Source organism: Haemaphysalis longicornis, unplaced genomic scaffold (assembly GCF_048455015.1).
Source record: "Haemaphysalis longicornis isolate Haplotype H1 unplaced genomic scaffold, Haemaphysalis longicornis Haplotype H1 scaffold_12, whole genome shotgun sequence".
NCBI classification, from domain to species: domain Eukaryota; kingdom Metazoa; phylum Arthropoda; class Arachnida; order Ixodida; family Ixodidae; genus Haemaphysalis; species Haemaphysalis longicornis.
In genome coordinates this window covers 45,278,721-45,422,899 of record NW_027526225.1, presented here as the reverse complement: position 1 = coordinate 45,422,899, position 144,179 = coordinate 45,278,721, and the positions used below count along the sequence as shown (strand labels likewise).

The following is a 144,179-nucleotide window of genomic DNA, read 5'->3' as shown; positions in this document are numbered from 1 at the left end:
CAGTTGACTTGCGCACTCCACTCCACAGCTTATCACAGCTGCTGAATTCTGCGCCAATGTCTTCTTCAATCGATTCCGGGGCGCGAGCAGTGGACTTTGCCTTCTGCCCTCCTGGTCAAGATTTCGAGATATCCGCTGTCCCCTCCGAAAAACGTTTCGAGATAAGAGGGGGCAAATGCATAGCACCTATGGGAGGTTAATGTACGGCGAAATGAAGTTTCGACTTAACCGAGATTTCGAGAGATGGGAGTTCGAGTTAACGAGGGTTTACTGATTTTGTCAGTGTACGCCGCCGTGAAGAAAAACTCGCCGCAAAATGCCACAGCCACCAAGCCAACGAGGCAAGCAATTTTCTCAGTTGTATTTGCCATTCTTAGAGGCTGTGTAATGTAGCACCGGGTAGAGCCTTTTCAGATCGAGCAATATAATTGTTTACAGTGGTATGCAGCGGAACCGTGTACCCATTCATGAGCTCAGCGATAATATATGCCTCAGGAACTCTTCTTATTCACGTTGTATTGAGTGAAAAGGACCATCCGACAAAGTGGACTATAAAGATTTTTTCTGAGAATATTAGCTTGCTTTCTACTATGGGACCTGGAGCTAGTATAAAGCAGTCTGACCACCTTCATTGCTTTATTGGCCTGAGAAAGGTGTATTGCTGATGCTGGTAGTTGTTTCCCCCAACTGATTGTGTGTTACCTGGCCATGGACAAGCAATGGTCCTCTCGACGTATTTCCAATGGTCTCTCAACCAAGTGGGCTGGTGACAGATACGGCAAAAATTTCACCAGTCTTTCATGAATTCTCACTAGATTGAATTCCCGTTGCTGCTAAGTGACTGCAAAATCGTCGGCAACATTTCAGCTGATGAAGCTGCATGGAAAATCATGACAGTGAACGCTGTTAGCCCGCTAGAGAGTTATCCTACCCCTGCTCCTGTTCCTCTAGGCTGTAAATAATAATTTTTCCTGCGACCGACCATCTAATGTGCCATTCTATAATTAGTGGGCTAATAGGTTCCCGTAACAGCGAAAAAGCGTAACACAAACATTCTGTGTCAGTAAGTTAAGTTTACAAGTTAGGTTTGTTTGTTCCAGGCGTACATCACATTCGGTGATGAAATTGCAAGCTGAGGTTGCTACGGAGACTGATGATGAGCGCACCACTGATGCCCCACAAAAGCGAATAAAAACCTTTTATTGTTCTAAAAAACAAATGTCATACAGTTAATGCGTGTTAGTTCGAAATTGCTTAATTTGAAGGTACAGCTAATTTAAATTGATTTCCAGGTCCTGGCGGGGGAAAACTCCCGATAATGCGAGCGGGATGGTATTTACAAGATCAATTCCAACTTGCAGCCCCTGGCGTTAACCGCTCCTTGGATATATATAAACATTCGCCCATAGTGATATCGATGCATCGCAAAATCAAACCAAATTTACTAGAAACCCAACAGAATGAGTGAGAAGCATAAGCAGGTGTGCACTTAGTGCAAAGTTCACTTGACTGGCTCACCAGCGCTCTGGAGCATGCCGTAGTATGTCTCATATTTCACCATCGTTCGGCTCAAGCTGCTGCAGGTTCATGTAGTGCCTGATTGTTGGGCGTGCGATCAGCTATGGTTGCTGAATAGGCCGAAAAAACCTTAACTCTCATTCCTAGCGCACGCTTCCTAATTCGAACTACACTTAACTTGAACTAGTTTTTGGTCCCTTTCAGGTTCAAATTAACGAGCTTCTACGGTATTTTATCATCATCAACCTGGTTTTGTCCACTGCAGGATAAAGGATTTTCCCTAAGACGTCCAGCCCTGTATTTCAACTTAATTAATTGCTGTTGCAATATTGCACTGTTGCAGTTGCACTGTTGCATTATTGATTCAGCTTAAACTTTATAGCAAACATGGTCTGTAATCTTTGGTTACTACACCAAAAGGTTGCAGTCATTTTAGGTTGTTTGAACCATGGTGTCTGCCTTGTGTGTAATTTGTGTGAGCCTTAAAATTTTGAGCATGTCTTTACGTAAACTGTTTTTGGGACTGACTGATGTTTCTGTTTTCGTTGCTTTTTCAGAAGCAAAGTTCCCCCGTGCACCCCTCCCTGCCTGCAGTTGTCGACTCATGCTGTTGGCGTGGACGCATATCGCCAGCTTTGTTTCCTTGCACCCTTACTGTTTATATGGCTGTGGTGCTTTTTTGCACATTGTTTGGATATATATTGTGAAATACGCAAGAATGACCCGCAGTTTCTAGATTTTTTTAGCATGCTTTAGGACTTGCAAGTACCGAGCCTTCTGGGAAGACCGTATATATCTAACCAGTTTTTGTCACATCAGTCGGGCAGTTGCTTTTCTGGCTATCAAATGATTGTACATAATTAAAAAAATCTGGGTAATGTTGGTTACGCTTTGTTTACTTTTATTACCTTATATGCTTTTGTGTGAAACTACAATTTTTTCCAGTTTGTATTTTGTCATTACCCAAAAATAAATCTTTGTTAACAATGTCACAACCATTTTTCATTCTTTCATGATAATTTCTACCTTTTATAAGGTATGAAAGTACAAGGGTAGCAATAGAGCATGTATTTATTTTTTCTTTAAACTGCATTTATGTTGTAGGCCAATTTAAAAAACGGAAGCCAAGTACTTCATTCCAAGATTTGAGAAAGCGACCATTGTACATCAAAATGCCACCCCAAATGCCAACCTTTCAATAAAGCTCTTTATTGGTGATTAGCACACTGTTCTTTCTTTCAGTAAAGGCTACCAAACGTTTCTTGAGTGCAAAAAGAATATTTAGCACTACTTAATACTTCCTTGGGAGACAATACCTCCCTTCTGGGTTTCTGGAAGCTACCAAAGAAAGCATTAAAATACTGCCATAAGGTCCCTAAACCGCAGTAAATACTCGATTAAAAAGAATAAAATGCTGCCGGAAACCCTCCTGAAAACAACCCCCAAGTTGTATATATGCTCCGCATACGAAGAAAGAATATCCTTAACCACCTTAAAACTCCATAAGCATCACTTAAAAACGTCCCTGAGGAAGTTATGAATGCTCCATTTTAACCTCCTTAAATTCTCCCAAACATTTCTCGAAACTACTAAATACCACCATTCTATCTCCTAAAAACATCCTGTCTTGGGGGAGTAAACGAAACCTCGCAATCTTATGTTCTAAAAAAACTCCCAGGTGGAGAATCACTAGAGGACAGGCGATTTAGAACCTCTAGGGAGTATATGTTTTTAGAGTGCAATGCTCTGGCGCGTGCAATCCATTGTCTAGTGTTGATGCGCTTGACGTTGTCATGCCGACGATATATAAAATAGCGATGTTGAAGTTCATATCGATGCACAGTGAACATTCTAATGCTCCTGTGAAGGCACATATCACTATGGTGTTTTAAAGATTCCTATGAAAGTGGGATCAACCAATTTCTTTTACGAGGCGTTCCAAGACGAGAGGTTAAGCGAAAAACTTGGCATCTGGCGCTGGCATTCATCATATAAAAGCGGCCCTTCCTCGAGGCCTTCTACAGCGCGAGGGTAAACTCTGCAGTAGTTGCTAACGCGGGGTGGTCGCCCCGCCAGTGAGCAGCAGATGAAGCACAACCACTGAAATTCACCGTCGTCGTCAGCTTCCTCAGTACATGGTGGTATATATAGACGAGAAACAATCCATAAGAACGGGGATAAGAAGGACTTGAAAAATTACAGGCCGATCAGCTTACTGTCATTCGTCTAGAAGGTATTTACAAAGGTATTCACTAACAGAATTTCTGCCAAGTTAGGTTTCAGTCAATCTTAACAACAAGCACGGTTTCGTTAAGGCTATTCAACAATGAACCATATTCACACGATCAATCAGGTGATAGACAAGTGCGCTGAGTATACTGAACCCCTATAAATAGCCTTCATAGATTGTGAGAAAGCATTTGACTCGGTCGAAACCTCAGCAGTCATTCAGACATTGCGGAACCAAGGGGTAGATGAGCATTACGTAAGAATACTAGAGGATATCTACAATGGGTCCACAGCTACCATCATCCTCCATAGGGAGAGCAGTAAAATATCTATAAGGAAGGGCATCACACAAGGAGACACAATCTCTCCAATGTTATTCACAGCACGTTTACAAGAAGTATTCAGAACATTAGATTGGGAACAAGTGGGAGTAAGGGTTAATGTAGAATACCTCAGTAACCTCAGATTTTCGGATGACGTTGCCTTGCTAAGCAACTCCGGGGACGAATTGCAAAGCATGCTTTCCGCACTGGACGAACTGAGTAGAACCGTGGGCCCGAAAATTAATATGCAGAAAACTAAATTATTTATCAATAACCTCGGGACAGCACAGCGGTTTGAGATAGGTGGCGAGGCAGTGAAAGTAGTAAGCGAATATATCTACTTAGGCAAAGTTGTGACCCCGGATCCCAACCATGAGGCAGAGATAATTGGAAGGATAAGAATCGGGTGGAGTGCATACGGCAGGCATTTTCAGATAATGAATGGCAGCGTACCATTGCCCCTGAAGAAGAAAGTGTATGACAGCTGCGTCTTACCGGTACTCACCTACAGGGCAGCAACTTGGAGGCTCACTAAAAGGGTTCAACTTAAATTGACAACGACTCAGCGGGCAATGGAGCAGAAGATGATAGGTGTAACATTAAGGGACAAGAAGAGAGCGGAGTGGGTCAGGGAACAAACGCGGGGTAAGGACATAGGACATAGTAGAAATAAAGAAGAAGAAATGGACGTGGACAGGATATGTAATCCGAAGGCAAGATAATCGTTGCTCATTAAGGGCAACAGAGTGGATCCCAAGAGAAGGCAAACGTTGCGGGGGGGGGGGGGGGATGGGGCGGCAGAAAGTTAGATGGCATATGATACCAAGAAGTTTGCGGTGATAAATTGGTCGCAGCTAGAGCAGGACCGGGATAATTGCAGATTAATGGGAGAGGGCTTTGCCCTGAAGCTGGCGTACATATGCTGCTGGTGACGACGATGATGATGATGATGATAAACGAGAAGTGGTGCATTGCTTAAGAGACAGATCAAGGCCATTCGAAAAGAAAACGCTCCTCCAGAGGTAAGATGCCACATCTCTTCGACAATGCGAGGCGAAATAAGGCGACGCACGCATTCAGCTGGAATTATGTTGTCCAATTCAGAACCCACCGATGGCTTGAGGTGTACTAGGATGTTTTATTTCCGTTGCGGGCGTAAATTCCACCGCCGTGCCTGCACGGTGTTGCTGTATATTCACTTGCACAAGCCACTTCACGAGACAAAAGTCCTAGCGAACCTGAGTGAAATGTTCCAAATCAGGAGCCTAATAAAACCAGATTGTAGCACGTACATCAGCAAAATTATCGGTTGAATGCGCACAGTGGAATGGTGCAGACAATAGACCCTATGCAAAATGCGCCCCGCCATCTCACGTCGACTCCGGTAACTAGGTCCGCCATTTTGGTACGGTCGTTTGAAACCGCAACCAATTAGCAAAACATAGAAAGCGGGAATTGACCGCTTTTGGTGATGGACTACAATGCCGGAGCATTGCTTTGTGCCGCAGTGCACGCAATACGGAAATACCGGTCGAAATGGAGAAAAGGTACGTGAAGTTCCACGCTCTTGAACGAACTTTCTGACGCGAACTATGCCGGCGCGAGCAACCTTTGTGATACGCTGAGCGCGGTGCGCTGGGAGCGAATATTTGTCGTTGGTTCGCTAAGCGCAGGATTCCGTAGTCGCTGTCTGGATGAAAAACACAGCTGCTTGGAGTTCTGCGGCCCAGCCTTTGTAGTCTAAATGAAGTCTGGGCGTGCGCCACCTATTCATGAGACTCACAGCGGCGCTCGACAGGGAAAACTGTACCAAACGTTGCCAAAATTAGGCTGTTTCAGCACTCGTCCCTGTGGCTCTGCTCCCGCTTCATTTCATTGTTAAATGGTACTTCTTAGCCCCTACACGAGGCTTTATCTTACCTAGGGCTGTAAACAAACTTTTCTTGCCGCACTACGCCGTTACGGTGCGGTTGGCAATTTCCTCTGTGGCGGGCGCGCGCGTTCCGTTGCATTTAGCTGCGTGTCGTGCAGAAGTGGCGTACAATGTTTTATGATGATCTAACGGTGGAAAGTTCGAGCTTTTGCACTTGGTTCCCGATTTGCCCGGCTGAAAGGTTTGTTGTTACCTCAAGTTAACTTTTTGCCCATTGTCATTTCAGCCACGATGTATTTACTGCAGAATATTTTGCGACTAAAATACACACTCACTCCTCTAGTTTGTCACAAGCTGCATGCTGCCTCCGAAGTAATGATATTGGCCATTGATGTAGGTAGCTGAGAAAATTTTCACGTTTTATTAAAAAAAGAAAAAAATAAAACGGCCAGAGTTGCATTAAGCCGCCGCGCATCAGCTTGAGTGTTTTTTTTTTGTATCCTCAGGGAAAATCCCAGTAAATTAAACTCCTCACTGATTTGTAGCGCGTGCAGTATAGCAAACTGTGGATATAAATGGAACAAAGGGAATCATTCGCGCACCCCTGCATGCCGCGGTCTAGTAAACACGACGTTGCCCAGCCTCTGCGTGCTCGCAAGATGACCACGGCGTAATGTGGCATGAATGCTTGCTGGTAGCTCATAGGTGACCCTTCAGGTGCCATGCCAGTCCTTGTTTCTGTCACTGGGGGGGCGGGGGGATTTTATCGCGGGCTTCTCCAGTCAATGTTTTGGACACTCGCTGGCTTGATGTCCTGCTGTCTCGGACGTCCCCACTGTTGTGGCAGCTCAGTGCACGCAAGCTCCGGTGGCGCCTCTTAAAACCTTCGGCTTGCAAGAGGGCGAGTAGGTGCACAGCAGCCAGGATGTGACTTCATGCTCCACTGCAACCCGCCGGGCACTCGCACGATGCCTCCCCAATCGCCCCACTGTCCGTCTCAAAGGTGAGGCACACAACATAGGGCCGGCCACTTTTCTTCTGGGAGCGAAAGTAGATGCTGAGCACATGGATGAGGCGCAACCTGCAAGAACAGAGAGAGTAAAAGTAAATCGCACTCAGGGAAGAACAGGACTAGTCCGCTACAGTTTGTGGTAAAGGGACAGAGCATAAAGCAGTGGCCGCAAGGAACAGACTCAAAATGACCAGATTTTGTGTCTTGCTTAACATTGTTGCAAGGGCAATAATCTACACCTCAAACAGAAAATGATGTCAAAATTGTTTTTTAAGTTCGAGCGTGCAAGTATCGCTGCATGCTTTGTAATGTATTTTCAAGAGAAGGAAGTTTAACATTTATAAACCTCACCGTGAGTAATGATACCAGTACCAGCATAATCGTGTTCCTGACAACTTAAGCAAGCAATATTATGATTATCTGAAACTCACTTCCAAAACCTTTCGAGATAAACAGGTAAACATTCGGGCTATACCGATGACCCATCGAATTAAAAAAAATCTTTTAGTTCAGTGAGTTCGAGCTAACGAGGTTTTACTGTATTATCTGTTCGGGCACACCAAAAACATGCGCTTTAGAAACAAACACAGCCACCCCACCGGCAAAAAAGGAGAAGAAAGACACACAAACAGATTTTTGCGGCAGAACATGCGCAATAAATAATGATAACACACAAAAAAAGAAAAATCAAGGTGTATGTGCACTTTTGTAGTTGACTTCGCCTCAAAGCGCGATTGCTTTGCGGCAAACGCGCGGGCGGACGACGATCACGGAAAACGGCCGCCAACTTTCCGTAAGCTTATTCGCCAAAACTAATCCCGTAAATTCGATGTACAGCATTTGAAAATAACTAATACACCCACCAGCGGCACGGTCTGGCGATTGTCGCCTTCCTCTTTCAGGGTTACTGCAACAGGGTCCCCGCTACCATTTGCATGGTAAACAACGGTGAACAAAGTGCTATACAAATGCTCATACCGGGTAACTCACGTCAAGGAAAAAACAAAGAAGGATTTACTTACTGCGAGTCGCACGTGTTTGTCCGCACCGATTAAGGCGAGCAATGCGCATCGGGGCTAGGCGGCATGCCCTGCTCCGCTGCCTCTCGGGTGGGTCTTTGGCGCGGCACCCAGAGCGGTATGAGTTCTCAGACACAGTCGGCAGCGCAGACAAGTCCTTCGTCCACAATCCGCGGTCGGGAGCCGGAAAACGCCATCCAGTTTGAGCCACAACTCGTTACCGTCACCTACTCTTCCACAGTAAACAATACGAGACTTCCCGATCGACGCCTGTACCAATATGGCGGACGGTCTTGTTTGCATCAGTGTTGCTAGATCACCAAGCAATTTCGCATAAGGTCTATTTGGGTATCACAAACCATGCCGTCGATTTGACACGTAGGACGATAACTAATCCCGAGTGTTTAAATGAGCGGTTCGGTTCGCAGAATGACTACACAGCGACGCGTTCGTCGAGGAAAATTGTTGAAGAAAGACTGAAAAAATTAGCACTGGGTTCGGAAGCTAAGGTTCAGCTGGTTATTCTTAGGTTTCCTGGTTGCCCAGGATAAGCTGATGGTTATGCTTATGCTTTTAAAACGATTTCCAATCCAGTCCAATCCAGTACGGTGCAGTCCTGTCCAGTACAGTCCTGTCCGGTCTAGTGCAGTCTAGTCCAGTCCACTCCAGTCTGGTCACTGCTCCTCACGCATGCGCAGCACGGCTCTCCAGGATGCACGCGAAACGGCTATTAAGCGGCTCCGGCGCAGCATCAGACTTGGCTACTGCGCAATGGAGGTGCACACCTGGGCACGCGCCGGCGCCAGTGCGTCTGCCGCAGCCAGATGTCACTCGTCTGGAATGCTCAGACCGGCGAATGTGCAGCCCCAGCGGTCATATCTTCTTTTTTCCCTTTGCACCGTGACCCCTTAGTCGGGGGAAAGAAAACGGAGAGGAGCGTCTTTCGTAAGGTGAGAGAGCGGCACCTAGCCATCCTGAGGTGCTAGCTGGGGGCTACACCATCGTGTGACACAAGCGTAGACACTGAAGCAATTCGGTATGTGAGCTTAGTGGTTCCCGTTTATGCCGATTTAAACTAGTTATTTTAGTAACTTTGAGAATTACCAGAAATCTGAGGGAATTCTACAATCGCTACTTATCAGAACCAGTTGCTACTTTCGCCTTCTGTAATACGTCTTAAAACACAACGGATTCAAGACGTTGTGTTTTAAGACGTATTAAGACGTAATCACCAATTTAGAAAACGGAGACCTATTCGTGGAAGCATTGCGCAAAAGGTAGCATTTCTCTACCGGCCAGATGTCTGTATGTGGTTTGTACATTTTGTTTTCCCGCCCAGCAAACCAATCATTAACGTGTGTTTGCCGTACGACCACTTAATTACGTCGGGTGTGGGTTACTCTGGATGTGCTGCCGAACACGTTTATGAAGCTGTGTGAAGGCACCGCGCAGTAAACGCGAAGCTGCACCAAAACAGGCCCAAAACAACCGTCGCTAAAGAAGACGACAAAAGCGTACCGTCGGCGCGCCACAGTCGAGCAAGCACTTCCGTGCGCCGCGGGGAACGCTGGGTTAGGATGCGCGCGCCCGCCCTCGCTGCGCCATCTGTAGGGTGCTCAGTGAGTGAAAGCTTCCGCCCCCCTCCCTCTCCTTGACGCCGCCTCCCACGCATTGGAAGTTTGTTGTCCCGCATGCCACGAAATAAACGTTGGCTGGTAGAACTACAAATCTTTGCTTTAAAAAGGTTGCAAATCGACATTGTGTTCCGCTAGTTTTTTTTTGTCGCAACACAAGCTTGCGCAGCTTTTCCCATGCGCAACCAAGCCGGCAAGGAAAAACGCCGGATACTCAAAGAAGCATGGCACCCGTATGTGCGGTGCGCAAAAGTAGTAGTGTAGGACCAACGCCGCCTGTATAAACATTGCCTAACGCGTGAGCGAAAAATGGCCAAACAGCCACTCTCCTGTTGCTCTCTCCTACCCTTCCCCGCTCCGTAGCCTTCCAGCGTGCTTTCGTGTCCGCCAGCCAGCGCCGCTTCTCGGAAACTATGCAAAATAGTGGAAAGTTTGTTTAGCGTTCCCGAGGCGGCGCTCCTACGCCTTCTTGTTTTTCACCATGCCTGTCTGTCTTGGTCTGTCACTGATAAAACTTCCTTTGTCACGAAGCAAAATCCCTTGCGCTGCCGCAGGCTGATGCCGGCTTTGCGCGCTTATCTACTCGGATCACAGGCCCTGAAATTTTCTGAGTGGGGCATCCTCCATCTATCCCCTCCGCATTTAGGTATTGTTGTGACCCCCCTGTTCGCACTCCGCATCGGTACGCACTTTTAAAATTGAGGACTGTACTGTAGAAGCGCCCGGACAGCGTGTCGGGATCGCAGCTGCTTATCCTTTTGTTTTCTATAATTTTCTGAAGTTTACAAGCACGTGATATTATTGGAGAGTAATCGTAGAAGTGAGCGCCTGAACAAAAAACGTGCACGCATTTTTTTCTTTTCTAAATACTCCAGAAAGAAAAATATCAGTAAAATAATGGCTGCCCCATCCGAAAATATCGTTTTCTGTTAGCTATATGTGTACCCGACAATCAGTATGTTCTTACACTAATTCAGTCCGCCTCCGTCTTTATCTTTGGAAAAATGCAGCAAGTATGAAGCGAGCGACACGTTGAACGAGATCCCCAGTGCGCCACAGAACTAGCGCCCCGTCACGGCTAAGATGTAAGCGAAACGGCCCTTGAAGCCCAAGCTGACAGACACATGTCGTAGAAGTGGGTGCAGCGTTCGCGGCTCGCGAGCAGTGACGTAAGGCCAGATGTCCGCCGGCACGCGCCACATAGCGGATCAGTGCCTGAACTAAGCGTCCCTACCCTTCCCATTGAAAAGCGCGCGACGCGTCAGGCAATGTTAATACAGGCGGCGTTGGTAGGACATTCAATTAATATGCGGCAGGCCGTGCATAGCGCAAACCGGCCGCTGCCTCAATGACCAGCTTAGGGAGCATGCGCGAAATTTAAAGAAAGCTGATAGGGCCCTTCTTTCGTCTCACTGCAAAAAACGCATTTCGTGGGAGCCAATGTTTCGCCAGGCCAAGATTCTACGCAGAAGCAGGCACCAAACAGCCCGCGAGCTCTTGGAGGCCTACCGTATAAAGAAAAATCGAGCCAATTTTGTTGGAGATATGCCTATATCTCGTATGCCTGCGAAAAGAGTTGGCTTGACACCGCCCTCCCGTAGTCTCCTAAAGTGGTTAGTGAAATTCTGCGCACAGCTCATCTGGGCATCTTCCTTCTTTCTATTCCTGTATATATTGTTGTACGTCATGGCAATAAAAGTAGTTGTTACTTAGCCCCTGTCCTGTCCCCTTTCTTGTGTTCGCCCATTTTTAGCACTAAAACCATGCATCAAAAGTTCACACTAATGCTCACAGCCGCAGGCCCTTCTTAGGAGGAAGACGCTTGCTTCAGCAAAAAAAAAAAAACCCCTACCGACACCACCAGATTCTTTACAACACAAAAATAACAGACGAGCAATGTATTCCTCTGGTCATAGAGTTTCATACAATGATAACTTATATGAAACTCTACGCCTCTGGTGACGCAGACATTGGCGCAAGAGAACAGCAGGCAATCTCGACTGATTTACCATAAGAAATAGATGATCGCTGAGCTTTCAATCAAATGCAATCTTTCCGAAATACCACGATTAAGCAGTCTTGTGTCCCTCTGGGTTTCTTGATCATAGTGTTCTTTTGTATTTATCCCGTTAGTTTGCTGATAGCATATACAATATGGGTTTAGATCGGTTAAAGTCGGGCTCTAGATTTCACGTAGTGCTTTTTAAGCCGTCTCCCATTTTGGTATTGAACTCAGCCTCCGATGAAAGGCCTGGATCAAGGTACTCCTCGGTGCTCTTGTCTTCATTGGTCGTAGGGAGATCGGTACGAGCAAAAATAACTTCAGCCTTGTTCCACTCTTGCAACAACGTTTCGTCCAGCAGCGCGGAATCACTGCTATTCGTGTGTACCGAATCATTGCTTTGGGCGTCAGGCAATGGTGAACTTGAGGCGAGAATGTAGTCCTCGTTACCTGGCTTGGAAAATACCACTATGCCGAGGACCAGGAGAGCGGTCACGGTGACAGCAAGAATGGGGCAGCCAATGAGGATGTTCCTGCGTCGTTCTTGTGTGCGCCTTATGTTTAGTTCCTCTCGTGAGCCCGCGTAATGCAGGCACCTGGTGAATACCTTCGGGTCGAGGTAAACCCGGTTACGCTGGTGCACGTTGCTAGTCGTCTGTGCTTGAGCCAGGGCGACACCAGGGTAGCTCCCGGATGTGGTGGCGACCCTGAGCCGGTGACCGTGAACTGTACCCGGGAACAAGGAGTCTCCGCTGATGCTATGGGTTGCGAGGCGTGGTAGCATGAGGGGCCCAGGTGGTGGAGGGTTGGCGGGCCCGACGTTTTCAGGGCTGGCAGATTTCATCTTGGCAGCGGCGGCGTTCATGGCGGATGCGTGACTGCTGACTTCTTTTTCTTCAGCATGCGAATGGCATTCGTCCACGTGCAAAATAGATCTTGCGCACACAATTATGTTTAAAAAAGTGAAATATCCCCAGGCATCTGCGAACGCAAAGCCGTAGCAAAATTGAAGCGAAGCATTTTTACTGAGGTTAAAATGCCGAAACATTTGATAAATATCCGAGAACACCTAAGCACGTTTTAGGATCATTCAAACAGCCGTTTTTATCCCAGTATCGTCTAAGCTTAAAACTGATGCGACCATGTCGGAATGGTGCGTTGGGATAGACGTCGGCTTCATTACGCGAGGGACCCAGGTTCGGTTACGTCCACGGAAAGCGTTTTTTGTTAAGGCGCCTGATGTGCCTTCGACAATCGTCTACCTCTTTGAAACCTCCTTTGTAAAGTTGGCTTTCCTGCAGTGCATTGTGTAGCGACATCGAACGCCATCAATGGGTGTAGAAAGCTTTGCTTTAAAAAGACAAAGCGTTGTTATTCTCGTGACGTAGCCTGTCGTAATCCCTATAAATACTTACCATTTCTTTTGTTTTTCTTCAGGAGCTGTAAGTGGAGGCCGTTCTTCCGGCGAAAGGACATTTTTTGGACACCCTGATAAACCGCGGATGTGGTTGTAGACCACACTGCTTGGCTAGCTTCCCCATACGTGGTCCCGGAAAGAAGAGCTGAATACCGATATCTTCGCGCAGAAGCGAGCTGTGTGCATCCCTGCTACATTTCCACCGACAGGGGAACTCTGAGCATCAGTGACACCGTCGTCTTCCACTGTATGGACGTCAATCCCTCCAACGTTCCTGCTATCAGGAAACCGGGTTAGGAGCGGGTGTTCTATTCAATGGAGTCGCCCGCAACTTCACTTTTGAAGCCCCAGTTCTACACGACAGCACTTTGAATTGTTCAGTGACATACAAGTTGGATTCGGACGTCTTGGACAGGCATGTCACTGTGGCACCAAAGAAAAAACCGCGATCACACTCCTTTGACGGCCTGGGTGATATCTGGATGCGAAAAAGGGCTATGGCTGCCTGGGCAGCGCCCAAGGCATAACTCGCATACGCGAAGATTTCATTAGGCAGCGTTAATCCCGACGGCGTCTACAGAAGCTGTGGCAACTACTCATGTTCTCGTAGTAAAAAATAGCACATGAAATTTGTGAAACGGTACTTTTTTGGCATTTGAGAGCAGTATTTGTGAAGTTTACGTAACAGAAAAGTTTCAGTTTACGCTGGGTTTCGACATCATTCCGGTTCCGTTCTGTGGGGATGATTATGAAAGGCCGTCACCTGCTGGATCTTCTATTGTCCTAAGTTCAAGGGGCCAAAGGATATCCCTGACAATACGGCTGTTGTTGCAAAAACATTTGAATTATACGAAAGCTATTTTCTTCGGAGGCAAAAGTACTACGTGCACATTTTCAGTCATTACAACTTTTGTAATGTGTGCACGAAACTTTACAGTCGGCGTTTTATGGAAAAGTCTGTGTGCCCGGACATTCTCCGGTAGGCGAACGCGCTTTGCCGTTCATGAAATAGAAATACCAGCCAACTCTCTTAAGTAGCGGGTTTCTTAAGTTTCTCAAGTAACGCAACAATGACTTAATGACGAAGAAGGGGAGGCTCACGGAAAGTCGTTCAATCAGACAAAATTCACAGAGAAATATCATGGTGGGATTTTAATGGAAAGCAACAATGGAAGGTTTGGCAACCTTTCCCTAGTGGGGAGCCCCAGTTCTACGATACCAAGACTACCTGCTCATCTCGATATGTTGCGCAAGGCGCTGTATCAGCGCACACGATGGGACAAGGCCGCGTAAGAAGCAACAGACTTAACATCAGTTCAACTGGAACATAGCAGATGCAAGTAAACAAGCAAGAGAGACAGCAACCACTAAACGAAGTTGGCCACAATAAAAGCCTGGTATTAAGCAAGCATGCAGCAAAGCAGTCCAGTGGCGAGCTCCCGTACGAGAACTTGTGAGCAGACCTGAGTACTTTAGCGCAGCAAAGAAGAAGGATTCCGCTCTGAAATGTCCATCAGCAGTAGCATGTGGGAGCACATGCCTGCGCAATGCCAGTGAATCATCGACTAAAAAGGTGCTAAAGGATGGGACATGAACACAAGCTGGAGAGTGCCGGCCAACGAGCAAAAGTTCGGAATGGGAGTCAATAAATGATCTTTATACGTAATAAACTTTGAGCTGTGCTGTCTTGTTGGCCCGCGCATACGTGGTACTACGCACAATCCAAGTAGCAGAGAGTATTAGTTATATTAAAGTTGAAATTCGAAATAGTGTGTCACCTGACAACAATAATGCACCGGTTAAGAAACCACTGAATGTTTGTCAGGTTTGAAGGATCAGTTTTTTGTTCAAAGGGCAGTTTTGGATGCAGCATATCACTGTAAACATTGATTCAACTTACAGGACACTACTTAAAAATATGTTAGGACGGTTGACTGTATAACTATGTTGTTTAGGATTTAAGCAGAAAGGAAAGTATCTAGTAGATTCCTTGTTATAACGTAGCCGATATGTATTATTACAAATGTCCACATATAAAAAACGTACAGCATGCAAATATAGTTTTATTGTTGAACACATAAATACTAAGTAACGTAACACGTACAAGCATTATTACAGCCTTCAAGGTATAATCCTCCATACGCTTACTGAACTACTGCCGACAGATGCCGCGCGTGTTTGCGGTGCCGTTAAAAAAAAAATATCACAATTCCTAAGCCTACAACTAAATGAAAAGTCAATCTCAATATACTAAATTTGCACTGACTACCATATGACGCGCCTGCGCTCGAATCCATTTGCACTCGAACCCCTTCCGCATGCCAAAGCGCCGCCAGGGGCCTCTCAAGCGGGGATTTCGTTCGCTAGAACTTTCTTCTTTTGACTGTGCATTGTTCTGTAGTTGCTTCACCTCGTCGTATACACGCTCGTTTTTTTCGTGGTCTGCTTCAATACCGTTACTTATTCACTGCTCGTGCCCATAAAATGCTAATTTGCGTCCCTTCCCATGGGTGATGCTTTTAACAAAGCCACTTCCAGAGCAAGTCGGAGAGGCGTGACGAAGGTGGCAGTGCATTCTGTGTGTCCCAAATGGCCAAAAACTTACCGGGAAGTGCACACCCGTGCCCATTTGATGAAATCCATTTCCTCTCCTGCCTGCTGTGTTCAAGATTGCTCGAGTTGTATGGTGAGCCCAATGGGTTTCTCGTTTCTCTACTCGCCGTGCACGAAGCCGCTTAAGTCGGAGCATTGTACAAACTTTCGAAAGCTGAATTTATTTCTGATTCCTGGAAACAGGTTCTTTATTGACCACAACACCCCGTGTTCCCAACAACATCAACACCTGCAGTATTTCTATTACTTTGTTGTCGATGACCTGTCGCTAGTGTTATGATATTGCGGCTTTTTAATTCACGGCTGTACCTGGCATCCTAATTTTCTGGTAATTCATGTCTATGAGCTAGGCTGTACTGTTAAATGAAACTGCCAACAGTAGGATCTTTTGACCGTCAGAGGTACCTTATAAAGGATTTCCAATTCGCCATCTGCTGCTTCCAAAAATACGCTCCCGTGGGGCTAACAAAAATACGTAGGCTTTCGACATGCTCTCATGCCAAGGAACGCTCTATACCCCCGCCCCATTTTCCGGTTTTATTTGAGAAGGGAAAAGCAAACCGGCAAAAGGCTTTTTCTTTGGCATCTAAACAGGGCGTTGTCGTAAAGACGGAAATAAAAATAACGGAATAAACTTTCTAACAGGAAGAAGCGGTACAACAATCCTTGGGGTTGGTCCGAGGCCATTGCGTTTAGGAAGTGAAATTTTTCGACACAGGCCAAAACCAAAGGGGCTGAGAAGAAAAAAAATCACCAAAGTTTTTCTGCCGAAATAATAAACAAGCCTCTCGGCACAGGAGAGGCGCCCCATGATTTCAGCTGTTTGATTTTTATTTTCCACCCTTAGCACGAACTTTTGTTTAATCTTTGCCGTTTTATGGGTTACGACAAAAATTGTTGTGTTCCGTCCTAGCCGGCGAATTTATGTTCTGAAGGCTCCCATTTATTCTGAATGCGCCCCATCGTATTTTTACTTGGACCGTGTTTCGTAGTGTGGTGCAGTTGAGACAATGCACAGAAAATGAGCCTTCAATGTCGAAATTTGTGCCTAACCGCTTCATTGGCAAATAGCAGTGCTAGAGCCATTCTGGATAGAAAAAAAAAATTGAATATGTAATCTCACCCAAAATGGGATGTCGGCACGGGCTATCGATGCAGTACGGTACGCACCCGCACAATGCAGTCACTTTTAACCAGCTGTATCGCCGTACCGAGCTTTCTGATTTAGAGGAGCCTGCAAATGCGTAGTGGGTACGGCTGGGATCAAATAACGAAACCGAATTATCCTTTAATGCCACCAAATCGGCGTCGTCTTCTCGTTTATGCTCACATTTAGGACCGTAAAACGTCACCCTTAGCACCCTTAAGGAACGTAGACAGGGGCCAGAAGGGGAAAAATGTACAAAATGACGAAGAGTTCAGCGGTTAGAAACTGTAACCTGCCAACTGCGTCTTATTGCTACGGCCCAGTCAAAGCTAATGTGCTCCTCGGCCGCACGACAGTGTAGGCAGGCGGAAAACTAGCGATGCCGAGCCTGTCAGACTTCTGTGCAGCGGTGACAGCCGATTTGCACACGAAGGAGGAGGGCTCAAAGGGATCGGGTCGGTTACCCTGAACGACCCTCTGCTAAAGGTTGATGTGCAGCAGAGGGAGGATGTGGCGCAGGCGTGGGACATCGCGACGTAAATAGGCCTATCGTAAATGTGTCAGGTGAACATGGACAGCCGTTACCCACAGCTCGACGTACTATGAGAATGAATTTGTACTGCAGGCCGTGAGGCTGTTAGCCGCGGGACGTTAGGCCTAACGTCGCATTTTGAGGTTTCGAACGTTAACCCTAACGTCACAGTTTGATTTTTCAGGAGGTCATTAATACAAACTACATGTTCGCTTTATTGGAAAGAGTCAGTGTTTTATAGTGCTCCTTGGGCTTGTCCGGCAGCATACAATGCTTTATTCATTGAAAAATAAAACATTTCAAGTTTAAATTTAATACCCCGCTAGATCGTGTATTTTTTGATGCCTGCGATGACGTATTGAGGGAAGGTGTTGAAACAGAACTTTGTAAGTATGTCGGTGGGTACCGCGAACGCGAAATGACTTTTGTTGCCTCGTTGTCTTCATAGATGGCAGGACGATACCCCTCAAAAACCGCTGTCCGCAATCCCCTATTTCTTACCGAGTTTACAGCAGGATTATCTTTGTTGCGGTTTATGGTAATCGTTCGTGAGAGATTGCGTATTTTTGACAAATTGGGTCACGTAAGTGGCGATGTGGTTTATGCCAGTAGGTCACTTTCGTCTCAGACCACCCCGACGTACTCAACGGCTGCGCAGCTTCGGCTTTCATAGTGCGCCGTACGCACTGGTGGGTCAATGTTTACGTGGTTGTTTGTAACTTTCGTTCTTTACCCAACCAATAATACTGGTATGAACAGAATGTCTGCTAAATTTAACCGAAAACAGCTCGCTGTACGTGCTTATAATCCCTGGTATTCGCATCGGATTTGGCCTGCCTCAGCCAAATCAACAAAAAAAGCTGCTTATATAACGTCATAGGCTCCGTGCGGAAAAGTATAGAATGTTTTAGTGAAGTTTTTAATAAATATTGTGTCAGTGTTATTGTAACGAGGCAATTGTTTGAATGAAACGAAACTTTCATTTTGTCTTCGTGGCCCTTTACAACCTCGAACCGGCACGCACTCAAAAAAAAAGTTCAGGGAAGATTGCACTAACGCGCAATACTTGAATGACGCAGTTCTTGTAGGTGAGCGTTGCCGGACACGTAGTTAAGTTACAGTATCATTGCTTATTGGCATAGTTGCGGTGCTAGTAGTAATAGTAGTTGTTGTTTCTGATCTCATGACGCATACCCACGCGTGTGATTGGCCAGGAACAGTAATCGTCGTCATATGCATCGAAGAGGTCGTCTTCGAAGTGAGTGAAGGATGCAAAGTCATCCTCAGCATTGTAGACTTCGACCTGCTCTTGGTCATCGACTCGAGGCAGTGGCAGGATCTGCAAGTCTCCTCGGGAAGGAGTGGCACACTGGTAGCCATGTCTTCAATTACCCATAATCGCTTCCTGGGAATGCGGCACACGGAGAGTCTCCTGTTTTCTAATCACGTCAAAAGGCAAGCAACGTGCCTCCGCAAGGGTTCCGACGCTCGAAGATCCCTTCGGAAGCCCAAGACAGATGCGTAAATTGTTGTTCCTTGCTGCCTCAAGACTCTTCTTGCTTGTGTCTGATATACGTTGTAGGACTGGGAGGCTGTACCTCAGCGCACCATCCCCATAACCGTTGTGCAGCATGACCATGGAATGACAATCGCTGCCCCAGCGCAAACCCGCAAGACATTTCAAAACCTGAGTGGCCGAAGAAATGCGGGCCCGTAACCGTTTAACCTCGGGTGACCAGGTCAAGTTGCGATCTATTAGAATCGGCTTCACTCAAGCAATCACTTTTTAAGTCGCGTATCCTCAAGCTGCTCGAGCTCTGGATTCGCCCAAGCAATTGGTAGAATACCCCTGTTAATTCCAAACCAGCCGAAACAAATAATGCCTCGAAATTTCCCTCCTTGGAACGTTACTCCTTTACAGATTCAATGTCGCATCCCTGGAATTGGCCCCAAGAAGACAATGTCCCATACTGAAATACTACATATTGTGCTAGAATACATGTATAAAATGCATTCGGCTAGAACACACATATTTACGGATGGATCGTCATCCCCGCAAAGCTCTTCATCTGGAATGTACGTGCCACTTACGGGTGAAATGTTCTCATTTCGTCTGGAGCGACCAACATCATCTACAGCGGCTGAGCTATATGCCCTTAAAGAAGCGATTGTTTACGTCTTACGCCACCAGCCGCGTCAGTGGAGTATATTTACAGACTCCAAGGCAGCTCTGCAAATTCTGTCAAGGAGGAGCAGGTCTTCCCCTCACCATACCGCAGCCGCCGATATCTCCTACCTTCACCACCTCGCTTGCATTGCTGGACACACTATAAAATGGCAATGGATACCTGGCCACAGTGGTATTATTGGAAACCAAAAAGCCGATGAAGCGGCCCGTATGGGCCTTAACCACCGCAAATACCGCAAAGTGTACTTTACAAAAACAGACGCTTCCACCATGGCCCATCGCTTTGCAGTAAGTGAAAGAAACCGGCTATGGCGCAGCAACGAACCCAATAATGAAGTATTTTTGCACGCGATTGACCCTGATTTGACATCGAAACTTCCTAGAGAGCTCCCTCGTAGGCTGGAGACATTATATCATCGCCTACGACTGAACTCGGCCTACACCAACAGTTACCTCTTTCGCCTCGGACTGACGACCAACCCTTACTGTGATAACTGTTCTTCCATAGAAACCGTCGAACATATCTTATTAGAATGTGTGGCCTACTTGGCACCAAGATCCCGTTTTTTGGAAGATATTGAACGCCTAGATCAAGGGCCGGTAACTTTGAAGACCATCTTATTACCATGGACTAGCCCATCGAAGCAGCGTCAGGCCCTAAAAAGTTTGTTTTCATATTTGGAGGACATTGGCCACATTTCAAAATTGTAAATTCTGTAACACAATCTAAAAAATAGTCCGCCAAGCCCGCCAAACCACGCCAGTGTTTTTTTTTTTTTTGCTTCTTGTTTTTTCTTTCGCTCTCTCTTTTTTTTTTTCTTTTCTGCCCACCTCTCTCTAGGGCCTGTTCTCCCTACATCCCCGACCCCTAGCAGAGAAGCATGTAGGTGATCACAAACGCCGGCAAAACTCTCTGCTTTTTCAATAAAGAGCCTTCTCTCTCTCTCTTCTGGGAATGCGGCGGCCGTGGTGTCCTCTTCCTGGCAGGTTGTCTCGTAGAGGCGGCCGCGCAAGGGCTCTTCCACGGTATGGAGCGAACTCGTACGACGACACCAGGACGAACGAATGAGGGGCATACAGTATGAGGTGTCCTAGTTCCAAGCAAGTGTTGCGGCGATTACGGCGAATGCTGGACCTTTTTACTGGCCAATCTTGGCCAAACTCCCTGAGTGGTCATGCGCTCAGGAAGTTCTTGGCTCCGCGGGAATTGCGGCCAGTAACAATAGTTTCGCTGTTTTGAGAGAGAGAGAGAGAGAGAGAGAGAGAGAGAGAGAGAGAGAGAGAGAGAGAGAGAGAGAGAGAGAGAGAGACAAGGCTCTTTATTGGTAAAGCAGAGAGGTTTGCCGGCGTTTACAGTCGCCTACATGCTTCTCTGCCGTGGGTTGGGGATGTGAGAAGAAAAAGCCCGAGAAAGAGCTGGACAGGAAAGAAAAAGAAAACAACTGTCGTGGACTTGGCGCGGTAACGGACTTCCATGCATATTTTTAGAAAAGTGCTCACTTCACGCTAAGCAGCATGTACTAATTCGCACCGTAGAGTCCACCCCAGCGTTAGGCTTACGGAATGCATACCCGAGAGTTCCTGCGGTTATTCTAGGAAAGTGGTGCATATCTGCACAGTAGCACGCACTCATAATGTCGGATTGGCCAACTTACACGCGCTGACGCATGCACAGCCTGCACCACGAAATCAATCACTCTGTCGAAAATCACGCACCCGGAATCCAACGATGCTGGTGGTTAAGCGCTAACTTTTTTTCGTGCCAAATGAAATGGTGAGCGGCCATAGCAGGAGCCACTGCAAATAATAGTCCAAACTGCGTGCGATTCAAAGTCAGAGCTCAACGAGTCAATGTCCGAACTGTTAATGACTCAAAGTTCAAACTCGGACCGCAGCCAAGGAATCCCTCGCGAGAAAGCTTCAACTATTGTGCTATTTAGGCGCAGGATGCGTGATTTTTAAAGCGCAGTTTTCTATGTATTACTGATGGCGTCTCTAGTCCACCTCAAAACCCGCTGCAAGAAAGCCAACTTCCACCTGTGAAGCGAACTCTGTCTCAAACACAGTATTTCACAGGTGAAGCTTGGTTTAGGTTTTGGTATGGACAGGAGAATCCCTCGTGAGAAAGCTTCGCGTTAAGCCATCGCCGTCGTTAGACACAGGAGTGCGTCATTTCGGGATGTTCTCATCATTTGTACCCTCCTGCCAAAACCCCCAAGATGAAACTGCAGTATCAGATAATATTTCTCACAAGATTTGCGTGACCTCTTTCGTGCCGTGGTGCTTACACTTTGTACTCTCCGAATCAGGATCTGTCCTGAAAAAAGTGTCTTCTGTAGGTTCCGCCCACCGGAAGGTAAACGATATTGCTTCAAAAAGTACCAACGACGCTCAGTCTGCTGATTTAGTCACTTTTTATTCATCGCGCGATTTTTACACCACGGCATTTGGTGTTGCTTCAGACGGTCTAAGCTGTGGTTCTAACTCTCCTGTCTTGCTTCCGAGGACGTGTTTTTGTTGTTGAGCTGTAGCCGTAGCTAGTCCCTGGGCAAAGTACCCATCGGTGTTGTTTTCTTCGCTTGTAGTAGGAAGCACGGTATCATCGGGGGCGAAAATAGTCTCACCCTTTCTTTCTTTCGGAGACTCCTCGCCGAGCAACGTTGCATTTATGCTCACCGTGTCGTTGTTTTGGTCGTTAGGCGATGTCGAAGGAAATGGGAGAAAGTAGCCTTCACCTGTTTTCAAAAATATCGCAATTCCGAGGAACAGGAGAAGGGCCATAGACAACACGAAAATGATGCCGCCTATGAGGAGGTTCATGCGTCGCTGTTGTGTGCGTTTGGCGTGGAGTTCCTCTCGTAAGAAGGCATCGTACAGCTGCTTGGTGAAGACCTTCGAGTTGACATGAACACGGCTCGGCTGGCGCACGTTGCTGCTCGTAGGGAGTTGAGCCATGGCGACGCCATGTGAGCTACCGGAGGTGGTGAACCTGAGTGGGCGACCATGGACTGCACCCGGGAACAACGTGTCTGTGGTGATACCCTGGGTGACAATGTGTGGGTGCAGTTGGGGCAGAGGCATTGGCGGGATGACGGCCTGGATGCTTGGAAGGTTCGTGGGTTTCTTCATTGTTGTTGCTGTTGTTCCTGAGGTCATGGCACATGCCCAATCAGGGGATCGGCCAAACAACAGAGCTGGAGAAGAAAAAGTCTCTTATCTTATTACGGAGCACTGTAGAGCATCGACATCGTTCGTGGTGGATCATTGCCTGAAGACTACTTCAACCTTTCGGCGATTCCCGCAGAAGTGCATTCAATAAAGCATACACGCAGAGTCCCAGGATTAAATCTATAACGTTTGTTTAATACGAAAGTGTTTATTCCCGGATACATAAAGATTTGACTGACGTCATAATCGTCCCGGAAATGACGCCAGTACAACGGAGCAAGCGGCATGTAAAGGGTGCATCCCTGTCAACAGGGTCTTCTCGCGGAGAAGCAAGCTTTAGAACTAAATAGTATTTACACTTAGGGTTGCTAGTTTTCGGGTTTTAAATTTTAACACGAAAATGTTTTATTTGCGGATACCCAAAGATTTAAATGGCGTCATATCCGCCACGAAAATGACGCCAGTACACCTTTGCAGAAGCGACCCGTCGGCAGGACGTTACTCGCGAAGAACACCCACAAGACAGCCAGCAACCCGCAAACCATGCTCAGCTGCAGATTTCGCTGCGCATTTCACTTTTGTGTTTTACCGATTCCTACGACAGAGAAATCAACCAGTTTTTCTCCCCTTGCCCACTCACCCTCCTTTCTTAGCTCCTTAACCAGCGTTTGTTCCTGTACATACATCTTTCCCAACCCATCACCAGCGCCTTAAAAGACTGCATCGATTCTCGCAGTCGGGCGGGGTAAGGTGTCGCTGCCTGCCAGTAGAGAGGCCGAGATAATTCTTGCTGATGGTGTGAATGACGCGTGCGTTGGGCAAGTCAAGTGTGGAAAAGTGGACATCGACTTGGTCGTTTTTGTCATCGGCCCGTCAGCAAGGCAAGCCACACTGAAAACCGTTAGCCTAAACCTTTGTTGGTACGCACTAGGGCTCTGATAACTGGTTAAGACAAAATGATGCGGTTGGTTTTCACTTGTGCTTCAACGCATTTGTTCGCAAGCCGGCAACATAGTAAGCAAAGGAGCAGCAATGCTAGCGTGTGGACGTAACCAGAAGAGTATCAGCGACACCAATGGGAAGCTGATTGTAGGGTTTTAACGCACCGACGCAACGCAGGCGATGAGGCGCGCCGTAGTGGAATGCACCAGATTAAGTTTGACCACCTAAGCATCCCTAACGTGCGCCGAAATCTCGAACAGACGGGCGTTTTTGCGTTTCGCCTTCATCAGAAAAGCGGCCGCCGCGGCCAGGAATCGGACCCGCGACATCGTGTTCAGCAGCACAAGCGAATGGGAAGCATGCAGTACTATACCATATACACTGCAGAGTCAGTAAAGCAACAAAAAAATGTAGTACGGTGAGCATCACTGAAAAAAAAAACACTCCTAGCAGGTTTTTGGGGTTACGTTTTCTACGTAGCACGCTATTTTTGATCAGGGTTAAGTAATCTTGGTATCAATAGACTTAACATCTTAGTCTCGTAGTTAGCCTCCTGGTGGGTACGATGATTCTCATACTGTACATACAATTATTTCGAGTGAATTTGGCCAAGTTAACTATTGCATTATGGAGGTTTTATGGTTTTATGGAGGCTATCGTTTATTATTGGTTTACAGAGGCGATTGTCGAACGGTTCTTGTACTTCAAACAAGGAAACTTTTTTCAGTAAATGCCCAACCTGGGGGGTATTGGTTATTACTTTGACGACCTTATTTCTGTAGTCGCGAACGTTTAGATATGTCTCACACTGTAGTTTCACCCTATACTAAAAAAATGGCTAGTACATGATATAACTAAGGAATAATATGTATGATCATGCGGCTTTCCATCCGACGACGACGATGGTTTAACCCGAAGCATTCTCGTGATGGATTGTTGGGGTGGCCAGTCCCACACTGTATGTGTTTCTCCGGAGGTATGCACCACTTTTCTAGAATACGCACTGCAACTCTCCGGTGTGCACTCCGTACGCCTTGCTTTTGGGTTTGGGGTGTATGGTGCGAATCTGTACCTGCTGCTTGGCGTTCGCTTCCACCATGTCGAAATGGCTCAATCCGGTAGACGCCCTCTCCTCTCCGTTTTCTTTCTGCCGACGCTGTGCATTCGGGACGCTACCCTGGCGAACCCAGGTAACAGCTGGCAGACTCCTGGTTTCACTCTGCAGAGCCACGCGTGTGAATGCAATTAAGCCGCATGGGTAATCGTTGTGGGTGTCGTCTACAGCTTCGCAGTCGAACCACCTTCAAGGTGTGGATTGGAGCCAGTTCTTTTTCTTTCACTTAACCCATGACGATTCATCATCCCCGGCAGAAAAAGTTGGCTTTCCTGCAGGGCGTATTGGTGTACAACGGAATCAATGAGGACACTAAGGCTTCACTTATTGAATGTAGTTTTATTTGAAGTAACTCGTGATTTCGATAAAGGAGTCGTTTTACTCAAATAACCTTCATTGCTAACCGGTATGCTGGCAAATCCCACAGCATATGCGCTGTAAACATCACGCTGAGAGAGAGCGAATAAGCATTTATTAGAGCTGGGGCGGTATTATCCTGTTTTGTGTTTTGTTTTCGTTTCAAAAGTGCCCGTTTTGAGCAAGCCGTGACTAGCTAAAAGCGAACACCCGGATGTGACGCCATTGAAGCACCGCGGAGCTATGAGCGGCGGCTCCTCGGAGCAGACGATTAGGAGCAGACGATTTTTCGTCGCCTTGTTGTTGGTTCGCTGGCGGAACAATAAACACATAAAGGATATTTCGAAATAGGTTTAGTCGTTTAAAATGTGTTTACAAGAACAGTTGCGCGAATGTCAATCGAAAGCCCACGTACAACTGGACGTACGTCACAATAAAACGGACGGAAAATGGACGTTTTCAGAACGGACAAACGCGAGAATACCGCCCCTGGACGAAGCCTCCGTGAAAGGCGGCGGTGACGAAGGGAAGGTAGGTGGCGTCTCTCGCGGCGACGCCAAGAGTTTTAAACTTTTTACTTTTTTTATGGGATGGCAATCGAGGTGGAAGTGATTTTTAGATGCGACCGCATCTCATTCACCCGCCTTGTCTCTGCATCCGGCGTCGTCGGCGTCCGCCCCTCCCCCCTTCTCCTCGCCGCGCCAGCTGCGCTCTCCGCCGCTCACCCCCTCTCCTCTCCGATAGCGAACACTCTCTCGCGAGGGGCATTGGATTGGATTCGATTGCATTGGCTTGGCTTGGCTTGGCTTGGATTTGGATTGGATTGGATTAAAGTGGATTGTGTTGTATTGTGTTGCGTCATGGCCGCGGCAGACGCACTGGCGCCGGCGCGTCCCCTCACCGTTATGCGCGCTATAAAACGCGGTGCCTGCGCCGCTCCGCTTCATCGTTCCAGCGCCGTTCCTCCGCTGTCCAACGCTGCAACGTGAATCCCCTATGCGTCGCTTCTACACAGGGGTTCCCGCGAGGGGAGGTGGGAGTTTTTTTTGGGTTTGTTTCTTTCAGCACGGAAAATACCAGCGTTAGTTTTTTTTTTCAAGGCGTGTTATAACGCCATTTCCCGAGGCCCGTCCGCAAAATTTAACTTGAACTTCATTGCCTCTGCTTATACGGTCTGTCCCCCTGTTGTGCCTTGTGCGCGTGACGTGTCCCGCCAAAGCATGGAATTGTTCTCATTTGCTTGTTGCGGGTAAGCATCCGGCGAGTCCTCACACCCGTAATCTCTACCCAGGGGGCAGCGCGGAATCTTCTTTACACAGTCCAACCCTGAAGTAAGGTAGCGGGCCGAGGCCTGATATTAGTAGCGGCCTCCTGTTTGATCGAAAGGGCTGCCGACGCGGCCCGAGCGCAAGGCATCCGGGAATGAGGACGCCTCTCTGAAGCATCTCCTGGATTTAATTAAAGTTTATTCCCCCCCCCCTCTCTCTCTCTCTGCAACAACTTAAGTTCTGTCACCGTGCAGCGCAATAACTGGGGCGATGCGTCCGCCTGTACTAGCATACTGCCAGTGGTACCATTGCCTCGGTAGGAGGCGAGTATAGCGTAAACAGACACGCCCTTGTCACGTCATTGGTAAGATCACCACGTGATCACATTTCCACCAAACAACCGTTAAATAAAATTACGTGAGCTTATGGCCGTGTCCAGAAATTTTGCTCATTGCAACTACCATAACATCAACAAATGTTTCGGCCTATTGTGTCTGGTAAACATACTGCCACCTTTTTATTATTAAATCGAGGTGAAAGTTGTCAAACATAGCGTTATCAACTGAGAAGGGGTGGGTGCTACTCCAGAAAAAACTGTGATCAACGCAAAACAGGACATTACCTATGAGAATAAAAAAATCGGCGAGTTTTAACATTTGTAAGCCCGTTTATCTCGTAAAAAGGTTTAGGCTTGGTTTCGCAAAGTCGAACTCTGTTTCATAAAAGTTTGGCTACTGTATGGTAGGATTAAGCCTGTTGCTTGCGCTGAATCAAACGCCCAGACAACCCAGCCGCAGCGCCGTCCATGGCGAGACTGAAGGGTAAGCGTATACGGAGAGCGAGAGAATAACTTTATTTCTGACGAGGCTCAGTCCTAGCGAGTGTCCCTCAGGTGAGGGAGGCGCGCCAGGTAATCCTGAGCCCTAGTGGCGGTCAGGAGCTGTAGCTCGGGCGAGGAGCTCCCGGTCACCTCCAGCCAATTCTTCCAATTCTTTTTCCATGTTCCCCCCCTCCCAAAAATAAAAAGAATAACCTGGGGAACAACACCCGCTCCAGCAACGCTATGGCAGGTTTGCAGCCAATCAAAAATAAATGAACAGGGGTTATAACCCAAACATACTTTTTGTAGTAAAAGCCAATTTGTAGAATGCAAAATTAAATACACCCCCATATTGGTACACTTTCGGCCAGTTCATAGCAGTTCGGCCAGTTCGTACCCGCACGGCCACGCATGTCCACTGGCCTGTCCACACGCGTGCAAAACGTGAGCGTACACCACCCTAAAATCGTAAGACATCTTAAGACATTGCACTAGGACACGAGTGGGTCACCAATCCTGCCGTGCCCATCCGAATGCACGGGAACACCACTGTCTAATCGCGAACGGCACGCACTGTTTGAACACACGGCAGCAGGAGCACAGCACAAAGGAGCAGCGTCCGGAAGAATTACGCAGCGGATGACTGTACAGACACAGTTGACTCCAAGAAAGTCCCAAAGCTGTAGAACTTGAGTTCCGTCTTCTTCACATGTCTTTACCTTCAGGCGTCGCCCAAAAGGTCGTAGGGGAAGGCAGATGTCATGTGCAGAGCCAACAGGTATCGGCTACTAGATGCCAAATTCACTGTCGCGAAATGTCCGGCATGCTGTTACCGACAAACTCCACCAGTCCTATTAAAAGTTTCACCGCTTCAGCGTTATCCAGTGCCTGACGCAAATAAGGAGGTTCCAGTGGGAGGCGAACGAGGCGACTTAATCTGGACACAAAGGGAACTGTTTTTGCACAATCCAGGAGATAGTGGCTGATGGAAGGAGCACTGAGTCCGCAGAAGCACGTATTGTTACGCAGCAGATCCACCCGGTGGAAATAATGGGGAAACCGTCCATGTCCGGTTAAAAGTTGGGCGAGTCTTCGGGGCGGAGGAAAGAATGGCGGTATGGCCAGAACACTTGGTACCCATCGAAACAACTCAGTGTCTGTGTTGTCGGAGCTCCACCTACGTTGCCACTCCAGCCGACCTACCTTCAAGAGCCGTGCTCTTACAATTCGCTTCGAAGTACGCCCCTCCACTTCAGCACCCCTAGTTGCCGCACTTGTAGCGACGAGATCGGCGAGCTCGTTGCCCCACACACCGGAGTGGCTGGGAACGTGGAAGAGGGAGACTGGAACGGAAGGAGCCAGTGATTGATAGTTTACTTGAATTTCATGAACAGTTTCCGAGGGGTTGAAAGGATCTCCTAAAGCCAAAAGCAAAGACAGACAGTCAGAATAAATGAAAACGGGACAGGAGGGCTTGTTGTTGTTGAGGTAGGGGAACAAACGGTGTAAGGCAATAGCTTCTGCGCCATAAGAGCTGGTCGGTGGCAAAATTCGAAACCTTTGCGTCACCAAAACCTCATCACACGAGCTGAGCACAACGAACGCTGCACCGGCAGATGTCGTGGTAAAAGAGCCGTCTGTGTACGCATGTAAACCAGGGCTCAACTTTATCTTCTCAGCTGTACGGCAGTCTATCCTGCGGTGTGGAATCGCCAAGCGTAGAGCGGGATGACAGCAGGTCCAGAGAAGAGGATGTTCCACCTCGCCCGGGAAAATGCGTGTTCCATGCAGCTCAGTGGACTGCCGCCGGTGAAACAAGTCGAAAAGACCTGTCTCGATGTCCAAGACGATCGACAGCGGAAGGGAGTTTGCCAATACTTCCAGCGCCGCGGTTCTAGTTGTGGTGTAAGCTCCGGTGACCACAAACAGTGACGAACGCATCAAGGAGTGAATTTTAGCTTTTAACAAATGGTGCTGATGATCGCCCCACCATGCCGCTGCAGCATAAGTTACAGTCGGCAGAATTGCTCTGTGGTAAAGAAGGCGAAGGTGACTGCGGTCCAGAAAGGAATGAAGACGCGCAAAACCGATGAGGGCGGCGGACATCTTCTCAATGCGGTTCCGCAAATGATTCGTGTGGGCAACAAAGGTCAAGTGGCTATCGAACACCACACCCAAGAGCTTCATCTCAGTGACTTGCCGCAAAGTCGTGCCGCACAGCTTAATGGTCGGCTTCCGCTGTGCACCTCTCTGTCCTCTCGATACCAACAGACATGTACACTTGGTGGGGTTCAATTTTAACTTCGCAGCACCCGTCCATTTTAACATTTTCTCTAGAGTCTCGTTGGCGAGATTCTCAAGCGCCCGCCGTGTACCTCCCTTTATTACGACTACTGTATCGTCAGCGTAGGCCTGAATATGCACATTAGGTGGTACAGGAAGGCACAGTAGGTCATGAATCGCGATGTTCCACAATAGCGGGCTCAAAGGTGAGCCCTGGGGGCTGCCCATCGTTGTCTGGACACGCACACTCCCCGCATGACTTCTGTAGTGCACCGACCTTCCATGTAAGAAGGATTCAAGCAAGCGGTAAATGTTAAAAGGGCAGCGGTGGGCTCGCAGGAAGTAAAGCAAGAAAGGGTGCCAAATTGAGTCAAACGCTCCTTTAAAGTCCAATGAAATGAGCAGAGCCAACGATCCCTCTTCACGGCAAGCCTGGAGATGCAAGCGCAGGTTGTGCAGCGCCGATGTTGCACTCTGTCCCTGAGTGAATCCATACTGATGTTCGTGAAGTAGGCTGGACGTGTGCAGGAAGAAGTAAAGTCGACCGTTCAGCATGCGTTCCAGTAACTTACCGAGTAGAGATGAAATGCAAATGGTGCGGTATGAAGAGGGGTCATGCGGCGGGCGGTTCGGTTTCAGAACCGCCCGGTCACCTCCAGCCAGGTAGTGGGAGGGTTGGGTAAACGGAGCGGGGGTAAAGAGGGGCATTCCCAAATGGCGTGTGGCGTGGTATCTCGAGCGCCACATGCCGGGCAATTCGGGCGGGGATATAATGTGGGATAGGTGTGGTGGAGGACGTGTCTGGTGGGGAGGGAATGGGTCTGTAATTGTCGCCATAATCTGTCCAAGGGTGAAGGAAGAGACGTGTGAGGGGGCGGTAGTTCTAGCCGCTCTAGGCGGTACTGTGTGGTAATGTCGCTAAAAGTAAGCAGGGGTTCGCGAGCGTTTCGTGCGCCGTGCTGTGAGACGTCCACGTCTGGTGCTCGGTAAATGAGTCCTCGAGCGGCCAGGTGGGCCGTTTCCGCACCGCCAAAGCCCACGTGGCCGGGGGTCCAGTGCAGGATTATGATTTTGTTGGGAGGAGGGCGGGATAGCATAATTTGGCGAGCAGGGAAGGAGATGTGTCCCCGCGCGAAATTTCGTACGGCCGTCTTAGAATCGGAGAATATGTGAGATGGGGGTGGTTGGTGTGTTATGGCCAGAGCTATTGCCGCTTCCTCGGCCTCGTGGGGGTGGGCTGTGCGGATGGTGGCTGCCGCTGCTGGGATCGGTCTGTCTTCTGTGATAATAGCAGCCGCAAAAGCAGGTCGGTGTCTATATTCCGCGGCGTCTACGTAAATGGAGTCCGGAGATGGGGGGAATAGGCGTAAGTGTGCCAAGGCGCGGGCCCTTCGTCGGGCTGCGTGGTGGTTAGGATGCATGTGACGGGGAAGGGGGAGGATTTCGAGGTTTTCGCGGTGAGATAGGGGTAGGAGGTGAAGGTGGGGGGGGGGCCTGGAACAGTGAGGTTGAGTTGTTGCAGGACGATCGAACCTGTGGGAGTTGTGGATAGACGAGCAAGTTGGCTAAGGCGGTGGGCTTCGAGGAGCTCGGGGATTGTGTTAAATGTCCCAGTTGAAAGGAGGCGGATGGTAGACGTGTTGGGTGGAAGGAGAAGTGCTGCTCTGTATACCCTGCGCTGCAAGGCTTCCAATTTGTCGAGTTCCGCTTTTGTAAGCGATAAGTAAGGAATGGAGTATGTGAGTCGTGAGGTGAAGAGAGCTGTAACGAGTTGTAATCTCTCTTTTTCGGAAGGACCATGGCCGCGGGCGGTGATTCGACGGATAAGTCCTACTATTTGTGTCGCGTGTCGGCTGAGTGTTTGTATTGTGGAAGAGTTGCCTCGATTTTGCTATAGGGTCAGTCCAAGTATGGTGAGGGATGGCGTAGGTGTTATTGGTTGGCCATTTATGTGGATTTGTATGGGGGGAGGCCAAGGGGTGGGCCGGCGGCGCGGAGTTTGCGGAGAGTGACGCGTTTCCCAGCGCGTTTTGTCCCTCTCCAAAACATACCCTGTAGCTTTCCTGCATGTTAGTAACCGCAGCCGGACGCTCTCCAGAGAGCGGAAATGCGTGCGAAAAGTGTTCTTCTCAGCACATGCGTTTGGTCCGTGAGTGACCAAGCGCCAGCGAAGCAGCCGTTGAACACTCGTTTAGTCACATGGTACAGCAGCCGTCAGTCCCAAAGCCAGTGCAGCGGAAGACGTGGCGTGATGTCGCATCTGCCACATTGTGCTCCGGGGAATCAAGGTTACTGAGTCGCGATGACTGACCTTGAAAGGCGTCGCAGTAGAGCTTTCGCTTTAAAAGGGCCTGGCGGCATACAAGGGCTGAGCTTGCTGCAGTTTGGGACCATAGTGTCGGAAAACAAAAGCACGAGGAAGGTTAATGGAGGAAATAAATTCGCCTTGTCTATAGTGACGTCTGACGGCAAGCAATTTTTTCAAAGCCTGGACTGACAGAGGCCAAAGAGTCTGCCGTTGTGGTACGGAGGTTCTGTCTTAGCTTCTTGTTACGAAAGGCGGTGGTTGAAGTCCTGCTCTTGCCAGCACATTTCTAACAGATTCATTTTTAATTATACTTTTCACGACTTAGTTTTGGGTGCTTTGAATGATTGTTTTGTTAGATAATGTTCGGTTAGTTAGTTTACGTTACGTTAGGTTAATGGAGGAAGAATTAGTGCAAAACGCGGTAATTTTCCATCGAAACGCCGGTGGATGTCGCTTTCGTGGGGTGCTCATAGTACCGTCGGGTGGCCATTTAGACAAATTCGCTTCGACTGGCTATGCACCATGGTAGAATTAATACTGTTTTCTGCGTCATACAACGCCGAGAGAGCGTACCGGTGAAAACGCATCGTCGGCTGTCGCTGCAATAAGAACTGAGCGAAAAAATGGGCTCTGCCGCCAAGGTAATGAGCAGTCCCAGTGACTTACTGCGGCACTACTTGGACGGGCTCGGAAGAAAGAGTTTTATTGAGCAGAATAGTCATCTAGCAACAGGCGTGATAACGCTATTAGAGTGAAGCTTATTAGGGAGGAACTAAAGTGTCGCCGCGCACGCAATAAAATCTGTTCAACATCTACTGAAAAATGCCTATGGCTCAATATACGATCCCAGGCTCTTGGACAGCAGCGAGATGTGATATACAATTTGAATGAAGAATAATAGTGGCGCATGGGATCCTCCACCTTGCCCTGATGCAAAAAAGCTTCCGCAACAAGGGCTGAAAAAGAGGAGCAAACGATTACGCCGTCATTGACAAAGGCCCAGGAGGACGACAAGAACTACAGAAATAGGCGAGCAGCTTGCGTGATAGAATACGCGAAAACGAAACGCTATTTCATTTATTGCAGCTACAAAATATTACACAAGATGTTGTGCACGCCATTCATCTGCATTTATACACAAAATACGAGAGCCAGAGTCATGGCTTTGCAACAGGAACAGTTTGCACCCACATCGGTATTAATTATAAACTAGTTTATTTTCACCATATGAGCAGAAAAAAAATTGACTTCAATAGTGGTGTGGTTCATGTTACACCGCCACTGTTTCGTACACTGCGCTCGGAGCTTTTTAGCGCACAACTACAATACAAAATAAATGACATAGTTGTAAAATTACGAACAGTTTTCCACAACTGCGCTTGTCTGAAGGTTGCGGGCGCAAATTCGGGTGCAAGAAGCGGTGCCACAAATCTCGCACTTTTGTCACCGCTGGTGAGTATAGAATCGCGGGCAATAACACATAAACGCGTATTACAGAAAAGCGACAGTGTCTGAGTGGTTCCGGTCCTCGAGACGTTAGCAGGCGGTAGGTGGTCACGGTAGCAGCGCTAATACAAGAGCGAGCACTGCGGTCTGCTTGCCGGATTCATTGGACTACCGCTGGGGCATCCGAACACGTATCCGAAGTGCGTGCTCTCCCGTGCGACCGTGTTGCAGGTCTCCTCAGCTTCAGGGATTTCCCGGGCATCGCCTGTGCACACGAGGTAGCACATCACCTGGGCAGAGGAGCGTCCCTTGTGATAACCGAATGATCGACGCTTGCATATACAGTCGACTCTCGATAATTTATATTTCGCGGGGCAATGTTGCGTGCCATCCAGTGAATAAAATTGCTCGATAATTCGTAGCGAAAACACATAACATCGCCAATGGGAAGGTATTTCTACTAAGAAAAAAAACAGAAGTAACCGTCGTTTCTGGGATAAAACACAAAACTTTGAAGTGCGAAAACAGGCCCTGTGTTTTGTACTCATGTCGCCGCCGTTGCACCCGAAGGGAGGCCAGGCGCGGTATTCTCGTGATTTGTCCGCTTTGTGTCCGCTTCAGAAGTTTTAAAAAGCCCTGATTGGCTAAAAGCGAAAACCCGGATATGACGCCATGCAAGCACGGTGGAGCTGCTATGAGCCACGGCTTCTCTACGCAGACGATTTTTCGTCGCATTCTTGTTGGCTCGCTGGCGGAACAATAAACACATAAAAGGCTGTTTAAAATACGTTTACTCGTTTAAAATGTGTTTAGAAGAACAGTTGCGCAAGAGTCAACCCGAAGCCCGCCTAGAATTGAAGTACGTCACAGTAAAACGGACACAAAACGGACGCTTTCAAAACGGACAACAACAATAACACCGCTCCAGTTGAGACTGGCGCTAGCGCCTGCATCTATCTATTTTGTCGTCCTCAACCTTGTTTGTAGCGCGCAGCGCCGTGTGTAGTAGTTTGTGTGAGGGCAGTTTCAGGCTTTGATTTGAGTGATAGGTCTCAACTAACGTGGCAACCCGTGCGGTACGCTCGACTTGGTGAGAGAAGTCGTCATTCTGAACGATATTAATAAGGGAGGCGTGTTGCGAATGGACATATAAGTTGTGATGAAATTTCGAGGGGTATGAAAAGAAAGTTTTTCTATCGTTCAGAAACGTATGAGAGCAAAAAGACGATTCCACCAAGGTCTATAAAAAATTCGACATAGTTCCTATGGCGAAATAGATGTCTCAGCAAACGCCAAAAGTGGCCGCATACAGTTGCTCGTGTCTACACGAATGAAACCAAATTGCGGCCGCTGTAAAAAAAAAGGAAAATAACATATACATATAAAATTATTTCAATTCGACTGGGATATTTGAACCGTGGTCGCCAGGAGCAGCAGTCAAGTTTGGTGTCTACAGCACTAACCCTGTACCATTCCGAGATGGAACAGTGATTATCCGCATGCGTGCCGCATGACAGGTGAACGTGCCAGAACCGCAAACACGGTGCAGCAGGGACGAAGTCTTCGATAATCGCTGGCTTTCCCCTTCAAAACAAAGACTTAGCACCCGGTGAAAGTCTCCGTTTAAACTGAAAAGAATATGATTGTTCCATGCTGGATCACAAAAGTCCCAGCAGAGCTTCCCCTTTCAAAATCTTCGCACAATTTCACTTCAAATCATTGATCTCAAAAAGGGTTTCCCTCACTGCAGATTGGTTTCATCACAATGAATTCCCCCGGAGAAGCTCTGGTTTTTTTTTAACGTTACCATGTTTAAATAAAAAAGAAAAAAGCCGTTTTTTTTCTTATGCGTTTTCGTTTTTTTTACTGGTTCACATAACTAGTTGCGGACTTGTAACAATGCTGTATTTGTGCTTCTTGTTTAATAGGAAGTTTGATTAATTCGAGGCGTTTTGCAGTCTCCGTACACTTCGTACTAAAGCCGACTGTGTAAACCAAAATGCAACGGTTCTGGGTTGTCGCTCTTTCTCCGTGGTAATTACGGTGTTCTTTTGCTTGAAAGTGACCTAAAGCCGTGGACAAACGAAACGCTATCACGAAATAATTAACTAGAACACACACAGAGCAGGGTTTCTTTGCATGCAAGTCAAATTTACGAGCGGTCTAATTACATTAACAAAATTTGGAAATGGTGCTTTCCGGATATACCGATTAGAGCACTGCGCGGGCCCGGGCTGGCCGGAAAGCCCGGGCTTGACCCGGCCCGCGGGCCGGGCCGGGCCGCCCGAAGTCGATTATAGGTGGGCCCGGGCCGGACTCGAGCTCAACGCCGTGGGCCCGGGCCGGGCTCGGGCTTGAATTCATAGGCACAGACGTTAATAGGTCCGACGTGAAGTGTAGACAAGAGCATTAAAATGAATATTCTTGGTTTATTTCAGCGCGCTTCTTGCTGTTATTTGTGCGCATTGTTTTAGAAACGTGCTTTGCTAGGTCTGATGGTCACTATACTGCAATTTTAATGACATTTCTTGTACTGCATCAACATTTTATATTTTGGGGTATAACATATCAAAGATACAATTACAAGGAATGCCCAAGAGAGGAATAAATTAATTCGGATATCCTGGAGCTTCGCACATATGTCTATGTATGTACACGTGTGTTTTAGATGTCGCACCAATCAAAATGCGGCTGCCGTGGTCCGTAATCAAACTCGCGTACCACAGAAACACCACCGCTTAACAATCACTGGAGGATTGTAACGCGCGTACATACTCGTTGATTCAAATGCGGATCAAAAAATTTAAGCAATACCAACTTATGGCCGAGACAACCACGTGAAGTTGCCAAGAGTCTGGTCTTCAAAGGTTATGGTGTCTCTCATGTTAGAATACCAGCTATTATTAAGCCAATGTGGCGTGAACTGCAGACGGTGAAAGCTAAACTACGTGCACTTTTAAACCCTTATTTTTTGCGTTCAGTTCATGACGTGCTTGTACAGACTAGATGCTCCGTCTGATCGCACGGAATATAGAAACAAACTTCTTTCAGCGTCAAAGACCGGGCGTGGTCACACACGCGCGGGCCCTCCCTGGACCAGAAAAAAATAAATTACCGGGCCGGGCCGGGCCGGGCCTGGGCTTAACATTGCGGGCCCGGGCCGGGCTCAGGCCAGGCTCACTTATGATTGCCCGGGCCCGGACCGGGCTCGGGCTTCGCGAAGCGGGCTCGGGCCGGGCTCGGGCCTTAAAATCTGGCCCGTGCAGTGCTCTATTACCGATAGCGCGCCATTATTGAACCTCAACGTATAGTATTTTTCAAATTTGACTGTTCTGGTTGGTATTTTTGTGTTCACATTTCATTTGAAGATGACTGTACATAATATTCGCAGTGTACTCACTATAAATTTAAACACTGCTTTGCACGCAATGTATACTTTCACGTAATAGATGGGACAACCTAGCAGAGAACAATTTCCACATGCAACCTGGCATTCTTAGAGATTTCATTGTAAAACGTTTCTATCCAAATTTAATCACACTAAACTCCCATTATGACGAAGTTGGTAAGACGAATTCTTACTTATGCGGAAAAACGAAGGAATATTATGGTTTGTTTTCTATAGACCCAATTCAAAGAAAAACGGCTTAAGACGAGGAGCGTTGCACGTACTCTTCAGTTAAGACAAACAACATTCGAAATGACTACCGCTACTGCACTCTAAGAAAAAAAAGTAGAAAAAGGGAGGAAATCGAGGCTTTTCTCCCCCGGACCAGCGAGATTCTCCCTTTAGCTAATTACAGGTAGCGCCCTCTGTACGGCCTCTACGAAACACCGAAAAGGGGGAGGAAATATTCTTCCCTGTCGTCTGCAATCTGCTGTCGGCGCCGACGCCGAAAACGAAACCGTTCATCGTTGCACTGTGGTTTTCGCCGATCGGGTGAATATGACGACTATGAGCAACACCTCCCCTGCGGTGTGCTGCTTGCTTGTTTTCTCGCTGTCTTTTTTTATTATTACCATGTGCCCGCCACGCTTACGCACGGCTCGCCAGCCGTGTGTTTGAAGCACATTCTGTGGGCACCGCTGCATGCTTGCTGTGGGCGACTCGCCTGAGCCCTGTTCAACGTTACCATTGCATTTGTGGACGTTTTATACTGACGCCCAAGGGTAAAAGAGGTCAGCGATGATAGCAAACTGCCCCTTCTTTCGCCTACGAGCACGGCCCTCAGCATATTGAGGCATCAGTTACTAACAACAAAAGGCCCCCATTCGGTAACATCTCTGCTGAATGGTTGCCAGACGAGTGGTGCGCGTTACGCTAAAAGAGCGAAGGCGAGGCAATGAGTGTCATTACACAAACATACCTGCCGTACTGTTTCGTGAAACGTTTTTTTCTTCTTTGAGATATTTTACTGCTTCTTACAAAACCTCAAATTAATGAAAGTTTGCAATTGCACGGGTTACATTTGATGAAATAACAAAACTAGCTACCTAAGGCTTACGCACTGCCGTGGGTTATCGAAACAAGCAACGATATCACTGTTCCTACCTGCATTCTCGGCGATCAGGGTTATAAATACTTTGTCGCCGTTTCAATGTTTAGTTGTGGCTTGTGATCATGCGGACATGTGAAAAGTATACTATATGTTGTGGTGTATACGTGTATCATGCTTGCGATGTTGTGTGTTGCGTGTATTGTGCGTTGGCAGAGTCTTTAATGAAGTGTATGTCGATGTGTTGTGCTATGTCTCTGCCCAATATGTGCCCGTCCACGTGCGGCCTCCATGATGTTGGCTATACTAATACGTTATCCATAAAAGAAACCAAGGAAACGCCTTGATGTAAGTGCCCACTGATGGTGATGCTTAGTAGCTGCCTCTACCAACCCCTACTTTTTTTGCGTCATCTATCGGTCATTTTAAAACGTTTACGGTTCCTTTACTTCGAGCACGCTAGAGGGCGAGCATTGTCGAGGATGCGACAGCGACGGATACGTTTTTCGTGTTGCCTGCATTGCCTTTGCGCTGAGATTTACGATTGCAGACGATCCGCGTTTTGATGCATCGGTTGTAGCAAGGTAAGACGACTAACAAACACTGGTTGTTCTTAAACGGCCGCATTGGATGCTTGTGATCTCGTGTGCGGTGAACGGCGGGGTTACGAGCCTTTCGGAAATAAAGACGGCATTTTGAAAGCAATCGGTATGACTTCTACTGTGTTTACGGAGGTGCGTTCGCTCTGAACGCGTAGGCGGGGCGCGCAGCGAGACGAATGCAAGATGTCGCGCATATACGATTGGCGACATAGCTTGCTAACCGTAGTTCTGGTGCTCGGTAGGTAATTTCTTGGTTATTTTAGCGCATTTTAAGCGCACACAACCACAGTAACCTACGTATTTGTACTTCTTCGATCCTCAAACCGATCAGCTCGCTAGGCCTTTCTCGCATGACAAGCCTTGCTTGGGTGACGCTGCCAGGGGAGCAACGCTCATCCATTAGCTCACGAAAGGGGGAAATCTTCCTCCACTCCTAGGGGTAGAAATGCGCTCCTCCCTCTTAAAGGGAGAATCTTTCTACCTCTTAGGGAGCAATATATGATACATTCCTGTTTCACCCTTCAGGGAGAAACTACCACACCCTTTTTTCTTAGAGTGTGTCGATTCTGCGTAGCGAACATGGCAGTCTTGGTTTCGTGGGGCGGGGCATTCACGCGACCATAGGGAAAGAAAAGTAAAAGGAAACCACAATGAGAAGCGAATTGGCACCACGGAGGAAAAGTGGAAGTGAGAAAAAAAAGACGCGCATAAAGCTACTGCTTCTCCCACCATTCAACCCGCGGAGCCTGCGCCAGAGCGAGGAAAAAATGCGAGCGAGGGCGAGTTTTGTGGCCGCTCTGCTCTGGAGGAGAGAGGCGCAAAACAGGACGTTCAAAAAAGTAAAAGAAAGTGACGACGGAGCATTCCTGTTCGCGAACGTATCAGCTCTCCTGACCAATGCCGTTTCTCAGCGGGAGCATGTTCGTTCGCGTCGGTTTGCGTCGCGAGTCCCACCGCGCCACCCGCTAGAAAGCGAGGAGTTCCCTTTGTCTCTGCTTCGTTGTTGCTTGAGATAGCCGGTGTACTCCGTCGCCGCTTGGACTGGGTAAAACCATACAAGAGCACCTGAAGGCAGTGCTCTACAGGTTTCGCACTCAAATGATTTTTTTTTGTTGTTCCTCCATTGTAAGTCTACTTCAGTCACCCTCTCGAAGCAGGGTGTTTGCACGCACCTGGGTGTGCTGCCGATTTTTTGGGGGAGGGCTTCTGATGAGACAAACTTCTGATAAGATGAACAAACCCACAAGGTCCCTTCGAGTTGGCCTTAACGGGAGTTTTACCGTAGTTCGAATCAACACTCAAGAGCCATCAAATCGACGCAACATTTGTGCATTATTGCAACGCTTTTGGTAAAGTATGAAAAAAGTACCATAGTTGGAACAGTCTAAATGTTGAGTTCTCGATATACAGTGGAACCTCGATAATACGTCTCCCGGCTTTACGACGACAAGCTTCTTATGACGGATCACCGCGGCCCCGGCAAACTCCCCATTGAAACAACGCGTTACAACCCCCCATGATACGACGCTCGGGTGCACGCGGTCTGCTTCGTATGACGGACGCTGGCTGGTATAAAACGACATTTTCTCCACCTTTTACCATGGCGGTGGACCGCTTGGTAAAAAAACTCAATCAAGCGTGTGGATACTGGCTGGGGGGAGCTTAATTCAACCTTCGACTGCCCGACGCGGCAGCAGCGCACTAACGCGCCAACCGGGAGAAGTCCAGGCGGCCCGAGATTCTGCCAGCCGTTAACTGGAATTCGCGGGGGCGGCGTCTCGAAGCAGCACCAGCGTCGGCCACGGCCGGGCTAGAGCGGCGGACGCCGCCGCTGTACCCCGGCCGTGAGTCGTGAGAAATTAAACGGATAGCAGCGTCTTTCGAAGGGTAAGACAGCGGAACCTAGCCATCCTGATGTGCTAGCTCGGGGTACACCACAGCACGACACAAGCGCGGACACCGAAACAATTCGGCATGTAAGATTAGCGATTTCCATTTATACCGATTTAAACTAACTACTTTAGTAAGTTTGAGAACTGCGAGAAAGCTGAGGGAACACCTATAATCGCAACTTATCAGATCCAGTTCTCCTTTCGCCTTTTGTAATACTTGTTAAAAGACAAACGACTTTGTATTCACTAATTTAGAAAACGAAGTCCCATTCGTGGCAAGCAGTCCGCAAAAGGTACCGTTTCTCTAGCGGCCAGATATCTTTATGTGGTCTCTACATTTTGTTTTCCGGCACTGCAAACCAATTCTTAACGTATCCTTGCCGTACGACCGCTTAATTCTGTCGGCTCGGGGTTAAATAGGAAGGAGGTGCTGTCGAACAAGTTAATCAAGCTGCTCGCAGGAACCGCGCAATGAACGCGAAGCACGCCAGACAGCCGCCGCTAAAGCACACATAAAAGCCGTCCCTCCAATGCGCCCGCCGGTGCGAGGAGGGAGCCGGGAGCCGTTGCGAGCAGGGAGCTGCACGCGGGGAGCGCTTGGTAATAGCGCTAGGGAGCCTCGATGCAGCGCGCTGCATCGAGGCTCCCTAAATAGCGCCCTATCGGCGCGCCATCTACACTATACTCCGGGAGTGAAAACCGCCCTCTCCATCCGAGTTCTGAGTTTCATGTCCCGCACGCCAGGAAAGAATCGTTGGCTGGTTGAGGTAGAAAGCTTCGCTTTAAAAAACACCGTAATGCTATGGGGCAGTTTTAGTGTTCCCAATTTAGAACTAAGTAGCCGGTAAATCGTATGAACCGGGAACGTAACAACGGTGTTCTACTGTATTGTGAAAAATTAAAAGGCATTAACGATGCTTTAGCTTAACGATAATTAAGTTTTTCAACAAAACTAATCTCTAAGGAGAACGCCGTGAAAAGACGCTGAAGGTTCATATTTAAACCTCGTTTGCAAGTCTATCCGTCCCACGACCAACTACAGATATGCATCGCACATACTGAAGCGAGCCGTGACTGCCAACGAGGCGGCGCAAAACTCGACGAATGTTTCCGCCAGCAAGGAAGACGCAACCTCTGCTTTCTTGCTGCTTATACAGTACAGGGCTAAGCAGGTGAGCCGCTCTGCACAATCCCAACGTGCCCCGGTGCGGCCTGGGAACGGGCACGCCTTCTACTGTTTCTTGCTGGCGAGGCATTATTTTTCTTATTATCCGAGCTGCTCTACGCAAGGCCAACGCGCCTGGATGTTGCTTAGAAACTGAGAGACCCTCTTTTCTTTCCTGCTGGCATGGCATTCTTTCCTGAGTAGGCGAGCTGCACGACGCGAAGGCAGCTCTCCTGGGTGTTCCCTAACAACGCATACGCGTCGTCTTTCGTGCTGGATTGGTATTCTTTACTGAGAAGGCGAGCAACAACGCACACCGAAAACACCCGCGGTCACTGAGAGTATACAACATCAGCTGCACTAATTCCTAAGAACTCCACAACTCTATACTCGGGTACCAGTTAAGAATGGTAACGGTAGTTACCGCTGTACCTCATCACCGCAGCCGGATGTTACTCCACGCCACGCAGGTAGTGCAGTACTGGGAATATTTTGGACATGGCACGAGCCGTTTCCGTGATTTTTCGGGCTTAAATGCTGATAAACTACTTTAGGGACTTTAGACGAACTGCGTGAGAAAACGCAGACGATATCACACATTCATAGCAGCGTCCTTTCAAATCCCGCGCGCCCGTTGACATCCGGGACCGTCGCTTAGGCACAGTGACGCCGTGCATAAGCTATTGCCGTTCGTAACTTGTTCCCGAGCATATGCGCTGCACGCATGAAAGGTCATATGTGGAAGGAAACGCGCCTGTCTCAAAAAATGTCACTCTGGAGAAGGATGAGCAGCGAAGCCGTGGTGCATAACCTTAGTCGTCTTCGTGGCTAATCGTTGCATAATTTGTTTCCGGACAGTTCCGGTAAAACAGTTACCGCCGTTTTTTAAACCACACTCTCTGCATAGATGGCTATGTATTGTTAGCAGACCGTAATTCTGTAACAAAGTTCAAAAGTGTCGCGAACTGGGCCAGTTGGTACTGGTTAATCTGTGGACTTGTGAGATATGTCAAGATTGCTATGGTCACACACGTTCTTATATATTTCCCTAGTGTAATAAACACTTCAGTTCTCAGTCAGCGCTCGTGTTGTTCTCCTCTTATTTCTGTCCTGGTTTTTTGCGCGCTGTTCCACCACTATGAATCTCTAACGTTTACAACTGCACTGTCATCTAGGTAATTAAAAAGTAAACTAATCTAGGTGTAACAAAAAGTCGTCTTACCGGATAATTGCCACACATTCTGTTTCCGGATACTTCCGACAACACAAAAGTTGGAGCTGCCTTCTGTAATTATAATGCCTCCTTAGGCTGTCATGCTTCTTTATGCAACAGGCAATGTGGGAAAGCGTGCTTACAAAGAGGAAGCTTACGGAAATACCCGGAAGCTTGTCTGCCCCTCTATATACAAACGTATAGCTGGGAAGACAGTTTCCCGAGATCAATTCGAGCCGCCTTCTATCAAAATATGAAAGCGGTAGGACTTTCTTTTTTATTTTAAATTACTTTTTTCCCTATACGCTGTAGGTGTGTCACACAGTTTTACTACAGCCGTGGTTTTACGATTCAACGGAATTGAGTGGACACCGCAAGGAGCCGCTACGCTCGCGTGCGATTCTTGCCTATATCGCACTCTAGTCGGAAATGATCTGCTGGATCCTAGCCTTAGACAGCTTCACTACAATACAACAGGCCCCAGCTGAAAAGGCATACTCCGGGAAAATTGTCCCCGCGTATTAACGCGCAGAGCATCCCTTCGTCACTGCTATTCTATGAAGTTGCTCCTGTGACAGCGTGGACATCTTTGCAAATTGAGTACCCAACCCACGCCGGAAACAACGTTCTCTCAAAGCGTGGGCTTTAGGCGCGAGCACACACGCAAGCACTTCCGAATTGAGGAGTTTTTTTGGTTTTACCGTGTTGACGTCTCTACGTTCTGGACAATTCTTGTTAAACAATCATTAAAGGCGCATCCAGAGAACATACAAGTTTGGTGAATTCAAGAGAGTGATTAGCGCCGATAACAGTGATTCCACTTTTTATTCCTCTGCGTCACGGCGTGTACAATTGTGCACGCGACTTTAAAGGGCATGTTTGTGAGTTACAATCGTCGTCACCCTAATTGAACAGCGCAGACATCGAATTTCCCACCCTACGGCTGGAAATGCGAATGCTGGCTGAACCCGTCGCGATGGCTCAGTGGCTAAGGCGTTGTGCTGCTGAGCACGAGGTCGCGGGTTCGATTCCCGACGACGGTGGCCGCTTTTCTGGCGATGGCGAAGAGCAAAAACACCCGTATGTACGAGATTTCGGCGCACGTAAAGATCCTCAGGTGGTCAAAATTAATCCGGAGCCCTCCTCTACGGTGCGCCTCATCACCTGCGTTCTGTAGGCGCATTAAACCCTACAAACCATCCATGAATAAATGCTGTCTGAGCGGTTCAAGTGGGGTTCAAGAACAGCTACTGGGCGGTTCTAACACCTACTTGACACGCCAAACCCTCGGAGCATCAAGTAGGTATTCTTGGATTTACGTTTTCTATCTAGTTAAAACGTGTATTAAATCAAAACGGAGCTGTTACCTTGATATATAAGGGCTACAGATTAAAATAATGTGTATACATTTTATATTGTACCAATGGTTAAGAAACGGCGGTCACGTTTGCGATGGCGTGTTTACAATTTCGACACGACCTAAGTAATTATACTGCTTATTAGATCGAGTTGTTTATGGTCTTTAAGTGCAATTTGGGTTATCAAAAACATACACTCAGTTTCAAATTTTTCTGACGGCTACACCCTAACGCGTATCGCAAAGGGTTATCGTAAACTTAAAACCAACAATGGAGATATTAAAGAAAAGATACTAAGAAGTGGCCGCTCTGAGGCCACTGTGACGTCTCTGTGACGTCACAGAATTGTGTTTACCCGATTGGCGGCTGCCCAACAAAGCCACCACCAAAAAACGCGACTTACCGATTGCAGTGGGGCTCCAAGTTCTGTTTGATAGTGGTGCTTAAACTCTACCGAGCAGTTAACACATTGATAACTTTGTGTTTCGTGCTGGCTCTTATTACGTCACTTCTTCGCACAATACGTCACTGAAGTACGAAATCTTTAAAGTGGTTTCCGGGCAGAAAAAGATCTTTCGTCGGTGTAATGCAACTGAGCGAGTTACAAAAGCGTAGCTCTTTCAAACTAGGCGTATTTTTTCTTAATAGCCCCTTAAACCGGCAGTTTTCTCAGGTGAATCTACACACGGCTTGCCGTCTACCTGAAAGAATGTTAAGTCGGCACTGAAGTGTTGCAGGCCCTGGCTTTCCACGCCGACCTCAAGAATCTCCTTTTGGTACAACTTTGCGACGAAGTCGATGGATGCTGCCTTGAAAAAGGGCTCGTTCGTGGTCAAGTTGCGTGCGGCTGACGATTCTAGGAAGCAGACCCGGCGATCCTCCCAGAATTTGGACGCCTCTGGGTTCTTCTTGGCCTGCAGTTTACGTTTATAAAGCGGTGGACGAAAATATTAATTGAAAAAGAAAGCATTCTGGCTGGCCTTAAAAAATTCGCTCTTATGAAATGAAGCCTTGTTTAAATGGCATACATATACGTCCGCACAGTCTTTGTCAAACTTGTATGGGCCATGCCACACAAAATTCAAAACAAAAGCCACACAAAATTCAAAACACAAGATCAACGTTAAAGTGTGACGAGGTTATTTATTCACAGTAAGAACGAAAAGTGTGCTCTCCAGAGTGCTGACGTCAAACGTTCCAGCCTCGCTCGAGAGGAAAGCTTGTACTTCGACATTTTTGTGGCGTATTCACTTTTGGAATAGTCTAGAAAATGCTGACAAGGGCTGTACATACATACACGAATATATACACGCATACAAGCATGCATGCATGCGGACAGTTAAGGTAATGGGTTTTAAACCAGGGCTATGAGGCGCAGCCTACTGGCGGGCTCCCGATTACTTTCCACAACTCGGGGATCTTTGCGTGCGCCGAAATCTCGACACACGCGCTTTCACTCTTCGCCTCCACCTGAAAAGCAGCAACAGCCGCCGGGATCACAGCCGCATCCTCCAGCTCAGCAGCACACCATCATATCCACTGAGCAACCGCGGCGGAGGCATAGATACAAACACGAATAGATCCACGCATACATGCGTCATCATCATCATCATCACCAGCCTATCTACGCCCACTGCAGGGCAAAGGCCTCTCCCATTATTCTCCAATTGCCTCGGTCCTGTGCCAACTGTGACCAATTTATCCCCGCAAACTTCTTTATCTCATCTGCCCATCTAACTTTCTGCCGCCCCCTGCAACGCTTGCCTTCTCTAGGGATCCACTCTGTTACCCTTAATGACCAGCGGTTATCTTGCCTTCGCATTACATGTCCTGCCCACGTCCATTTCTTCTTTTTAATTTCTACTAATATGTCTTTAACACCAGTTTGCTCCCTGACCCACTCCGCTCTCTTCCTGTCCCTTCCTGTCCCTTAATACATGCGTAAATACATACATACATATACATAAATACATACATACGTGCCTACATGTCGACACGCATGCATGCATACATACATACGTACATACATGTCGACATACATGCTTACATACATACATGCATATATGAGTACATGCAAAACATACATACATACCTACATGCACACATGTACATGCATAAATACATGCATGCATGCATACATACATTAGTGCATACATGCAAACACGCATACCTGCATACATACGTTCACACATACATACACGCATAGACACGCACACACATACATGAATGCATACATACCTACATACATACACACATACATACATGTAGACATACATACATACATACATACATGCATGCATGCATGCATGCATACACACATACCCACGAACGTACGCACATATATACATGCATGCGTACGTACATATCTACCTACATACATACATACATATACGAACACATACAAACATGCGTACATGCATAACATACATACCTACATACACACACGAATACATCATTCATACATACATTCATACAAAAACCATTCATACATATGTACATACATATATACATACATCAATACATGCATGCATACATACGCACATGCACACATACATACATGTATACATACATACATGCATACATGCATGTATGTACTGAAATGGGGTTTATTGGTAAAGGTTGCTGTGCTGGCGAGAGGTAAGGAGCACGCAGTCCGAGCACAGTCCGCGCACAGTCGACGCTTGGAGAAGAAAGCAGTGCGAGGGAACCCCGCCGCTCTAGGCGATGGCAGTGCGGCTTCCACATTCGGCTTCTGCTACCCACGATGACAAGATGGCGCATATCCCCCGCAGGAGATTGGCGATGGTGCAGATTCTTCCGGTGAATGTTGCCAATCTTCTGCATTACAATCATCCCCTGGCGAAAAGGGTAGCCATCCTGGCGACTCAAGGCGCTTAAGAAACAAGTGGATCTTAATAGAGCTTGAGGCGTGCAACATGCACTGTTTCGCGACCACGGCGTCGGAGATCCTGGGAAGGTGTTAAGGGCTCGACAACGTAATTGACTGGGGAAGTCTGTTCAGTAAGGGCCATGATAGTTTGAGAGGAATTTCGAGGAGAGACCAGGAGTCCGAGTGGGTACCCAGAGCCATACACGGGAATCAGGAACGAAGCTCGGCACGGGCTTGCCATCAATGTGAAATTTTTGGCGGTACTGCTCTTCAGTGGTAAAAGAACGAGCAAGTTGCCGGCAGACTTCTGCGTGTTTGGCGGCCTCAGAGACTGGAACGAACTCTGATAGATCGGGACAATACGGGAAAATGGTGTCCAACATACGCGATGGCTCATGCCCGTATAAAAGGAAAAATGGGGAGAACTAATTCGTGGTTTGAAGGGCGGTGTTACAGGCGTATGTCAGGTAGGGAAGTACCAGGGCCCAATTTCTATGATCGGACGCCACGTACATAGACAACATATCTCCACGGGTGCGGTTAAAGCGCACTGTTAGACCGTTGGTCTGCCGTGGTAAGCAGTGGTCATGCGGTGGATGACACGGCATTCTTTAAGAAGCGCCGAAATGATGTCGGACAGGAAGACGCGGCCCCGGTCACTGAGCAGTTCTTTAGGTGCACCGTGACGAAGTATAAATCGATGCATGAGAAACGAGGCAACGTCACGTGCCGTGGCAGCTGGCAGAGCAGCGGTCGGTGCATACCGCAAGAAGTGGTCAATGGCCACTATAGCCCAGCGGTTCCCTGCGGCCGTGCAAGGTAATGGGCCGTACAAGTCAATGCCAACACGGTCAAATGGCTTGGCCGGGCAAGGCAGCGGTTGCAAAGGACCGCTCAGACGAGGCACAGGCGGCTTTCTTCGCAGTCTTGGCAGGACCGGACGCGCACACATCGGATCGCAAATATTGAGGGATAACAAGTACCCATTTGCGGCCGTCTGAGTAGTAGTTGCGGCGATAAAGCAGCCCATCACGTACCGCAAAGTGTGATGCTTGCCTACGCAGAGCCCGAGTCGTAGTGGCCCTGGAAGGATTAGATAGGCAGCTAATAATGGAAGCGATCCAGGGATCTTTGCGTTGCTCGGCTTTCATATCGGTCACCGAAAGGGACAGCAGGTCTCCCGACTGCTTCTAAAGGTCAGAAGTAACTGGCGAACAGGATAGAGCGTCGGCTGCAGAATATTTCTGACCGGATCTGTATATGACGCGTATGTCGTATTCTTGTAGGCGAAGCGCCCATCGCCCAAGACGACTTGCCGGATCTTTTAACGATGCTAACCAGCAAAGGGTGCGGTGGTCAGTGACCACATCAAATGGGCAGCTGTACAGATGTGGGCGAAACTTAGCAAGCGCCCAGATGATGGCCAAACACTACTTTTCGGTTACTGAATAATTCGCTTCAGCTTTTGTCGATGTGCGGCTCGCATAGGCGACGACATATTCGTCAACACTAGGTCTTCGTTGGCAAAGCACAGCCCCCAGGCCAACTCCACTGGCATCAGTGTGAACTTCAGTAGGTGCCGTAGGATCGAAGTGGCGAAGTACGAGAGGCGAGGTCAGTAGACGGCGCAGAGTCGCACACGCGTGGTCGCAAGCTGGGGACCAGTCAGGTAAGTCGCTGGCAGCACCAAGGAGTTTCGTCAATGGCGCAATGAAAGAGGCACAATAGTGGATGAAACGTCGGATGTATGAGCGAAGCCCTATGAAGCTCCGAAGAGATTTTACAGTAGTAGGCTTCGGGAACTCAGCCACTGCAAGGAGCTTCGCTGGGTCAGGTAGAACGCCGTCCTTGGTGACGACGTGGCCTAAGATGGTTAGCTTCCTTGGGGCGAAGTGGCACTTCTTTAGGTTCAGTTGGACTCCAGCTCGAGAAATACAGGTTAAAACCTGTTCCAGGCGCTAAAGGTGCGTCGGAAAATCGGCAGAAAAAATGACAATGTCGTCTAAGTAACACAAGCAAATTTTCCACTTGAGTCCTCTCAGAATATTGTCCATCATGGGTCCAAATGATGCCGGGGCGCTACAGAGCCCGAATGGCATAACATTATATTCGTATAGTCCATCAGGGGTTACAAATGCCGTTTTCGAGCGCTCAGCGTCCGCCATAGGTACCTGCCAATATCCGTATCGCAAGTCAAGAGACGAGAAAAACTCTGCCCAGTGCAAGCTGTCCAGAGCATCATCGGTGCGTGGGAGTGGATAGACGTCTTTGCGCGTGACATTGTTGGGGTGACGATAGTCCACGCCGAAGCGAAGGGATCCATCCTTGTTCGTGACGAGAACAACAGGAGATGCCCACGGGGCACCGCCCCGTGGGTTGGGTTCTTACCCGGCGAGCATTTTTTCATCACTTTCTTTCTAACTCAAAAAATTCATCTGTTTCTATGACCTACCGCATTTCTCTCTTTGCTTTCCGAGGTTTTCTTGACTGCGAACCCTTACTCTGTCTTAATTCACCGAGACCCTCATTTCGCATTTCTAATTTACTATATATATAACGTACGTACGTACATACATAATTAAGGTGGGTATCAGTGAAGAAGTGCTGATAGGAAAGCCGCAAGTCTACAAAAACGAAGAAAACATACGAGAGTAGTTCGACTTTTATCGCAACGAGGTTAACCACATTTAAATGTTATGAAATTAATTAGATAAAAACTGGCCACGTACCTGCTCACTTATGCTGCGAATTTTGTCGAAAGATAATATTCTTTGCCCACCCTAACCACGTGGGTGTCTCGCTTCCCTTTCCCGTCCAGCTCTCATGCACTTCCTCTGACGTCTCCCTCATCGGGCTGTATGAAGTCAATTCAATTTTACCGTGTTCCACTGCCCACGCGTCCTCTGATAGAACATTTCATTACTCTGGGATTTCTTGGATATGCTCCGCGAGGTCTATGGTCGGGAGCGAGAGCTTCTTGGATTTTCGGGTGAACAGATCGTTTGAGGGGTATTTTTGTTGCTATCCCAAAAATCAAGCAAAAAGGTATGTTTAAATGAACACTAAAAATACCACTTCCTTACAGATTATTTGACTCAAATGCCCTAATATTTTTCTTTTGCTGATCCATGATAAGCATGAAGCTTGTTTCATAATTTATTTTGGTAGAAATGGTTTTGCCTATATAAACTTGTTAAATAATTTGCTTTAAGTTGGTGCCTGCGTTGAGGGACCGGCAGGCAGGCAGGCTAAAATTGTTGAGTTTGAATGGCCCTAGAAAGATCGTTGTCTGAAAAATGCGAGACAACTAAGCGCACCTGATTATTTAGTAAACAGGAAAGCGAAACTGCGAATACAAAAATTCGAATTGTAGAACGGAAATTCAGTGGGTTGTACGCTGCGACCCTTTACAGCTGCTGTAGATAGAGACGGTTCATCTCTCACCTCCTTAAACACCGTACCTATAAACGTCGCCGTAATCGCATTCATTCTACGCACGGTGAAGAAGTGATGCGTGCACCGGCACGTGACCAGTGCTAGGCATGCGTTCTTTCGTAATCTTCATCATCATTTTCTGTTTACGATGTCCTCTCCCTCCTTCCATTACTATGACTGAAACGTTCCGCTGACTCCCTTTGTTTTCCCTACATATACACTATTAGTTGGAACGTGCCTTGATACTCACGTAGTTGCTACAATTGTCTATATTCTATGATAAAATGTCTCGTGCAGTACTGAGTAGCCGTCTCTAACACAAGTTAATTAGTCGAAGATCACAACCCGAGATATAAATCAAAGGGCGTCAGAGGTGGAAGGACATACCCAGGGTTATTCTAAGTGATACGCTTCCATCATATTATCCCATGAACCTCTTAACCATGCAGTCCCACTCACCTACTGCCGCAAAGCATACCATGGCGTAGGCGTGCTATAATGAGAGGTAAGGCGGAGGTAGGCTGCACACAAGTTACCACACAAGCGGCACACAAGTTTGCACACACACACTGCACACAAGTTGGACACAAGCTGCACGGAAGTCTGGAAACATGTTCCCCAAACACTTCCTTCCGGCTCAATACCCTAGCAACTGTTCTAGAAATAGTCCCACTCCCCCATGTTCAACCCTTCTGTGTAGATGTGGCCCCGACCAGAAGACGGGCTCAACTTCTCTTGAGAGGCTGCTCTGGCCAGCACTGCACCGCAACACTTTCAAAATACCTAATTCGGCGAGGATGCTCTTTCGCGATACGATGAGTGCAATAGATATTTTCGCCACGAACACCGCAATAACCATTTCTCCAGGTTCGCCTTTCTAAAGCAATGGGGCTGTGGTAGTGCAGTGAATGCGTTCTTGTCTCGCTTTGCTGGTTCGAATCGCAGCCGGCGTAAAATTTCCCTTTCCTGTTCGTCGAAAGATAATTTGTTCGTAACAGCGTCCCCGAGAAGTATAACGCCGTTTCGAGCATGCGGTCACCTTTGATATTCTTGTTGAGCAGTGGGATATTTTTTTGTACCATTGATACTAGGTGTGTGACCAGAATAGTTAACACATGCTTCCATATCGACTAAACTCGCCTAGAATGGGCAGTGAACCCAAGACCTCAAAGTATGCCCCGTATCATCAACCAATTTATAGCAGTTGCACCTTTTTGTGCGAACGGGGCACGAGAGCCTTTAGTGTACTGGGTGGGAGAGGAGAAGGTAGATAACTTCAGAAGTTCACAAGGACACGTAAAGGGTCACTGGTCCCATTAAAGTTCTCAATGATAGGTTCTCGTGGCTTCATGCAAAGGAGGAGCTGGACTCTTAGTACCAATACGCTCACGTGTCGTTTTGCAGAGGAGCTGGAGTAATCATGAGGGGAGTCTATCGCGGCAGTTGCACCAGTTTATAGACCGTTGGGTACGACATCTTCGACGCTCTGTTCAAGAAGTGAGGGACCTCTGCAGGTGTTCTGGTTTCGTAGTCGAGTTCGACCAGCGGCAACATTGGCAGGTTTTGACAGTAAACGAAACAAGTTTGGCGGCACGAAAAGGTGTTGCAGTAGGGGCAACGCTACGGAAAGGATCAGGCGGGGGTAGCCAATTTAAGCTCGTTCGAGTTCGCAATCATTTTCTTAAATCAAATACTTTCGTCCAGTGGTTTCGCGAAGAATGCGCAAGTTAACCTTTCGACCAGAGAAGCACCCCCGACGACACACCTCTCGCAGTGCATCGCGTGATTCACCAGGCCCGCTTTGGGCGCTAAGATAAGGCCCCGTTTTAAGTCGCTTTGCGACTTAGCAGCGCAGCCACTCGGCCGCTCAGCTGATCTGCAGCGGCCCAAAACCGCTGTCTTCCACGCATGCGCCGCTGAGTCTTCTCGGGATATGTGACTCATCTTGCGCCGCGTTCGCCGTGAAACAGGAACGCTGCGTTCGCCGAGAATGAAAGCGATGTCGGGAATCGTCCTTTGAGCGTTACACAGGACCGAACAACCTTCAGCCGTGGTCGGCAATACAGCCACATCAAAGGTTAATCAAGCGAAACCACGACTCAACCAGACTAAGCCAAGCTTTTGCTTTGCATATCCAAGGTTAGCTGAGCTAACCCGCAGCCATTTTTAGCTGTCATTTTTAAAGGCACGTAATGAGTAATACAGGGCTCCCTGGTCGTTTACAGCATTCCTGAAATGAGTGGTATTAAATTGTCCCAGTTTAAGGGGGACTCGCCTTATCACATTCCTACGGGGCTTACTAATTCATGATGCACTGGCATAAAAAGCATCGTGTACCGATACGAAACGGTTTAAACATTCACAGAAATCTTCTTAACTGCCTAGGTTGCTGTTAATGGAAATATATCACTTCACCACTGAGATGAGAAATAAACAAGAAACGCATTTTCGTTCATCCACAACTACATGGTGCCAGCTGTTGGGGAAGCAAGATTTTAATTTTTTTCATATGAGTACAGAAGTGACATATCCTTAAAATAAGGAAACTAGGCCGTTCTGAACATTGATATGTACTTGTAAAGCTTTTCGAAATGGTGCACGATGTTTTTGAAGTCCGCAGGTCATGAAGTAGTAACTCCCATGCGAATATTAGCCTGCGAGTTCCCCTTAAGCTGGCATCCTGGTTAGGTGCGAAAAGCGGTAGTGGGGCCTGATTACTCGTTAAACGTTTGCGGAGCCTCTTACTCGCAGCATTGTGTTATAAACAGTTACCTTGTTTTTAAAATGTATGGCCAGGTGTCTTTACAACGCTCTTGACGAAGCTTTTCATTGCAAAATATCGGATGACACTGAGGATGTTCACAGATGTCTGATTTCGCGAGGACGCACAATTCGTTCCAGGAAAGGCAACATGAGAATCCTTATGACGTGTAAACTTCTTGTCGTAATGGTGTCAGAATTATCCCTGATAATCTGGACACTAAGTAGCATGGCAAACAGCTCTACCCTTCCATCCGTTCCACAGGGGCTAAACATCTGTCGCAATTCATTCAAGAACGACAGGTGCCGCAAGGTCTATGCTATGCTAGTTTGGATGGCCTTGAGAGTCGCCGCCACCGTGTGCCGGAGACCGTTCGCATTAGGAATGTGCTACCGCTAAGTTGTTTGCTTTTCTTCGTTTCGCTTCTTGACCAGCTTCATTTGCGTTGTCTTGTTCAGAAGTATGTGCGACTTGAAAACAACCAGAATGTCCCCATCAAGGCTCGAATCCGTCCGAATCTGTGCCGACATCCTGATACTGCGTAGCCATCTTCTTAGCCATAAGTCTCTGCCTGCTACGATTCTCGGTTACACCACCGGCAGCGGCTGTCATTCTCGTGGGGGCCGGTGCGGCGCCAAGCAATATGTGCCTTCATCCAAAGAAGATGTACCAGGTATGCAGCCTAGGAAAGGAATTCACAAGGCCCTTTACAGCAGTCCCTTCTTGTGATCTGTGGCACCGAAGATGCAGCGCCGATCCAACAGACGCCCTATACCCCAGTGTCCGTCAGAGCCTTACGGAAATGAACGAGAACGCTGCAGACACTGCGGCCTAGTACACGAATCGAGCGCTTCTAAAATCGACAAGATTATCCAGCCCGTACATTCCCAATATATGTCGTCTTAGAGTCTTATGCAGGTCTTTCTTATTCTTTGGTATCTTAACCCTTTCAACGTTGCGGCGACGTTAATTCAATCAAACGCTGTTTCATAGTCTACAAATGTCATGTAACGGGGTTTAGTATATTTTGCGGATAATAATATTACTTGACTGACCGCATGAATGGGATCGTTTGTAGTGCATTTTTTCCAAAACCCGTTATCCAGCTGTATTTTCTAGAATTTATTTCCACCAACATCGGTTCTTGGCAGACTAGCAAACTTCTTTGTTCTCGTAACTATGAAGAGCAACATTCAGTCACATTCATCTGAAGGTCCCACGAACACTTGTATTGACCCGCCGCGGTGGCTCAGTGGCTAAGGTGTTGTGCTGCTTAGCCCAAGGACGCCGGTTCGATTCTCGGACGCGGCGGCCGCTCTCGTGATGGAGGCGAAACACGAAAGAGCCCGTGTGTCGATATTTCGGCGCACGTTAAAGATCTCTAATTGGGGGACATTAATCCGGAGTAGCTTCGGCGCATTAAATCCCACGATCGAGCATCAATCAATCAATCAATCAATCAATCAATCAATCAATCAATCAATCAATCAATCAATCAATCAATCAATCAATCAATCAATCAATCAATCAATCAATCAATCAATCAATCAATCAATCAATCAATCAATCAATCACTGATTCAATAAATAAATAAATAACTACAAAGATCAATAAATCAGTCAATCAATCAATCAGTCAATCAACCAATGAATGAATGAATGAATGAATGAATGAATGAATCAATCAATCAACCTGTGTTGCTGTCGAAACAGCTGCTCACCTCGACGTAGAGTAGGTTGACTGCCCCTGCGGCGATCAGCGATCCCACTGACCCGTGAAAAGCGGCTACCGTCAAGTTTATGCCGGTCAGCGGCAGGTCGACGAAGAGCGGAGGCATGCGTACGTAGCGCTTGAGCGGCGCGTACACGGTGTACTTATTGTGCAGCCGCAGGCCCAAAACGTAGCCGGATGCCAGATTCTTCATTATCGAGCCCTTCAGCTTCCCCACAACGTTCGCCGCAGCGACCCAGTTGTCCGCGAGAGAGTCCTTCATCGCCGGCAGGGATCGCAGCTCGTTGAACAATATGCTCTCGGAATAGCGCTTGTAATGGTACAGAACATCCTGCGGGTCCAGACAAAGGCGAGAAAATGTGGAGCTTAGTGGTCAGCGTGGCTGCTCTGCGGATACAAGACCGGCAAAGCTGTTTCCGCGCAGCATATATTAAAGGGGCCTTAAAGTCGAAACACAAGTTGGGTTTATTAATCTATCCACTGTGCGTCCATATCGATCCCAATTTTACCGCAAACTTCGAAAAAAAAAAAAAAACAACTGACGTATGAAAGACGACATGTGAAGATGTGGCGACTCCGTCCACCGGCGACTACTCATCTCTGACGTCATGAAATCTTGCTTGAGCGATTGGAGCCCGTCGAACAAAGCCACCACCAAGAATCGTGAGTGGGCGATTGAAGTCGGGCCTCTAGTTCCTCTAGAACGTATCTCTTGAATGCTGACGAGCAGTTGACATAGCTGATTTTAGTGCAAGTTCATACAGTTAAACCTCGATGTAATGAACCTCCATTTAAAGAACTCCTGAATTTAACGAAGATTTTCAATTCGCCATCTCTACTCTCATTGAAGCCCACGTGTTTGCGACATCTATGTTAAACCTTGATGTAACAAACTCGCTAAGCTGATGAGTCATTGTTTTTTGAAATTTCATTAAAAAATAGGGTGCGAAACCCAGTGACTTAGCGAATACTAGCACTATTTCAATGAGCCAGCAGCTAGAAAAACATATAAAATCCCTAAAGCCAAAATGTGTTACGATGATGATGATGAATGGAGGAGCTAGCGCCATATGACAGCTAACGTAGCCCACTTGAGGTTTCTCTTGTGTAGCGTGACAGCAGGTACCAAGAGCAAGTACACCACTATTTTTTGCCAGCAGTGCGAACTACACTGCGTTGCCACGTCTCAGTGCGCTGTCGGTTCAACCCTTCAGTTTTGTGGTGCTAGGCCTGCCTGTCGGCGTATTGTCGCGCGCCTCTACTCCTACCTGCGGTGTTGGTTCGTCCGTGATGTCTTCTGCTGCTAGAAAATGATACCTTTTCACTTTTGAAGACAGGCAAATAAGTGCCATCACCGCCGCGTGCAAATCCCTGCTATCACCCTCTCAACGATTTTGACTGAGAAAGTGAGCTTCAAGTTCGCGGAAGGCATAATTCAGCCTAATTTTGGTTCTTGAAGCGTGTTTTGAACCAAAAATTCTCCAAAGGCAAACGTAATACAGTTAAACCTGGATGTAACGAAGTTGATAAAAATTCGCAATTTTTCGCTACATGCAGGTTTTCCTTTCATGCAGGTTTCCAGTAAAGACTCCCTTAAATGATGCAGAAACTGAATGGCAATGCTACACATTATGGGCAGTGAACTCTTCCTTGAAGAATGTATTTCACAGTGAAAAAATGCGTGCTTTAGGGCTCCGGCTTTCCCACAAAATTATAGAGAACACGGCACTCCAAAAAATTAAGGTCACTTACCCCGGTATTCGCTATTTTAAGTATCAATTTTGCCTCTTGACACTCTTCGGCGCCTTAACAAGTTTCAAGAACCAAACATATTCTGAAAGGGCGCCTTTTCTCGAACTTGATGCTCTTTGTAGCACTCAGTCTTTTTGAGAATGTCCTAGCTGGGATACTGTATAGGACGACAACAATGATCTTTCTTGCCCGCGGAGACGGCAGCTGAATTTGCGAGCGTGTGTTTAAAAGACAAAACTTCTTGTTTTCTGGCAGCAGAACGTAGTATCGACGAACGTACGCGTCAGAAATCAGCAGAGACGCGCGACTACACACTGATAGGCGAGCCTAGCACCTACCGAACACCGCACTCACACTGGCATCACACGGTAGTCTGCGGTGCAGGCAAAGCTCGCTAAATGAGTGCATATCTCCATCCGACTACTAATGCAGAAAACTTGGCATCTGAAAAATACGTCTGCGAAGGGAACTTTTAATTTAGGCGTTTCGGAATCGAAGCAGCGCCGCTATCTTGACACGCGGGTTCGGTGTTAAGCAACTTGTTTAGAAAAGCAGAGCGCAGCCGCCAGAAATGACACCTACACCTCATGGGCAACGCAACCTCCGCCATTGAGCCTCCATGACGCATCGGTGCAAGTAAATTGGCATGCGGCAGAACGCTAAATTGGGCTAGTTGGTAGCTGTTCATCTTGGAGTGCTAAGGGTTCACAACAACAGGGAATGCGAAAGATCGGAAACATACAAGGCACTCCCTAGTAACTATTGGTTTAATGAAAAGGTATACGAATATGTCCTGACTGCACCTTACGTGATGTGTTTATCGGGCTCAAAGTAGAAACCTTGAAAAAAGTATTCAAACGCAAAATACACGATCTATCAGCGTAAGCAGTATTCAAGGCTTCTTGTTTAGAGTAAAGTCGACCAAGTTGACAAGCGACCGAATTCGCTTGCATTGAGTTTGAAACCCGGATACGTAATAGGGAAACTAAGCAAAAAGCCTAGGCAGTCACAAGAAGTGGTGTTTCAATGAGCTTCGCACGCCATGAAATAAACAAAGAGTACAAACTAAAAACCAAAAATTGTGTGAACAGATTGAAAACAAACACTATATGAAAAAACAATTGTTAACCGAAGCAGTGAAGTTCCGAAAAGCTCTAAAAGGATAACGTGGTTTGAAAGAAAAAACTCGAAAGCGCGTCATCCCTATTTCATATTTTCCGCGCTTTCGAGGCGCTTTTTCAAAGAAAGTGCAACGAGTTGTACCGCGCCTCCGCCAGATGGCGCCACGGGTCCCGTGACCGAGAGAAGACGCAGTGAAACATCCCTCTCGCGAGGGGCACGATCAAATGCAGAGCATTTCCGGGGGCGGTCGACGTTAAGTAGTTTGCGTTACGTTAATGTTGTTGCACTTGTGGCAACTGCTGACGAGAGAGCGCTCGTCAGCAGCAGTTTGAATGAGTCAACGATATAAGGCGCGTTGGTAGCGTCCCATTCTGTGTCGGCTTTGTGGCGCAGTGGGTAGAGCATCATGTACATTGCGTTCCGCCCGCAGGGTCGAGGGTTCGAAATCGGGCGCCGGATAGTATTTTTTCTTATATAGTAGGGAGGGGTGCGGTGCGGACTACCGAGGTCAACGCGGGTGACATCGTGAGTTACTGAAATGCTCTGCATTTAAAATACAGTGCCGTTTCACTCGGTAAAAAAGGATGACCTGCGAAGTTACGGTGGGTAATGCTAAAGCTGTCTTAGCGGCTAATTTACATAATTGTTTTTGCATTATTCCAATTACACGGCAGTTACAGCCTTTTTCGGTCATCCTCTCTTTCAGTAGACGGGCACGCTTCATGGTGCCACACGACACCAATCTTCTAAAAGCGGCTACACCGCTAAATATGGCTGTCGGGTTTAAAGGCGCCCAACCTAGTCTATGAGGCCGCCGTAGTGGAGGGCTCCGGATTTACTTCGATCAGTCCGGTATCTTTAACGTGCGCCGAAATATCGACACACGGGTGCTTTCGCTTTTTGCCTTCATCTGAAGAGCGGCCGCCGCGGCGAAGAATCGAGCCTGCGTCCTTGGGCTCCGCAGCACAACGCCAGAGCCACGCAACCACCGCGGCGGGTTCACCTCTAAACAGAAATGCATTGCTGGAAAGACATTTTCTGGGGAAATATAAGTCGCCTGACATCAAGATACGTCGTCCTCCCTCGGTGGTGTTTTATTTTTGTGTATTTTATACTGCGAGACAGCGTTCGTGCGTCAGAGACACTTCCTCTAGCGTGAGCGTGACAAGATTCCAGTAGAGACTCTAGTCAAGACCGGCCTTACAACAGCTCCGCTATTAATACAACACGTTTTTCAATACAGGTGTACTCTTGCGAATATCTGTAAAACGATATCTGGCTGTATTGTCACCGAATCCCAAATTTAGCCGTAATGTTATGCTATTTGAGATTGTGTGCTCAGCGGACACATGCTTCATCAGCCTATTTTATTTGATAACAGTAGTTCGGCAACATCAGCACAGCCTTCACGTGAAGCTCTGTTAACCATTCTTGAAAATATTAGCAGTAGAAAACGACGAAACACGAGATGGGAATGAACGGGCTCCCTTTCGAGAGCGCCCCTATTGGCATTGGAGACTGCTGCCTTCCTGGATTTCTTCGATGGGCCCCAATTCTGACCGCAATAATGTGTACGTATGTATGTATGTATGTATGTACGTATGTATGTATGTATGTATGTATGTATGTATGTATGTATGTATGTATGTATGTATGTATGTATGTATGTATGTATGTATGTATGTACGTATGTACGTATGTATGTATGTATGTATGTATGTATGTATGTATGTATGTATATGTATGTATGTATGTATGTAGACAGAATTAAGGGTTGGCCATGAAGAGTGCCCCGGAAAGCAACGGGGAGAGTGCTGTATGTCATTGAAACAGATGAAGAATTCTGAAAGCAGAAAGGAAGTGGAGAAAAAATGTCCGCCCGGTGGGATCCGAGCCCACGACCTCCAGAATACGTGTGTGGTGCGATGACCACTACGCTACCGGCGGGGCGATTTTCCCCTCCACTTTCTGGGGTATTTATGTTAAGGTATTTTTATTTCCTGTGCTTGGGGGTGGTAGCCAGCGCCACTCGGACTACTCGGAGTGAAGGGGGCCTTCTTTTTAACCCCCGAGGCCGTGCCTCGAGTGTCTACGACATGTTGAGAGTGGTCGACCAGAGTTGAACCCTCTTTAGCTACCAATAGCACGAATACTGCCAGAACAGAGGCCCTCGCTATGCATGTTGTGAATCAGAATTTGAAATCAGCGGCTCGTTGATTTAAGACAGAAATTGGGGTTGGCAGTGAAGAATGCCACGGAAAGCAAAGACTAGTATTCCGTAGGTGATTCAAACAGATTAAGAATTGTGTGTGTATGTATGTATGTATGTATGTATGTATGTATGTATGTATGTATGTATGTATGTATGTATGTATGTATGTATGTATGTATGTATGTATGTAGGTAGGTAGGTATTTATGTAGGTATTTGTGTATGTATGAGTGATAGTCTGCATGTGTGTGTGTATGTATGCACGTGTGTATGTATGTGTGTATGCATGTATGCATTCATGGACGTATGCATGCAGGTTGCATGTAGGTATGCATATATCTATGTACGCAATGTAAACGAATATAAAATTAAATAAATGCGGAAACTAACGACCGACGAAACAACAACAGCGAGGATGCCTGAGGCAGTCCTAAAGGTTGTGAGTGTAGTACCACTGATGTTTAATTGAACTATGTTGAGTTCTATCTGGAGATTGGCCCTGCGAGTAGAGTGGCTGTTGTGCAGCTGAGCGAATCAGTGGGCGCGTGGTCATTCGACATGCTACTTCCGAACACTGCGGAGCAGCGCAATCACAGCCCAGGGAACTCTCCGCTTTGCACGTGGCTATAAACAAAGTTGCCCAGTAGGCCAGTCCTGCACATTGTTTTTATTAATGCGATCGGAGCTTTTGCTATTACACACTTGTAGTCGCGTTTCACCCGTTTGTTAACTTCTGACGGCGCGCTCGCACCGATTTTCTTCTCAATGGGCCAGTTAATGGCTTTGGCTTTTAAAATATATAATTAGCTTTTCCGCTATGCGAATCTGGATAACAAACAATGCTTCAGTAACAGATATATGAAACAAGGTACGAATTGTCGACGGAAATCATGCGGCTGCTATGCGTTCCTCTACGCTATTCAACACATTTCTGTATCAGAATACCCTAAAGGCCCGGTCGCAGGACGGTATTCCATATGACAGCGAGTAACATATACAATATCAGAAATTCATAACTACTTGCACAAACGAAGAAACTGGAAAAACGATTCCCAGACCCGCCAGTGGCCTCCTAGAGACGAATTCCCAGAGCCACCGCTAGAGGACGCAGCAGTCTCGTGGGGGCGGGTTCCTCTCCCTTCCGCTGGGGGAGGCAGCCTCCCACCGCTCACGTTCAGCTGCCGATTCCTTTTTCGCGCACCGTAGAATTTGCGCGGCAAGGTCGGTGCCCTTCTTGGGCGACGGCCATTCACGTAGCAGCCGATACAACCGAACCAGAACTCCACTGTTCCAGCAGATTTCACACAGGGTGGAACTGGATTTTTTTTCCTATAGCTGGCTATGTCCTGAATGCTGGACTGGTCAAACTACCTTCTTTAGGAATGTTAACTGTTTTGTACTCAGCGAAAGCGGCGTCAGGAGCAAGGTCGGGGCCGGGAAACCAGGAATGTTTATGAGCTCGGTGTCTCTCACCATTAGCAATTGCAGAGTGTACGTCGCATTGTAGCCCCTCGTCATCAATTCAGGGCAGGGTATGTCACAATTTGCAGGCAATCCTGCCTCCTCTCCCCTTGTTTTTGTGTTGCATGAAGCATTTCATTCACAAGATCCCCATTGCAGGTAGAATTCGGAGCCTTCCCGTCCCGGGCTTTGGATCAGTGATCGCCTCTGCAAATACAGATGACGTGTCGATATTTATGAGGATGCAGAAAGCGTAAATATTACCTCAAAATACCTCGAAGCCTATGCCAAACTCCTCTGAGAAGAGATCGGCCTAAACAAGACCACTGTGCCGCCAAATTTATTTGGGTATGTATTAAGGCGTGTATGGTTGCTTCTTTTGCTGTCACTTGGGCTGTCTGGTGCTAGGGGCCTAGACAACCAAATGCAACAGTGGCATTTCGCCCGAGCAACTTCGGAATTTTTTATTGTGAAAAGCTCAATAAAAATAAAGAGCAAACACGTGTATTTTACCGAACATTCAAACAGATCCTAAAATTTGTGCTATATTGACTTTTTAACATTGGAGGTATAGTATAACCCCAACTTCCTTCTCGGCCTAGTAAATAAGATGGAAAAATTACGCGAGCTTTTCTGTTCTCGCCTAATAAAAACATACTTTATCGAGGGCAAATTTTGGCCAAGTTTTTTTTTCGCGTGCTCTCGAGTGATGCACCCACACAATGAGGTCACGCAGAGACAAACCCCGGCACATTCAGATTTTTTTCGAGGGGGGAGAGGGGGCAAAAGCGTCTAGCCTGAAACGCGTTGCGCCTAGCAAGGCGCCTTGGTGGTTTCAATGCCATTTGTCTCGAAACGACCGGCTGGCTGTTGGCACTCATTTAACACAATCGAAGACGCCGAGCTCCCTGCGCTAGTTTTTGTGCTCTACATTTCTGCACTGTCGAGTCAAATCCTGGCCTTTATCCTCACAGGCAAGCTCTTCCTTAGTGCCGCAGGGACACCGCTGTTTCACAAGGCCCTCGTTGGATTTTACAAGGACGCACTGGCTTTTGGCCCTGCAGTTTCGGTTCGTGAAACGGAGCCCACGAAGTGGCGCAAGCAGCTTATGGTCAGAAAAGCTGCACATAGGGTCGAGCCACAAGACTTTCTGTTGCGGGCGCTTACGGGGGGTCACCTTCCACACAGAGCGAAGAAAACCCAGTGGACTCTGACCTGTCTCATTTATCCTCCCCACGAAGGGCCGCCCTTAGCGGTGGGGTGTTAAACCTAACTGCAGCCCCAACGAAACCACTGAGTGCGAGATATCGAGGGGCGTGGTGGTTAAACGTTTTGTGCATAGTACCCCGGGCGGCTCCGAGAATCCGACTAGCCCACTACTACACCAGGGCAGCTGCCTCGAGAAGCCATGGTGACGATATGCCTCGTTGTTGTGGAATTAGCTCTTTGAAAGAAATGCTGATAGGCGGAGGTACAACAAAGTTCGTACGACCACACCGGCATCTCTTGGTCTCTTAAGGAAGAGCGTGTTTTTTTGGGCCAACTGCTTCGGGTAAAGAATAAACAGAGGTCATCTGTTATCCACTTATCCGACGCACGTGTGTGATATACAGGTGTCGTGACAGTGCGACGTCAAGGGAAAACATCGTTAAGGAGTACGATAGTGTCACCTAGTTTTTTTCCGTAGTCCTAAGGGAATGGGTGAGCCACATCCCCTCCCCACATTTCTTCACTGAACTAATGATTTGTGGTGGGATTAATTGAATTCATTCCCTGTAGTAGTCGCTGCTCCTCGTTGTCGGTAACGCTGACAGCGTTTCGTTTTCTGCGTGTACACGCGTGAACCTTTTGTAGTGTTCGGAGTGAAGCTTAAGGGTGTGTTTCCTTGTTGTGTACACAAGCTGTTAAAGGTTCCTCTACGGTTACACGCCTTTTCTATGCGTGCCAAAAATACTGAAGGTGCGCGTTGTTCGTTCTCTGAGTGCATTGGGAAAAATAAATCTACGTGTCCGGTGATTTGCCTCTTAAATTAAATTTGCCTCTTCAGACAGACAGGCAGCCATACAGGCCAAAACGTCTCTATTGATGTAGCTGAAAAAATCTTTCGTCTCTAATAAATGCACAAAAAACAAAAACAAATGAATTAAGGCCATCACGTACCGTGAAGTTCCGGTCTTCCACGTTGAGCTTGCCGAACCAAGGGTACCTCTTCAGAGTGTCGATGAACTGCGGCGACAACTTCTCGGTAATTCCTTGGATATGAGCTGCGACTGCTTGCCTCGTACTCTTGCGGATAAAGCGCTCAAAAAGGCTCCATCCCAGCAGTATTTCGGTCAAGTGCGCGCAGTCCTCGACGGCTCTGTTCACCGTGGTGGGAAACACTTTGCGGCCAAGTTCCTCGTACCAGATGTCGTTGAACTTAGCGCTGAGCATGCGCAGAACGGTCTGCAATCGGTGAAGCATATCACAACTAACGGTTAATCGAATAGATGGGAGAATTTTGAAAAGACGAGTGGGTGTTTTTGTGCCCTGTTAGCTGGCAGGTACCGGCTTTGTCCCATTTAGTAAAATGGAATACTTCCGGTATGCGTGCCTTGGCACTTGACACTCGTCACTGCAGTCTTTCTCTTTTTCTTTCGCCCCTTAATCCTCCTTCTCTTTCCCTACTATATATATATATATATATATACACAAAGATAGGTCGGAAGTCTACAACGCCAAAGGAGACATAGGGGTGTGGTTAGGCTCTTTTTTTACTACTGTTATTGAAGTTAACATTTTTAAAATATACGGAAGAAAGAAAGAAAGAAAAACACGCGCCCAGAGTGGGGACCGAACCCACGCCTTTCAAAGGGCGTGGGGTCGGTCCCCACTCTGGGCGCGTCACCATCACCGATGCTCAGCAAGCATGCCGATGGTATCACGCTGGCCTCGCACCCCCTAAAGGTCTTCCCACTCTTCCCCAACTTCCAGATGAAACTGGAGTAATAATACTTTAGACCCCTGGCCACTCTGCTGTTGCTCGGAATTAAGCAGCCAACGCCACAGCCGGCGAACTCCTCAACCGGCCACTTCCCTCTGCAGGGCTCGACACTACAGGACGTCTGGACCTCGCTAGCACCGCTTTGGCTCCGCTCGGCTCATACTTTCCACTGCACAAACAATAACAGATACCCATCGTCCCACCAATTTATTACCCCGCATTAGGCCTGCCCGCGGGCTGTTAGAAGGACTATTGACACTACGCTGAAGCATTTCATCAACGTGCCTTTCGATCACAAACGCTCTTTGGCGGAAACGCGGTATGGTCGCTGCCTCAAAGGTGGATGAGAGCCACTGTCAATGCGATGTATGACGGTCTGCGTGCGGCCCAAGGAAGTGTGCTGGCAGTCGAAGGTGGATCGGAAACGGTGAAGAAGGGTGGGCAGCTAGTTGCGCTGGACAGGGTCGAGGTTGCTGTCTACGGAGGGAGGGAACGAAAGCGGCCGAATCAGATGCACGGGGAAGAGGCGGGCTTAGCGAGCTGAGTGACAGAACGTGGGATGCATCCGGGAAGTCGTTTATCAGGCGAGTGTCAATAGCTTCGACGTGTCCAAGGGATTCAACACGATACACGGTAAGGGTGAAGACGAGGTACTGCAGGTGGAAATCGTGTTAGCAGATGTAAATCGTGTGTTAGATGGAAATCGTGTCACTTTCGATAGCCAGAATGGCGTAGAGAAGAGACGCGCTGTCGGCGCATAAACAAATTAGAAAGAATGGCGATGACCCCGCGCCAGCGCCGGTGCCCGCGGAGGCCGCAGACGCGGCCGCGGAGACGCCAGCGCCATCTCTCGCCCCCGCCGCGGATTCTCCCGCGGCGAAGTGCGAGGAGGTGGAGCCTCTCGTCGGCATCCCAGCAAAGAAAGAACTGAAACTAAAGCGTGGCAAACTGTTCGCATGGCGACGCAGTGAAACATCCCCCCTCGCGAGGGGCACGATCAAATGCAGAGCATTTCCGGGGGCACACGACGTTAAGTAGTTTGCGTTACGTTAATGTTGTTGCACTTGTGGCAACTGCTGACGAGAGAGCGCTCGTCAGCAGTAATTTGAATGAGTCAACGATATAAGGCGCGTTCGTAGCGTCCCATTCTGTGTCGGCTTTGTGGCGCAGTGGGTAGAGCACCATGTACATTGCGTTCCGCCCGCAGGGTCGAGGGATCGAAACCTGGCGCCGGATAGTATTTTCTTTTATATAGTGTAGGGGAGGGGTGCAGACAACGACGGTGCGGACTACGACGGGACAACGCGGGTAACATCGTGAGTTACTGAAATTCTCTGCATTTAAAAGGGGTAACCACAACAACTGCGGCAGGCAACATATCACAGATTACTGGTACGATAACAGCAGAGGCCGGAGGGATTGTGGACTCTTCGGTGGCGCACAGCTTAAACGTATTGGTTACTTTGTGCATTGCAGTGTCACACAGAGGAAATAAGGCCATCTCGGCGCGGGCATAGTCAATAATAGCGTGGTGACGCGCCAGGAAGTCCCACCCCAAGATGATGTCATAGGAACATGAGGAAAGAACGACGAACTCGATTACATACATCGCGTATTTTACAAAGACACGGCTTGCGCAAACGGCTGAAGGCTCGAAGTTATGTACCGTAGCTATGCGGAGACGGATACCGGATATTGGGGTCGTCACTTTTTGTAATTTGCGGCAAAGTTTGTCGGCTAAACAGAGATGGCTGCTCCCGTGTCTACAACGGCGTATGGGGTGAGTCCATCAATAAATACTTCGATCGCGTTCGTACCAAACAGGCCAAGGCTTTGGTATTTCGACGGCGCTGCAGTTCTTGCCTCCGGAACTGCGGCAGTCAGTATTCCTACTGGGCATTCGGACGACGGCGCAGCGGCGAAATGGAACGGTGGCGTGGGGAGGACGATCGGCGGGTATCGGGTGCTTCGCGAGGAGGCGAGAGATATGGAGGCTCAGCAGGAGCATTGTTGGACGAACGCGGAGAAGTATACACGTTAGCAGCAAAGACTGGCCTTCGGTAAGCGTCTCCGGACGGCGTAACTCGACGGCGGCAATAGCGCGCTACGTGACCAGGAACTCCGCAGAAATAGCATATCGGCCGGTTGTCGGGTGTGCGCCATGGGTTGCTGTGGAGCGGTGCCGAGGAAGCCGGAGGAAGATAAGGCGATGGTTACGGGCGGCGTAAAGGCACATAAGCACTAGGCGGAGCCTGCCGTGCCGCCACTTCAGCGTATAATGGCGCCGCTACAGGCAACGGCTGGGGAGTAGCTGGTGTGGCCGGTAAGACTTCAGCGACTACTTCCCTAATGATTCGACGGAGCGGCGATGACAAGTAAGGATCTGGTACCGGCGACGATGGCAGGGATGTGCAAGGCAGGGGAGAGATCTGCCGCGCCACCTCTTCACGAACATGCTCCTTGATGCGGTTCAGTAGCGACGGATTTTCGTCGACTTCCAGCTCACAGAGCGTCTCCTCACGCTCAAAAGGGCGGCGACGATTGAGGCGACGCTGCGTGCGCAACTCATCGTAACTTTGCAACAAGCTGATGACGTCTCTGACGCTCTTAGAGTTTTTCGCAAGCAGCATTTTGAACACGTCCTATTCTATTCCCCTGAGTATATGTTTGATGGTGTCTTGCTCAGGCATGGAAGGATCCACGCGCCTGCAAAGGTTGACCACATCCTCGAAGTAGCTGGTAAACTTCTCACCGGCTTGTTGAGCTCGCTCTCTCAAACGCTGCTCTGCGCGAAGCTTGCGAACCGCTGGCCGGTCAAATACCACCGAAAAGTTCGTTTTGAATGCGGTCCAGGTTGCGCGATCAGCTGGGTGGTCATGATACCATTTTTCTGCAAGTCCCCTCAAGGGGAAACTCACGTCTTCATGGCGTCGTCCCACTTCTTGTGCGCGCTTACCGTCTCATAAGACGAAAGCCAATCTTCGGCGTCCTGGTCGTCTGCGCCAGTGAATTTCGCCGGGTCACGCTCAAGAATCACCCCGGAGCAGATGACAGCCGATGGCGAAGGCAATGTCGTGTTTCGGGCGTCAGTAGTCATGCCTGACTCAGCGGTAGAAGGCAGGGTGCGACTCCGGAGCTCCAGGCTTGCGGGTACGCCGAAGGTGGAAGGTGAAAGTGAGTGAAGCTGAGGAGCCGGACGAGGATAGAATCCGCACACTCCACTGAAATGTAATGCGGGTTTATTGCCTTGACAGCGGAAAGCAGGAGGGGCACTCAGAAGTGGCAAACGGATCGGTGATCCAGCCGGCAGAATGTCTCGCGCACTCCACGAGCTTCACGCCGATGACGATGCCGCTGCGGTGGCTCACCCTGCTGCCTCGTCGTCATCTGCACAATCCGAGTGGTCAATCCCCTTGAGCGGGCGTACGCCAATCGCAAGGACAATGCTGACTGTTGTTGTGGACGCGTAGCTTATCCGTTGTTCGTTAGTGCTTGCATGGTGGCTGCGCGCCACTTGCTCGTCTTTAGTACCACAATATATATAAATCTAGAGAAAGATAAAACTCACAAAGAGCGCAGAAATAGTACAAGAGTCGGATGCACAGCAAGAACAACAACAAACACTCGGAACACATTTCTTATATAGATTTCCAGAAAACTGTGAGAAAGAGTGGAAGACATTTCGGAAATGGAGAGTATGCAAGCAGCTGGGCTGTGTCTATGTTACAACAACAAAGAGAGAGAGAGAGAGAGAGAGAGAAAGGAGATAGGGAAAGAGAGAATAGGTCGCATTAACAAGGCAGCTGTTAAGGTTGCACCACGACGGGGCAACGTACGTGGCATGGGCTGCAAGTTCAGACAATGCGGAAGACTACACAATCGCGGTTTCGAAAGGAAGGGAAAACTATACCATAAGGTATTCAGTGGGCGGGGAGAGTGGTTCGAACGGATCCATGCAGGCATGAACGAGGATTGTGTTTTGGGTGTGCCCACCGCGGATGGGCAGAATAGATACAGTACACAAAAGAGCATTGCACAAGAGCTAGCAACTCAACAGGAAATAACTCAACAGGAAATAGGTAGGGTCCATAGATCACAAAAGGTTAAACGTTTTAGATGCGACTGAATCTCATTCACTCGCCTTGTCCCTCCATACGGCGTTGTTGTCCGGCCACACCTCTCCCCCTACACTATAAAAAAATAATAGTTAGCGGCGCCCGGTTTCGATCCTACGACCCTGTGGGCGGAACGCGAGGTACATGGTGCTCTTCCCACTGCGCCACAAAACCGAGACAGAATCACATGGTATGAACGCGCCTATATCCTTGACACATTCAAACTACGTCAAGATGCTACTGATACAACGCATGATGGGGCAATGATTAACACTTGCAATAAAATAAAAGAAGCTCCCACTTGCAGCAACAATGATGGAGTAAAGGTCGTTGTGACAGCGAAGCTCCAAGCATACCACTTAGAGAGATTGACCAAAATTGGCCAATAAAACATAATAATAATCATAAAGCATAATAATCATACGCGTTCCAGACACGTTTCCCGCGATTTCAGAATCAATCCAACAGAAACACCAAGTGAACCGGTTCCCCTCGCGGGGAGGTGGGCGCAATTTTTTAAGTGGTGGGGGGAACGCGACCTCTTTCTCAAGGGCAAATTGTATTGTTGAGTCCCATTAGGCTAATAAAGCTGCTGTGTTTGGGGAGTTTCTGGGAATTATGATGGGAAACTCAAGGGTAGGATTAATGAAGAATGTTATAAAAATTATGAAGTCGCCAATTTTATTCGAGGGATAAGCACGTTATTTTGCAGTAAATTTCATTAATACCAAACGTCGCTGACCCAAACTCATAAATGAGATAAGATTCCCGAACCTCGCGGTCGTGGCGGGTTTTGAAAGCGGATTCTGAAATTGTTGCTTTAAGGTGTTCAAATGCATGACAGAGACCGTTTCACATGTCTTGACAGGGGCAAATGAGGGAACTTTTTGCATTAGAGCGGTAATTATTGTACCGTATTCGGAAGGGCGTTTCAGTTTAGCCGATATATTGCCGCCTACAAACACTGCACTCTAAAAGATATACATTAGCGGAGTCATAGTGAAAGTTACCCTTTATATTTAAGTAGTAGTCTGTAGCCGTGCTGCCGGCACGCTGTGTAGTGGTCATGTGTGGGCATAATTTACATCCAGGTTTATTGCAGGGCATGTAACCAGTAGTTCCCGGTCGGTTGATACGAGAGTTAGTAAGAAAGTGGCCTAAATTCTTATTACGCCAGTTGCAAACGCGTGATGGTTCGGGGAATATAATTTTTAAGCCTTCACTTTGAATTAGGATATTGTTATGTTTTCTTAGTACGGTTGACTCTTGGAGTGGAGGCTGAGTGGATTAAAACTAATTTCGTTTGCGGGTTAACGTTCGGGGCTTTTTTCTTAGATTTCGTTAAGGTCCAATTGGTTTGCTCGCACAATAGCGTCGTAGATAACTTTTTCTGGGTATTTTTTTTTCCGGACGACTGTTTTAAGTTTTCGACAGTTTGAGTCAAAGTCGGCTTGGTTTGTGCAAATACTCCTAAAACAGTGGGTTTGACAGTACGGTATTGCTGTCTTGCAGTGTCTGACATGGCTACTTTGAAAGTCGATTACTTCCGCGTGTCTATCGGTTTTCTATACAGTTTAGTTTGAAGCCCACCTTGCGAAGTAGTAAAGGTGACGTCCAGAAAGTTTACACTGTGTTCTGAATAGAAATGAGCAAGGGAAATACTAGGATGGGCTAGGTTAAATGCCTGAATGAAGGTGAGGAGCTCCGCGTCGCCGTGCTGCCGGATCATGAATATGTCGTCAATATACCTTTTATAGTACAGTGGTGTCGGACGCTTCGACGCACCAACTGGCGCGGGCCCTGGGACGAGCAGCGCAGAAATGAAGCGCACGTGTCGCGCGGCGCCTTGAAACGCCGCGCATTCCGAGGAAGGCCACGCCTGGTCGCACCGGATGTCTTAACCGCCACCACATGGACGAAGAGAACTGGCTTTTCCTGCTTCCTCGGACCTCAGCGGCAAGAGGAATGGAAAATGAAGACAGAGAGACGAGGTATGGGTGCCGCAGCTCGCGGGCCGTCGTGTGCGGGCTCCACTCGAGCACTGTTTCTGAGCCGCCCGCCGGGCTGTATATAAATGTACAGTTTTTGCATTGGAAGCTCAGTTTGCCGGTTGAGAAAACCCGGGGTCAGGTCATCAGCGCTGCTGTGGCTTTGAGGAGAAGCCCCGGGGAAAAGAACATCACGAAGATCACTACTGGCTTGAAATGTTGAGTGTTAAGAAAGTTTCCTCGTTTTCCTCCTTTCTCTATCTCTCCTTTTTGTTTTTCTTGTAACGTAGGCATAGCCCGGCTGCATGCATAGTCTCCATTTCCGAAATGTCTTCGCTCCTTCTCACAGTTTTCTGCAAATCTATATAAGAGATGTGTTCCGAATGTTTGTGACAGCAAAATCATCTAACTGTACTCTGATGAAGGGAAGTCCCGTTGCTGCTACGTAAGTAAACCTTCTTTGTTATAGCGCTTGCTCTGTATCCGACTCTACTTATACACACACACACACATATATATATATGGCGCTTTTCAGCAGAACACCAAATCAAACGCAAAGTAAAGTGCTTTATTTGTGTGGTCACCTTAGTCGTCGTATACTTCATCACGCGCCGCCGCAAAGATTTTGTCGAGCGCTTCCTCAACATTGAGGACCTGCACTACTTTTTCTGTTCAAGGCGACTGCATTCTCGCTTGGGAGCGTGGTGATTTTCCTGATAAGCCGCCTCATCTTAGGGCGTCCCAATCTTCGTTGGTCACCCCATACACCATACGCGTGGCACAGAGTTGTAGAGAGTTTCGCCGCCACAGCCATGGCGACTCCATGCTTTATGAGAACAACTGGTTGCCCCTAAAACGCGGAGCGAGTGACGTCAGGAACAGACGACAGTCGTTTTGCCGGTGATTCTGTTTGTACAAACGCTGACTGGCACGTGAGGTTGGTAGTCTTTTTCTACCGAGCCCCTTGTTTAATACGACTTCGACTGGTGTACACAGAGGCGAACAGACGGGTGACTCCAGCTACAGCGAACACGGTTTATTACCACTGAGCGTTTTCTTCTTCTTCCTTCTCCAGCCGCGCGGTAGCAGCGCCGCGGCGGCCGGCCGTACATCTCCTTTCGAAAGAACAGAGGCTATGTATTTTTTCGGCGGGATGGTGCAGCGACCGCTTCGGGTGTGGCCATGCGATGTGTCTTGGCAATGCGTCCTTGCACCGGCTTCTTGTGCTTGCTCCGCAGGTGGCGTAAACTCTTGCATTCGTGGCAAGGGTACCAAGTGAGTGCTGTTGCGACGCACAACGCTATCCCCAGTGTCCACGATGTAAGACCTTGGTTCAGAGGCGGTGTCCACTACCTTGCCTTTCTTCTGCATGTCGCTCACCCAAACTTCTTCGTCGTTCAGAAGATCAACTTGATCCCGGACACCGTGACGACTGTTGTAATATTCGCGTTGGTTCTCCCGGCTTTCTGTTTCGAACTTCCGGACTGCGAGGGTATCGGGCGTTGCAGGAAGTAATGCTCTGGTTGCCTCAGATAACTTGGTGCGCAAGCGGCGACCCATGAGGAGTTGGGAAGGGCTGTATCCGTTCTTTAATGATGTAGTCCTGTAGGCCAGCAAGGTAATATACGGGTCCTGCGTCTTGGACATAGATGTCTTGATGATCTTGACGGCAGCTTCCGCCAATCCATTGCTCTGTGGGTAGTGGGGACTGGAGGTTATGTGTTGAAGACCATATTCTCGCGCAAAGTCTGCGAACTCGGATCCTCTTACGCGGGAAAACTGCGGGCCGTTGTCTGAGACAACTACCTCAGGAATCCCATGGCGTGCAAAGACTGACTTGCAATGGTTGATCACCTCAGCTGCAGTAAGCTTGTTCAGCAGCGCGATTTCAGGGTACCTGGAGTAGTAGTCGACGATTATCAACCACCACTTCTTGCTTTGGTAGAACAGGTCCATAGCCACCCGTTGCCAGGGCCTTTCCAGGAAAGGTGTAGGTTGAAGCGGCATTTTCCGGTTTGTTGTTGTCTCCACGCATTTCCGACAAGTACGGACAGTTTGCTCGATCTCCCTTGATATGCCCGGCCACAAAACCGTATCGTTGGCCTTTGCAAGGGTTTTTGATATTCCGAAGTGTCCTTCGTGTAGCAGGCGCAAAATGTGAGCCTGGCAGGCGACTGGGACTACTACTGTTGTTCCGCACAAGAGGAGGTCATTTTCAACATTTAGTTGATGGCGAAAATGATAGAAAAGCTTCACCTCTTGGTGTAGATCTCGCTGGGGAGGCCACCCCTTGCTGCAGAATTTCTGCAGTTGACAGCACAATTGGTCAGCTTTCTGACTATTCCGAAGCAGCTCGAGACAGGCTGGCTTGATTGGAACGTTTGCCGTGAGCTGCCCGACAAAGGCATCTATTTCCTCAACCAGCTCACCGGATTCTGCGGATGGGACGGTGGATTGGAGCGGTGAGCGAGAGCATCGGCAGCCAAAAGCTCCTTGCCAGGTACGTAGGTCACGATGTAACTGTATCGCATCATGCGCATGCGAAGTCTCTGTAGCCTTGGTGTGAAGTCATCAAGATTCTTCGAGTTGAAAATAGGCACGAGAGGCTTGTGGTCAGTTTCTAGGAGAAATTGCTTTCCAACGTGGTAGTCAGAGAATTTCTCGCATCCCCACACCAATGCAAGTGCCTCTTTCTTGATCTGTGCGTAGCGATTTTCAGTGTCTGTCAAAAGTCGAATTGCTTAAGCGATTACTGCATAGTTCCCTGTTGTCTGCCGCTGGCGAAGAACGGCGCCGAGTGCGAAAGAGGAAGCATCTGCCGTGACTACTGTCTCTTTTGCGGGGTAATAGATGGCAAGAACTGGTCTACTAGACAGAAGCTTCTTCCAGTTGTCGAGCGCTACTTGTTGCGGCGCACCCCACAAAAACTCCTGTTTTTTCGACAGCAGCAGCGTGAGGGGCTGCAAGATGTCTGCGAGATTCGGAAGGAACCGAGCAAGATATGTGGCCATACCAAGTATCCTCTGTAGCTCTGTTCTGTTTGTGGGTGGTGTCATTTGCGTAAATGCTGTGATTTTGGACTCATCAGGCCTGATACCTTGCTGTCGAATCTTGTGTCCAAGGTATGTCAATTCTGTAGCGCAGCACGTGCATTTGCTCTCGTTGAGTGTGACGCCAGCTTCAGCGAGCCTCCGCAGTACTTGACGAAGAGACTCGTTGTGCTCCTCTTGTGTGGCTCCCCACACAAGGATGTCGTCCATGTGACATATGACACGACTCATACCTTGCAGGATGGTAGCCATCTGCCTCTGGAACAGTTGTGGTGCCGAGGCGATACCAAATGGGAGCCGGTTAAACTTGAACCTTCCAAATGGCGTTATGAACGTCGTAAACTCCTTGCTCTCCAGTCGAAGAGCCAACCAAATGGTGCGCGCCAATGGTGGTCGTGCCCAAGCACTCAGGAGACGTGCGAATTTGCGTTGACTTCACAGAGCTCAACCGCTTTGTTCTCCGAAAATGGCATCCGAGTCCATCTGTTGAACACACACTTGGACTTCTCCTGGTGGGCAAAGCCTACCTTGTTGACGCTTGGTTGGGCATGATTCAGCTCTACCTGTTGCTGTCGCACCGTTTCGACTTGCCGCGTTGCGTCTAGGGCTTTCTGTAACGTCAGATCTGGGTCAAGTTGCAACTTCGCAGACAGCTGTCTGTCTCTGATGCCGACGACTAACCGATCACGGATAAACTCTTCTTGCAGGCTGCCGTACTCGCAGTGTTTGGAAAGAGCGTGAAGGGCTGTGGCGAATTCTTCTACAGACTCTGTCTCCTGTTGTATCCGAGTGTTGAAGCGCGCCCTTTCAAAGATGACGTTGCGACGCGGAATGAAGTATTTGTCAAATCGTTCCATCACAACGCTGAACGTCTTCGAGTCCTCACCTGTGAGGTTGAAGGTACCAAAAATGTCCTCAGCCTGGTCACCCATGATGTACAGCAGGGCGTCGACTTGGTGTTCTTCAGGCTGGGCACTGAGGCCAGAAGAGGTGCGAAAACGTTCGAAGCGCTTCTTCCATTTCGGCCACTCGTTGGGCGACGAGAAGCAGAAGGCTTCCGGAGGTTGTATCGCGAAAGAAGCCATTGACGCTGGTGCTGAGGTGGGTGCCGTGGCAGTCGGAGTGCCGGCCGTTCTGTTTGCGGCGTTGTCCAGGTTTGATGCCGTTCCAGGCGGATTCCTCCAAGCAACTTGGCTTACGGATGATCGCGCACAACTTCTGACACCATGTTTAATACGACTTCGACTGGAGTACACAGAGGCGAACAGACGGGTGACTCCAGCTACAGCGAACACGGTTTATTACCACTCAGCGTTTTCTTCTTCTTCCTTCTCCAGCGGCGCGGTAGCAGCGCTGCGGCGGCCGGCCGTACAACACCCCTAACGTGGAGGAAGCCCACGCGCAGGCCTGGGCGACGCTGGGACCTCATGAGATGCAGGCTCGCGTGCACTCAATATGTTCTTGATATTTTTTGCTGTTTATCAATGGCGCAACCAAAAGCTTCAACAGGCCCTCCATTAAAATGTTTTACCACCACCATTGGCGCTAGGCTGCCGGCATGGCCTTCGCGAAGCTGCATGGGTGGAGTCAAGGCTCTACGTCGTCACCCTGCCGTCGCGGTGACATGAACACGACGCTGCTCGCGGCAGTCACCGGTCTATGCTCAGCTACTCCTTGCATCTCATTTGAATTGCAAGCGCAGTTACTATTACTCCGCTTGAAAAGAACCAGCGATCAGACCCACAGCGCCTCATGGCTCCGCACGGTGTGCATATCGTTTGGATGCTCGTAAAACATGGGTCAGCTGAAGAAGTATGCAACTCTTGAGGACGTTTGTCTACACGAGAACATAACTTCGGAGTGTGAAACTGGGGGTTTATGAGCCAAATTAAAATATATGAACGAACTAACGTAAATCAATCTAAATAGTCTTGAGGCCATAAGGAATAACGTTCTTACATTCACACACATAAGGAGTCTTAACATTTTACTTCTCTTCTGTTAATGTTATAATCGTTGACCTCCAATGAAAAACATTTTGCAGTGAATTGCCAGTTAGACTTTGAAACACGTACGATAAACGCTTTCACCCTTTCTTTCGCGCCTGGAAGCATTACGAAAGCTATCGCTATCACCAGCATGGAGCGGCACTGCGTGATTCGCTCGTTGCAGCAGAGAGAGAGAGAGAGAGAGAGAATTGATTTATTGAGGTAAGGGGGCCAGATGCCCTGGGGGGAGTAAGGTAAAAAGGTAGTGGAAAGAGCAGTTTAGCCGATGCTCCCTGTTCACACAGTTTTCTGCATAATAATGCAAATGTTCGCTGTTCATATGCGGTTCACAGTTCACTAGCTTTTTTATTCTCACTTTTGTCCCATAAACCGGGCAGATGGAGCGTGTTTGGTGCACTCTAGGGGAGTCGAACAAGCCACTACACGAGTTTAAAGAGAACATTCTCAAGAGCGCATTGAGTAATCATTTCAAAGGTTGGTGAATCTTCCCGCACCCGGCGTATGTGTTCATATTCGGATTTAGGTACAGCGCCAATGGCGAAAAGCTGCGCACGGCTTCTGGCGAAGTAGGCACAGAGCCAGATTAAATGAAATAAATTTGGCGTGCCATCACAACCACAGTGTGGGCAGTGGTGGAGCTCGGACCCTGCAGGGGCTGTCCATTTGTAAAGGGCGCGAGGTGTGTATGCCGCATTGCCGTAGACTTTGTTCGCGAATATTTCCCCCGAGCGTGAAAGAGGCTTGAGAAGGTTGAGGACTCTATCCGGCGTCGCACGTTGCAAGCGTTGTCATCTGAGTTTCTTTAGATGCCGAAGCCGAAGTTGCCAATCCGACTGGAGCGAGGTAGTTGAAGTTGGGAACCGCGGGAGGTGCTTGAAGTCGCTCCCTGCTAGCAGGATGTGCCAAAATCTTGCCATGTGAACTCATGGTGTGCCACGGTGTCCAGGCGATGCGAATCGTGAAGCATTCTTCTTGTAGTCTGCGTACCGAAGTCAGATTGCGGGTCGTCGTGCTATCAGGCGAGGACACACGGTTTAGCTCCGGAAGTGCGACGTGGGAGTCCGTGATTATTCTGAAATTTCTAATGGAGAGGGTGGAGGAATGTTCGCCAATGTGCTGGATTGGTCCCAAAATTCCCAGGAGTTCCACTTCTTCCACAAGCCCGTATGTATTGGAGACGTGACGGTATCCATTTATTTGGGGGATATCTGTAGAAATCCGCCTCCCGTTTCTGCTTTCTTTTTAAAGTGGCTATCGAATACACTGATTCTTCAAGATAGCCGCTGCACTGCTGTAATGAGATGATTCCAGCGGTCTATGAACCCCAAGGCCGGGAAACAGGCAACTACTTTTTGAGGAAGTTTCTAACATCTGGTGGGCACAGACATTACTTTTTTAGCTAAAGCACTTTACGACCCCCGAATCTAACTACTGGATGTGTTGTTTGACAACGTTCTCTATGCATTTAAGATTTCGAAAAAAAAGTGTTGCACGGTCTCTTTAAGTTGGCCATATCCAAACGCTTGCACAAAGAAACTTACATTATGCATGTTGTTATACCGATGTGATAGACAAACGAAAACGCGGAACTAAAAAAATAAACAAAACACTCTGCTTTTTTCTCCGAACCCGTTTGAACCCGTTCGAAACGGTTCGAACCGGATCGAACCTCGACGGAATGATGCTCCAGAACCGAACCCGAAAGGCTTCAACCCTAATACGAACCGAACCTGCAAAAATACCGGTTCGACGCCCTTGGTACAGCAAATGAGCAAACCGGCTGGTTTGCAGCAGAGGGGTATAAAAGCCTGTGTCTGGGCCGCATGCCACTGAGCATTGAACCTGGCAATGCTTAATTATACGAGTTGGCCGGGGCTCTCAGTACTACCAAAAGCAGGGAGCAGAAGTACCCAAACACCGATATCTCGGGAAATAGATAGGAAAACATTTGAGCAAAAAATGCATTCGGAGAGGGAGTACAGGTGCCCTTGCACAGCATAAGCTGGTTAGTATTTGTATCGCCGTAGATAGGTTCAGGTACTTTCATGATCTCATTCATGCTGTTTTTACTCTACGCGTTTAGTCTCAAGTGCACGCGTCTTGTCTGGTCCCATGGCCTGTTTTTTGTTTATCTTAATCTGGCGGCTTTAGGTTATGTGGCTTTAATTTTTGTCTCGTTATAGGAAGAAAGGGCCGCTGTTTTGCTTGTTTATTCAATTCTTTCAAGTCTTACCGTTGAATTGGTTTCTTAGTTTCTGACTAATTCATTTATCTTCGTCTCGCAATCAGCTCCTTCGTTTTCTGAGGTCGTTTCCACGTCCTTGCCCTCATACGGCTACGCTGAATCTCTTTTTCAATGTCTACACTATCGTGCTCCTATTATATATGTGATCCATGTCAGCAATGACAATCAACACACTAACACTAGCTTGATTACCCCCCCCCCCCCCACCCCCCCACTGAAAAAATATCACGTCATTTGCCCTATTCCGGCATTATCAACATCTGGATATTTCCCAACGCACTCAAACCTTACCTGAATGAGTACATGACCAAGATAGAAGATGACTTTGTCGTCACCAACTTTGTCCAGAATGTCCGTGAAGTTTCCCAGGTATTCTATCCCGCTTATAATGGCTCCCGCTCGTCCGCTGGGAGTGTACGTGTCGGTGTAGTACTTGACAAGTTTCTGCACGCGGGATTCATTCAGGTATTCGTTCAGGGCTTGTGGCGATTGTAGTGTCAGGTCCTTGACCGTTTTTCTCGCTGGCAGAAGCCTTGTAATCATCATGTGCTCGATCTTCAGGAGCTCGGTGAAGTTGACCGTATCCTCTGACGACTCCGGACGCCCGGCGAACTGGTTGACACATTTGTCGTAGTAGTTGCGGTACTGGGCGGTTCCTTTGCCGAAAACCCGAAGCGCGCTGTTCCAAAGCGGGAGGCTGACGTCAGGCTCCAGGTGAAGAAACGCACCCTTCGTGAAAGTATATAGGGTGCCGTTAAGAGCGGGAGCACACTGAAAACTCTCTTCAGAGCATGTCTTAAAATAAAGCCGTTCACTGTGCCGCACGAGCTTTTTTAGTACATCAAGTTCAAGATCGTCGTTGCTATGCTACATGCTGACCTGTACAGGCTGCCTTTGTCCACCTTTTCATATCTTTTTATATCTATCTTTACCTATATATTTATCTATCTTTATCTATATCGGTATAAATATGCATCCGTGAAAATGACCCGTGTCTGTTCCTCGATTCAATTCATATATAAATGCGAATAGAATGGTGTTCGATTAAGTTCAACCGCGAGAAGAGTGACGATATTGTTATATACAACTGAAGTTCTGCAAAAGCGTTTCATAGGTACAAGTAGGACTCTTGGAATATAAAATTATGCGCTGTCCTTGTCGCATGTAGCGCATTTTAATGGCGTTACAAATACACAGGCACATTACATGACAACTGTTGTAATCTAATGAAGACAGGACCTCACCAATTACCACCATAGGCTTCCAACTAGCAGCGAACTCCAAGCAGGCGTGACGACTTTGGCACGTCATCACCCGAGAGGGAGAACAGCGGGCGGCGTAAACAATAACCTATTGTCCAGCTTCGCAGGATATGACACTACATTGGATAACAGTCGGTAATTATAACTTTCGCGCCCTGCAATTTATACCCCTGTCACACGGCAGATCTAATGACATTTACAGCAAATGTCATTCGCTCTAAACGTCATTAGTTCGCCGCTACACGAGGTTACCGAATGATATTTGAGGCGAATGACATTTAGCGGCTAACTGAGGTCCCGGACCTCAGTTAGTGGCCAAATGAGAAGCCTCGGAGCAGTAGCGCATCCCTGGACAGGAAAATTCAGTAATAAACCAAAGAATACTGTTGCTAAAAACTTTCAGTAAACTTATATTTTCTTCTTTGTGTTGTTGTTCAAATGAAGAAAGAAACAATACTAATAAAAAATAAAATCTCGTCCCCAGTGCGCGCGCTACACTAATCCGGATTTTTTGCAGACTTGTCTCAGCTTGTGATGTCTACTGATGTCACCTAAATCGGTGGTTTTCTTGTTTTTATTTTTTTTAAATATTCCTTTGTTACGTTTTAAAAAAACTATTACGTGTGATGTAATTTTGCAGTTTTGCGAGCTTCGTAATCATCACCGCTATCGCAATCAAATGACATTTGTTCCGCCGTGTAGACCCGCACGGCCGAGCCGAATGTCATTAACAGCTAATGTCATTCAGTTTGAATGACATTAGATTTGCCGTGTGACAGGGGTATTAAATTGTGGAGTTACTACATATAAAAACAAGTCAGCTTAATCTGTGCTGTCATTTTCATAAGGTTGCAGGAGGTGTTAGTCTTGAAGGGTTTCTCTGTGGGCAGCAAGTTTTTCAGAAAAATATTGACCGGCATCACAGGAGTACTGACACGCACTTTCAACGCTTATGGATTAATGGATTGCAGGGCTTAATGCGCCGACGCGACGCAGGCGATGAGGCACGCCGCAGTGGAGGGCTCCGGATTAATTTTGACCACGTGGGCTACCTATAACGTGAGCAGAAATCTCCAACACACGGGCGTTCTCGCTTTTCGCCTCCATCAGAGAAGCGGCCGCCGCGGCCGGGAATCGAACCCGCGACCTCGCGCTCAGAAGCACAACGCCTAAGCCACTGAGCCACCGCGGCAGGTACTTTCAACGCTGAGCTAACTACTTAAAAAGCATTCTTGATCTGTAGTGATATTCGCTACGAAGTTTCAACCATAACCTTTCGGTAACGGAAATTTCAAATCAGTTTCATTCTTAGCATGCCCGAAAAAGTTTTGCAAAACTTCAGAGAATTATCGACTAATGTGTACTATTCTTATGCCGCTTCTCGTGAGTGTAAGTTTTTTACAGCCAAATTTTGTTTGGTTTTTCTAAATCCTGTCCTGCCAATTATCTCCATTTACTTCATTATAATGCTTAGAAGTGGAACTTTCGCGAAACTGGATTATTGCGGAAATTCAGGGCGTCACATGTTTCTACAGTTTCTGTAATTTTTTTAAGTTTTTCTGGTTTTTTTTGGTTTTTCAAAATTTATTTCTATCAATTATCTTATTTACGCTAATACTACGACAATTAAGGTGGAACTCCCGCAAAATCTGCATTATTGCGGAAATGCCCGCCGTTAAACGACTTGCCATTTTCAGTACTTTTTCAAATTTTTCTTATTCTTTTTAAATATTTCGTTCAACCCATTACATTCATTTATGCTATTATAAGGATTTCATTTGAAACTTTTGCGAAAGCTGCATTATTGTGTAAATGCAGGGCGTTACAAGGTTCACCATTTATCGTAATATTTTATATTTTTCTATTTTTCTTCTTTTTAGTTTTTAAAATTTCGTTCGACCGACTATCTACATTTACCCTATTATAGCGATTACAGGTGAAACTTTCGCTAAATCTGCATCATGGTAGAAATGCCATGCGTTATACGTTTTGCCATTTTCCATAATTTTTAATATTCTTCTTATTTTTCAGTTTTTGAAAATTTTGTCCGATCAATTCTCCATTTGCGCTATTTCAACGATTACATTTGGAACTTTCCCGAAATCCGCATTATTGTGGAAATGCAGGGCATTATGAAGTTTCTTATTTTCTGCAATTATTTTGTATCTCTCATTTTTTAGATTTTATAAATCCTGTCCGACCACTTATGTCCAATTACGCTATTATAACGATTACAGCTGAAGCTTTCGCAAAATCTGTATTATTTACCAGATTTTTTAGGGGAAATACGCAAGGTGGAGTAAGTTTTCTGCAAAGTAAAAGATTGACATCCACCTAAACGCAGCCATACGGCTACAAAGGAAAGCTGTATAGCTTTCCTTTGTAGCTGTATGGCTGCATTTAGGTGGTTGTCAAACTTTCCTTTGCAGAAAACTGTATTATTGTGGAAATGCCATGCATTATACGTTTTGCGAATTCGAGCAATTTTTAAATACTTGACTTTTAATTTTTCAAAAGTTCGTCCGACCATATATATCTATTTACGTTATTATAACGGTTACATTTGGAACTTTCCCGAAATTTGAATTTTTGCGGAAACGCAGGGCGACACACGGTTCGCCAGTTTTCGTAATTATTCTGTTTCAGCACGAAAGTGTCTTATGTCGGGGTACACACAAACATCACCGACGTCATATCCGTCATGGAAATAACGTCCCCAGTAAAAGCTCCATAGGCGCGGCGGCGCTAGGTTTCGATCCCACGATCACTCGGCCGCGGCGGGAAGTGTGAAATGCTCTACTGACTGGGCCATGAAGTCATTCCCAGGTAGTTGGACGAACGCGCCTCAGGTCATTTCCTCTAACTTCTCCATTCAGATGCTGCTGCCGTCTAGGAGAGGTGAAGCGAAGTAGTGCGTCATGTCGCTATCAGCGCCGATAGATGACGCCTGGATAGGGCAGCGTGTAGCAGCGGAAGCTGCTGTGTTTAACCGTCCGCCGCCTATGTGGAACGCCGCTCAGCTTGTGGAACGCGCCGCCGCGTTCCACAAGATGAGCTCGTCGCAACGCAAGCGTCTGGCGTACCATAGGGTGCGTTCCAATTTACCGTTTAGACAGCTTCGTTGCCGTCTTCGCGGACAGTACGCCATGTTAAGCCCCGTTCCAATTCGAACGAAGCAGTCAACGAAGACTGCTTCGAGGAGACAGCATCGAAGTCATCAACGATGCAGGCTACCTTCCTGTCTAAACTGAAAAGCGACGCCAGCGCCAGCTTTTTGCGTTTTTATGTTGAACCAAAAGCACTTGTTCCTTTATTTAAATATTTAGTAAAATTTACTAGTTATGAAGGCGACTTTGCCTAGTTTTTAAATTACGTAACGTTTGTAATAACAACGGTAATATTAGTTACGAAACTTGCGGCTTGCTCAGCTCAACATGTCTGCAACGACGCTGTCGTCTGCTGGTCGTCTGCGCTGGGGCCCTAGGGCCCTATTCTCGACTGCACAAATTGCCGGCAATTCAGGCAATTTTCCGGAAGTCTTTTCTGATTGGCTTTCAATTTTGGTCACGTGCTTCCGGTTGACAAAGCGATTGTGTGTGCTGTCGTCATTTTGACGTTTCATGTCGTCTACGGACACCAGTTCTAAAGTTTGCCTTATTTCTCGTTACTAAAGGCGCATAATTCTTGGCCGGCAATGAAAAACCAGACTAAATGCAGCGGACATGACAACGTAAGCCTGTCTTTGCTATTCAACAACAATACTGCCTGTAATACACACACCCTCTGTGATTGGCTGAGAAGGCGTGACGTAATTTAAACAGTTGGCGGGAACGATTACGTCATGCATTGGCAACTTCAGCCTGCGTAAAAGTGACGTAATGCTACGTAACAGCATAAAAATGGCGGTTGTTTTTGTCGAAAAATACAAGCAAAATAGGGCACAATATTGCCCCGGCTTACGGCGCCGCGAAATGTGCGGCAATTTGCAGCAGGCGCAGTTTCGCATGCGCGCTGTTTAAAGCATGTTTCCTACCGAAACAAATTATAGTTTCAACTGCTTCCAAGTCAGCGATCATGGAACATACAAATAACATGCAGTATTTTGCTTTTATGTTTGGCATTAAAATGAAAATTATTTGTTTGGCGTAACCGCAACATAAGAGGGCAGTACAAGCCTCTCCATGACAAAGAGAATCCAATGCATGGCATTTGTCCATACTTGTCCTAGTAAGCTGTTGGGTCACATGATCGAACTCAAGAGAAAAATAACAATTAAAAGTGACTATTTAGTTCATTACAGCGCTGATTGCAGTCGAGCTTGACGAATGAGTGAATCGGCGACATCGGTGCGCTCCGCGGTTATCAGGCGTAGCGCTTCGCTGCGCTTATGTGTCATAGAAGCGATGGTCGCGGCCGTCTTTTTCTGTGATCACGCCATAAACTTGTAACATAGCAGCAGACGATAGCGTGGCGACGGTGGCGGCAGGGAAGGTGATAACGCAACAAAGCTTGCATTGAAGCAGAGAGCCCAGCTATGTTAATAAAACCGATTGAAAGAAATAAATAGATACGGTAAAAAAAATTGTGTGATGTTCTTCAGCTCGACATCCGCCTTTCGCTCGCTTTTGGATCAACGTTACTCGATCGCCTTGTGGTGTTGGCGCCAAATTTGACCTCCAGAAATGTGTTTTTCTTGCCAGCCCCAGCTACCGTCTTAATTTTTATAGTACATGCCAAGTGTTTTTATATCTTTCTTGCACAATATTTGATACCTTGGTAGCGATCTTTATGAGTGACTCGTCAAATTACACTGCATGTCGTCATAGCTATAGGTGCAGCACGTCACTGATTGCTTACGTCGTGCTTACGCAAAAAAAACATGGGCGAAATGCCGGCAATTTGTGCAGTCGAGAATAGGGCCCCTATTCTCGACTGCACAAATTGCCGGCATTTCGCCCATGTTTTTTTGCGTAAGCACGACGTAAGCAATTAGTGACGTGCTACACCTATAGCTATGACGACATGCAGTGTAATTTGACGAGTCACTCATAAAGATCGCTACCAAGGTATCAAATATTGTGCAAGAAAGATATAAAAACACTTGGCATGTACTATAAAATTAAGACTGTAGCTGAGGCTGACAAGAAAAACACATTTCTGGAGGTCAGAATTGGCGTCAACACCACAAGGCGATCGAGTAACGTTGATCCAAAATCGAGCGAAAGGCGGATGTCGAGCTAAAGAACATCACACAATTTTTTTACCGTATCTATTTATTTATATCAATCGCTTTTAGTAACATAGCTGGGCTCTCTGCTTCAATGCAAGCCTTGTTGCGTTATCACCTTCCCTGCCGCCACCGCCGCCACGCCATCGTCTGCTGCTATGTTACAAGTTCATGGCGTGATCACAGAAAAAGACAGCCGCGACCATCGCTTAAGAGCAGCGAAGCGCTACGCCTGATAACCGCGGAGCGCACCGATGTCGCCGATTCACTCATTCGTCAAGCTCGACTGCAATGAGCGCTGTAATGAACCAAATCGTCACTTTTCGTTGTTATTTTTCTCTTGAGTTCGATCATGTGACCCAACAACTTACTAGGACAAGTATGGACAAATGCCAAGCATTGGGTTCTCTTTGTCATGGAGAGGCTTGTACTGCCCTCTTATGTTGCGGTTACGCCAAACAAATAATTTTTATTTTATTGCCAAACATAAAAGCAAAATACTGCATGCTATTTGTATGTTCCATGATCGCTGACTTGGAAGCGGTTGAAACTATAATTTGTTTCGGTAGGAAACATGCTTTAAACAGCGCGCCTGCGACACTGCGCCTGCTGCAAATTGCCGCATATTTCGCGGCGCCGTACGCCGGGGCAATATTGTGCCCTATTTTGCTTGTATTTTGCGACAAAAACAACCGCCCTTTTCAAGCTGTTACGTAGCATTACGTCACTTTTACGCAGGCTGAAGTTGCCAATGCATGACGTAATCATTCCCGCCAACTGTTTAAATTACGTCACGTATTCTCAGCCAATCACAGAGGGGGTGTGTATTACAAGCAGTATTGTTGTTGAATAGCAAAGACAGGCTTACGTTGTCATGTCCGCTGCATTTAGTCTGGTTTTTCATTGCCGGCCAAGAATTATGCGCCTTTAGTAACGAGAAATAAGGCAAACTTTAGAACTGGTGTCCGTAGACGACATGAAACGTCAAAATGACGACAGCACACACAATCGCTTTGTCAACCGGAAGCACGTGACCAAAATTTAAAGCCAATCAGAAAAGACTTCCGGAAAATTGCCTGAATTGCCGGCAATTTGTGCAGTCGAGAATAGGGCCCCTGGTGTTGCGTTTGCGACCGAAGCGCCGTTCCAATTTCATTCCTTTAGACGTCTAGTTAGACTGCTTCGTAGACTGTCTACCAAGCTGTCTGCGAATTGGAACGCAGCAATAGAGTTTCTTAGTAAGTATACTAGAGAGGAAACTGCGCCTCGTAATCCATGTCGTCGTGGGGGTTCAAGGGGAGACATCCTTTTTGGCTTGGGCTTGGCATGACAACTGGATTCTTAAGCGGTTTTGGGGATTTTCTTTCTTCACTATGCATTCACACCTTTACGAGCTACAAGGAAGCCGAAATCCTCCCGTTTCTGTGATAGCCTTGTTCAGTGAAACAGCAGGCAATGCGTGATCGCACCTGATGTTGCTCATGCCGCAGTCGAAGATCATATGACTGAGCGGGTAATATGTCGCCGCGAAATTTCTAGCCGACGAAAAGAAGAAACAAAACGTACTTCGACGAAGACAAGATACGGCAGATACGGGCGGTTGTATGCGTCCTATCTTGTCATCGTCCACGACTGTTTAACGCCACGTTTACATTTTTCCTGTTAAACTAGCTGGCGGTCGCGGTGCACTGGTTCACCACGAAGGCAACGTTTTCATAGGCACGCTCAAAAAACTTTCGAAACTCTTCAAACAACTTCTTTTTTGAAATAATGGTAAAATTAATAAAATCACAGTCTCTAATGAGTTACCCCCCAAATAATAACATTGTTCGTAACTACAACCTTGGCCTGCGGAATAGCGGGCACAACCGTTCCGGCAAAAATACGCTTTACTTCTTTTTTTCTTAGTTTTAAAACAGCCTGTTTTTATTTTCCACTTCCATAATTGAACGCTATTCTTCGCGTTTTGTGGCACTTTGTTTAAATTTGCGGCCACTAAAACGTTTCAATCCAAGTCAATGATGAAACTAAGGCGAGCGCGATGTATAATGGCGGTCCATGACGACACAGACGACCTTGATGTGAGCCGCATAGACGCTAGCGCCAGATTCCTCTCTAGTGTATACTGTAAGAAACTCTATGTGGCGTACACGCCAAGGAGCAGGAGCAATGTAGACGCACTTTTTAGATGCAGAGCATCTGATTCACTCGCCTTGTCCCTCCGGCGTCGTCGTCGTCGTCGGCGGCGTTGTCCGCCCCTCCCCCATTCTCCTTGCCGCGCCAGCTGCGCTCTCCGCCGCTCACCCCCTCTCCTCTCCGATAGCGAACACTCTCTCGCGAGGGGCACTGGATTGGATTGGCTTGGATTGGCTTGGCTTGGATTAGATTGGATTTGGATTGGATTGGATTAAAGTGGATTGTGTTGGATTGTGTTGCGTCATAGCCGCGGCACGTTTCGTCATAGCCGCGGCAGACGCGCTGGGGCCGGCGCATGTGCAGTACTCTCTCTTCCGCGGTTTCCTCTCCTTCGGGCATGCTGCGCATATAACCGGTGTGCCGTTCTCGGGCGGAGCAACATCCACGCTTGGCTCAAACACCTAGAGTCCACGCCGCTTTACAAGTACGCCAACGTCGTCATCGACTGGGACCGGCTTACGCAGTCCCCTCAACGTTATGCGCGCTATAAAACGCGGTCCCTTCGCCGCTCCGCCTATGCGTCGCGTCTACAGAGGGGTTCCCGCGAGGGGAGGTGGGAGTTTTTGCTTAAGCTACCTGCCAGCAGGACGTCGTTCGCCAAGCACCCCCACGAGACTCCTTCCGACCAGCAAATCATGCTCGTTTCGCTGTAGCGTAGTCTGACTTCACATAACGATTCGCTGATAACCCGTTCGGTTTCTTTCACACGGTTTGCGAGGGCCTGTGTTTTCAACCGGATTTGCGCAATGCTTCGGCGCGTGTAATCCAGTGTCTAATGTTGATGCGTATAAAGGCGGCATACCGACGAAATATAAATAGCGGTGTGCAAGTTCATATCGATGCACACTAAACTTCAAATGCTCATGTGAAGGTACATTTCACTTTCGTGTTTCACCGATTCCTATGAAAGAAGGTTCAACCACACTTTTTTCTTTCTTTTCTTCGTTTTTCGAAATACCGTTCGGCCAATTCTCTCCATTTACGCCATTATAACGATTAGAGGTGGAACTTTCGCGAGATCTGCAATATTGTGCAGAGTGCCATGCGTTATACGTCCGTCCATTTTCCGTTAATTATTAAATAATTTTTTATTTTTTTTTAATTTTGTGTGACCAATTATCTCAATTTACGTTATTACAACGATTACATCTTAACCCTCGTGAAATCTGGATTGATGTGGGAATGCAGGACGTTACAGGGTTCGCCATTTTCCCTAACTATTTTATATTTTTATTATTTTTTTAATTTTTAAAATTTTGTTAGACCAATTGTCCCCATTTACGCTATTACAACGATTACAGGTGGAACTTTGGCGGAATCTGCATTGTTATGACAATGCCATGAGTTTTACGTTTTGACGTTTTCCGTTATTTTTTAATATTTTTCATATATTTTAGTTTTTCGAAATTTCGCCCGTGGAATTATCTCTGTTTACGTTATTATAACCATTAAATTTGGAACTTTCGAGAAACTTGCAATATTGTGGAAATGCCGGGCGTTACACGGTCCACCATTTTCAGTAATTATTTTATATTTTTCTTTTTTTTTCGAAATATCATTCTTCCATTTATCGCCATTTACGCTAATATAACGATTACAGTTGTAACATTCACAAAATCTGCATTATTGTGGAAATTCGTGGGGTTACACATTTCGCCATTTTCCGTAATTTTTGTATTCTTAATTTCTTACTTTTTCAAAATTTTGTGCGACCGGTCATCTCGAGTTACGCCACTATAGCAATTACACGTGGAACTTCCGTGATACCTGCATTTTTGTGGAAATGCAGGACCCTACGCGGTGCTGGCTGTGGTGTAGTACTCCTAAAAGAATGCTACGCTTTAAAACTTTACGAATCTCCTTTCCACAGTTCCATCAACCTGATGCTGTCAGGGTTACCCGGGCGTAGCCAAGGCCCTGGCTGCTGTTGATGCGCGTTCCGCTCCCTTGTGAATCACGACCCAATTATTGGGACTATAGTCATGCTGGCCGGGTGCGTAGAGCAAGAAAAGTGATGTAATTAGAGAGTTATAGCGGAGCGCAAAACCAGTGCCAATACGGCGGCCGGTAGACGGCCGGCGCTACTGGGCATGCGCAGTGTCTAAAGAAGTGGTTTTGCGCATGCGCACATGTTCCGGGTAGAGTACCGGGACCGGTTCTCCGGTCTGCTATAGCTCTTTATTAGCACTCTCCTGTCATGGCGGCCGTCTCGGTGTTTGGTCTAAACCGAAACTGACATGAATAAACGAGGCTGTAAGTGAGATTTACACTGCGATCGGTCACATAATGTGCCATTCAATGATTGCTGGGTTGGTAGGTCCCTGTAGCCGCGAAAAAGAAAAGGGAACGCAAAAATTGTGTCAGTACTCCTAGGAGATGCCATGAAAACAAAACACAACTTTGCCTAATTGAAAATTACTAGGTTCTGGATCTCACTCCGTTCCATTGTATTTACGAAATAGAATTTTCACCGACAAAGCGCAAGAAGTATTGAAAATCTTTCATATTTTCACTACAGTGACGTGTTATGGTAGGAGTGTCGTCCCATGGTCTAGCCCTGGAAACATTTTCAGTGTGTTAACTACTGTTTAGCTTTCAAGGGGTCCGATCAAACAAAACTAGAACAAGTGTCCAGTTATTTGTCTCAGCAATGGGTTAGTTCGCCGGCCGCCAATAGCACAAACACTAATCGGTGACGACACAGAAAAGTTGGTCGAATGTGGCAAGCGTGTCACAACTGCTTCACGTGTTTCCTTCAATATTACCTTTCGAAGTTTGCCGTAAAATTGTTGCCATTGTTATCGGAGTAAAGCAGTCTCGCCATGTGAACCAAACGAGTACTGTGCTTGTCCTTTCAACAGTTCTCCTTTACAGATCTTCGCGCCATCATTTGGCTAACGTGTTGCCTTAAGTAGAAGTTGGCTCCAGGCACAATTTTGACCTTTTAAAAGCACCTTGGTAGTTTCAGAAGAGCAGCACCGAAAAGACGGTAAACTCGTAGTCTGGCCGTCAACCGTCTTAGATGCAGCGACACTTTAAAGCATTTACCGCCTTCTTCTTTCAGAGCGTAAGGTTAATAAGTCCCAACTTTTTCACTTTGCACTGCTCTGAAGTTAAAGTCGCACTGGTTCGAACCGTTCGAACATGATGCTCCAGCTAAGCCTGCGGACGACAGCTCGACGCATGCGCGCCTGCGTGCCCCACATATCGTTGAGCTTCCGGTAGGGGTCCTTACCATGTCGGTCAGATGCCCGCGGATGGTGAGCAGGGAGCCAACATAGAAGGTTGTGAAAACCCGAGCAGCCACCAACAATGCATCGTTGGGCGAGGAGTTACTGCTGCGACCGAGATAAGGCCAGAGGATTCCCGCGTTCCGGAATGCTTTCTTGAAATCGTCCAGGTTGTCCCGCTTGCCGTTGACGACGTCGGTGCAGACCTGGTAGAAGTGGGCAGCCTTCTCCGTGGCTCCGTGCTGGGTAGCCACTTTGATCTGCCCCGCGAAGAAAGTTTTAAATTAGATTTAAAACGTCCAGTTAAGTTTAAATTGTAACTGTAGAACTTGAGTTTTAAGTAGGCAATAAATGATATCAAGATCTGGGGCGCTATTCCAGAAGGCCCGAGCTTCGCCTACTCCCGAGTTTCCAGTTTCCAGAGGCTTGGGTTATGAAAGCAGAGATAGTGGAGCATTCGATACACCTTGAGCAAAACCACCGGAATCGCGCGCAGCACTCCTTGCATATTCAGCGCGCTGTGTTGGGGCCGCTTACGCTGATGAACTACGGCGTGTGCTATCTTCCTCATGCAGTACCCTCTGAAATCGCTCTCCAATACTCATTCCAGAGCATAAGCTAGATAACCCCACTACTACTTTGAAATCCCCAGCGTGGCTGTTGGCCACGCCCGGTAAGAGGCGGTCCGTTTTTCTCGGTGTTCTGTTCTTCCACTAAATTATATTTGCAACGTGGCCTAAGGGCAGTCCCAGTGCAGCTCCGCGCAAACGCAAACCAAGTAATCAAACGGGTCCACTGTAGCGAATGGAACGCGCCGTGCTCCCGACCATCAAATATGGCTTTTGCTTACGGCTTCCTTGAGTGTGCACGGCGGGCGCTTATCAGAAATCGTCGCGTGTCATTTGAAGAGTGCGTTGGAGAATTGGCGAGTGCGTTTCAGGTGTTAAAGGGCCCCTGAGATGGGGGTTTTTGGGGGGTCGATGGTATCGGAGCGCAACGGCTATTTCTTGAACTAATCGTGACGTGTTTGTGCGCTCTTGATTTAATCAATTTTTTACGAGCGTAAAAACATCGAAAAGCTACAAAAAACATCTTTTGTGTGTGGGTGCTTTTACACAGTCACACATATTTGTTTTATACCGGAGTGTAAGCACTTACACACCGGGCCAAACCGGGCGGAAGGATACAGTGAGCGCAGGAGCAGCGACGCTTGAGCCAGCGTGATCGCTCAGCGCTCCGTATCTGGTGTTAGAGTATCATCAGTTTTCTTTGCATTTGCTTTCTTGGACGCTGTACCCGAAAGGATTCTTTGAACCATCTGTGTTTCGAGCGTAGCCTCGACGTTGTTTCAGAGGTGGTAACGAACGGCGCGCCAAGGGAGCGCCGCGCCGACGACGAAGGAGCAGCTCCGCACGCAGCGCTTGGACGACGCCGGGCACTGCTTGTGATCACGAGGCGCACGCTCAAGTGCGCTCACGCGGGCTGAATAAATCAGTTCAAGCCCAAACGCTGTCGCAGCTGATTCTCTGCGGTGGTCGCGACAAGGGCAAGAGCATGCTTATCCCGTAACGACAACTGCCAAAGGAAGCAATGAAATTACATTGCTTCCCATCAAGTCATGATCGCAGAAAATGTGGTTTGCTGCACCGGCCTTATGAATGAACCTGTTGCCTAGTGTCCTTAGTGCGCTTTACCGTTTACCGTGTTAAATGAAGCAAGAGTAGCCGTTTGCCGCTGAAAACGAAAGGATTGAACTCTGCGGTTTCTGCATTCCGGCTTACCGGCTCTGCCGAGTAGCGACATCTGGCGAATTTGTCGCAAAGCAAATGACACAAACGTTTGTTGCCCAGAACTGTTCGCTTACGCTTGAAATGGCTTGAATCTTAGACGTCTTAGATTGAACTCTCACAATACAATAATTTTTTTTTAAAGAGCCGTATACTTCTACTGTAGAGCTTAAAAAATCGTAAACATGACGTTGACGCCGCCATCTAGTGGGAATAATTAGGACCAAGTATTGCATTAACCAGAATTCACGCCACCGTTAAATATTTCGATATAAAATGAGTAAGATATATTGTAATGATTCCGCAGTTACCTATATTACCTTGCCCAAGACGATTTTGAAAGCATAAAAGAGCTATGCTAGTTCATAAAGGCATCTGAACCATTGGAAGCGTGGGAAGCTGGAGTAGGGGCGGAAATTTTGCTCGCTCATTCTAAAAAAAATGTCATTTATCGTGCTCCTGATCATCATTTAGCAAGAATGTAGTAAACAACATCAACTAAGATTGCTTGCATGAAGCGCAGAGCACAGCGCATTTGCTGTGCCGTAAAGTTCCGGAAGAACGCCCACCCAAATTTAAGTACAGTGATATCAAGTGAAAAATACGAGATGGGCGAAATTTCGGGTCAAGCGCGGAAAGGACGAATAAGTGACCGCATCTACACATGAAGAGATGATTCGGGTTTGTTTTGTTCACTCATCGGCGCTAAAGCCATGGATTTTACGGGGTGGGCGCGCGTCTTTCAGTAAATTGAATATTTCACCCGTAAAAGGGGGTGGGCGATGTTTCGGGGGAGGGAGTTCACTCGGAACTTTCCGGTAATCTAATCAAAACGCGAGCGTACATTTCGCCGGCGCAGGGGGCTCGCTACTACAGTCGGTAGAAATTCTAGCCTCTGTATCGCTATGTAGCGACGGTAAAAATAAGTTACCGTTAACGGAAACTTTCGCGCATGCAAGGTCGACTTCCGCAATCACCAGTATCTCCTGCTCAAAGTTCGTAAAGGCTGAAAACGTAGCTTAAAAAAAAAAAAGGACGTCGTCGTCTCATGTGCGACCCACTCGCTGAAGTAACCATGGTAACGACGACGCTCTAAACCAAACCGCCGCCGTCAAAAATCGCGGACATTCCGGTGGCCAACCATGAAATGAGTGCTTCGCCTCGGACGAGGTCGGACTATGTCGTCATCGCAAGCCGCCGAGCCAAGAAATAGTTCTGTCTCGTCGGGGTAATAACTTTTGTTAGCGTGAGCGAATATGCTTACTATTTTGGGACTTGTTTCTACAAGAACTATAGTGTAGATTTCTGACACAAACAAAAACACTTTGAAATCCATCTCAGGCCCCCTTTAAAGTTGTGTCATTAGTCATCGACTATGCTTTCACGCTGTATGAAGAAGGCTCCCATGGGAAAATCATGTCGTTTTTGCCTCTATTGTGGGCTTTTATAATAGTAGCTTCCAAACTGACCGTACACCCACGCGACTGTGGCACCGTTGGCTGATGGTGGCCTGGAGACTTCATTTTTGTTTTGTGTAAAGATCTTGTCACAGCTAGCGGGAATCAAATGATGACTTCGTGGCTACGACGCTACACCCACAAAAAGTGGGCGGCATGGGTGGGTGTGGCTTCGGTTACGCCGCGCCTCGGAAAGGGTTGGATGTGTTTGACTGACGTTAAAACTCGGAGGAAACTCGGGACGCCCGTGGTGACCGCTGCTGCGGCGTGGTTTATATTTATGGTCTCCGTAGCACACATATTTCTGCCCCGGCAGGTCTCTTAAACGAAATAGGAATTTCGAGCCCGTTTCTTTCTTCTGAAAAGTGCTTTGCATTGGTTGTGGAGTCGTTTGGCGACAGACCCCGTTTCCGATGACTTAGAAATGGCTTTAGCTCTATGACCGTCGAGGAGCAAGTGTAGTGTGCGCTGCGGTTTTACGCGGCGGGCAGCTTTTACAGAAACGTTGGTGGCGACCGCAGCATCGACAGTCACCACGCGACTCTCAGCGGATGTGAGCGCAATATAATCAGTGGAGACATGTTTTGCAGACCTCGCCTTTCTTTTAGGTGGTTTGGCGGACATAGCTTCCGCAGGTTCCTGCCACACGTCTATCCGTCTGCAGCCGGAGCGTGCGCTTCAGTCATCGTCTGCTCGCAAAGCAGTTTCGAACGAAGCGTTGCATGACCGTGCGTTTTGTTTATCATAAGCGCGGCAGACAGTCGCCCTCGAGGGGTTGCGTAGCGCGCATTCCTTGCGAAAACGTTACTGACAGGATAGATTATACGTATTACACATGCTGTCAAGGAGACAATCGACGCACAGATAGTCGGTTGAGGTGGCGTATTCGCAGGGGTGAAGCCGATAGGAACGCCGATCCGAGCGTTGAGATAACCTATCTCGTTCCTTGCGCATGCACATCATGGGGTTCATCTTCTTCCCCTGGCACGTCTTTGGCGCATATCCCCGTGTCTGGACTGGACATAATCCTGCCCTCCTCTTCCACATGGTCGATGCTGGTACGGCAATACCCCGATAGCTTGATGGCCTGTTGCATCTTTTAATTATCCTCTCTACAATACAATCAACGACGCGTGCCTATTGTGAGAGGTGATCTTAACACCTTTCAACGGGTTTTGTTAGGCGTCACCGTCGTGTGGTAGGAAACAGAACATGGAAAGCGAGTAAAAGGGAGAGCTAACAATTAAAGCAACCGAGTGACGCCAGAGGGAGGGTAAGCGTGAGTGGGAGAAGCGCGAAGGAAGAGAGGGTTTTGAGGGGATTGAACTCTACGAAAAACAAACCGCTTGTGGAGAGCTTCTTCGAACAAGAGCGGTGGAGAGCAAACTGAAATAAAGTAAAAAAACCTGAAAAGTCGTTTTTCTTGTCTCTGTTCCTTTCTTCGTAACACATGGCTACTTGGGGGATGGACCCGGAATTTGGATCTTTGAGGAACTAACGTGCCCGTTTCCCAAAATTCGTAACACTGTGGATTCGATCAGTAACAGCTGTATAATAGTGCGTGCAGCGTGAAGCCTGAACGTGATGTCACGGGAGTAGGACAGATGCACACCACCCTCGCAGAACCCCGTTTCTGGGGAGGTTGTGGCGTGTTCCAGTCTGCTTGCACACTAAGACGAACAAATGAAAGAGAAGAAACTGACGCAAACACGCAACACCAGAACAAAAAGCCGTTTAAATTAATCCGTGCCAAAAGAAAAAGAAACGAAAGCGATGAAAAGGCGCAAGTACAATAAATTAAAAAGAAATTGCTAATACGTCTCACCAGTGTTTCGCCTTGAAAGCACGTAAGCAGACTGGACCGCGCCGAGGAAAGTTTGTCCCGAAAATCGGAGAGTTTTCGATAACGTAACACGAGCAGCAACTGTTTTCAATGGGGCGCGCTTTCCTCACCCGCTTTTTTTTGCCAGTCGGCCATAGTCACATCATTGCACTGTGTGCCACCAACGGCAGAAACTGCTTTTTAGGACGAAAAATTCCAAAAAAAAAGGATCAAATCAACGCATGAAAGAAAAAAAAGGCTTTGTAGAATAAAGTAAAAGTTTAATAAAATGAAGTAATTGGATTGGCGTGCCCCCCGGTAGCCACCAGTGCATGAGTGGAGCGAGAGAAAGCACTGAAAGATGCGCCACGCCCTTGTGGCGCATACTTGGTGCGCGCTACCCTGGACCGATCGCGTCACCTCAATAATCAGCAAACAGCATGAATCACATTTTTAATGCGTTTTAACCCTGGCCCGAAATACTATCATGAGCGTATTATTATCACCACAGCTCCGCCTTGTCCGAGTTTTGCTCAAACTCGGGCCTTCTGGATTATACTCGGTGACAACTTAAGAACGGCACCGGAAGTTGCCGCTGTGCCTTGTTACCGTAGCCGGATGTTTCTCCGCGTGGCGCAAGTGGGGCGTTATACTGGAAATATTTTGAACATGGCGTGAGCCGTTCCCGTGATTTTTTGGACTTAATATGCTTATAAACGACTCCAGTGACGACAAACAAACTGCGTGAGACAAGGCAGACGATATCACGCATTCATAGCAAACCCCTTTCAAAACGCGCGCGCACTGCCGTCACGGGTCCGGCGCTTTGGCGGAGTGATACACAACATGAGGTGGTGCCGTTCTTGAGTTGTAACCGAGTGTAGCACCACTGTTTACTGAATAACGCGGGAAGTAGGTTTGAAAAAATATTGCTAAATGTGCAACACAAACTCAATAAAACATGGCAAAGCCAATCTCCTTTACCAATCCAATACATTCAGCCTGCTGATATAAAATTAAACTCGAGGTTCTAGCGCTGAAAAAAAAAATCGGCAGACATTTGAACAATTGCTTTCTAATGTGTACCATTCTAACGCTGGTTGTAAATATGTCAGTACTTCAAAGCCATTTCTTTGGTTTTTCTAAATTTTTTCCGACCAATTATCTCCATTTACGCCATTATAACGATTACAGGTGTCACTTCCGCCAAATGGGCATTTCTGGGGGAATTACGGGCGCTGCACGGCTCGCCATTGTCGCTATTTTTTTCTATTTTTCTTATTTTTCTGTTTCTTCGGAAATGTGTCCCACAAACTATCTCCATTTACGCTATTATAACGATTACAGGTGCAACTTCCGTGAGGTCGGCATTTTTGTGGAAATGCAGGGCGTTACACGGTTCGCCATTTCCAATTTTTTTTTTCTTTTTTCCTACTTTTCTGGTTTTTCGAAAATATAGCCGACCATTTGTCTCCTTTTGCACTATTATAACGATTAAAGGTGGACTTTCCGTGAGAATCGTAATTTTTTGTGGAAATACAGGTTTTGTGATAAAATTATTCACCATTTTTCACTTTTTTTGGTATTTTTCTTATTTTATGTTTTTCGAAATTCTGTCCGGCCGATTATCGGCATTTACGCTAATTATTAAAAGTCGAGTATCTTGGTTTTCGCCGTGCATGCTACGTAAATCTATTAAAATCACCTCTCTGGTATGGCTTATTTTCAGAAAAAAAAATAAAATAATTTTCCCGCAGCAAAAGGCTTCTCCGCCGTTTTTTTGTGGAAGACAGAAATTTGTCGTAATTTACACCGCTGAAGTAAATACAAATGGAGCTTACATGTGCGTAACCGGCAGTATTTAGTGCCTACGTTAGCCTAAATAGCCCTTTCAGGGCCTGTTATATGAGCCTAAATCCTTGATTTTTCTTGCCTTAACTTCCAGGTGACCACCGGGGCTGTCATTGTGGTTTACGGGCGCAGCAATGCAATGGAAATAAGGGCCAGCGGCCACAGTGAGGCATTCCGCTGCAATATTCTCGTTGATAAAAATACTTTAACGACAAGAGGAAAGCAAGATGACAAACACGTGTGCTGGACAAGCTCCCAATTCATGGATTTGCCATTGGCGGCTTTGGTACCAACTACTCAACATCATCCTATCTGAACATCTATTTGGGCGCATTGTTGAAGCTTTCCCGCAGAAGAAGAGAGTGTCACACGAGGAGAAAGGTGGCGCTGGTTACCTTTTTGTTAATACAGACGGGTATGCATGATGCAAAAAGGCACTTCATCGCTCTTAGAATTAGCCCTATCCGCTCGCTATGAAGTGTGGTATGGGGGAGGACAGCCAATTTTAAATGGGTCAAACCAGTCGCTCAAAGTGCTTATTCAACACAAGCAAGATCAAGTGTTTGCTTGGGACACGCGCATTTGGAGACAAGCGTCTGTCTGCTGAGAAAACACGAAGGGCACTTCCCTCATTTCGATACTAGGGTACAGGTATAGAACGGCAATAGCTCGTGCAGTTTATCACTACACCGAAGCGACTGATCAGGACGTTAGCACGCGCGTCCGTTATGATCCATGATTGGGCTGAACGCGTCACTTCGTCTGATTTTTCCCACCCAAACTGTTTATCGTCGCTGCAAGGTTTATAAGCAGACTAAATCCGAAAATTCACGAAAACGACTCTTGTACCGTTCAACTCGCCGTAACGCACCCTTTTCACAACGCGTAGGGACAGCCGGCCGCGGTGATGAGGGGCAGGGGAAACCTTGCCAAACAGGCAGCCATGGAAACAAAAAAGCAAGGCCAAAGAAATCGAAGCAGCAGAGTGGGCCCGCTCCGGTAAAGGGGAAGGAGGAGGAGGAGGGGTAGATATTACAGCTGGGCTAGGGCTGGGCGTCTTCTCAAGTTTGAGAAGCTACGAGTAAAATATGTTTACAGGGAAGGTTGAGAACAATGGATCAACGCAGGTGGACAGGTAAAGACTTAACGACGGAAAGTTGGGCTAGTTGGTTAGTCGGTAAAGGGTACATTTCACTAGCGCAAAAGACGGACCACACGAGTAAGAAAGCGTTCGTCCTGTGTTTTTCTTACTCGTGTGGTCCGTCTTTTGCGCTAGTGAAATGTACCCATTACGGACAGGTAAAGTTTTTAGGTACCTTTACGTCAAAAGCGTGGACACGCCGTGCCCAAGGAAGACTAAAAGGCTAACGATGAAATACGAAAGAACAGTGGATAATCCAAAATAGCCAATGTAACCAAAGAAGAAGCGAGGCCGATGGAAACGAATAAATGGAGAGAAGAAATGGAAGCTAAAACGTCATTAGAGATGTTCAGGGATGAGAAATTAAACATCAGAAAGGAAACTTTCAGTGATAATTTCAAGGGCGCGTGCTTTACTTTTTGGAGCTAGAGCAGGTTGCTTGAGAACTAAGAACTTTGTTGGGAGGTATGCATAAAATGATGGGGTATGCGGGCTCTGCGGAAAAGAAACTGAAGCTATGCAACATATTGTGTTGGAAAGTGAGTATATCCATCCAAATCTACATGAGGGAAATATTCGGCTTCCAAGCCTTAGAATTTAAGGGTAGCACAGAAGGAATTGACTTCAAGGCTGTCAAGGCGAGAAAACGATTGGAATGCTGGTGGACGAAAGCAGAGAGGGGAATATGGCCTTGAACCCTTGAGGCCAAAAAAGGTATTTTGAGCCTACACTAATAGCAGCGCTATAATTAAACGTGGAATATAAAACACAGATATATTAGCTTTAGTAAAATGATACGTCATTACCTCGCTACAAAAGGGACACCATTAGCAATCACCAGCATCATCCGGTTGTCGTCCTTACGTTGTACCCGAGTATAGAGAGTCACGGACGGAGCAAAGTTACTCAATATGCATCAGTTGCAAAACACTCCATGCGAAACATACATCAAAAGCCGGTCCGTGTTTCGCCCCCATGCGCTCGGCGGAACAGGGGCAACGGTGGTGCTATACTCGGGGACAAGTTCAGAACGGCAACAGCTCGAGTACGGTATCACTCCGCCCTAGCGATGGACCCGGGTGTAATCGGGCACGCGCGTTTTGAAAGGAGGTTGCTTACGAATGTGGGATACCGTCTACCTTTTCTCGGGTAGTTTGTTTGTCGTCGCTGCAGTGGTTTATAAGCCTATTAGTGCGAAAAATTGCGAAAACTACTCACGCCATGTTCAAAATACTCGCAGTAACGCACTACTTGCGCCGCGCGGAGCAGCATCCGGGTGCAGCGATGAGGCACAGCAGCAAACTCCATTGCTCTCCTTAAGTTGTACCCGAATATAGCGGTAGTGTAGCAGTAACAATGGTATTCCAATGCATGCGGTGGTGGTGGTGAGTTATTAGCAAAACATAATTAAACATTACTTAGTTTCATGTTTCGTAGTTTTGGAACCGAGCTCTATTTTATGAGGTTTTCGTAATAAAAGGAAATCTTTAGCTAAGTTCACTAAAAAACTGCCCGCTCAGCTTGAAAACAAATCAAGGGCGGAATTTTCAATGTTTTCTCGTGTCATGTCAGTTTTGGGCGAGCCCTGATTGACTAAAAAAGAATATACGGATGTGACGGAACGCAAGCACAGCGGAGCTACAGCATTTAGCGGCAGTTTCGGGGAGCAGACAATTTTAAGCCGGCAACGCCTTTTTGTTGGCTCGCAGGTGTAACAGGATGGCAATACGTATACATGTGACCCCGTTCAAAATGCCTGCAGAAGCAATCCTCCAGCCTTTCGAAGAGGACTGTACGGCGGCTGTGCGACGAGATGCGAGACGAACTTCGCAGCCGGTAGCGAGGGCCCAGTGTCGAGGACTAAGTGACATGCGCCCTTTGTTTCTTCGCTACCAGTGGTTTTCGTTCAGCGGTCGGTAACAAAGAAACAATATCGCTGTCGTAGCCCTCCGTGAGCCGGTGCATCTACGCCGTGGCCATCACACAGTGAAATAAAGGAACGTCCGCGAGCTTGATAGGCTGTCCAGCAGACGACCGAAATTTCGCAAGAATTGGGCATGAAATTTCTAAACTTCCATTGGTACCTTACGAATACGTACACCAGCCCAAAGTTAGTACGTTTACGCGAAGCAGACACGTAGTTAAGAAACGAAAAGCTCGACAACTCGCGCAATTTTTCACTAGGAGAGTTCTGCAGAAATGCCAACGCCATCGCGAATCGTTCAAGGCTATTTGAAAAGCTCGCTTCAGCATTCCTCAAGTGCATCGGTGCCAAAATACGTAACAGAGGTTTATTATGTTGAAACACGGTGGCTCAGTGTGACGGACCTAAAAATCGTGATTCAAGTGCGAGGACACGGAGCAGCCGCAGCGTTGTTTACGTTTTAATGCCTCGCAAAACCGCTGGCTGCACCTGCCATGTTTAGACATTCGTCCCCTTGTGGCGAAAACTTTCAACTGTCCCATAGAAAATACTTATGTGCGGGTTTTCAAAATACGTTTACAGAAACACACGGGAGATAGAACACGTTTAGGTGTTTAAAATGTGTTGAAAATAGAGTTGCACAAAAGTCAACCCAAAGCCCACCAACAACGGAAGTACGTCACAACGAAACGGAAGCGAAACTGGCGTTTTCAAAACGGGGCAAACCGAGAATACGACCTCAGGGGTACTCGTGCCCCCCGATTTCCGAAGCAGAGCTCCCCAACAGGCCCATATTAAAGCGAAGCTTCCTACGCCTTACTGATGGTGACCATCCCGGTACCAAACCTGGCTGCAGGAAAGCTAACTTTACACTATGAGCTTCAGAAAACGATCATGGCGATGATAAACGACGGCATATCAAGCGCCTCCAGAAAAAAAGCGCTTTCCGTGGTCGGTAGCGAACCTGTGGCCCTCACAGATAGAGCCGAGGTCTCTCCTATCGCGCCAATCCGACATGATCCAAGAAGTTTGAATTTTTGACTTTGACTTTGACTTAGGTTGCCTGGCAGAAAGCTTCGTGTTTTAACGATCCTTCTCTTAAGAAAGGGGTTTTTATTTAGAAGAACTCGGGAAACGGAGCACTCTGCGACACTGTGTTGAGGCGCCTGGCGGCTTACGCCTCCCGGAGCATCATCAGCCGGGTTGCCAGGTGCTAAAAGCAGCCTAAAGTCGCCAACATAGCCAAAGTAGCCCGAAAAGTCGCCATCTTAATGTGAATATTTGAAAAGAAGCCAGAAGAGTAGCTATTTCCAGCAAAGCGATGCCATTAATTACTTTTGTTTCCTTCGCGGAAAAACTGCACATATTCCGAAAAGTAAAAATGGTATCACAAATCTTAATAGGTTGCGGTGGTGCGGGATTGTGACAGCAGGTGACTACAATGTACAACAAGCTAAAATATGCATATATAGATACATCATTAAAATAATATCAATAACCTAAATGGGGCGTTTGCTGAGCACAATGTTTTACCACTTTCGCTGTCGTTTTACATTCATGTGCCTATTATATGTCGTCATACACACTTTCCATCACTCTGCATAAAATGTAAAGGTCCGGCAAACTTTAAAGCAATACACTTTAGACTACGGCGTAGCTTAAAGGTTTTTACGCTGTTCGTACGACATCAGATGTTAGATGGCAAAAGGACCAAGGGAAATTACCACTCGTGCCAATAACTAGCGCTGTACGCTGGTGTACGCTGTACGCTGTAGCGCTGTACAGAGCTGTAGGCTGTACGCTGGACACTGTACGCTGTACAGCGCTGTACTAGCGCGGCACGCTAGAGTGACTGATTAGTTGGGACCTATTCTAGACTTAGCCATGTCAGCGTCATTTGCCTAAAAGTTTGTTCTGCTCGGTTTGTTGAGCTTGTCTCGATGGCTCAAATGCACTGGAAAGGTCATAACGAGGCCATTTTTGTGGAATGCCGCGCGTCGGAACGGCCGGGAAGTACCTGAAATCACCAATCCACAAAGGTACCAGAAAGTAGCCAAGTCACCACGAGTCTCGAGTGCTGGCCAATTTGGCGAGAAATGGCACACGTGGCAACCCTTGATCATCGACAACTGAAGAACAGTGCGCCACCGTACCTTTGAAAGGTAGTCGTCAAGGCGTTGGAAGAAGGCGGCGCGCCGGACGCGGTACACCGAGGTGTTGTGCTTGCGCATCCAGCCACCGCACGTGTGCTGGTAGAAGTTGTCGCAGGGACTCACACTCTTGTCTTGCGCCTCCACCAGCATGGCGTCCAGCTGGACGCAGGCGGGCGCTACGCAGGGTGTGTCCGCGCGCCTTCGCAGACGGATGTACACCACCAGCGCAGCTAAGCCTACCACCAGGGCGAGCATGGCCAACACGACCGGTATCCCGATGGCCACCTGTTTGCTGCGTTGCTTTCTCGGTTGGCGTTTCGCTGGCCGGGATACTGCAGTGCCTGTGGGGGAAATGACTCCACAGTGTGTGCGGCGGAAACTTCAGGAAATCCCAGGAGAGTCAAGACACAAAACTGACCCAAGTTATGTGGTTTTACAGAATTACGGCTGAGTATCCCTGGGAGCTATTGAAAAGACAAGCTTTTTTGCTATTTCGAGCGAACGGTTCAATATGGAGCAATCGGGTACTAATTTTAATCTCTGTGTTCTACATAATTAGCTCCACGGTTTAAACTTTACGGTCACGTACCCCACTACAAAGCTAGTATTATCTTCAAGTAGAAAATAGCAACTTTTTTTCTCAACACAACCAACCGGGGAAATTTGTAGGACTAGTGGTGTAACGACTTCAGTTGCTTGCATTAACATTTTCTTTCCAAAGAATAATTGCATCAGACGGTTTAAAGTTTGCACGAGCATGCCATATTCCGTGCGCATTGGAAGTGTCAGCCGCAGTTAAAAACTGCAGGCAGTAAAGTGATAATGCATATGCCTCCTTTTTTCTTAATATCCTCAAATTCAGACCAGAACACAGAGTTAAAAATGTTTCCCGAAAGCGCCTCATTTGTTAAGAAGAGAACTTTGCTAGCACATCATTTCTAACATTTCTCCAACGATTACCTTTAAACTAAGTGCAGCATTTTTGCGCAGTAACAGCTAAAACGAGCCTATAACTATTATATAAGCTCTCTGAGGCTTTAAATTGCGAATTTGACTGAAATCCTGTAACAACATAATTGTGGCAAGTTGGGGAATGGTTAGTGACAAATAGCAGTTCCACAAAGTGAGTCTTTTTTGTGTAAATTACAGTCGAATGAATACATTGTAACGACTACGCTAAGCAAATCTAAGCACCCAAAGAACAGATACGTCCCGACAAATACCTTAAGGACTTGAAGCAAATAAAATATACTACATAAACTAAACGTGGTTTCAGCATAGAGGGAAGCACTAAATAAAAAGCTACATTACGCATCCTAAAGCTAGATCTTCCAATCGGTTATTTGAGCCTGTACATGCTGCCTATTCCATACAATTTAAATTTCGTCGTGGTCTCTCTATTTTCCGAGCGCTGTGAATAACACGAGTACAAGATTTGGAGCGCTTATAGTGTCCCCTAGGTCCTGACGGTATCGGAAGCGAGAAAGAAATTAGGGCATGTTCAAACATAAACCAGTGGTGTTCATTTTATATTGCAGGTACCTTCCCACACAAACGCCTCGTTTGTGGCTCGTTGAAGTTCCTGGGTCGACGTTCTCTAAGTCTCTCCTTCCCGAACCCAAAGCCCACACTAGCGGCCCGGCCGTACGTGCACTGTCCGTTAGCCATTTCCCTATAGGTTTTCGCCCTGCACATGCCTTCCATGCCTTCGCATTCCTTCCCTCCCTCCTTACTTCCCTGAATAGACTTTTGCGACTACCTCGCCGTTATTCTACACATACAGAACCGCTCCACCTACACGTGTCTTGTTCTGCACTTGTACGGGAGGTCGAACGACTGGCCTCCGCTCTACAAGCATCCACCGTTTTCCTGCGTCGCGTCCCTGCACATTCCGGGATTTGCGGGAAAGATTCGTCCATCAATTTGCCTACAGTGCTCTTTACAGGGCACCATTTATTCCTTGGCCCGGGCCCTCGGAGGATCGTGGGCGGCTCTTTCAAGCTCAGTGTGCACAAACCCCTTAACTACCTATAGTTACAGAGGATGCCGCTAGCATCTCGTGCTTAACATGGAAACATAACGAGATCGTAGGCAGCGGCCCCACACATGTATATACTTCGCTTTCCAAAAGAATATTTTCGAAAAGGCATGCGAGAGAGGAATAGCACGGAGGACGACAAAGGGATCGGCACGTAATATACGGGAAAATTAAGGTGAGTACGCCGTCCAGTAGAGCTTCAGAAAAATGACACACTGGTCTCCCGCGTTGGACGCAGTCACCATGGTATACAGGCATTAGAACGGACCGAAGAAAAAAAAGCGGGAGTAAGAAATGGTGATGACACTTTTACCTCCGCATCGAAAGCCATACGAGAGTGGAAGTACTCTGTAACTCGTCTCAAGTCCGACCGACAGCAGTGTAGGTGTACACCTACAGAGCTGTACTGGACAAAGCGTTGTAAAATGACTAACCAGCAAAATTATTTATTAGAGTCTAGCGATTCAATCAATCGATAAATCAATAAATCAATCAAATGCCGAGACCGCAAGCACTTAGAGTGTCAACCTAAATAAATCTATGGGCGCGCTCTTAATTCTGTGAGCATACTACGAGTCCTCGCAAACTTTTAGACGCATAGAGCATTACATTCTAGTGGCAGTGTATTGAACAACGCTGCATAGGAGCGAAAGGAGTGCATTGCTTTGGCATGACGTTCCCTGGCTGGCGCCTACGAACCATCTGTCGTTTTTTCACGCGTTGGGGCTTATGTGCAGTCTATTCTTTCCGCATAATAGTCGCTGAGTCTGGGCCTAAACTTTACTTACCGGGTGACACAAGACGCAGGTTTTGCTTTGCGGCTGCCGAAGTATGGGGGGATGCGGTGGGCAAAGGTGACCTGCAAGGTGCAAAATCAACAAGACAACGAGTACGCCAGGGGCTCGTCATGGCGCTTTGGCTACCATGGTAACCAAAGCGTGCGGAAATAGGGTGCACCCAATTTCCGTCCAACACAAAGACTCATTTCGGTCTATATCACCAAAAAACGTTATTTTCTTTCCGTTATGAGCGTTTATAGAGACATTAATATAATATTTTGTAGTCATGAAGAAGAGTCATGAAATGTTATGCCATACTTACCAATGCTTCTTACTGGTGAGATCACATACTGCTAGTTAAGTGTGCAACGCGCCATCTGAATTCCCACATGCAATGGGCATGATATTCTCGCAGCGATACCCAATCCTTCTAGAACGTCAAGGCGGAATCTTTACATCTTTATGTTGTATACAACGCGCCATTGCAATGCGAGCGGAAAGGACCCAGAGGGAAAGGGAAACAGCAGAACCAGGGGGGGGGGAGGGGGGGTATGTAGTTGTAACACCTTTTTTCGCAAAGGGGGAGGCTTGTGGGCAGAGGGCTCTGCCTTGTGGGCAGAGGGGGATGTATTATTGGGAACTGAGTTAACGGCATCGAGGAAGGTTCATTGTAGACTTTGGGGATCCACATGGGAAGCGTATGACCCGAAGTACTTGGTAGGCAGTAGTGAGGTACGTCGAACGCCTGAATACCACTGTTTAATGCAAAATCGGGGGTAAAATGCTGCCATCCGTGCAATACCTGCAGCCTTAAAAGATGCAGGTGACGACTGGCAAGCAAGCGGAGCGCCGTTTGAGGGTGCTTTACTTGTGGCTCGTCAAGTTGCGAATGTTTGCGGCCGCTACGTTCACGAGAAAGTATAACAGCAGGTCAACAGATCCTCCAATTAGGCTTTTGACCTGACATTCTTATAACGCCCTACGCATTCTATTGTAACTCTATTCATTGTGCTTGGACGTTGCGTGTGTGTTTGTGTGTGGGTGCGTGTGCGGACCCCTTTACCAGCAGTACCGCTTCGTACGGGGCGGCCCAGGGAATGTGAAAAACATCACGGGGCTTTTACAAGCCGGCGCAACTTTTGTTCGTATTTCTGTTAGAAGTTGAAAGTATAAACAAGCCGGTTGTGGCGCAATATGCAAAGAAAAATGAGGACCTTTGCACTCTGTGAACGTGGATGGCCAGCGAAGCTATACAGCCAGAACACGTGATGGTGTTGAGAGAGAAATGAGGTCAAAAGGCACGAGCACGAGCTTTGATGGCTCTGATCCCTAAGAAAAAGTTTTGCGTGTTGGGCACAATAACCAGAGCACAATTTTTGCCCTGGTTGAACGCGGGTATGCCAAATACATTTAGAGCTCGGTGCTGGTGAAGCAGCTGCGAGAAAGCTTATTTTGTAGCTGCAAAAAGTGTATCAACATGTGCATTACAGGAAACACACGAACGTTGCTCTGCGCCCCCCCCCTCCCGGAGCGAATGCGCAGTGAACGCGCAGACATCGGAATGAAATCCATGTTTTCCGCGCGATAGCTCCCTTTTAGCACTTAAGGACAGGGTAAAAGCACCGATTTTAAGGGCAAATCACTTTAAGACCAGCAATGTTCGTGCCGTTGTCTGGAGTTGTCCGTGCGCACATCATTGTAAGCCACCAATCGAGAGCGGCGCACACTGTCGTACCATCCGCGCGCCATCTGGGGAGAGCTCCGCAAACTGCAGTCGCAGAGAGCGCGAATTTCAAAGGGTACAAAACCCAAAAACAACGCAAAAACCACAAACTGCCAACGATAATTCCCGGAAAAAGAGCAGTTGCAATGACAGTTGAAGCTACAGTGACTACAGCGAGCTGCACGAGAGGCCGCTGCGGTGCAATGCGTATATAAGCGCGTTCCGAAATCTACGGGCGATAATCAGGGGAACATGCATAGACATTCTCTTTGCCAAGTGCAATCTAGCCCTGCTTGAAGAACCACTGTGTCAGCACTTCACCGATCACAAAGCAGTGATCCTGAATGGGAAACGCCACCCGGAACTCGTCACAACGTACCACCAATACCGTCAATAAAACACTGTAAATATACACTGCACACACGTTTGTCCGTGCAATATTGCATTTAATGCGCGATAATTCGTGTCAATTCAGCCCAATTCAGGACAATAAAATCACACATCTCGACGCCGTCAAACATGCTGAGGGTGAGAAGTATTGTAGCGAGAATTATCTTTCGTGTGGCGCTTGTCTTACAGTGCATTTACGGTACCTCAACATCATTTAAAAGTCAGTAAATCAGCACGCACGGACGATGACGCTTATCACACAGGCAATACACAACTTGCGTCCAAGTGCTTCGCACCCACGGCATAGCCTATGGCGTGGAGATGTGTGATTGTTTTGTGATTAGGTGTGGCCATAGTCTATACGCCAGACCCCTTCTCCTTACCCCACCCCACTTTGGAACGAACGAGCGGTTAGAGGCCTTCAGTTTTTAAAAGGGCCATGCCGTCAAAACACAAGTTTGGTTCATTCGAAGCATTGCCTTTTTATGATCATACTGATTGTTGCGTGCGGCCACGGGATAGAACCGCACACTTCTCAAATATAGGTTTACAGCCGCATCTTAAACAATGTGCAGCTAAGAACGCACCAGGGCTAGATTGAATGTTATTGCAGAGCTCATGTAACCGGTAATTTAGGCAACATCCGGTCAGCCCGACGTAGCGCCTCTTGGAACTGAGTGGGAGGCTGTACACTACCCGGCTCGCACAGGCAAGAAACCTCTTCCGGTGCCCCTTGTTGCACTTCTCAGGGGTGGGGAAATTGGGGTTCGTGAGTTTGCTCAGCTTCCCAAGTTTGTGGGGCGCCAAAAAAAAAAAAAAAAACCACCCCAATGTTCGCTGTCTTCCCAATCTTCTTGAGGTTGTGGGTTATCTCGTGCATGTAGGGCACTACACCAACTTTTGGGCGAATGCCGGATGCAACATCTACAGCTGTTTGTTGAGCGCTGGGTCTCGCCTCTCTCAAAATTCTTTCCGCTACCGACACCAGCACTAGCTTAGAATACCATGCCGAACAAGCTAGGGCGCCCAACAAGCTTGGGGAGCTGAACAGACACACGAACCCTGATCGCCCACCCCTGAGAAGGGTAACAAGAGGCACCGGAAGAGGTTTGTTGCCTGTGAGAGCCGGGTAGTGTACAGCCTCCCGCTCAACTGTAAGAGGTAGTACATTGGGCAGACCGGGCGTTGCCTGAATGACGGGTTACTCGAGCACTGCAATAACATTAAATCTGGCACTGGTGGGTTCTTGGCTGCGCACTGTTTAAAGGCGCCATGAAGAGAAAATACAACTTCGTTTAATTTGAAAGAAGTAGGATTCAGTATCTAACTCAGCTCCATTATAGCCACAAAAGAGGTTTTTTAACGAAAAAAAAACAAGAAGTATTTAAAAACTTTCAAATTTTGCGCCACAGTGACGTGTTATGAGCAAGAATGACGTCATACGGGCCAACCATAAAACATAATTTTCAGTGCGTTAACTGCACGTTAGCATTCAAGTGATGCGGTATGGAACTAGAGGCCCCATTACAGACGTCCAATCATGTGTCGTTGGGACAGGTCAGTTAGGCGGCCGCCAATCGCACAAACAAGGTTCCGTGACGTCATAGAAAAGTTGCGGGAAATTGGTAGGGGGTCGCGACTGCTTCATACGTTTTCTTTAATATCTCCGTTATTTGTTCGAAGATTGCGATGATATTGGTATCATTGTTATCGGGACTAAGCACTCTTTCTAATAAACCCAACTTGTATTTTGTCTTCATGGCTCCTTTAAGATGCGGCTGTAAACCTATATTTGAGAAGTGTGCGATTTTATCCCGTGGCCGGACGCAACTTTTGCGAGAAATCACGGAAGCTGACGCAATATCAGGAATTGGAGAGACATGGGTCAGTACGCCCTCGCTTGCTCTCACCGAAAAGGAATTTGGTTTCCTTGGCCGCCGCATCGCCGGGCGTTAGATCCCTCTTTTTTTCTTACGCATGCGCGATCATCCTTTGTGAAGTTTATAAGGTTGACACAGCGGCGCAATAAAATGTTGTTGGAAGTTTGTGCCATGTGTGTCTGACCTCACTCCGTCCTTGTCTCCCCCTTTTTTGCGCAATTAATAAATGCAGAGCATTTCTTTAACTCACGATGTCACCCGTTCTTGGCGTCCGTAGTTGTCCGCATCGCTCGCCTCGACATGCCCGGCTCAGACGTTTCGCTATCGGCGCGATCAACATTCGATAGCGCGCCCAGGCACGTTTCAAGGACACTCTCTCCCCTCTCTCGGACTCAACGTGTGCCGAGGCTGCCAATTTTACTGCTGACGAGCGCTCTCTCGTCAGCAGTTGCAACAAGTGCAACAACACTAACGTAACGAAAACTACTTAACGTGGTGCGCCCCCGGAAATGCTGTGCATTTGATCGTGCCCCTCGCGAGGGGGATGTTTCACTGCGTCGCCATGCGAACAGTTTGCCACGCTTTAGTTTCAGTTCCGTATCTCCCCGCCGCGGCCGTGGAGAGAAGGCGGTCGGCCGCGACTCTCGCCACCTCGGCGCTGCGGTTGCGAGTTGCGCTAGGAAAGCGAGCGTCGTCTGCTAGCGGGGAGCGGAACGCGTTCCACTCGGCATCTCCGGTCTTCGCCATTTAAAACTTTTCATAGTTTTTAAATGCATAGCATTTTAGTAACTCACAATGTCACGCGGCGTTGGCGTGCCCTGTCGTAGTCCGCATGCGCGCCTTGTCGTAGTCCGCATGCGCGCCTTGTCGTAGTCCGCAGCCAGGCCACTACACAGTTAACAGTTTCCGGCGCCCGGTTTCGAACCCATGACGCCGCGGGCGGAACGCAAGGTGCCCGGCGCACTACCGACCGAGCCACAAAACCGACACAGATTTCGATGCACCGAACGCGCCTTATATCCTTCACTCATTTCTCGTTTGTTTCGAAAGCGCCACAAGTTGTCCCGCGCCTCCAAAAGATGGCGACACGGGTCCCGCGATCGAGAGATACGACATGCCGGCGCACCCCCTCGGAAATGCTGGGCATTTGATCGTGCCCCTCGCGAGGGGGATGTCTTTTGTAGAGCCACGTGCGTGAATTCAATTGACGCCGCATAGGCAATTGTTGTGGGTGTCGTTTAAAGCTTTGCTTTCCAACCACCGTCACAGCGTGGATTGGAGCTAATTTGGAGCCGACACCTTCTTGTTGTGTACAATTTAGAATTCGCGACGCAGGAGTGGCGGGCCTCAGGGACTGCCCGGGCCAGCTCGGGCCAGCACGGCCCGAAAAAAGTTTGGTTCGAGCCCGAGCTCGGCCCGCGCCCGAGAGGAAGAGGAACAACTTTATTCAGCGTTTAATAGTAGCGCTTAAAGGAGCCATGAAGTGAAAATAAAACTTCGTTTAATCTGAAAGAACTAGGATTCAGTATCTCACTCAGGACCATTACAGCCCCAAAAGATGTTTTTTAACGAAAAAAAGCAAGAAGTATTTTCTGTGGGACTTTGTGTATACTGTGGAAGAGAACTTTTATTTGGTTGCCTGAGACACTGCTTCATGCGAATCGTTTGTGAACGACCATCATTCAGGACACCTGACCGTGTACCACATGATGGACTACAGGATGGTTGACTACAGCACCGGGTCAATTGGATTTTCAAAGTCAGAAAGGTAGGTTGCTACTACCTGGCTTCCGATGCCCCCGAAGCCGCCGGGGACCTCGCTCCGGGATCACTCAGCAGCGGGGGACGCGGCGATGCGGAAGCAGTGGAATTCAATGGTGGCTGGGCCCCGTCCACGGATTTAGGCAGTAGTGCACCATGGGTGGTGCGCGGTGGGCGCTTTGTTTGCTGCAGGTGAAACGTATAAAATTCAGATGGTTTTCAAAGAAAACATTGCAGTCATTACATACCTCGTAACATAAAACCCTTGTTTTGGGTTTAACAGTTTCTGTTCTGGAGTCTTTGGGCCAATCCAAAACACTGTTTTCGAGAACGCATCTCGAACAGTCGACAGATTATATGACAATATCCCGAAAATCATGCTCCCGCTCAAAGCTTGGTTCTGTGAGACAAAAAATAACTGATCATGCCACCATAAATAACAAAAAAAAACGAAGTAGAGATTGGTGAAATTAAGCTACAAAATGATGTGAAACTTGATGTCGGGCTGGTTTGTGGAAGATTGTTGAAGCGTTTACGCTTGGTACCTTCCCACAAACGGACTGAAAAAAAAACGTACTCTTTGTTGTGACCTTCTCTGCACCCCCCACCACTCCTCCTCCCCCGATTCTCCTGTCCTTCCTCACACCACATCCAGACTTGCCTTCCTCTCCCACTCCTATCTCTCTTTCCTCCCATTTTCTTCTATGGCCTCTCCCTCACTGTTAACACCCTCGCCCTCCCCTACCATCCTCTTATTCCCCTTTCTCCCTGACACCTGTCCCCTTTTCTATTTATCCTCATGTTCTACTCCTCACCGCTTTCCCCCCGCTTCCTGTTACTTCTTTCTATGGTCTTTCTCCCTTCGTTCCCTGCCCTATCGCACTTTTGTACCCTTTCGGCTCACCTCTCCCTCTTTCCTCTATAATCTCTTTTCCAGTTGCCTTCACCACCACGCATTCTCCTTGCTCACTCTCCCCTCTCTCTCTATCCCTCTCGTCTACTTAAGATCCTACGTCCTAAGAAAATTTTGGCCACTTTTTTACATTAATAAACCAACACCCTTGTTATTTTCCTATTTTATTATAGTAATATCGATTCGAGCTGTACACAGCATAGGCGAAAGGAACGGGGAGCGAAGATTGCGGCTCTCAGAAAATTTTTGAGGGTATTGTGACACCAAAACACCTCCTTCGGCTACGCCCTGTCTCGCCCGTGTCTTCGTGCGTTGTTTACGGCGAACCGAACCAACTATCCCACTTGACTGCCCGTCCGCTTGCGCTGAACTTCATTCGCACGTTACATGAGAGGAGTGCATATAGACGCAATGCTGCAGCAGTGAACATTGAGGAAATACAACCAGCACTAGCTCTGCAGGCTCCCAAACTGCATGCACAGGCTCTTAGCTTCGTCGCTGCCGATATCTCCTTAGCCCTGTTACATCTACAACGCCATTGTCAATCACGACATACCATGCGCTTTTTAACACGTCTTCGCCCCAATGGACTACGGGCTCAACCGCACCCAGATTTGGTTCATTGTTGCCAGCAGTGTATTAAACATCAGAGTGGGCCTGCGTTTCAGATTCGTTCACAAAGGAACGCAAGAATTATTCCTCCTGCAACCAGAGCCCTTTCTGGCCTTTCTGGCATCGCTCTCCCTTTTCTCTGAGCTTCCTCATCCCTCGTCCTCTAACCGATACATCCTCCTCCCCTCTTCTTCATTTATTCTCTTTGCCCTCTCCCCAATCCTCATGTCATCTAATTTTGATGGCTCTCCCGTACTCTCCCCGCTACACTGTTCTCCCTTCGCCGTCTCCCTCCGCGACTCCACCCTCTTGAACTAAGTTTTTTTTTTGCATCTCTTGCTACTTTGTCCTTCCGTCTACCCCTCCCTCTCCCTCTCGTCTCCTTTCTGCACTTCTCTTGTTTCCTATTTCTCACATTTTGCTACCTCTGTCGCAATAGCTAAATCACCTCCCCGTGCTTTCCACTTACCTCCTTACCTTTTCCCCAATCTGCACTGGATCACACCTTCCTCCTCCTCAGAATTCTCTCCTCAGTAATTCCTCACCGTCCCTTTTCAGCTGCACTTTTACGTCATGGTTGGTTGGAAACAGCGCGTTAAACAGGACCACGAAGAAGAGAACCGGACAGGACGAGCTTTGATGTCCGGCTCTTTTCTTCGTGGTCCTGCTTTAATGCGCCGTTATCTACCAACCATGTCGCTTTACCAACTCACCGAACTCTCCATCCTGCTGCAGCACGTTTGCGTATTTATTTAAACATACTGTTAACCCTCATTGCACGGTCATTACAGGAAGGGTATACACCAAGCATGACAGCTGACATCGAGAAACGTTCAAGAAAAAAAAAATGAAGGAAGTTCACATAACGTGCAACACTTGAAGGTAGCGAAGCTGTACGCGAACAGTCACGACCCACACGAAGGTGTAAGACCACGATTGCAGCCGATTTCCTTCTTTTTCGCTGCCACAACGTCCTTTCCTCCACCCTTGTTGCTTGAAGTGCGAGCTTTCTTCATTTATTGAAAGTGATAATCATTGGACGTAACCTTGGAGGGGCGTACGCTAGAACGTGTCTTTCTCGTTCTGAGCAAATGTTTTCACGATTACGGTAAACGCTGGAGTTTCTTTGGCCAATCTTGCCCAATCTTCCTAAGTGGGTATGCTTAGCTCGATAAGCGTGCGGGGGGGACGCATGGCAGTCACCTCGATGCACGCACACATGAGCCCGCGGCATTTTCTCGTTTTTTAGATGCGACGCTGAGAGGAGCATCTCTTGCCGGCGGCCCTGTCCTGCGTCCGTCGTCGTTGTCGTCCGCGTCCGCACAGCTGCGTCTCTCCTCCGCTCACCCCTTCTCCTCTCTCCGATAGCGAACACTCTAGCCCAACATCTGCGGGCGCGTGGCGCAGCGCACTCTCACTCCGCCAGTGGGCGGCGCTGCGCGCTGTGCGCATGTGCAGTACTCTCTCTCTCCGCGGTTTCCTCTCTTTCGGGTGCGCTGGAGTGCCGCGCTCCGGCCGGTCTCTCAGTCGACGGTCGCCCGCGCTTGCGCTTGCGCTTGCTCTCTCGCAGTACCGACGATTGCTTGATGCGACGGTTCCTTTAATAAAGCCTCCGTCTAAACGACAACAACAACAACGTCTCTCATTATGCTCAAAATTACGCCCGCATCCCCTCGCGTGGAACCCAACGATGTGATTGAAACGCAATTCACGTTCACTACGCGTTTCACGCAATTCGACTAATCGACCCAACGGAAACACCCAACGGAACCCCCTTCAGCGCCGCATCACACCAGGGTTCCCGCGAGGGGAGGTGGGCGTAATTTTTTTAACTGCCGGTCTCTCGCCGCAACGCTGGCCAATCTCTCGAAGTGGGTATGCTTGGTTTGACAAACCTGCGCAGGGGGTGCCGCGCGGTCGTCGCAAGGCATAGGTAAAACAGGGGTGTATTGGTTTCTTTTTTTTGTGAGATGACGTGTCATCACACCACTACAAAGGGGACACCACTACCAATCATCATTATCATAATCACTATCAGGCACGCATACACAAGCGCAAGGCATTTTCTTGGTTTTGGTAACTACCTGGAGCTCACCGCGAGGCCCGCGCTGACGTGCTTGCGCTTGACAATTTCTTGGTATTTTTAACTTCGGACGCAAAAAATAACGATTTGCTAAACTGCCTCGTTGTTGAAGCACACACACAAAAAAAACTCACGCGAATCATCAAATCCTATCAAAATTGCCAAGGAAGAAGTGGCATGTAATTACTGTAATGAAACAGAACATCGAATGTATTTCAAGGAACGTAGGTGACAAGAAAAGTTTCAAACGCTTAATCGTCAGCGCATCAAGCAATATGCCCACTTTTTCCTTCTAAAGCTATTCTTTATTTTCTCCGTCCTCTTCCCATCACAAGCCAGTCACAGTTAGTCAGTAGCCCGCTATTCAGGCTCAGTAGTTCAAATTCTAGCTGGTTCAAGTGACAGACAGATACTACAACAAAAAATTTCGCGCTTAGGCAGCCGAAGAAGGGCTTTCGTCTTTAGGAATGATATTTGTATAGGAATATTATGTAGGAATATCTATCTTTAATAACATTACCTCTTTACAATGTAATGGTAAAAATACGGAATACAGCCATGGCCTAAATATGCGCACAGAAAACACGCGCGAGTCCTCAGTTCCCCCTCTCTCCCGGGAAGGATGTGTCACGTGATTCGCCCCACCCCTTTCTACAGGGTTACAGGGTTCCCGAGAGGAGAAGCATTTGATTGCGCCCTTCATTAGAGACAAAGGTGAGCCGTTTTAGCCCGCTGATCACTTACGTATCACTTCATCTAGGGAGGTGCGGGATAGTGCTACCACTCATTTGATCCGCTTGACTAATCCTCCGTTCTTCGTTAACGAACGCTGAATGCCGACTTTCCTTAGCATCCCACCCTTCGGACTATCGAGCGGCAGGTTGTCTCATGGATATTTAGGCACGTGTAATGTTTACGATCCTGACCATATTCCGAGAAGTACGTGCGGGAAAATATTTTGGTTGTAGCTCGGCGTTCGGGATATTTGACGGTATTGAGATCGTCGTACCTGTTCCAGGCCTCTCTCGAATTTTGTTTGTTATGTGATTACTTAAAATAGCACTGGCTCCTGCAGTTCGACTATTTGGAATACAGCGGCCGCTATCTGATGACACAGCGCGGCTAGGAATATTGTCTCCGCAGCGATGACCACAAAAAAAGGAAAAACGAAAAAAAAAAACGGCCGCTTAAATCCTTGCTTTACCAGAAATGTCGCGGCAAAACGACAGAGTATTCCTGCCCGCGCCTCCTAACCGCCTCTTTAATTGCCTTGCTCTTGTCCCCTCTGCCCTAGATACGCTCATCATCATCATCATTATTATCATCATCATCTACGCATAAGGGCCCCTGACAGGGCATTACATAAGGGAGAGCGTCGAACAAGCATACACAATGGCAACTGAAGACAAAGAACATCAGCAGGACACAATTAAAAAATTGGGATTACAGCGTAATAATACCATTAATAGCACAATTTAAAAGGACATGAAAGTGCAAAATATAAAAAAAGCAACTGGTTACAAAACCAATACACATACATTACGACGGTAGGGTTGTCAGGTGTGCTTCGAGTAATGTATTAATCTTTAGAGGATTACGTTCACCTGCTATAGCATTTGGAAGCCAATTCCAAGCCTGTATCATAACGGAAGAAAAGACTTGTTGAAAGCGCTAGTCGAATCCCTTTAAATTTTGAACACTCAGGGAATTTATGACGGCATGAAGTTCGATTTGGTGGAAGAAACAGGGTGCCACATAAGCAAGCGTAATTGAAATACAGTTTGTGAAACAAGCACAGGCGGGCTATTTTTCGTGTAAGATCGAGGGAGTTTAGGGACAGTGATAATTTATAGTAGAAACACTTCAGCGGAAATAGTCCTGGGAAGTTATGAAACAAGCCTGGCGATTCTCAATGGCTTCAAGGGCAACGATTAAGTAAGGTTGGTGTGGATTACAAATTGTCTGGGGTGGATTGCTCTCGTGATTATTACTATATAAGTTATCTGTTTTCTAAAATCAATCCGAATATTCCGCGTCGGCACCGCTCGCGCGCCATGAGTTGTGATCTTTTGTTTCTGTTGTCTCTGAAACAGCTCGTGCCGACATTTACTTTTTTATAGTTTGCTCTTATCTTGCATTTTTTCTGTGCCGTTTTTATTGCATTGATTTTGTTTGGTGGAACAGAAGCCGAGCCCACATGTATTTTTACTTGCAAGAGCGCTGTTACTCCCTGTTACGTCCATGAGTTTTCTTTTTCAAAAATGCCTAAGGTGTTTCGCGCGCTGAGAAAAGCGGCAGGCATGATCAGACAAACAGTTTTTCCTACGTAGTTAGTTTTTTCCTCTATATATTTTGCTTTCAAGCACTCTTTTATGGTTTCCTGGTCGGACTGTTGACTCAAGTGAGAGACAACACGCACAACGTTTTCGAGATTAGTCAGCCCGAGCGAACATCGTCTCTACATTCCCTTTCGGCAGCAGAGACAAGCCTTAGATCCCAACTGTCAATTGATGACTCAAGTCCACATTCGGTCAACGTCATGATCAAGCCCTAAGGGCTTACCATAACTTCATTTGCCAAAACCTGTCACTCAAAATACTTGGCTTATTTAGACTCACAAGTGTGTGTGAGTTGTGAGTTGAACTATGCTTAGACAGTCCATTATACTTACGGGTGACACGTTGCGGCGTTTCTAAAAAAAACAACAACATAGAAGCAATGTAAACAATGTAACATTACAATTCAATCACAGCGAGAGTTGTTTATGTAAAAAAGAGCATTTTGTTCCCCTCAATTCTCAAATATTCTATTACTATTCAGGAATACACTAATCGCAAGCCACGTCACAGGCGAAAATATTTTCGCCATTGAAAAAATATGAACAAATCCCGTGCCATCTCCAGTAACGTGAAACCTGGGGAGGGGCGAATCATGCAGTATATCAGTGTATTCAAAGATTGCAAGTTTCTCTCTCGCCACATGGCGCGCGCTGATTGGACGCCGTATAAGCGTCAATGACAGGAGGAATTTCCTATAGATGAAGTTACTATAGCTGAAACGCCGGGGATGATTACTTTGCCAACGGCATCTCAACAGCCCATATCTACGAGGCTTGGTAAGGGCACGAATTCTTGCTCCGTGGGTCAGGGTAATCGCGACAACTGCAACCATCACGCCTGTGACAAGAGGGAGAAAAGCATCTGTCTCGCCATTTCTCAGTTGTTGTCCATGGTGCTGTATTAATACGGGCAAATTCGCTAACATGCATCGCGTGTAAATTACTAGAACACATTATATATTCCCAAATTGCGCGTCCCCTCGACAGCAACAAATTCTTCTTTCCCATACAACACGGATTCTGGCCCGGGCGTTCATTTGAAACCCAACTTTTTGAGTTCACTACTGACCTTCACCTTAACCTCGACTCTTCAGTTCAAACTGACGTCGTTTATCTGGACTTTTCTAAAGCTTTCGATCGCGTTCCCTATCAGCGCCTAATAGCAAAACGTTCTAGCCTTAACCTTGACTCCTTAGTACTATCATGGATTCGTTCTTTTATTACTAACCACTCCAAGTTCACTGTAATCAGATCCCACTACTCAGCCTCGCGGATTCGTCCTCGTGCATTCTTTGTCCTTCGTCTTTTTTGCGCTATACATCTGTTAATAATGATCGACCAACTAGCCCAACAACGTACTTTACTCAACCAAAGTTATCTCCGGAGTTCCTCAAGGCTCAGTACTAGCACCCCTACTCTTCCTAATTTTCATAAACGACCTGCCTAACAAAATTTCATCGTCCATTCGCCCCTTCATGGACGACTGCGTTTTGTACCGCCGGATAGAATGCAACACCGATGCAAAACTACTTCAACACGACCTTAATGAAATAAAAAGGTGGTGCTCAAAAAATTTAATGAAGCGAAACAATGATAAGTGCAAACTCATGCAAATAACACGAAAATGTTCCAGTATATCAATGCATATACGTTAAGCTCTGTCACCCTCTCTTCAACAGAATCATACGGTCATCTGGGAGTTCTCATCCCAAAAAAACTTATCATGGTCCGAACACATAAAAAATCCCCGCATTTCTCCGAAGTGAAGAATGTGAAAGTGCGAATGCGCGAGTTGAATTTGCGCGGTTCGTTAATGTTCGCGAAAAAGAGATCACACACACACACACACAACTACAAAGAAAGAAAGATGCATTTATTCACAGACACCTATTTGTGTTGTCGTTGTACTTGATTGCGGATCTCAGCTTTGAAATTTCGTGTCAGTACTCCTTTAAGCGGGTGCATTAGCCCTTCTCACACCCGATTCTTGGCCAATCCCCAACGTGGGTATGTGCCATGTCAGCGGCCAGGCAGCGCAGGCCCATCTCCCCCCGTTGCCAAGGAAGACGAGGAGATTCCTGGCCAATCCCCCACGTGGGTATGTGCCATGTCAGCGGCCAGGCAGCGCGCGCCCATCTCCCCCCGTTGCCAAGGAAGACGAGGAGCGCACGCACCCGCAGCTGTTGCTATGCGGACGGCGGCGGACGCTTCAGGCTCGCTTAAGAAGTGCATTCGCACTTAAAAAACTTGCTGCTGATGCATCCAAATCCCTCGGTTTCATCAGAAGATCTCTTGCCTCATGTCCTTCATCTACCAGGCAACTCGCCTATGAAACGTTCGTCAGGAGCAAACTAGAATACGCGTCATCCATCTGGAACCCTCAGCAAGCGTACTTAATCAACTCCCTCGAAACTGTGCAGAACCGCGCCGCTGGCTTTATCGCTTCCAAATATAGCCCTCACCACAGCATCAGCAACATCAAAGCATCCCTTGGAATCCCCGCACTGATACTCCACCGCAAGATAGCTCGACTTTGTCTCTTCCATTCGCTTTTCTTTAATTCCCCAGACCTCCACACCACACTCCTGATACCCTCAACGCGTTCATCGCGGCGCCTTTTTATCACCCACAGCCTTCAGCGCTTACATGGCACCACTAATTCCTTTAAGAAATCATTCTTACCAGCTGCAATTGAGGCTCTTATTCTCTTTCCTTCGTTGTGCTATCGCTTATAGAAGCAACACTATGTACCTAATTCACTGCAATGCTTATCTTCAACCTTTGTTTGTATCTTCATCATCGTCATCACCAGCCTATCTACGCCCACTGCAGGACAAAGGCATCTCCCATTATTCTCCAATTACCTCGGTCCTGTGCCAACTGTGACCAATTTATCCCCGCAAACTTCTTGATCTCATCTGCCCATCTAACTTTCTGCCGCCCTCTACAACGCTTGCCTTCTCTAGGGATCCACTCTGTTACACTTAATGGCCAGCGGCTATCTTGCCTTCGCATTACATGCCCTGCCCACGTCCATTTCTTCTTTTTAATTTCTACTAATATGTCTTTAACACCAGTTTGCTCCCTGACCCACTCCGCTCTCTTCTTGTCCCTTAATGTTACACCTATCATTTTCCGCTCCATTGCCCGCTGAGTCGTTCTCAATTTAAGTTGAACCCTCTTAGTGAGCCTCCAGGTTTCTGCCCCGTATGTGAGTACCGGTAAGATGCAGCTGTCATACACTTTCTTCTTCAGCGACAATGGTAGTCTGCTATTCATTATCTGAGAATGTCTGCCATATGCACCCCACCCCATTCTGATCCTTCTAATTATCTCTGCCTCATGGTTGGGATCTGGGGTCACAACTTGGCCAAAGTAGATATATTCGCTTACCACTTCCACTGCCTCGCCACCTATCTCAAACTGCTGCGCTGTCCCGATGTTATTGATCATTACTTTAGTTTTCTGCATATTAATTTTCAGGCCAACGGTTATACTCTGTTCGCTTTTTCTTCTTTGTTTGTATAGCAGTTACCATATAACAAGTGGAAATATGCCATTTGTATGTTTATGTGTCAATACCGCCTAAAATGTAAAAAAAAATGTCCCTTTTGTGCTTCTGTGTGTCAATCATCTGTGTTTTATGTCCAATACCGCCTAAAATGTAAAAAATGTGCCTCTTGTGCTTCTATGTGTCAATCGTGTGTTTTATAACCACGTTTTATGAACTTCCTTACTGATATTGCCCCCCCCCCAATTTACTTAATACCCCGAAAGAGGCCTTTAAGGAAAAAATAAATGACGATGATGAGATGACAGTAATTATGTGAATGTTTTCGCTGTCGCCCAGACATTCCCTATGAGAAATATCCCAACGAAAATCCGTTTCCACAGCGGCTGCTGTGGCGCCGTAATATAGCAACTGCGTTTAATCGAGAAGGCTCAGGTTCGATCCCCGCAAAGGAGAGGAGTTTATTTTAGCTTTCGGAATTTTTGAACTTCTCGTCATTGTGATTTTGTTGATGCATTTTTTTTCCTTTCTCGTTTTCACAATATCAAGTGATCGACGCACGGGGCTTCTAGAATGGGTTGGATTAGGCTTAATATAGGTTTTGTTCTGTGTAAGGGCACGGGTTACGTGCCCTTACGTGCACGTAAGGGCACGTAAGGGTTGGGTTACGTGCGTTGTAGTTGAGTTGAATTTTGGTAGGTTATGACACGTTCAGTGGGGTCGCACCCTTTGGGTAGAATAGGTTGGGCTACATTCGGTTAGGTTCGGGGAGGTAAGGTTAAGTTACGTTGGGAGGTAATATTATTCAGTTAATTTAGGCCAGCCAGTTTTTATGGAAGGCTGCGTCTAATCTGACGGCGGCCGTGAGAATTACCTCCGGGAACTTCTCACGGCAGTTGCCATAACAACTGGCTGGCCTAAAGTTTGCAGAATAATATTACGTCCCAATGTAACCTAACATGACATAACCGCACCGAACCTAGCGTAACCTAACCGAACGCGCCATAACCTACCCAAATCCAGCCCAACTGCAACAAACCTAATCTAACCCAGCCCAAACACACGGAACACAACCTATAATAAACGTAATTCAACCCACTCTAGACGTCCTGTGCGCCGCTCTCTTTATGTAGTCGAAACCACGGTAAAAGAGTGTTAACAAAATCACGATGACCGAAAAATTCTCAAAGCAAAAAAAAAAAAAAAAAACATCGCATGGTCGGATAGGAACCGGAGCCTTATCGTTTAAAACGAAGTACTATATATACCACAGCATTACAAGGGCGGCTGCTAACGCGGCTTTCTATGGAATATTTATCCCATAAAATCCCGCGTAGCGTGCTTAGCCAATGAGAGGCGAATGCCGTGATAAATTTCTCACGGTAATTCTCACGTTTGCCGGGATAACAGACACTACTTTTTCGGAAACTTCCATGAGAATTTCCCCGATGTAATTCTCAAGGTTTCCGTGAGATTACACGCAGCCAATTTTCAAACGGTTGATCGTTGCGAGGTTCATTGGTAAAAATGTTGTATTTGTGTTCGCCATTCCCCTTGCTCAGTTTAATTCCAATTGTTTGATGTAGGCCAGTGCAGGCTACCGCAGAATGTAGGTATAGCGGGTCCATCAGGGTACTTCGAGGCCTACTGAGAAGCCTGCGTCGTTGTGCAAGGAAAAGCGTTGATGCCGGCTGCTCACCTTGCGGGGAGGCCTAATATGAGGAGGCATGACGAACCAGACGTGCGAGGCGCGTCCTCGAATTCTCAGAAAGCTGAAGCTTGGAGCGGGCGACCGCAAGTACTGGGGCAGGTAGTGCTTCTTCTGCGATTATGGCGATGATGATTGTGGTAGAGGCAGCAATGATGGTAGTGATGATCATTGTCTGGTACTGTGGGTGTGCGGGCTTCAGTGATGAACCCAACAAGCCAAAAAAGGTTCCACTGCGCGGCGCAAGCAATGCTTGGAATAAATTCCCGCAGCATGTATTGTCAGAAAAATAATAAATATTTCGTGGTTAATTCCTGTTTGAAAGGAATACGTAAGAACATTTGTGACGACGAAGGGCGATTATTTCGTTCGGGCACACGCTGTCAATCGCGCCTCTTCTTAAAGCGAAGCTTTTAATGCCTCACTAATGGCGTTCGATGGCCTTACAAAGTATTCCCTGCACAGCTCCCCCGCGTGACATGTGTTGAAACTTCTGACGCTATTCTGTTGAGCACTGCTCAAATGGGCTCGCCATTCGGCCTCTGAGGCGGCGACGTAGCGTTCTCGCTGCTGGCGCTGAAGACCTGGGTTCGAGCCCCAAGAGGTGGTGTTGTTTTTGTTTTTATGGCAAACGCGTTTGCTACGAATAAATCTACGCGTTGTTTTCCTAATAATGGCGATATGGCATCCTTTAGCTCGCTTTAGGTCAGAGGCACAAACTATTACAACGGTTAATTAACGTTAGGCATCGCGTGAACGGACATCGCAGTAGCGCTGTGCGGCGGAGCGTTCGGAAACACACTACCGGGAATAATCGCTGACCGATGTCCATTGTTAGGCTCAAAGGTAGGTGGCCGTAACGTTGAGCCCTAAGACGCGCGAGGCAACGTCGAAGTGGTCCTACGTCGCGCGGCGCTGACCTGTTGACCTCGTTGGACCTCGATGTGCCACACCAGGCTTAAGTCCGAGAAAACCCCGGTGAATGAGGTGCTGTAACTCTCGCCCGGGAAGTTTCGCCGCTAAATGCGATGTTGACAAAAATCAACGTGCGACTGTTGCCAGACTAGATTTGACTTACAAGCAACTGTAGTAACCGACGGGTACAACTTGTTTCAAGAACTGCGCAATAAGCAAACATTAAATATATATGCCCGTATAAATGTAAAACACGACAAATTACATGCCTATCACGGCTAATGAAGGCACATTTTAAGAACAAATTGCGCTTACCCTCGCACCCATGTGCACGAATGTCTTCCTTGACGGGAGTAAGGGCGCCCTTTGGTAAGGAAGGTTGAGGGAGGCTTTAAAAATGAGAATCGGAGCTGCAAGGTCGCCTCACTGTAAGGGAGCATGAAGGGCTCCTTCAGTAAGGTGAGGAAATGGGGTAAGGTAAGGAAGGTTTTAAAATTTGGGCCGTAGAGTGGAGGTCCGCAGAAGGCCGCGTTCTCCGCTGCCTCCGCCGCTGCTGGCTTGGCGCATGCGCTCTCCGCACCTGGCTCGAACATCACGCCGTGATTCGCCGCGTGCATGCGGTCATTAATGGGAGTGAGGCATTTTAGGGAGCAGCCATGGAGGAAAGAAAAGGTTAGGAGAGTCCCTGACGTCACGTTTGTGAAGCCTCACCCGCCATGTCGACGGCCTTACTGAGCCCAGCACGCTTTCCCATTCTCCTCTGCTATTTCCGGTTAGATAACAGCTTCGCGGTACGCCCGGTTCGCGAAAGCGAAAGCAGACGATGGGAGAAGTGTTTGGGTCAGTACAGCATGGCGTACTTTGTGCGCTACGTACCAGCTGCAATGAATCTAGCTTCACGGGGATAAGTGGCAGCAGTGGTTTGCACGATGCCTCACTGTTGCGTGCCGGTTGCCCGTCGCCCCCGGCAAAACTTGCCGAAGCTGCGGACGCGCTCCTTCGCACCCGCAGACCGATAAGGAAGAAAAACCCCTGTGCGGAATTGACGAGATATCGCCGCGAGAGAACGGGAACCATGCTCACCGACGACAGCAATTATTTTAACCATGTAATTTTGATTTCGAAGGAACATCAGACCACATGGAAATGGCAGTACAAGAAACGCTGCGAAATCAGCTTTAGTGCAAACGACGATGACGCCGTAGCGACTGCGCTGTGTTACCAGCCTACCAAGGCAGCCACAGTCAAAGCGCCGTAAAAAAATTGTACGTGTCACTTACCCATATTTAGGCACCGCTGCCGTAAAAGACTAGGGAACACTGTCTATGGGCTCAGCAAAAATGACGTCATTTCTTCCACACTCTTTGCAATACATAGGGATGCTAGGGACCTAGCCTGAATATTTTTTCCTAGATGGGCGCATCCATTTTGCGCCCGTTCCTGGGCTGAGCGGCGGCGCCGTCGGTGTAACCGAGAGAGCGATGGCAAGGCCGAAGAGCGAAAGAAAACAGAGGAGGATATGTCGCGAAATTGGGAGGGAAGGGCAGTTCGCCGTGGCGGGGCAAGACGTTTCTCCCGAAGTGCGCGGGGGGGAGGGGAGAGGGGCAGTATGCTGTGCCTGCATAATGCGCTCGGCTGTGCGATGCTTGGCGAAAACGTGAGGCGGGCGGGCACGTGAAGATAATGTGCGTTTGCTTTGTAAGACGCGGGTCGCGGGAGACGCCCTTCGCGCCGCCGACGCAGTGGCTCATCATAGCTGCCGTCGAGAGAACCCACCTGTGAGTGCTGCCCCAGCGCACTGCAGCCATCAGGAGTGAGTGCTGAACTGCGAGTGAGGCAACCGGTCGTGCGCCTCGTCAGCCGCTGCAGCTAAAAGAGCTTCCAGATCGGAGGCTCGCCAACGCCGACGCCGAAACCCCGAGTGAGCGCTGAACAATGAGCGAGGCAACCGGTGCCTGTGCTTCGTCAGCCACTGCAAACCAAGTTTTCTGTGACCATATATGTGCTTCTGATATTCTTTAGCTCAACAAATTTTGCACAGACAAAGCAGCTACACCCAAATATCGCATTTGGGAGTATCGTCATCGCCAGCCATTTTTTTTTTGCCTCCGTGTTTTTTCCACGTGCCACATGAGAGGAAGTACAAAAATGAGATGACGGAAGGATAAAATTGAGACAAGAACCCATGGGAGAAGAGCTGAGGAAACAAGTTTTTTGGACAATGCTCGCCAAAAAAAAATCCAGCGTTCGTCAAGCCAAGCATCGGCCAAACTCAGGGAGATTAGCCAACATTGGCCACACACACACACACAAAAAAAAACAACTCCAGAATTCGCCGTATTGTGGCAACACTTTCTCGGAACCACAAAGACAAGTCATAGCGTACGTTCCTCGTTCGTTCATCCTCGTGTCGTCGTGCGCATGCGCTGTGTACGGTACAAGAGCCGCGATTTGAATATCCAAACTGCTGTAGGTGATCATTGATTCCACATGGTGCGGCCGCGGATAGTTCGTACTTCCGAGGAAGAGGCCGCGCTTCGAGAGGCTCGGCGGCCAAAGCATCCGCCAGAGACGACAAGTCGCGCTTGCAGAGAGGCTTTCGAAAACGTCCACCAAAACGACGAGCTCGCTTTGGCCTTGCTCAACATAAAGTCATTGAAATTCCATGTGGCCGACTTCAACCACGGCTCCACAACAACACTAAAACCCAAATCTGTGCCCTGATCACCTACATTAGCTTCGCCATTCAAGTATTGCGCCTTAGTGCAAGCTTCCATGAGTTTTGTAGCGTAAGCTACACTGGCCGAGGTTGAGCACTTTCGCGTGTGCCGTAAAGGGCCGTCCTGCGCAAGCGCGAAGGACATTGGATTGGATTGGCTTGCCTTGGCTTTGATTACATTTGTATTGGACTGAACTAAAGTGGATTGTGTTGGATTGTGTTGCGTCATAGCCGCGGCAGACGCATCGGCGCCGGCGAGTGCCCAGGTGTGCGCCTCAATTGCGCAGTAGGAAAGTCTGACGTTGCACCGGGGCCGCTTGATAGCCGTTTCGCGTGGCTCGTGAAGAGGCGTGCTGAGCATGAGCGAGGAGCAGTGAGTGGACAGGACTGGACTGGACTGGACTGGATTGCTCAACCTTAGCTCACGCTACGCATATCCTGCCATAGCAGAGCTAAGCCACTACTAATTTTTTTAACGAGGTGAAGACGTATAGGGGAGCACATATAACACAGATAATTAGAAGGTGCATTCGGCTGGCATTCCCAGATAATAAAAGGCAGCCTACCATTGTCCCCGAAGGGGAAAGTGTTTGACAGCTGCATCTCACCGGTACTCACCTACGGGGCACAAACTTGGAGGCTCACTAAGAGGGTACAACTTACATTGAGGACGACTCAGCCAGCAATGGAATGAAACATGACAGGTGTAACATTAAGGGACAAGAAGAGAGCGGAGTGGTTTAGGGAACAACGGCGTGTTACGGGCGTATTAGTAGAAAGTAAGAAGAAATTGGTGTGGCGTGGCATGTAATGCGAAGGCAAGATAACCGTTGGTCTTTAAGGGTAATAGAGTGGATCCTTAAAGAAGGCAAGCGTGGCAGGGGGTGGCAGAAAGTTAGATGGGCAGATGAGATTAAGAAGTTTCCGGGGATAAATTGGTCGCAGTTAGCACAGTGCCGGTATAATTTTTGATTAATGGGAGAGGAATTTTCCCTGCAGTGGGTGTAGATAGGCTGGTGATAATATAACGTTCAGCCGTCTCATCGTAGCTGTATCGTATCTTGGGCACCCAGCGCTGATGTGCCGCGCACGCGTAGTTTCTCAAGCAGCAAGCGCACGTATTGAAGATTGTTACTCCAACAGCATATCTGTTAGAAGGTGAAAGATGCTTATATGCAGTACGTGTGCAGTAGACATGGTTCTTTCCCCCACTGCACCGGCGTGATATGTATGGCGTTGTGCACAAAACGATACAGTAGCGTGACGACCACGTGACAATATTTCCTTCCCCTGCGTGTCCAAGCCCGGCACTTCCTGCAAGCATTCCAGCGCCACGTACTGGATCGCTAGAACACTGCTCCTGTTGTATTTAGCAACTGTTAAAACAACCCTGCTGTTTTGCATCAATAGCCTACACTGTAAATTTTTACGACCTTTTAACAGCAGAGCTATTAAGTGCAGAGCTCTTAAGGCGCTCGCCTTGTCGTCCTATCTCGCTCAACCGACCCAAGTATATAGAGCACCAAGGCGGAGTCCCGGAGTAACGCTGTTGTTCGCGGCGTAACCCAGAGGCTTCGAAAGCCAAGCGGTTTAAAGAGTCATAAGCGTTCGAAACTCGTGAAACGCTGGCGCTAGTCCTACATCTTCTGTTTGTTTAGCGCAAAGAAAACAATTGGTACATTTGAGGGAAAATATGCGTAATTAACCTGCAGCGCCCGCGTTTCTTTAGTTAAGGACACCCATTGGGTTGGTTTTTACGATAGTAAACGCAAACGCCGTGTCTAGAGTGCCGTCCGACGGCTCTCTAGCTGATCGCTTCAGGCATGGCTAGAGTGCCTCCCGACGACATTCCAATATTTAAGACTATGCTATCACCGGCCAAAGCGTCTATCGTTGTGGTGTAGAGGACCCGTCTTAGCTTCTTAATCCCAAGTACGGTGGTTCGAAATCCGCCCTTGCCTTGGTTGTTTTTTCATCTTAAAAATTGAACTATAATTCTTAGCTTTGGATTAGTTTTGGTGTTTTAAATGATTTCTTTGTGTGGGTAAGGTTATCTTATGTTATGATTAGGTTAGGTTGCCTAGATTTTTAGGTTATCTAGAGCGATGTAGTGCGAGACGCGGCCAATTGCCCACAAAATTCCCGTGGACGTCGATATAGTGGAGTGCTTATAAAACCGTTGGACGGCACTCTAGACACGACCAAACGCAAAATTTTGCAGTGCTACGCCTGCCCGTGCGGGGAGAAAAGCACAAAGAGAACAGAACTCCGGCTGGCGCAGTTTCAGGCAGGGGGCGCGCGAGCACAGCGAAGGCAGATAATTGGAATTGCATGTGGTGGTAATAGTGAGCGGAGAACGGCGCTACAGCCCATTATGGCGAATCACTGCTCTGCACTTCCGACAGCTTTCACATCGATTGGAACGGCTTTAATTCTTTAAGCTTTTAGTTCCGCCGCACAGCGTTACCAGAAAAAAATACAAAAAAAAAGCCCGCGCACACGTGAGCATGTGCCTCGTGCGGAGCACCCGGCGTTGGCCAGGCTTCCTCGTGGGCTGCCAGTCATGGAGAATTTTCGGCGGCAAGTTCGGAAATCCTTGTGAGGCGCAGGAGCCGGGGCTTTGACAAAGGGAAAGGAGCCGCCAGCTCTGCTGTTTCTCCAGACTTTCACCACTAGTGCAAGCTGCACCAGTTTTTTATGTCAATAACAAACACCCTTACACCCTATCAGGAAAAAAAAACAGCCTTTGAAAGGGTGTAATTAAAGATAAACACTCCCATCAAAAGGGTGTGTTGTGTTTTTACTGGGGTATAAGAGAGAGGGAATAAACGTTTAGTAGAGCAACCGGTTGTCGTTGAGCCGTCACTCAGTGGGATGGGTTCTCCCCAGTCCAGGCACCCTTGGGCCTTGGCTGCGGCCCTGCGCGGGTGACCATAACGATGAGGTCAGAGTGACGAAAGCTGGTCAGCATGCCCTCCCACTGCTCTGGGGAAGGGTTGCAATTGGGGGTGAGCGATGGGGTGTTTTAACAGGGCCACACCATGTGGTGGGTATTATTAAGATAGGGACAGAAGCGAAAGGTGTGGAAGGGTAGGTAAAATAGCGTGAAGGATGGGTGCGTTGTAATCGGTGTTTGTTTCTAATTGACGCCAGATGATTACTTCCTTCTTAGTAGTGGAAGGGGAAGTTGAGACAAGGTTAGGCGAAGGTTCAGAGGGTGTTAGAGATTCATAAAAACAAAGTACCAATAATGGTGTTTTCTTTTGTTTTCTTTGCAAGGGTGTAAGGGTGGTGTAGTGATTTACACCCTTAAGGCTGTGAATCACTGCCTATAACCAACACCCGATCTCGTCGCTTCGTGGGGTCAATTTATCGTGGCTAGAGCACAAGTAGTGGAGCCTCCAGGTACGGCTTTTTTGTTGTGGTTGTTGTCGTTGTTGCACATTTTCTGATGGCACATACCCACGTGGGGGATTCGCAAGAAACGGGGCGCCTTGTTGGGGATAAAACGCCTACCTCATAGCCCTATACAACCTGCCTGTAAAATTGAATTGGGGAAACGGTTACCGTTTTACGTATTAGAGATACAAAAGAATCAGTTATTGATTAAATTTTGGAGAGAATAGGCTAAAAAACCAATTTTTGAACGGGTCAGCAGGATAGGCGTCTGGTCTCTGATATATATGCGTGAATGACCGCAATCATCTTTCTGTGACAGAACCCCAGGGTTGTGACCGCGAACGAAAGGAACACAAGGATCGACAGAGGAAGACCAAAGCGTTGAATTGGTGCGGCTCGATAACGTTTTCGAATGAAAGAAAAATCACGGCAGTATAAGAAAAAAGTGTTCAGTTGTTTCTATTTTACCGCAAGCAGTATACTGCCGGAGGAGGTGAGACCAGCGCGATGCAAATAAAAATTCAGCTGCGGTATTCTACATATTATACTGGTTAAGGTGGCCTGACACTGTCGGGACTCGCAAATTCGCGCATCAAGTGAGGGGATCACGCTGTTCTTTGATGATGTTACTGCACTCTAATGAATGATGATGACGATGACCCCCAGTGAACTGTCTTTTTTGTCGTCATCATCGTAGCGGATGCGCGAGTGACCTTCAAGCTACATAATAATTTTCGCCTCCGATGGACTACGGCCCGAGAAGTAAAGGCCCTCTTGAAGTGCCCGCTGTTAAAGACAAGCTCTCCGCTGTCGCGTCGATCTTCCCACACGTGTACACATGTGGGTATTTAAACAAACGCGCTAACTTTACTTTAAAGCTAGCGCTAATAATTAAAGCACGGTGGGCGGTCATCTTCAGGTTTTACGCACGTGTCCGACCTGTGAGATATTCGGAAAAAAAAGAATTTCGGTAATGCATTGAAGCTACTCAAAAGAAACGACTCACGAGTGAAAAGTTTACTGGCATGCTGTCGTAAGTGACTGCCCTTTCGGGAAATGGCCTGCTGTGTGTGGGTTAGCAGTACGACGAAGAAGAGAAGCTTCCTCACTCCACGCGGCGCGCGATCGGGTTCGGACGCCGATTCTGCTGGCTGAGGCAACCAACGCCCGACGGTGAGCTCACGTTCTCCCGCTTCCGATTTACGCAACTTGGCGGTGCTTCGATTAAGCCGTTCGGAATCGTAAGCTAGCAGTGGTCAGCGGAATACTCGATTCTTTCTTCGCGTTCCGCGTCTTTGGGAGAGCAGCAGCCGAGCGTAGCGCAGCGGGAACGGAAGAGCGCTTACCATTCTAAACGAAATCAGTTAACAGGCAACTTGTCTTGAGTCGCAACTCATAGCCGTATTGGTCGTGTGATTTTAGAGTTTTAGCTGACGGTTTCTGACGATCCGCTCCGCTCCGATAGCAAGCGGGAGCGCCATTGCGCATGCGTGGCGCGCTTGGCCGCGAGCGGCATTGGCTACGGCGGCGCTGAGCGTGCCTCCGATACCGGAGCGGACCGTCGAAAACAGTTAGCCACAACGCTCTTCTATTTCGGCGTACTACGGTCATGCCGGCAGTGTTTCGCAGTAAGGGTGTGCTGATATGTAGGAGGGGCTAGGAATCCGCGACCAGACGTATACGAGGCGCTTATACGACGTTTTTCAGAGCTAGACGACAATGATAAACAGGCTTTGAACGTTGCGTGTTGCATAATCGATGCATAGCCACTGAAATATTTATTCAGCCTTTTGAATCACTAATTTCTACTGTGAAGAGAAGTCTGTGCTTTTTTGTTTTCATTTGGAACATTGATTAGTGCCTACGTTGTGACTGGCCGAAGCGTTACGCTGTGTGCATGAAAGCTCAGGGCGAATTAGAGGCCGCAAAGCTGATTTTTAAAAATAGTTTTTGCGGTAGCGAAAAAGCGAAAACGCTAGTCGGTAGAAAGTTTAGCCGCACGTTAAATAGTCCAATGTAGTGCAAGTTAGTTTCTAGTAGTTCACTGCGGCGCAGCTAGTAAAATAAGGAATAGCGTGCGAAGAGCTCTATAACTTGAAGTGAAAATATTATTTCTCACTGAGAGAGAAATAGTGGGTACTTAAGGACTAGCGTGCTGGAATATGTTGCCATGAGGCGACACTTTAAATTTTTTTAAAGGGAATTCGAAATGATTTCAAGCAAAAACCTAGAAAATGAACGTCTTTTATAAGCAAGCTAACTTGCCCTGAGCCGATTTTCTCTGTTCATTGTAGTCAAGCTATAATGCTCAACTAGATATATTATCTAGGGGCGTGTTCATTACGTACATGTGCGGCCAAGTCACTTTCATCTTTAGTTTTAAATTAGACGAGTGTTACGACCAATGCCACGGTTTTTTACTGCATTACTGCAACTCCTTCATAGTTGATTCTGGAAGGTGCCCGTACAGACACCGCCTGGCTGGTTCCTTCAAAACTTTGAACATTATGTACGTCTATGTGACTCAAGCAGTCAGCTGATCTAAGATGCGTTATGATTTTGTGTTGGCAAAAGTGCATTATTTCAGTTGAACCGATGAGTTTACTCTGTGTTTTGGCTTATTTCTCATCAGAATACCTTTCTGGGCGTGTTTGTTCATATTTAAAACTAAAGTATAAGAACCCGGCCTAGTACGGGTTCTTTTTGTCTGTCTTAGCGCGCTTTTGTTACCCAGCGTTCTCCATTGGTTTCGTTCAATTGCGGGCGCGGGTAACGTAAGATGAGGAGGAGCTTTCGCTAGAGGCATCATACGTGGTTCTGTAGACGCTGCTAGTTCTTTACTTTGCGAAACCAATTTTCTGAATGTGTTTTTAAGCAAGCAGCTACCGTAAAATTTGCAGGATTCCACACAGACGAGGGAATCGACATAACGCAAAGCTATCATTACCTAGGTTGAAATGAACAGGCGTGCGGCATTGTTTTGCGTGCTATTGCGCTTGGCGTAGTAGATGATTACTCAGAACTGTGAGCCATGGGACAGAGTCCAGAAATACGAATTTTGAAAGGACAAAGGTCCAGAGATTCAATCTCCCCGGTGAATACGTCACCAGCTCCAAGCGCTCAAGACGGGATAGAGGGTCTCTCCACACGCCTCGCCCTAACCCCCCGCCGCTCACCGAGCCCCGCGGGCTCGCTCCATAGGCGGAGGTGCTGTCGATTGTAAGATATAACTCTGCAGCGCAGGATACCAGAAACAACAGGAGAAGGCCGTTGCAAACCTCGTCAGTCTCATACGGACCTGACATTTAGATTTTTTTTCGAAAAGTCAACCCATCAAAGCTAAATTCGAGAAAAAAACGATATTTCGTAACCGGACCTAACTGGAACGCCGGAAAAGCTATTATATGGTATGTTTTACAAGCTTACGGCTACAAGTAATTAAAAATTCAAGCAATCAATTATATACTAATTAGGTGTGTATTAGTATTTACTAACATTCAAAGTAAATAATGCCGCCTGACAGCACGAGTTGTCACGCGGGAACTCACAAGGAGGCGGCCATGTTGCCATATGTCGTCATGTGCCGTCAAACCAAAAGCACACTCCCATCCGGAAAATAAATGTGGCTCATTTTCATCCGTGCGTCAACAGGATACGGCTCATTTTCGATGCGGAATACCGCCTCCGTGCACGTTCTCCGGGGGTTGTCTAACCTATTTCGTTGCAACCTCCTTTGTAAGGGAAAATTGCTGAGTTTCTATTGTTTGCGCAGTTTTATTTGACTGAGTTCAGGCTTCTGATTTTGACTCATTCAAAAAAAAACTACTGAGATGGCTGTAACTTCGTCAAAACAACTGTAAGCTGGTTTTTATTTTAGGCCTCGCTGGTACTTACACATTTGTGTCAGATTGCTACCTCCCAACGCAGCCTTAAAAACTTGTCGTTATCAATTTTAATGCCTCGATTCCATGCTTGCTTTACAATAATATAACTATATCAAAATTTATAGCGCAAATTGCTTGAAATCATTACCAGTTGCATTTCTGGAATAATCGCATGGAGCCGACATTCCCTACTGACCGCCATCAACCATGCGTAATAGCAAACACGGGTGCGCGAGCGGCTGTAACGTTCTGTCTGGCGAAATCCGCTGTGTTTGTACACGACAATAAACGATTTTCCTAATCAAGTTCGAGTTACACAAGGAGTTACACAAGTGAACTACTTTCAAATTGGCATTGAATGCAGAATGACGCTTTGAAAGCAGAGAAAATTTTGCACAGTGGACTAGTTTTTTTCCTCTTATGTCTAAGAAGCACTGATGTTATGTCGCCGGCCGTTATCAGAAGTAAACAACTGTAGATAGCATCTTCAAGGCAGGATGTCTGGAGCTGGCTCTATGTTTATTGGGTCTCCCTACACGTTCCGTTGCTCGATACGACACATTAATGCTGGTCTTGCGACTTGCCTTTAAACGGCGTTATCCGCACATATCACTTTTATGTTTCTCTTCGCAGGATGATGCGTATACTTGCCGATTCCGGTTTCTGTTACAGGATACGGAAGGCGACCGTTCGAAGCCATATCGTTTCCTCAGGAAGCGTAATACGAACGATCCAACAACCCTAGTGAAACGATCCGTATATACGGAATCTTGCGAATACGGTATTCATACTGCGTATAACGCACCAATGCGTAACTAATGCAGATAAATTTTGCAAAAAAATTGAAATATGTCAGATGAGAAATGTTTTAGAGAGTTTTTGTGTTTCCGTCCTAATTTGAGCGCGAGACATGGCACGATATGTTTTACGTATGTTTCCGTATACTCCGCGTACCCGGAATTCATAGAAAGCATGCTGTAGGCGTTTCGCGTCGTTTTAGAGAAATAAAACCCGCGTCCAAATTTCCAAACATAATATCGTACGCTATGCGTTTTTATTATAATGGATGCCTGTTTTTTTCCCGCTACTGTGTCAGCAGGGGTAGAAGGTTTGTAATCCCGCAGTTTCATATATACGGAACATTTGAGTACAGAGAAATCGATGCGGAATTACAGATTACTGTCAGCGTTTAAGGGCTTATCGTGCTGTTTCGCTCTATAAAGTGGCTTCAGGCGGATGGGCAAGTTTTAGGCCGACCAATTCAGCTACGCAGTAGCAAACGTGCGTTGCGCGATGCTCCATTTACAACGGTTCCGCGTCAGCTAGGTTAGCGAGATGTCTAGTCCGCGAAACGCTGCGTCTTTCCCCGCCCTGGCTCGGTGAAAGACACCTCAGCGGGTGACGCGAACTGCGCTCCTTTCACGACGGCTGTCCCTCACCCCCCCCCACCCCGATTGCGCAGTTTGCTGCTGAGCCCAAGGACGCGGGTTCGATCCCAGCCGTGGTGGCTTCTTTTCTGATAAAGTTGAAAGTCGGAAACACCCTAGTGTCGAGATTTTGGCCGCGTTAGAAAACCCCAGGAAGTTATTCCGAAGCCCCTCACTGCGGCGAGCCTCATTTGCCAGGTGTACCCTAGGCGCGTTAGCGCTCATAATCAATCAATCAATCAATCAATCAATCAATCAATCAATCAATCAATCAATCAATCAATCAATCAATCAATCAATCAATCAATCAATCAATCAATCAATCAATCAATCAATCAATCAATCGAGCAATCAGTCGATCAATCGATCAATCAGTCGATCAATCAATCAGTCGGTCGGTCGATCGATCGATCGATCGATCGATCAATCAATCAATCAATCAATCAGTCAGTCGATCAATCAATCAGTCGGTCGGTCGGTCGATCGATCAATCAATCAATCAATCAATCAATCAATCAATCAATCAATCAATCAATCAATCAATCAATCAATGTGGTAATTATTTATCTATAATATTATGCAATTAATTAATTAACCGATTAATGACCGCTCACCCACCCCCATACCGCTGCCTTTGCTCTAAACTTGTCTTTGCCGCAAAGCGCTTTGTTTTGGAACGACATGGCCGCCCCGCAAGAACACAAGGGAAGACATAGTCGCACAAATTATGGCAACTTTATATGATCCGAATGACCCTAACTGCTGCTACGCTCTCAACTGGATTTGGGAGTCGGCGTGTGACTCCCCGTAGGCGTCTCCGTGCATTAAAGGGCGGTACTAAGCCACCTTTATTGCGAGGTGCTCCTCGATATGGCGAGGAAGATAATAAAATGCCTTGGATCCGGACACCACAAGACATTTGTCATTTACCAAGCGCACGTTTAAGAATTACAGCATGACGTACCCACATCGTTCAAGGACAGACAAATGTCTCTGAACTAAGTTTTTCTAGCAGCTAGTGCGATCCCAACCGGCACCTTTTGCGTTTCTTAAAGCATTGCATTGCTGTTTCTCTCAGCCTTATTTCTTATGTTCCTCTGCATTAATACTTCCATTACTATTGGTTTATTGCACGCTGGTGTCACTGGTTACATTGGCATGTTTGTATAGTGCTGCTCACAAGGTTTGAGTGGCGGAAAGTCTTGACACCACAAAATATAATTTTCCCTGTTGTCGTCTTTTTTACCAGATTATTTCAGTTGGACGCGAAGTGCTTGCTACACCGCATCGGGCGTACAAGTGAAGAGAGTCTTTCGGTGACCGGCCGTTTCAACGAGCAGGATTAGTAGCTGAGTGAGAAGTTCCTGTTCCAACGTGTAGCCAACTATAGAAGCCCCTGATGGAATCAAAAGTGTTCTCCTCAACCGAGTGCTCTGTCGTGTTTGTTGAAGAAGAGAACTTCGACAAGCAAGCCTACGCAGACACGCCCTGGGGAGGAGAGGTCCAGAACGGGAATACTAGTAAGGAGACGCCCAAAGACGGCGCAGGTGCAAGCACCAGTGGAGATTCGTCCACCTGCCAGTCCCTCTTGGACCACAACATGTGCCGCCGGGAACGCCCCACTGAACCCCTCCGCTGGCTCGTGACAGAGAAGCCGTTCCCGTGTGAGCAGTGCCCCATGGCGTTCGACTCAAACGCTCAGAGGAAGCGCCACGTGCTCCGAGTGCACGCCCCGGAAGCCGTCCACGAGTGCCAGGTGTGCCACAAGAAGTTCCGCTGCTTCTACTCTCTGCAGAAACACATCCCCTCGCACACCGGTGACATGTCCTTCGAGTGCGACCTGTGCGGCAAGCGCTTCCCCTTCAACACCGAGGTGGAGCGGCACAAGAGAACCCACACTGGGGAAAAACCGTACCAGTGTCCGATCTGTCCCAAGTCGTTCACAAATTCCGGAAACCTGACCGTGCACATCCGCACCCACACCGGAGAAAAGCCGTTCCAATGTCTTGTGTGCGGCAAATCCTTTTCCACTTCTGTCAAGCTTCGCCGGCATTTCTCTTCGCGCTGCGGCAAGTAAAGGAATCGGGGCCTCGTTTAGGCTGACGGATCATCTCGGATAGACCAACACTTGTTTGACCTTGGTGTGCAGAGAGACAGCAGCTGTGGTGATATTGCTGGTGAAAGCTGGAGTTCAGTAGTAAAAAAATACGTCGAGCGAGCAATCAAAAAGTTCCTGATGAAAACAGCCAGATGGGACGACTTTTGAAGCGGGGAAAGAAGCGAAGCCGGGCACTGTGAACTACTGAGTTGCATTTCACCTGGACAGCATTTTTTTTTGTAGAATGAATCCTTGAGACGTTTTTTTTTATTTCCCTTCTTTGTACACCAGTGCAGTGCTGCTTTTGTGTACCTCTCAGCAAAAGGAGTCAGAAAAAAATAAAAAGATTGACACCTACAAAAAGTATAAACCCTCAATACATTAGTAATTTTATGAATGAATTATCTTAGATACCATTCACCTCCAGTTGTGTTCATGGTTTCAAGCTTCAGTAGACATCAAGAGCAGAAGACAGGGCAGAAGTTAAAACATTAATGGCGCCTCAAAAGTGAGTGCATTAGGCGTAGCACTTCGCGTCAAAGGAAGTTATTTCAGAGTAACAGCACAGTAGTAAAAATGCAAACAAAAATTGATATGCGTTAAGCACATTTAAAGCAGGTAGCGTTTTCTGCCATTTAGGCCGCTAATGTTAGGTGAACCGCTTTTTTTCCATGAGGGATTTTTTCCACACGAGTGATCACGAGTGATCGCGGGTGACGGCGGGGCCGATTCGCGCCTCTGTCAAACCACCCGCGGCAGACGTGCCCCAACTTGAAGGCGCAGCAGAGTCGCCTCTCCTTTCCCCTTCACAACGGCTGGGCCGAGTCATGCCTCGGACGAACTGCCCGCGGCAGACACAGCAACACGCCTGGAGACGGCGCAGCTGAGTCGCCTTCCATTTTCCGTCGCGGCCATAGAGTTTCATACAAATAACTAGAGGGGAAACTGGCGCTAGTGTCAACGCGAACATGGCAGCGGCGCTTACGCTTCAGTGGGAATGATGGGTAGTTCTGGAACCGGATTGCCTAGGATCAAAACAGGCCTGTGGCTGCGCAAATTGTGTTTTTAAGTGCGAATGCACTTCTTAAGCGAGCCTGAATCGTCCGCCGCCGTAGTCCGCATAGCAACAGCTGCAGGTGCGCGCGCTCCTCGTCTTCCCTAGCAACGGGGGGAGATGGGCGCGCGCTGCCTGGCCGCGTCCCCATGGCTCATTCTTGTTGTTGTTCCTGCTGACATGGCACATACCCACGTGGGGGATTGGCCAGGAATCGGGCGTGAGAAGGGCTAATGCACCCGCTTAAAGGAGTACTGACACGAAATTTCAAAGCTGACATCCGCTCTAGCAATCAAGTACAACGACAACACAAATAGGTGTCTGTGAATAAATGCATCTTTCTTTCTTTGTAGTTGTGTGTGTGTGTGTGTGATCTCTCTTTCGCGAACATTACCGAACCGCGCAAATTCAACTCGTGCATTCGCACTTTCACATTCTTCCCCTCGGGGAAATGCGGGGAATTTTTTTGACAAAAAAGCTCCCATTGCCCGGTTCTCCGTTTACAAATTACATGGCGAACAAGATAGTTAGTGACGACAAATTGATTTTGTACGAAATAAAACGGTGCGTTTAAATAAAAAGCAGACGCGGAGTCGAGGACGTTTGTGGAGCAGGTTTGCCATTTTCTGCCAACTACAGCAGGACGCGGACTTTTTTAAGAACTACTTGTAAAAGTTTCGGCGCTGGTGGTTTGTAATAGTAAGAAAATATTTGTGCTCATAAGGAAAAAACAAACCGACTACCTTTGGAGAAGTTATATAATGACATACATCAAGCTGCGTTCCTATCAGCCCCCGGTGCTGCTGTTCTACGCCGTAGGAGCCGGCGTTCGCACGAAAGGTGTGGCTGTTCCAAGCGATTCGCAACCGTCGTCATCTTTGACAATACATTGCTCTGCCGAATTAGCAGCGCCGTAAATCCTAATTCGGAGACAACTTCGCCGCACAAGGCGCCGTCATTTGTGTTTTCGTGCTCGCTATGCGGCAATGAATTGATAACCCACCCAATTCGCAACTCTGGTTATAAAACATTCCACTCAGGGCGGCGTCAGTGCACGCGAGGCATGCAGTTCAAGGAAAAACGTATTTTTGATCGCTCCTCCCAACACCCCGCGTAGGCAAATGCGTTCATGTAAATCCAAAACGAAAACAAAACTGCCTGCAATTCATAGCAAGTTCCACAAGCCATCGAGCGCCAATCCGAATCCAGAACTACCGATCACGCCCATTCATAGAGTTTCTTACAGTATACACTAGAGAGGAATCCGGCGCTAGCGTCTATGCGGCTCATATCAAGGTCGCCGGTGTCGTCATGGACCGCCATTATACATCGCGCTCGCCTTAGTTTCATCATTGGCTTGGATTGAAACGTTTTAGTGACCGCAAATTTAAACAAGGTGCAACAAAAGCGCGAAGAATAGTGTGCAATTATGTAAATGGAAAATAGAAACAGGCTGTTTTATAACTAAGGGAAAAGAAAGTAAAGCGTATTTCTGCCGGGGCGGTTTTGCCTGCTGTTCCGCAGGCCAAGGTTGTAGTTACGAACAATGTTAATATTTGGGGGTAACTCATTAAAGACTGATTTTATTAATTTTACCATTATTCCAAATAATAAGTTGTTTGAAGAGTTTCAAAAGTTTTTTGAGCGTGCCTATGAAAACGTTGCCTTTCTGGTGAACCGGTGCGCCGACCGCTAGCTAGTTTAACAAGACAAAAGAAAACGTGGCGTTAAACAGTAGTGGACGATGACAAGGTAGGACCAGAGTCATTCAATGCTTTACTGGTCACGAAACTGCTCCGTAACTCAATGGGAGAGCTTCATATGCTGCGTTTGGCAGCCGCGCGGTGGCGCCACCCTCTCACTGAGGTCACTCCTCGGGCGGCGTTGCGCTGGCTCGAACGGCGGAGCCGCGGCGAGTTGTGTTTGTTTTGTGCCGAAAAAAAAAAATGTAACGTGCATCTCGCGCTCTTGTGATGCGACTTAAGTAGTGCAACGACGATGCCCAACATGTGTTGCATCCCGGGATGTCGTTCCTTGTACAACGATACCACAGAAAATGTTTCCTTGTTCTGTTGTCCGAGCGACGAGGAGCTGCGAGAGAAATTGGAGGCGCGCCATTCCAGGCAAGAAACGGGAGATTTCAGCTTCGATTATAAGTGTGTGACAGTGCGTGGAAATGCACTGTGTGTGAGAATAGAAAAAGGAATGTACCCTTTTGAGAGCATCGCGGACCTAGAATTGTACAAGGCTAACTTAAAGCCGGATTTTTGTCATATCAGTCAGGTTGTAGCGGTGCTTCATTACCTGTTTGCAAACTTGTATTACCTCCTGTCCAGGCTCGCGAGTAAAAAAGCTTTGGGACGTCCTTGTGCTTTTACTTGTCATATTTACGCGAATTATCCCTTAGGGTTCGTCTTGTTTATTTGTAACCGCGCGTGGCCGGCTCCGGTTTCTTATCTGGCGTTTCAACCGAAGCTCCTGTTTGCTCTTTTTGTCGTACGTCCCGTCGGGCAATACTGTTTGATATGAAAAGGGTGCCACCTTGTCGCCAACTTAATTGTTTCTTCGAATGTTCTTGATTCCATTTCCATGGATCTGAAATTAATAACGTTCCGAGAGTAATGCATGCATAGCAAACGCCGCGCAACTCACTTTATTGACGTTCATCTGTGCACGTCACTCTGCGGACTGCTTCTTCGACGTTTGTGTTGAATTCTAGTCTTCTGTAGAACAGAAGCTCGCTAGCTCGCTGCGTTCAGAAAGGCTTTGCGTCGTTCTTGGCTACGTGACAATATTCTGTTTCCTCCGTGTGCTCCACATCGCAGCGCGAAAAAATAAATTTTTGTACGCTGGACCGCGCTCTTTTGTCTCCCTTCGTAACCTTGATTTTTTGTTGCGTGTGATAAAATCAGTTTTATTGTTCTTTTTTCGCTTCCTCTTTTTGCAAGGATTGGAAAGCGTGGAAGCGGAAAGACACTGGTGCAACATATATCTCTTCGTGTTTTGATCCTTCGCGTTTCTGCAGCGGTTTTAGATGTTCTCAAGTATGTACCCACTCATTGAAACGACAATACTATTGGGCTATCTCTTTTAGTGTTCTGTGCATTCCAGAGCAATAAACGGATTCATTAAGCGTAGTCTGAACGACGCATACTTGGTTTCTTTCAGTTTTTTTTTATTGTATTAAAGATAGGCCTGCAGCAGTCCGTGACTACGTAGCTACCGTATTTGTGGTATTTACAACTTTTGCTTTAACTAAAGAAGCAATAGACACTTAAAAATCCGAAAACACGACGGCGCAGCGCTTGTGCCAGAGCACGCAGAAGCCGTTGCCGTTCGCGGCCGAAGTCTACGGTAATTTACTACGAAAAATAAAACCCCATTGGAGGCAGGGAATGACTGGACTATTCATCGCTAACTACTACGAAAAAAACACCCTTAATCAGCGCGCAGACACCAAAAGCAGCGAGCGTTTGCACGCCAAGAGCAGGCCAATACGCCGCGAAAGCGGCGGCTGGATGACCTTTGTGCGGCGGTGGCGCCTGAAGTGGCGCGCGCGGTCCCTATATGAAACGAGCGCCGAAGTTTCGTGACCAGTAAAGCATTGAAAAACGTAGGACGCATGCAAGCGCCCGTATCTACCGTATCTTGTCTTCATCGAAGTACGTTTTGTTTCTTCTTTTCGTCGGCTACAAATTTCGCGGCGGCATACTACAACGCTGAGTCATACGTCCTTCGACTGCGGAATGAGCAACGTCAGGTGCGATCACGCATTGCCTGCTGTTTCACTGAACACGGCTACCACAGAAACGGGAGGATTTCGGTACAGTGAACTAGAATATTGTAATAGTGGCAAAAGCGGCACAGGGAAATTGAGGCCAGAAATACGGAAATCCGCTAGGGGCGCTGCTGCGGAATACTGGACGGGACGTAGTGTAGTGGATAGCGTGTCCGCCTTCCAATCAGCATTCATGGGTTCGAATCGCAGTGTGGGGGTAACTTGGTTTCTTTTTTTTTGCATATGCATGGGGCGCACGAACAAGTTGCCTAAACCACACTTAAGGTCAGGAATATGTCATTTTTCATAGCGTAGCTGTATTACGTTACGCTTTCATACATTTTTTGGTGCCCTACGTCGCGGGCACTGCATGTCGCGGCGGCCCTATAAATTTCCGCCCCACCCCCCTTCTTTCTATTCCCCCCCCCCCCTCTCTCTCTCTCTCTCTCTCTCTCTCTCTCTCTCTCTCTCTCTCTCTCTCTCTCTCTCTCTCTCTCTCTCTCTCTCTCTATCTATCTCTCTCTCTCGATGCCCTCACATGAAGACGCCATACGGCAAAGCCAACTTTATGCGCATGTTTTTGATGCGCGAGGCGTCAAAAAAAAGCGAGAAGTTCATGGCTGCGCGCCTATTTCAGAGGCTCGTAATGCGTTGAAGCGCGAAGCTTCCTGAAACACGTGCTTGAACCCGGCAATGGCCTAAGGAAACAAGCAGCGGTGTAACGTGTAGGGGACTGATCGAATGCATTTGTAACCGGAAGGTGGAAGGAGATCGGGAAGCAACCTTAGAGAACTTGGGGCGGCTAAAGATGATTCAGAAAATAACAAATAATTTTAAACAGAATTAAAACACGAAACTATAAATGAAATCAATTTAAACCTTAGATAAAAACTTCGCTATGCCGTCGATGTGCTTTTCAAGTCATGTTTTCTTAACCCGGATTCGTTCATTGGCGCTCCTTCACGCAGATATCTTGGCGCCGCTAACAAGAACGTTTTGTACGATGACTGATCAAATTGTGGTGGAAGTAGGAGGCTAAGCTCTCTTTTGTTGCTTCGATTTAAAAAAAATAAGTCTCGGTCGTCGTAAGGATGGGCGTGCCATTCTTCCATCCACCCCCGAGAAAACCAAAAATTTCGGGAAATAGAGTGACCCCTCACCCCTGCAAAACTATTCCTCCATTAGGTAGAGCTCATCATGCTTTGTGTGTATTTGTCCTTGAAGAAAAAAATGCTCGTGCCTGCTATGGGATGTCACAGGAGCTCAAAAGCCTGAACGTGCGTGTGCCCTGAGCCACCATTGCCGCGAAAAAGGCTGCGCGGCCCAGTGTTCCTTTCCCTCCACGTCATTTTTGTTTCAACGCGAGAAGGAAGGCAGATTGGGAATGCCACAGAAAATGTAGGCTATCCCCAATGAGAGCTTGTCATACGAGGTCTTGAGGATGAATTTCCTTCCGAGCGCAACTTTGAGAAGCGAAAGCTGCTTGGGAACATCTCTTACAAGTAGGCGCCTTTGGTAGGGGAATAGAGGCATTGGCAATTGGGGGAAGCGTACAACCTTCGTATCTGCTTACGCCCCACTAAACCACTTGGCCGAGAGCAAGACTATGCGACTCTCAATGCCCAAAATGTAATAGCATTCTTTGCTGAGTACCTCCGCAGCCAGGACCAAGTAACCCCCTGCATTTCCACAAATGCAGATTTGTCGAAGAAAAAAAAAACAGCTTTAATTGTTACAATAGCGTAAATGGGGATAATTTGTCCGACAGCATTTCAAAAAACAAAAGATAAAAAAATAAATATAAAATTTTCACGAACATTATCTCACAAAATCCAAAATATGCATCTTATACATTTCCTCCCACAACTAAAAAGCCCGCAAAAGAACGTCGAAATGCTAATAAAAAATAGCGTAAACGCTCCAACTCTGCAGTACGCCTTGCACCTTCGGAAAAAGGTATTATCAGCCAGCTATAAGGCGCTTCATCCCTAGAATACTAAAATTTGCATTAATCGAGAAAAGAAACAAAGAAAACGTAAAAATAATAAAAAAACCAACGACTTTCGCTACTCATACTCGTATTTGGCTACAAAGAACTCACACTCAACACAAGTAGCACAAGAACGCTAGGCATTAATAGACAATTCTGTGAATTTCTGCAGATTTTTTTCGCTGCCAATAATCAACACAAGCATTAAATCAGTCGGTGTTTAGCACAGAGCATTTGCTTTTATTCGTGTTCCTGGGTTTTTAAAAAAGAAAAAAAAATAGCCACATGCCAGGATTCGAACCCAGGGACAACGAGTGGCAAGCGGTGACTGTATCCAATACACTATTTACCCTCTAGTAATCGATGGCAGCGCCCCTTGCGGATTTCTAGTTTTTCGGCCTCACTGCCTCCCATTGAAAATGCCCTTGCTTTTGCCACTCTTCCAATATTCTAGTTCACTCTAATTTCGGCTTCCTTGTAGCTCGTAAACGTGTTAATACATAGTGAAGAAAGCAAATCCCAATTACCGCTTAAGAATCCATGCCAAGCCCAAGCCAAAAAGGGGGTCTTCCCATGAACCCCCACGACGACATGGCTTACGAGGCGTAGTTTCCTCCCCAGTATACTTACTAAGAAACTCTATGCGCCCATTGAGGCGTACGATCGCAGCGCCAGTTTCCCCTCTAGTTATATTGTAAGAAACTCTATGGTCGCGGTGGCATAGACATAGAGTTTCATACAATAATAACTAGAGGGGAAACTGGCGCTAGTGTCAACGCGAACATGGCAGCGGCGCTTACGCTTCAATGGGAATGATGGGTAGTTGTGGAACCGGATTGCGTAGGATCGAAACAAGCTTCTGTCTGCGCAAATTGTGTTTTTTGACAAAAACACTCTTATTGTCCGGTTCTTCATTTACAAATTACATGGCGAACAAAAAAGTTAGTGACAAAAAACTGGTTTTGTACGAAAAAAAAGGCCGCGTTAAATAAAAAGCAGACGTAGAGTCGAGGAGGTTTGCGGAGCAGGTTTGCCATTTGCCGCCAAATACAGCAGGACGCGGACTTCTTTAAAAACTACTTGTAAAAAGTTTCGGTGCTGGTGGTTTGTAATAGGAAGCGAAAAGTTTTGTGCTCATAAAAAAAGAAACCGATTACCTTTGGAGAAGTTATTCTTGCCTGAATTAGTGACATTGATCAAGCTGCGTTCCTATCAACCGCCGATACTGCTGGTCTACGTTGTAGGAGCCGGCGTTCGCACGGTAGGTGTGGCTGTTCCAAGCGATTCGCAACCGTCGTTAGCTTCCACAATACATTGCTCTGCCGAATAAGCAGCGCCGGAACTCCTTATTCGCAGACAACTCCGCCGCACAGAGCGCCGTCGTTTGTGTTTTCGTGCTCGCTGCGCCGGCAACGAACTGATAACGCACCCAATTCG

General features: G+C 47.5%; 2 protein-coding genes across 2 annotated transcripts; both read right to left on the bottom strand.

Annotated features, from left to right (window-relative positions):
• Positions 1 to 33,156: 33,156 nt before the first annotated feature.
• LOC144161581 (uncharacterized) lies at positions 33,157 to 72,344 on the bottom strand. Its single transcript, XM_077692226.1, has 4 exons — positions 72,226 to 72,344; positions 71,916 to 72,096; positions 63,463 to 63,747; positions 33,157 to 33,503 (listed from the first exon to the last, which is right to left on the bottom strand). Exons 1-4 carry the CDS (start codon positions 72,342 to 72,344, stop codon positions 33,336 to 33,338), a joined length of 753 nt encoding a protein of 250 aa, XP_077548352.1. The 3' UTR covers positions 33,157 to 33,335.
• Positions 72,345 to 72,640: 296 nt separating this feature from the next.
• LOC144161580 (endothelin-converting enzyme 2-like) lies at positions 72,641 to 101,997 on the bottom strand. The gene is made up of 5 exons (XM_077692225.1): positions 101,743 to 101,997; positions 89,613 to 89,867; positions 77,984 to 78,421; positions 74,120 to 74,406; positions 72,641 to 72,692 (listed from the first exon to the last, which is right to left on the bottom strand). Exons 1-5 carry the CDS (start codon positions 101,995 to 101,997, stop codon positions 72,641 to 72,643), a joined length of 1,287 nt encoding a protein of 428 aa, XP_077548351.1.
• Between the last annotated feature and the right edge of the window lie 42,182 nt (positions 101,998 to 144,179).

Bases quoted from the DNA above. Each gene is read 5' to 3' on its own strand.
- LOC144161581 (XM_077692226.1), bottom strand. From the start codon at position 72,344: ATGGACCTGTTCTACCAAAGCAAGAAGTGGTGGTTGATAATCGTCGAC. The intron at 63,748-71,915 runs GCAACCAGAGCA...CACCGATTGCAG, and splicing joins TGCGCACCAAGTTATCTGAG to ACCGTTCTGCGCATGCTCAG. The intron at 33,504-63,462 runs GTACGTGATGGC...TCCTCTGCCCAG, and splicing joins TGGAAGACCGGAACTTCACG to GTGATGTGCTACCTCGTGTG.
- LOC144161580 (XM_077692225.1), bottom strand. From the start codon at position 101,997: ATGCTCGCCCTGGTGGTAGGCTTAGCTGCGCTGGTGGTGTACATCCGT. The intron at 74,407-77,983 runs GTAAGGTTTGAG...CTCAGTGCCCAG, and splicing joins TTGGTCATGTACTCATTCAG to CCTGAAGAACACCAAGTCGA. The intron at 72,693-74,119 runs GTTAGTCGTCGG...TGTCAACTGCAG, and splicing joins GAAGAGTTTATCCGTGATCG to AAATTCTGCAGCAAGGGGTG.